Raw genomic sequence first — 144,179 nt, 5'->3', positions numbered from 1 at the left:
CGTCTCGAGAGACGATGGCGTAGCTTCTTGAGAGTCTATCTGCACCGCCGAGAATGGCTGTGCAGTCCGACACGGGAGTGACAATCCCTGCCACACTTGTTACAGGTGAAGGCAGATGGCTGTTGTTGCTGCTGTTGACGCTGCTTCCGCCTCGATCTTTTCTGGACCGCCTCCTCGTTGCGCGCAGCCTCTGCACGTGACGTACCTTGCCTGACCGCGAGCCTCCAGGCTAGGCGGTCGTCTGCTTGAACTTCCCATGTGTTGAGATTGATGGAGCATTGTGTCATGTCCTTTTTGCAGATGTCTTTGAACCGCAGTTTTGGGCGCCCTCTCATCCTCTGGCCTTCTGCTAGCTCACCGTAGAGGAGGTCTTTGGGGATACGGCCTGCATCCATTCTTTTGACATGGCCGAGCCACCTGAGGCGTCTCTCCCTAAGAACTGCATGCAAACTGCTCATATTGGCTCGCTTCAGCACCTCGGTGTTGGGGACCTTATCCTGCCAGGCGACATGCAGGACGCGTCGCAGGCACCTCATGTGGAAGCTGTTGAGTTTCCTTTCGTGCCTTGCGTAGGTGGTCCACGTCTCGCTGCCATAGAGGAGAGTGCTGAGTACGCAGGCTTGGTAGATGCGCAGTCTGGTTTTCTCAGTGAGGCTGGAATTGTTCCACGCTCGCCGGTTCAGTCTGGCCATAACTGTGGCTGCCCTGGCGATTCTCCGGTTGACCTCCAAGTCGACTGACAGAGAGCTCGAGATGGTGGACCCGAGGTAAGTGAAGTCGTTGACAACCTCCAGGGTGTACCCGTCGATGGTGATGCATGGGGGAGTCCCCGTGCCTTGAGCCATAACATTCGTCTTCGTCAGGCTGATGGCTAGTCCGAACTCCTTGCATGCGTGGGAAAGGCAAGTGACTAGCTGCTAGAGTCCCTCTTCAGAGTGTGATGTCAAAGCTGCGTCGTCGGCGAAGAGCATATCACGGATGAGCACCTCTTTGACTTTGTTCTTGGCTCGTAGACGGGCCAGGTTGTAGAGCTTGCCATCAAATCTGGTGTGAATGAAGACACCTTCGCTGCAGTCCTTAAAGGCGTATTGGAGGAGCATGGAGAAGAAGATTCCGAACAGCGTAGGCGCGAGGACGCAGCCCTGCTTTACTCCGCTGCTGACTGGGAAGGCCTCAGAGGTTGCGCCGTTGTAGGACACCGTGCTGTGCATGTTGTCGTGAAAGGACATGACCATAGCAAGCAGATGTGGTGGACAGCCAATCTTCCGTAGCAAGCTGAAGAGACCGCTTCGACTGACCAGATCAAACGCCTTCGTAAGGTCGATAAAGGCGAGGTAGAGTGGTTTATGCTGCTCGTGACACTTCTCCTGCAGCTGGCGTAGGGAGAAGATCATGTCCACTGTTGAACAGCCAGCTCTGAAGCCACACTGGGACTCTGGGTAGACGCGGGAAGCAAGGGTCTGCAAGCGGGCAAGGGCGACCCGGGCAAATACTTTGCCGACGACGCTGAGGAGAGAGATGCCCCGGTAGTTGTTGCAGTCGCTGCGGTCTCCTTTGTTCTTGTACATGGTGATAATGTTGGCATCTCTCATATCCTGGGGGATGTAACCCTCCTTCCAGCAGCGACAGAGTAGATGGTGGAGCGGCTGTAGCAGGACTGGTTTCCCGCTCTTTAGGATTTCTGGAGGGATTCCGTCGCTTCCTGGTGCTTTCCCGCAAGCGAGGCGGTCGATGGCTTTGCCGAGCTCTGCCGCAGTAGGTGGGGTGTCTAGCTCCTCCATGACTGGTAGGTCTGGGATGGCGTTAAGAGCAGTGTCTGTTACGGTGTTCTTCGTTGCGTACAGCTCGAGGTAGTGCTCGGTCCACTGCCGCATTTGCTGTTCCTGGTCAGTGATGACCTCACCTGTCTTGGACTTAAGGGGGGCGATCTTGAAGGGGATTGGGCCTGTTGCCTTCTTGATACCCTCATACATTCCTCGTGCGTTGCCTATATCGGCGGCTTCCTGAATGCTTCTGCACAGGTTTAGCCAATAGGTGTTGGCACAGTGGCGGGCGGTCTTCTGGACTTTGTTCCTGGCAGCCCGTAGAGCTTGAAGTGTACTGGGAGTGGGCGTGACCTTGTAAGCCAGTAGGGCCTTCCTCTTAGCCTCGATCACGGGTTCCATTTCTTCCCAGTGAGCCTCGTACTAGTCAGCGTTCTTCCGCTCTTTCTTCCCGTAAGCAATAATGGCGGAGTTGTATATGGCGTCGCGGAGACGTGGCCAATTGGATTCGATAATGTCATCTGCCGCCGTTCCCTCGCCGAGTGCATCTTCCATCCTGTTGATGAATTGCTGGGTCTTAACTGGGTTGCTGGCACAACTGGTGTTGATGCGTGGGCGACCCTTCATCTTGGAGTGGTGCAACCTCTTCGGTGTTATGCGCACCTTGCTTACCACGAGGGCATGGTCCGTGTCGCAGTCTGCACTGTGGTAGCTGCGGGTGAGGAGGGTGCTGCCAATATCCATTCTTCTGGTGATGACGAGGTCAAGCTGGTGCCAGTGGCGGGAGCGGGGGTGCCTCCATGACACCTGGTGGATCTCTTTGCACTTGAAGAATGTGTTTGTCACGCACAGGCCATGGTGACACGAAAGCTCAAGCAGTCGCTGACCATTCTCATTGATCTTTCCTCTCCCAAAGTTTCCAAGGCAGGTGGGCCAGGCCATGTGGTCGGCTCCTACTCTTGCGTTGAAGTCTCCAAGGAGATAGAGAGCGTTACTTCTGGGGATCTTGGATAACGCTTTGTCCAGTGCATGGTAGAACTGTTCTTTCTCTTCGATGGTGGCGCAGAGGGTTGGGGCGTACGCGCTAAGAATGCTGACTGGGCCGAAAGTTGTTGACAATCGGAGGGTAAGTAATCTCTCTGTGCCTCCTGTGGGTGGCTCTATGGAGTTAACAAGCGTGTTCTTCACAGCGAACCCAACACCGTGCTGTCTTGGTTGGTCCGGAGACTTCCCTTGCCAGTAGAAGGTGTAGTTGGTTTCTCTGATAGTTCCGTTGTTGGCCAACCGGGTCTCCTGTAGAGCCGCAATGTCGATGTTTAGTCGTGCCAGTTCCCTATCGATGACAGCGGTTTTCCTGGCACCATTGATCCACGGAAGGTCTGCAATAAGTCCGGGGCACATGGTCCTGATGTTCCAGCTAGCGAGGCGAAGAGCTGGAGGCTTCTTTCTTGTTGTTTGCTTGGAAATAACTGGTGCGGGTGTTTTGTGGCCCACTTTTCGAGAGGCGCCTCTCTGATCCCCACGCACCCAGTGGGGCAGGCGAGCCATGGCGAGACGGCACCTAATTGGCTGGGGCTGCCCAGCTTGAGGCGGGCGGTAGCTGTCCAGTGAGGTGCGATGACCTCTCCCACCGTCAGAGGAGACCCCTGGCGCTCGTTTCCTTCGCCAATCGGATGAGCTTATAACCGGTATCTGTCTCCTCCCGTGTTGAGTCGACATCTTGCGATGACGCTGGAGTGTCCTCTCCAGTGAAACTGAAGCTACAGAGCCTGGGCAGGGTGATATGGAGGGTCTGCTGTTGCCCATGCAGCAGACCCCCCCTCTCTTCGCAGCTGAAGGGTCCAAGGGAAAGACGAAATCAATACAGCTTGGCTTCAGGTGCGCCGCAGGAGTTGCCGGTGTTGACTACAACGTCAAACCGCCTTAGGGACTCTGGCTCCGGATTTTCTGTCGGGGTTTAGTCCCTTAGCCTTTCCCTGAAGAGGTATGCCGCAAGGCAGCGGAGGTTTTTTGGAGTCAGAGTTTTCCTTCTCTGATTTTAGAGATGTCCTTCCTCTTTCCTCCTTTCCAGAGAGTAAAATAAAGTAATATATTCATGTTAACTATGAAAATGAACAATTCAATTAATTATATGGAATCTTTGTCTAGCCAACACAAAACATATGGATATTTGGAAGCGTCTAAATGATTGACTACAATTTCCATTTTGCATCCAGATGTTTTTGTGCCATGTAGACATATTCTATTGTTCACACAAATGGAATCTTAGTATGAACATTAACGTAAAGCCTTTTCTGAAAGAATTATGGCTTACATCTCACTCCTTTTCTTCTGACTAAATTTCACTTACATATGTTTTTAGCATTGGTAAAACACTAGTTAAATGAAGCCATATTTTGCATAAATAAACTTTTCTTTTCTTTTCTTTTTTGGTTTTTCAATTACAGTTGTCCCATTTTTTCCCCCATTGCTCCCCCCACCCAGCCAATCCCTTCTCCCACAATCATAACCCTCCCCGTTGTCCATGTCCATGAGTCATTCATACATGTTCCTTGACTAGACCCTTCCCTTACTTATCCCCCTTCTCTCCCTTCCCCCTCCCCCCTACTGACTACTATTCTAGTCTTTGCCTATTTAGTTCGTTTGTTTGTGTTGCTCTTTAGTTTCCTGTATTAGGTGATATCATATGGTATTTTGATTTCTTTGCCTGGCTTATTTCACTAAGCATAATTCTTTCTAGTTCCATCCATGTTGTCGCAAATGGCAGGAGTTCCTTCTTTCTTTCTGCTACATAGTATTCCATTGTGTAAATGTACCACAGGTTTTGGATCCACTCATCTACAGATGGGCACTTCGGCTGTTTCCAGCACTTAGCTATTGTAAACAGAGCTGCTATGAACATAAGGGTGCATAGGTTTTTTTGAATTAGGGTTTTAGGATTTTTCAGGTATAACTCTAGCAGTAGAATAGCTGGTTCAAAAGGCAGTTCCATTTTTAGTTTTTTGAGATAATTCCATACTGATTTCCATAGTGGCTGCACCAGTCTGCACTCCCACCAACAGTGCAGTAGGGTCGCCTTTTCTCAACATCCTCGCCAGCATTTGTTGTTTGTTGATTGTTGATGATGGCCATTCTGACAGGTGTAAAGTGGTATCTCGTTGTGGTTTTTACTTGCATCTCTCTGATGGCCAATGATGTTGAGCATTTTCTGATGTGCCTATGGACCTTCTGTATGTCCTCTTCGGACAAGTGTTTGTTCAGGTCCTTTGCCCATTTTTTAATTGGCTTGTTTGTTTTCTTGATGTTGAGTCGTATAAGCTCTTTATATATTTTGAAAATCAGCCCCCTCTCTGTGATATCATTGGCAAATATGTTTTCCCATACGGTTGGTTTCCTTTTCATTTTGCTGATGTTTACTTTTCATGAGCAGAAATTTTTAGTTTGATGTAGTCCGATTTGTTTATTTTTTCCTTTATTTCTCTTGCCTTAGGAGATGTATCTGTGAAGATACTGTTACATGAGATATCTGAAATTTTCCTGCCTATGTTTTCCTCTAGGACTTTTATGGTGTCATGGCTTACATTTAAGTCTTTGATCCATCTTGAGTTTATTCTCGTGTGTGGTGTAAGTTGGTGGTCTAGTTTCATTTTTTTGCACGTCCCTGTCCATTTCTCCCAGCACCATTTGTTAAAGAGGCTCTTCTCACTCCATTTTATGTTCCTTCCTCCTTTATCAAAGATTAGTTGACCATAGAGGCCTGGGTTTATTTCTGGGCTTTCAATTCTGTTCCACTGATCTATATGTATGTTCTTATGCCAGTGCCAGACTGTTTTGATCACAGTGGCTTTGTAGTATTGTTTGATGTCTGGTATCGTGATTCCTCCTGCTGTGTTCTTCTGTTTCAAGATTGCTTTTGCTATTCGGGCTCTTTTTTGGTTCCATATGAATTTTTGGAGGATTTATTCTAGGTCAGTGAAATATGTCATTCGTATTTTAATAAGGATTGCATTGAATCTGTAAATTGCTTTGGGTAGTATGGCCATTTTGATAATGTTGATTCTTCCCATCCAAGAACATGGTATTTGCTTCCGTTTATTTGTATCTTCCTTAATTTCTTTCTTCATTGTTGCATAATTTTCAGTGTACAGGTCTTTTATCTCTTTCGTTAAGATTATTCCTAAGTATTTTATTTTTCTTGTTGCTATAGTAAATGGTATTTCCTTTTTTGCCTCTCTCTCCAATATTTTATTGTCGGTGTACAGAAATGCCTTAGATTTCTGTATATTTATTTTGTACCCTGCTATTTTGCCAAATTCACTTATTATATCGAGTATTCTTTTACTGGAGTGAGTCTGAGGCCTGCCACCTCCCACTCACGCTCACAGACGAGCTGCACCAAGGCAGCGCGCAAGCGTGCTGGCAGAGGCCCCGCCACCCTCCTCACCGCCGCTGAAATCCCGCAGTAATGAAAACCTCGACAAAATTGATATGTCTCTCGAGAAGGGAACTCTGTGCACTTTGGAATCACCTATGCCCTCTGGGGCCAGGAGACCTCATACAACCACCACCTTGACTCCTGAGAGCTGATCAAGCCCAAGCCTTCCACCCATCCCCCTCTGATCAGAATCAGGGAATCAGGTCCTGGAGGGGGCAGGTGGCTCAGACACCAAGTGGGCCATCTCTACTCCTGTAAAGGAGGAAAGAGGAAGGACATCTCTAAAATCAGAGAAGGAAAACTCTGACTCCAAAAAACCTCCGCTGCCTTGCGGCATACCTCTTCAGGGGAAAGGCTAAGGGAGTAAACCCCGACAGAAAATCCGGAGCCGGAGTCCCTAAGGCGGTTTGACATTGTAGTCAACACCGGCAACTCCTGCGGCGCACCTGAAGCCAAGCTGTATTGACTTTGTCTTTCCCTTGGACCCTTCAGCTGCGAAGAGAGGGGGGGTCTGCTGCATGGGCAACAGCAGACCCTCCATATCACCCTGCCCAGGCTCTGTAGCTTCAGTTTCACTGGAGAGGACACTCCAGCGTCATCGCAAGATGTCGACTCAACACGGGAGGAGACAGATACCGGTTATAAGCTCATCCGATTGGCGAAGGAAACGAGCGCCAGGGGTCTCCTCTGACAGTGGGATAGGTCATCGCACCTCACTGGACAGCTACCGCCCGCCTCAAGCTGGGCAGCCCCAGCCAATTAGGTGCCGTCTCGCCATGGCTCGCCTGCCCCACTGGGTGCGTGGGGATCAGAGAGGCGCCTCTCGAAAAGTGGGCCACAAAACACCCGCACCAGTTAATTCCAAGCAAACAACAAGAAAGAAGCCTCCAGCTCTTTGCCTCGTTAGCTGGAACATCAGGACCATGTGCCCCGGACTTACTGCAGACCTTCCGTGGATCAAGGGTGCCAGGAAAACCGCTGTCATCGATAGGGAACTGGCACGACTAAACATCGACATTGCGGCTCTACAGGAGACCCGGTTGGCCAACAACGGAACTATCAGAGAAACCAACTACACCTTCTACTGGCAAGGGAAGTCTCCGGACCAACCAAGACAGCACGGTGTTGGGTTTGCTGTGAAGAACACGCTTGTTAACTCCATAGAGCCACCCACAGGAGGCACAGAGAGATTACTTACCCTCCGATTGTCAACAACTTTCGGCCCAGTCAGCATTCTTAGCGCATACGCCCCAACCCTCTGCGCCACCATCGAAGAGAAAAAACAGTTCTACCATGCACTGGACGAAGCGTTATCCAAGATCCCCAGAAGTAACGCTCTCTATCTCCTTGGAGACTTCAACACAAGAGTAGGAGCCGACCACATGGCCTGGCCCACCTGCCTTGGAAACTTTGGGAGAGGAAAGATCAATGAGAATGGTCAGCGACTGCTTGAGCTTTCGTGTCACCACGGCCTGTGCATGACAAACACATTCTTCAAGTGCAAAGAGATCCACCAGGTGTCATGGAGGCACCCCCGCTCCCGCCATTGGCACCAGCTTGACTTCGTCATCACCAGAAGAACGGTTATTGACAGCACCCTCCTCACCCGCAGCTACCACAGTGCAGACTGCGACACGGACCATGCCCTCGTGGTAAGCAAGGTGCGCATAACGCCGAAGAGGTTGCACCACTCCAAGATGAAGGGTCGCCCACGCATCAACACCAGTTGTGCCAGCAACCCAGTTAAGACCCAGCAATTAATCAGCAAGATGGAAGACGCACTCGGCGAGGGAGTGGCGGCAGATGACATTATCGAATCCAATTGGCCACGTCTCCGCGACGCCATATACAACTCCGCCATTATTGCTTACGGGAAGAAAGAGCGGAAGAACGCTGACTAGTACGAGGCTCACTGGGAAGAAATGGAACCCGTGATCGAGGCTAAGAGGAAGGCCCTACTGGCTTACAAGGTCACGCCCACTCCCAGTACACTTCAAGCTCTACGGGCTGCCAGGAACAAAGTCCAGAAGACCGCCCGCCACTGTGCCAACACCTATTGGCTAAACCTGTGCAGAAGCATTCAGGAAGCCGCCGATATAGGCAACGCACGAGGAATGTATGAGGGTATCAAGAAGGCAACAGGCCCAATCCCCTCCAAGATCGCCCCCCTTAAGTCCAAGACAGGTGAGGTCATCACTGACCAGGAACAGCAAATGCGGCGGTGGACCGAGCACTACCTCGAGCTGTACGCAACGAGGAACACCGTAACAGACACTGCTCTTAACGCCATCCCAGACCTACCAGTCATGGAGGAGCTAGACACCCCACCTACTGCGGCAGAGCTCAGCAAAGCCATCGAGCGCCTCGCTTGCGGGAAAGCACCAGGAAACGGCGGAATCCCTCAAGAAATCCTAAAGAGCGGGAAACCAGTCCTGCTACAGCCGCTCCACCATCTACTCTGTTGCTACTGGAAGGAGGGTTACATCCCCCAGGATATGAGAGATGCCAACATTATCACCATGTACAAGAACAAAGGAGACCGCAGCGACTGCAACAACTACCGGGGCATCTCTCTCCTCAGCGTCGTCGGCAAAGTATTCGCCCGGGTCGCTCTTGCCCGCCTGCAGACCCTTGCTTCCCGCGTCTACCCAGAGTCCCAGTGTGGCTTCAGAGCTGGCCGATCAACAGTGGACATGATCTTCTCCCTACGCCAGCTGCAGGAGAAGTGTCACGAGCAGCATAAACCACTCTACCTCGCCTTTATCGACCTTACGAAGGCGTTTGATCTGGTCAGTCGAAGCGGTCTCTTCAGCTTGCTACGGAAGATTGGCTGTCCGCCACATCTGCTTGCTGTGGTCATGTCCTTTCACGACAACATGCACAGCACGGTGTCCTACAACGGCGCAACCTCTGAGGCCTTCCCAGTCAGCAGCGGAGTAAAGCAGGGCTGCGTCCTCGCGCCTACGCTGTTCGGAATCTTCTTCTCCATGCTCCTCCAATACGCCTTTAAGGACTGCAGCGAAGGTGTCTTCATTCACACCAGATTTGATGGCAAGCTCTACAACCTGGCCCGTCTACGAGCCAAGAACAAAGTCAAAGAGGTGCTCATCCGTGATATGCTCTTCGCCGACGACGCAGCTTTGACATCACACTCTGAAGAGGGACTCTAGCAGCTAGTCACTTGCCTTTCCCACGCATGCAAGGAGTTCGGACTAGCCATCAGCCTGACGAAGACGAATGTTATGGCTCAAGGCACGGGGACTCCCCCATGCATCACCATCGACGGGTACACCCTGGAGGTTGTCAACGACTTCACTTACCTCGGGTCCACCATCTCGAGCTCTCTGTCAGTCGACTTGGAGGTCAACCGGAGAATCGCCAGGGCAGCCACAGTTATGGCCAGACTGAACCGGCGAGCGTGGAACAATTCCAGCCTCACTGAGAAAACCAGACTGCGCATCTACCAAGCCTGCGTACTCAGCACTCTCCTCTATGGCAGCGAGACGTGGACCACCTACGCAAGGCACGAAAGGAAACTCAACAGCTTCCACATGAGGTGCCTGCGACGCGTCCTGCATGTCGCCTGGCAGGATAAGGTCCCCAACACCGAGGTGCTGAAGCGAGCCAATATGAGCAGTTTGCATGCAGTTCTTAGGGAGAGACGCCTCAGGTGGCTCGGCCATGTCAAAAGAATGGATGCAGGCCGTATCCCCAAAGACCTCCTCTACGGTGAGCTAGCAGAAGGCCAGAGGATGAGAGGGCGCCCAAAACTGCGGTTCAAAGACATCTGCAAAAAGGACATGACACAATGCTCCATCAATCTCAACACATGGGAAGTTCAAGCAGACGACCGCCTAGCCTGGAGGCTCGCGGTCAGGCAAGGTACGTCACGTGCAGAGGCTGCGCGCAACGAGGAGGCGGTCCAGAAAAGATCGAGGCGGAAGCAGCGTCAACAGCAGCAACAACAGCCATCTGCCTTCACCTGTAACAAGTGTGGCAGGGATTGTCACTCCCGAGTCGGACTGCACAGCCATTCTCGGCGGTGCAGATAGACTCAAGATAGACTCTCAGGAAGCTACGCCATCGTCTCTCGAGACGGACGGCTGCCGACGACGATAGGGTTTTCTAGTTATACTATCATGTCATTTGCAAAAGGTAATAGTTTTACTTCCTCTTTCCAATTTGGGTGCCTTTTATTTCTTTATCTTGACTGATTGCTGTGGCTAGGACTTCCAACACTATGTTGAATAGAAGTGGGGAGAGTGGACAGCCTTGTCTAGTTCCTGATTTCAGGGGGTATGCTTTCAGTTTTTGTCCGTTGAGTATGATTTTGGCTTCGGGCTTCTCATATATAGCCTTAATTATGTAAAGGTATCCTCCCTCTATTCCCATTTTTCTGAGTGTTTTCATCATAAGTGGGTGTTGTACTTTATCAAATGCTTTTTCTGCATCTATTGATATGATCATATGATTTTTGTCTTTCATTTTGTTTAAGTGAGGTATTATATTTATTGATTTGTGAATATTAAACCATCCTTGCATCCCTGGGATGAATCCCAATTTATCATGGTGTAAGATCTTTTTGATGTATTGCTGGATCCTGTTTGCCAATATTTTGTTGAGGATTTTAGCATCTATGTTCATCAGTGATATTGACCTGTAGATTTCTTTCTTTGTTGTGTCCTGACCTGTTTTTGGGATTAGGGTAATACTGGCTTCATAGAAAGAGTTTGGGATTTTTCTCTTTTTTTGGATTTTTTGGAATAATTTGAGGAGGATAGGAGTTAGTTCTTCCCTAAATGTTTTGTGAAATTCGCCTGTGAAGCCATCCGATCCAGGGCTTTTGTGTGCAGGGAGATTTTGGATTACTGTTTCAATTTCCTTCTTTGCTCTTGGTCTGTTGAGACTTTCCACTTCTTCTTGATTCAGTTTTGGAAGTATATGTTTTTCTAGAAATTTGTCCATTTCTTCTAGATTTTCAAATTTCTTTCATGCAGTTGTTTGTAGTAATATTTTACAATTGTTTGTATTTCTCAGGTATCAGTCGTGTTTTCTCCTCTTTCATTTCTGAATTTATTTATTTGGGTCTTCTCTCTTTTTTTCTTGATGAGCCTGACTAAAGGCCTGTCGATTTTGTTTACTTTTTCAAAGAACCAGCTCCTAGTTTTGTTGATTTTTTGGATTGTTTGTTTAGTCTCTATGTTGTTTAATTCTGCTTTGATCTTGATGATTTCCTTTCTTATTATTGACCTGGCTTTTTTTGTTGTTGTTGTTGTTCTAGTTCTTGTAGCTGTAGGATTAGAGTTTTTATTTGAGCTTCTTCTGTCCTTTCCAGATAAGCCTGTATTGCTATGAATTTCCCTCCTAGAACTGCTTTTGCTGTGTCCCATAGGTTTTGGGCTGTTGTGTGTTCATTGTCATTAGTTTCTAGAAATTTCTTGATTTCTTCTTTGATGTCATTGTTAACCCATTCATTATTTAATAGCCTGTTATTCATTCTCCATGAGTTTGGGTGTCTTTGATTTTTTTCTCTGAGGTTGATTTTTAGTTTCAAGGCATTGTGGTCTGAAAAGATGCTTGAGATAATTTCAATTTTATTGAATTCGTTGAGTCTTGTTTTGTGTCCTGTTATGTGGTCTATCTTTGAAAATGTCTCATGTGCCTTTGAAAAGAATGTATATTTTGCTTCTTTGGGGTGAAAAGTTCTATATATATATCAGTTAAGTCCATGTGGTTTAGTGTGTTGTTCAATGCCTGTATATCCTTGGTGTTCTTTTGCTTGGATGATCTGTCTATTGTTGATAATGGAGTGTTGAAGTCCCCTACTTTGAGTGTGTTGTTGTTAATACCCTTCTTGTGGTCTTCTAGTATTTTCTTTATGTATTTGGGTGCTCCTATGTTGGGTGCATATATGTTGATCAGTGTTATATCTTCTTGATGGATTGTTCCTTTAAGTATTATAAAATGTCCTTCTTTGTCTCTTTTTATTGCCCTTGCTTTGAAATCCGTTTTGTGTGTTATGAGGACTGCTACCCCAGCTTTTTTTTTCAGGTCCATTTGCTTGGAATATTTTTTTATATCCCTTTACTTTCAGTCTATGTAAATCTTTTGTTTTGAGGTGTGTTTCTTGTAGATAGCAAATATGTGGGTTCTGTTTTCTTATCCATTCCATTACCCTATATCTTTTAATTTGAGCATTTAATCCATTTACATTTAAGGTTATTACTGACATGTATTTATTCATTTCTCTTTGTAACTCTGTTCCTCTACTCTTTTTCTGTTTTTGTTTTTTCTCTTCCTTTTTCTTAAAATATTCCCTTTAGCATCTCTTGCAATGCTGGTTTGGTGGAGATGTATTCTTTTAGTCTTCCCTTGTCTGAGAAACTCCTTATTTCACGTTCTATTTTGAATGAGAGCCTTGCTGGGTCGAGTATTCTTGGTTGTAGGCCTTTGTTTTTCGTTGCTTGAAATATTTTTGACCATTCCCTTCTGGCTTGTAGTTTTTCTTTTTCTTTTTTTTTTTTTTTTCATATTTAATGTGTTTTATTGATTAAAATATTACATTTGTGCCAATTTCCCTTCCCTCTGCTCCCCTCCACCCGGTGGCCCCCCTCCCTCCAGTTGTCCCCCCCTTTTAGATTATGTCCATTAGTTGTGCATACAGTTCCTCCCAACCTCTCTCCGTCTATTCCATTCCCTCCTACCTTGATCCCCAATTCCTATATCATCTCCCTCCCTTTCCCCATTCCCCCTCCCTGTTGACCTCCCCCCAATATGCTTCCCGTACCCACAGTTCCTTTTCCACTCTCGTTGCCTGTTTAGTTTGCCTTTGTTTCATCTCCTTAGCTTCTGTTTTTTAAACCAGTCCCTTTAACATCTCATATAACAGTGGTTTGGATCTAATGAACTCTTTCAGTTTTATTTTGTCCTGGAAACACTTTCTCTGTCCTTCTATTCTGAATGACAATTTCGCTGGATAGAGTATTCGTGGTTGTAGGTTTTGGATTTTCATTACTTTGAATATTTCTTGCCAGTCCCTTCTTGCCTGTAGGGTTTCCCTTGAGAAGTCTGCTGATAGTCTAATTGGGACCCCTTTGTGCATAATTCTTTTCTTCTCTCTTACTGCTTTTAAGATTCTCTCTTTATCTTTAATTTTTGACATTTTGATTATAATGTGTCTTGGAGTGGTTCTCCCTGGGTCCAGTCTCTTGGGAACTCTCCTTGCTTCCTGGACCTGCAAGTCTATTCCCTTCCCCAATTCTGGGAAGTTCTCCTTTATTATATTTTCACTCAATTTTTCAAGTTCTAGTTCATCTTCCTCATTCTCTGGCAAACCAATGATTCTTATGTTGGGCCTTTTATAGCTGTCCCAGAGGTTTCTGATCCTCTCATTGTTGCTTCCCATTTCCTCTCGCTGCATTGGTTGACTGCTTGTTCCTTCTCCATATTCCAGTTTGTTGAATTGAACTCTGGGTTTTTGTTCCTCACCATCTGTCTCGTATGTGGTTTTGTTCCTTTCGTTATGAAAGTTTTTCGCTTCTTTCTTATCTTTTTCCTGCTCTTTTGTGAATTCTGTAAGCCACCTGATAACAATGGCCCAGAACTGAGCCTCTGACAGGTTTCTTATCTGTTCATCTGTCAGGTTCTCTATCTGCTGCCTGGTGAGCTGTGTCACCGGTATTTCTATAGTTGTCTGCCACATTTTGACAGATGCGTTTTTTGTTATTGGGCCAGCTGTCGGGGGCAGTGCCTGTGTACTCTGGCTTCTAGTTTTTCTGTTGAGAAATCGGTCGATAGCCTTATTGGAGCTTCTTGTAAGTTGTTTTCTGTTTTTCTCTTGCTGCTTTTAGGATTCTCTCTTTGTCTTGGAATGTTGCCATTTTAACTATGATGTGCCTTGGAGTGGGTTTTTGGGGGTTCCTCTTTATTGGAACTCTCTGTGCTTCCTGGACTTTCATAACTTTTTCTCTCATCAGGCTCGGAAATTTTTCTGTCACTATTTCTCCAATCAGTTTTTCAATTCCATGCTCCTTTTCTTATCCCTCTCTTATTCCGATGATCCTGATACTATTTCTTCTCATGCTATCCTGTAATTCTCTTACATCTTGTTCATATTTTTTCAATCTTTTTTCATTTTGCTGTATCGTTTCAAAATTTTTTCCTACATTATCCTCTAACTCACTGATCCGATCCTCTGCTTCCTTTAGTCTTCTTTTGACTGATTCTACTGTGTTTTTCAGTTCAGAGATTGCATTCTTCAATTCTTCCTGGTTCTTTTTGATAGTTTCTATGTCTTTTTTTATGCTGGTGTGGTTCTCTGAAAGTTCCCTGTAATTTTCTTGGAGTTGCTGGTAACTTCCTTGGAGGTTGTCATAGCTGTTTTTAAGGTTGTTGAGTATATTGAACTTCTTCACCACCATTGTTTTGAATTCTGTGTCTGACATTTGGGCTATGTCTATTCCTCTACCTCTCTTTCTGGGGATTCCTCTTTTCTTTTCATTGAGAGGTTGTTTCTGCGTCTTACCATGTTGGATTCTTCTTGTTTGTTTTTATTATTTGGATTTGTCTGCTTTGCCTTCCCACCTTTGTGGTATGAGATTCTTTATGGTAGATCTGGGGGTTTCAGTGGTGCCGTTTCTTTGATCTCCTGAGCCTGATGTTCTTGGGGTACCTTTTATATCCTTTGTTTATGCTGTCTGGTTATATTTCAGATGTTTTTTGTTAGGATCTTCCTTCTGGCTAGTTGATTGAGACTCACTCTATCCACTTTATCTTGAATTCTTTTGTGGAAATGTCAGTTCAGCCTTTGTGTGTTGTCTTGTTTTTCTGTATCCACAACTGGTCTAATGAGGTTGGTCAGAGGTTCCTGTTCCTTGCAGCAGTGGGCCCCCGCATGGCACATTTCTTCGGTGTCTATTAGAGCTAGCCAAGGTGTCTTTGCCCAAGAACTTGCCTCATGCGTGTCGTGTAGAGCTCTGGGAGTTTCCCAAGGTAACCAGTGAGTTATCCTCAGGTCTGCCGCACTGTGTTCCAGGAGTTGATCTCTCGCCTGCCAGTTCTGGGCCCCAGACACTTGTGTACAGTGGAAGTGAGCGATTGGTGCCTATTGATGTCCGCGAGGTATTTTTGCACTCGCGCGCCCCTGCTGGCCCAAGGCAGCCAGGGAGCTAGCCTCAGCAAAGCGCTCCGGGGGGGTGTCTGTGAGTCACTGCTGCTTGCTGTTCCAGCGCCACAGCCGCCCACTGTTCCCGCACCTGCCTGGGGAGGCACGAGCCAAGCCTGAGAGAATGCTTTGCATTCCAGTCAAGCACTCGGGCCTGGCTCCCACTGGAGCTGGCCAGGGGTGACTATGCACAGTCTTCTGTGTATCCAGAGGTCCCTCCCTGCGTCCTTTTGGGCACTGATCTTATGTTTGTTGAGGTGTGTCTGAGGGGCCCCTGGACTCTCGGCCCTGCACACCTGGGCCAGTGAATGAGGGCACTTTCCTATGCGCTCCCACAACCCAAGGGGAGGGTTAGGGAGTGAGCGCGCGCACTTCTGCGCCTGCGCTTTTCAAGAATGTACTTTCACCCCCAAACTTTCCCCCCCTCTCCGCAGTTCACAAGCAAAAAATATAAAGAAAAAAATTACGATTTCACTTGCTCAGCAGCACGCTGTCTCCCATCTTTCAGCGCCTATGTCGCCTGGTCGAGTCCTGTCTCTGCAAACTGGCAGAGATCCGCTTTCCTCCTGACTTCCCTCTGGGGAAGCCTGTGGTTTCCGAAAAGCCTTTGTGTCCTTTCAGCCACAGTTTGGTCAGCTACCCCAGTCAGGAATCCCGTTTTATTCCTTTTTCTTCTTTCACTATCCTCACTAAACAGGTTGTTCCCAGATGGTTTTTCTCTAATCCAGCAGTGCCAAAGCTCGACTCCTGCCAGTGTCCAGCTGCTCACTGAGATGTTCTGTCTGCAATTAGTCCAAACTGTGGATGTGTCTCGGGAACCTGAGATTGCAGCCTCCCCTCACTCCTTTGCCATCTTCCTTAATAAACAACTTTTTGATTGTACTATCAGGACAGAAAATTTATTTTCCTGAAAAATTTTTAATAAGGCAGACAATTATATCTGTTTATGTCCTTTTTACATATATGTTGTCACAAATTTAGCTTTCCAATAATACAGAAAACAATACAGTAGGGAAACAACATTTACTACAAAGAAGAAGTTATTCAATGGGTACAGCATGGCTACACTTCAAACAGAAAGGGTGTGCAGGACTCTTAAGTACATAACAGAATGAGATAATGCATTTGGCCAAAACTACACTCTTAGTCTCCAACTTATCAAGTGAAATAAATGAAATATCAAAGGAAAACTGAGGTATTTGTGAAGCCTAAGATTGGCACAAATTGCTAAACTAACATGTTGTTTGTAATTAACATATGTAAATTTATAGGAGAAATAACCTTTACAAATTAGCTTTTATTTCTTGGAACCAGTCACATAACCTGTGATAAATATAATTTCCAATTTTGTAACCTTCCCTGGATTGATTTACTGTTAAGGTACTTACAGTATGGCTGAGAAAATCTCTAACACAGGCAGTGGTAATAACTGTGTATAATGATGTCAACTAAGTCAAGTGTCTGGGTATATAAATGCATCCTTAATCATATGAAAAATTATTTCACAATTTACACTGTGTGTACAATATAAATTTTTAGATTAATTTCATTATTTTACTTGTTCAAATGTCCTTTGTTTTTTTTATTAAGTATATGCTTAGTAAAATTCTGTAACATGTGATTTTGTTATACAAACCATTAATTTTTAATGATTTTACATACATCAGTTCTGATAACTATGGTGTTGTATAATCTGTATAAATTGACAATACTTTGGCAGAAGCAGTCACTTTTTATTATTATTTACATGGCAATTTCAGCTCTATTTTTATTTTCATTACATTCACAATTAATTATCTTCTTGTATTATTTTCATATCATTCAATAAAAATGACTACACTTATTTGATCTATATCATTAAAAGTGAATTTAATGTTATTCAACAATTTTCTTTTTTGTTAATTATTTTTCTTGTTGAATGGGAAGTACTGAAGTCTTGCTTAAATTAAAGTACCATAAAGAACTTAAAATTGTATGATATTGTTTAGTAATCTTTGCTCATCCTTCCTTAAATTACATTTTGCTCACACAATTAGACAGAAAATGCTGCTTTATCACAACATGACTGGTAGGAAGTGCAGAAACATGACAGGTTGGCTGAGCTCCCATGAATGACAGATGAAGGTACAGAGAAACATCTCAGCAGCTGGGGGTTCTGTCTGAGAAGGATGGGGTCTACACCCCCAGCTGGGCTACCCAGCCTACAAGAACAGAGCCAAGAGTAAAATAGCATCCATCTGTGAAAAGCAAAAATGCTCATGTTTTTTTGTCAGCCTGAGAGAGACAGCTGGAGACACAGAGAGGTCTTAAAGGGACCAATTACAAAAATACATTGACACCCACTTACCCTGGGCTCCAGCAGAGGAAGGGCAGAGCGGACTAAGACACTTAATGAGAGTTTGGGGCAGTGGCTTTGAGAAGAGAACTGAGGGGGCAGCCAACAGGGTCCCAGTGCTGACCCATCCCCATACTGAAGGAAATCACACCTCTCCAAGTGGTGTCAGCCTGAGGGGAAAAAATAACCCAGCCTGCAAACCTTAATATGTCCCACCCTTGGTGCTTAAACCTGTTGGAAGATCACAGATTAAATAAATTAACAACTAAAGGATAGAGACAAAGGCAATAGATCTCTGGTAGTCTTGAACAAGCTACCTAAGTACAGACTAAGAAACAATGTGTTGTCAACAGGGACAGACCCAGGAAATAAAGAAAGCACAGATCTACAACAGTATATGAGAAGTGGTGGAAAGAGTGACAGTCAGCTAACCAGAGGAAAAGACCCACTAAAGAGCAACACAACAACAAATAAAACCCAAGTACAACGAGACAGCCAAAATAAATCGCATAATGGGCATGCCAAGAGCATCAAGTTCAGGAGATCAAGGAGACTGCACCATTGAATCCCACAGGTCTCCTACCATGAAAGATCACATCATAAAGGCAGAAAGTCAAAGCAGATCAATTTAAGAAGCAGAGACAAAGAAGAAGAGTCACAAAAATGAGGAGACAAAGAAACAATACCCTGTCAAAAGGAATGGAAAAATCCCCAGAAAGAGTGCTATATGAAATAGAGGCAAGCAAACTATCAGACACATAATTCAAAACAATAATTTTAGGGAAGCTCAAGGAGCTCAGGGAATCCCACAAGACTCCTACCATAGAAGGTCACACCACACAGGAAGGAAGTCAAAGCAGATCAATTTAAGAAGCAGAAACAAACAGGAAGAGTAACCTAAGATAGGGAGAAGAAGAAAGAACACCCCACAGAAAAGAAAGGAGAAATTCTGAGAAAGGGTGATAAATGAAATAGAGGAAAGAAACCTATCAGACATGGAATTCAAAATAATTGTAATAAGGAAGCTTAATGAATTCAACAAACTCAGCGAAAACTACAAAAAACTCCAGGGAAACTACAAAAAACTCCAGGCAAACTGCAAGGAACTTACTGAGAACTACACCAGGATTAAAAAGGATGTAGAAACTGTCAATAAGAACAAGGAAGAAATGAAAAATACAATTTCTTAACTGAAGAACACAATAGAAAGAATCAAAAGCAGGGTAGATAAAGCAGAGAATAGGATCAGTGAGCTAGAAGACAACATAGAAAAAAATTCCCAGGCAGTGCAACAAAATGAAAAAAAGACTAAAAAAGAAAGAAGAAGGTTTAAGAGAGTTGCAGGACAACATGACATGTAATAATGTCTGTATCATAGGGATACCAGAAGGAGAAGAAGAGGAGCAAGGGATAAAAAACCTGTTTGAAAAAGCAATGACAGAAAACTTCCCAACCTTGATGAAGGATAAAGTCTCAAGAGTTCTGGAAACACTGAGGGCCCCAGTGAAGATGAACCCAAACAGGCCCACTCCAAGACACATCATAATTAGAATAGCAAAATTAAAAAACAAAGGGAGAAACTTAGTGGCAGCAAGAGAGAAACAGCTAATAACATATCAGGGAGCTCCGATAAAGTTACCATCAGATTTCCCAATAGACTCACTACAAGCCAAAGGAAATGGCAAAAAATATTTCAAGCAATGAAAAACAAAGGCCTATAACCAAGACTATTCTACCCAGTAAGGCTCCTTTTCAAAATGGAAGGTGAAATAAGGAGTTACTCCGACAAAAGAAGGCTAAAAGAATACATCTCCAACAAACCAGCATTGCAAGAGATGCTAAATGGACTGCTTTAAGAAGAAGAAAAAGACAAAAAAGGACACAGGTTAATAAAAGAAAAAATCACAGTGAATAAGTACCTATCAATAATAACCTTAAATGTAAATGGATTAAATATTCCAATCAAAAGACATAGGGTAGTGGATTGGGTACAAAAACATGACCCATGTATATGCTGTCTACAAGAGACCCACCTCAGAACAAAACATCTACACAGACTGAAAGTGAAGAAATGAAAAATATATATTTTAAGCAAATGGAAATGAAATAAAAGCTGGGATATCAAGGATAATATCATACAAAATAGATTTCACAACAAAAGCCATAAAAAGGGGATAAAGAAGGAAATTTCCTAACAGTTAATGAAACAATCTGACAAGAACTTATAACCCCGGCAAACATATATTCACCCAATATAGGAGCACTCAATATATAAGGAAAATCTTTGAGGACTTCCAGAAAGATATCAACAGCAACACGCTCATAGTAGGTGATTTTAACACCCCATTGTCAACAATGGACTGATCTTCCAAGCAAGGAAACACTAAGGATATTGATGCATTGATCAACACTCTAGATTAAAGGACTTAATTCACATATACAGAACCATTCACCGCAAAGAAGAAAAATATACATTATTTTCAAGTGCACATGGAGTGTTTTCAAAGATAGAGCACACAAAACAAACCTCAACAAATTCAAGAAAATTGAGATTACATCAAGCCTCTTCCCATATGACAGAAACCAACAGCAAGAAATCAACCTTAATGGATAAACTTAAAAACATTCAAATTCATGGAGAATGAAAACATGCTATTAAATAATGAATGGGTTAACAATGAGGTCAAGGAAAAAATCAAAAGGGTTTCTGGAAACAAGTGAAAATAAAAAATAAAACAGCCCAAATTTATGGGACACAGAAAAGACAGTCCTGAGAGAGACATTCATAGCAATATGGGCATACCAAAAAGGATAAAAAAATCTCATATAAACAACCTAACCCTACAGCTACAGAACTAGAGGAACAACAACAACAACAACAACAACAACAGCAACAATAAAAGCCGAGATTGAGTACACGGAAGGAAATAATCAAGATCAGAGAAGAATTAAATGACATAGAGTCTAAAATAACAATTCAAAGGATGAATAAAACCAAGAGCTGGTCTTTTGTAAAGATAAACAATATCAACAAGCCTTTTACCAGACCCTTCAAGAAGTGAAAGAGGAAAAACCACGAATGATACCACAGAAATACAAAGGATTCTAAGATATTACTACGAATAACTATATGACAAGAAATTTGGAAACTTGGATAAAATGGACAAATAATCTTCCAAAATTGAATCAAGAAGACGCAGAAAGCCTGAATACTTATAACAACTAATGAAACTAAATCAGTATTCAAAAAACCCCTGGTACACTAAAGCCCTGGGCCAGATGGCTTCACAGACAAAGTTTACAAAGCGTTTAGGGAGGAACTAATGCCTGCCCTTCTCAAATTATTCCAAAGAAATCCAAGAAGAGGGAAGAATCCCAAACCCTTGCTATGAAGCCAATATTAACCTAATTACAAAACCAGGTGAAGACACAACAAAAGAAAACTATAGGCCAATACCTCTGATGAACATAGATGCTAAAATTCTCAACATTTGCAAACCAAATCCAGCAACACGTAAAAAGGTCATACATCATGATCAAGGTGGATTTATCACAGGGAAGCAAGGATGGTTTGATATTTACAGATCAATAAAATACACCATCTAAACAAAATAAATAACAAAAATCACATTATCATATCATTTGATGCTGAAAAAAATTTGAAAAAGTACAACAGTCATTTATGGTGAAAACACTTCACAAAAACGGGAATAGAGGCAGCATACCTCAACATAATGAAGGCCATATATGATAAACCTGAAGCCAACATCATCCTCAATGGGCAAAATACTGAAAGTATTCCCCCTAAGATCAGAAACAAGAAAAGGATGTCCACTTTCTCGACTCCTATTCAAAATAGTCTTGAAAGTTCTAGCCACAGCCATCAGACAAAAAAATAAAAAAAGAAAAAGAAAAGAAAAGAAATAAAAGGCATCCAAATTGGAAAAAAGGAAGCAAAACTCACTATTTTCAGATAACATGGTGGTGTATATAGAAAACTCTATAGACTCCAAGAAAAAACTACTCGACCTAATAAGTGAATTTGGCTAAATAGCAGGGTATAAAGTCAGTATTCAGAAATCAAAGGCATTTCTGTACACCAACAATAAAATATCAGAGATAGAAACAAACAAAAAAACCAAATCCAATTTTCTATAGTAACAAACAAACAAAAAAATGTACCTAGGAATAAACCTTACCAAAAAAGTAACAGACCTATACTTGGAAAACTATATAACACTGAAGAAAGAAATTAAGGAAGATCCAAATAAACAGAAGCAAATACCATGTTCATGGATGGGAAGAACCAACATCATTAAAATGTTTATAATACCCAAAGCAATTTATAGATTCAATGCAATCCCTATTAAAATGCCAGGTGACATATTTCAGAGACGTAGAACAAATACTTCTAAAATTTATATGAAACCAAAAAGAAACCCAAATAGCCACAGAGATCTTGAAGAAGAACATGGTAGGAGGAATCACAATACCTGACGTCAGACTATATTACAAAACCACTGTTATCAAAACAGTCTGGTACTAGCATAAGAACTGACATATAAATCAATGGAACAGAATAGAGAGCCCAAAAATATATCAGGTCTATATGGTCAACTAATATTTGACAAAGGGGGAAGGAATATCAAATGGAATGAAAAGAGACTCTTCAACAAATGGTGCAGGAAGACCTGGACAGGGACACACAAAAAATGAAACTAGACCACCAACTTACTCCCTACACCAGAATAAATTCAAGATGGATCAAAGACTTAAATATAAGCCATGACAAAGAGGAAAATATAGGTAGGAAAATTCTAGATATTCCATGTAGCTATATTTTTGCCAACATATTTCCTAAGGCAAGGTAATGAAGAAAAGAATAAACAAATGGGACTACATCAAACTAAGGATTTTCTGCTCAGCAAAAGAAAAGATCAGTGAGATTCAAAAGGAACCAACGATATAGGAAAACACATTTGCCAATGATACCTCAAAAAGGGATTGATCTCCAAAATATGTAAAGAATGTGTATGACTCAACACCAAGAAGACAGAGAACCTAATTTAAAAATGGGCAAAGGACCTGAACAAACACTTCTCCGAAGAGGACATACAGAGGGACCGTAGGCATATGAAAGAATGCTCGACATTACTAGCCATCAGAGAAATGCAAATAAAAACCACAATGAGATAACACTTCACACTGGTAAGAATGGCCATCATCAATAAACAAGTGCTGGTGAGAATACGGAGAAAAGGGAACCCTAGTGCACTGCTGGTAGGAATGCAGACTGGTGCAGCCACTGTGAAAACAGTATGGAATTACCTCAAAAAACTAAAAATGGAACTGCCTTTTGACCCAGTGATTCCATTGCTAGGATTATACCCAAAGAATCTTGAAACACCAATTCAAAAGAACCTAGGCACCCCTATGTTTATAGTGCTATTCACAATGGCCAAGTGTTGGAAACAGCCTAAGTGCCTAACTGGAGAAGAGTGGATAAAAAACTATGGTACATTTACACAATGGTATATAATACTGCAGAAAGAAGGAAGGAACTCCTGCAATTTGTAACAGCCTGGATGGAACTAGAGAGAATTATGTTTAGCAAAATAAGCCAGATGATGAAAAACAAATACCATATGATATCACCTAATACAGGAAACTAATTAACAACACAAACAAAAGAGCAAAATTGAACCAGAGGCATGTAAACAAGGAACAAACTAAGTTACCATGGAGGAGGGGGAGGGTGTGAAGAGGGGTAAGTAAGGGAAGGGTCAGGTCAAGAAACTAGTACAAATTACCCATGGACATGGACAAGGGGGTAAGTTTTGACTGTGGGAGAAGGGGTGGACTGGGGGGGAACAGTGGGGGAAAAGTGCGATAAGTGTAACAGAAAAACAATAAATAAATTGAAAAAAGAAAGAAATAAAGAACACTAGAGGCCAATATTACTAATGAATATAAATGCTAAAATTTTCAAAACAACATTTTAAAAGAAGATCCAGCAATACTTTAAAAAGGTCATACACCGTGATCAAGTGGGATTCTTTCCAGGGATGCAAAGATGATATAATATTCTCATTCAATAAATTTCATAGAGCACATAAAAAAATGAAAAACAAAAATCACATCATCCTATCAACAGATGCTAAAAAAGCATTTCATAAAGTACAACACCCATTAATGATTCTAAAAACCCTCAGCAAAGTGGGAATATAGGGAGCATGCCTCAATATCATAAAGGCCATATAGGAGAAACCTGAAGCCAACATCATACTCTATAGGCAAAAACTGAGTGCGTTCCCCCTAAGATCAGAGACAAGACAAGGATGTCCATTCTCTCCACTTCAATTCAACATAATTTTGGAAGTGCTTGCCCCAGCAATAAGACAAGAAAAATATTTTAAAGTTATCAAATTTGGAAAGGAGGAAGTAAAACTGTCATTATTTGCAGGTGACATGACAGTGTACATAGAAAACCCTATAGACTACACCAAAAAAATTCTTGACCTAACAAGTGAGTTTGGCAAAACAGAAGGTACAAAGTCAATGTGCAGAAATATGAGGCACTTCTGGATACCAGCAATGAAATATCAGAGTTATGAACTAGAAAGAAATCCCATTTACTATAACAGCAAGAAAAATAAAGTACTTAGAAATAAACTTAACCAAGGAGGTAAAAGTGCTGGTTTCAAAAAACTACAGAACATTGAAGAAAGAAATTAAGGAAGATATAAATAAATGGAAGCATATACCATGTTCATGAAAGGGAAGAGTTAACATCAGTAAAATATACATAATACCCAAAGCAATTTATAAATTCAATTCAGTCCTTATTAAAATAGCAATGACATGTTTCACAGATAAAAAAATACTTTAAAAAGTTATAGAACCAAAAATTACTCAAAATATTCTCAGCACTCTTGAGAAAGAACAAAATGGGAGGAATCACAATACCTGATATCAAACTATACTACCAGGCCATGGTAATCAAAACAGTCTGGTCGTCGTCGGCAGCCGTCCATCTCGAGAGACGATGGTGTAGCTTCTTAAGAGTCTATCTGCACCGCCGAGAATGGCTGTGCAGTCCGACTCGGGAGTGACACGGTATCTGTCTCCTCCCGTGTTGAATCGACATCTTGCGATGACGCTGGAGTGTCCTCTCCAGTGAAGCTGAAGCTACAGAGCCTGGGCAGGGTGATATGGAGGGTCTGCTGTTGCCCATGCAGCAGACCCCCCCTCTCTTCGCAGCTGAAGGGTCCAAGGGAAAGACGGAGTCAATACAGCTTGGCTTCAGGTGCGCCGCAGGAGTTGCCGGTGTTGACTACAACGTCAAACCGCCTTAGGGACTCCGGCTCCGGATTTTCTGTCGGGGTTTACTCCCTTAGCCTTTCCCCTGAAGAGGTATGCCGCAAGGCAGTGGAGGTTTTTTTGGAGTCAGAGTTTCCCTTCTCTGATGTGCCCTGACTGGAAGATCGAACCAGCGACACTTAGCTCGCAGGCCGACGCTCAATCCACTGAGCCAAACCAGCCAGGGGAAAACAGTCTGGTACTGGCATAAGAACATGCATATACATCAGTGGAAAAGAATAGAGAGCCGAGAAGTAAAACGAGGTCAATTAATATTTGATGAAGGGGACAGAAACATAAAATAGAGTGAAAATAGCTTCTTCAGCAAATGATGTTGGTAGAACTGGACAGGGACATGCAAAAAAATGAAACTAGACCACCAACTTACACCATACACAAGAATAAACTCCAGATGGATAAAAGACTTAAATGTAATCCATGATACCATAAAAGTCCTAGAGGAAAACATAGGCAGTAAAACATCAGTTACTCCAGGCAGCAATATTTTTGCCTTATATCTCCTAGGGCGAGGGAAATAAAGGAAAGAATAAACAAATGGGACTACATCAATCTAAAAAGTTTCTTCTCAGTGAAAGAAAACATCAGCAAGATGAAAAAGGAACCAACCATATGGAAAAACATATTTGTCAATGATACCTTGGACAAAGGTTTGACATCCAAAATTTATAAAGAACTTATATAACTCAACACCAAGAAGACAACAGTCAAATTAAAAACCAGGCAAAGGACCTGAACAGACACTTTTCCAAGGATCACATACAGAGGGCCAATAGGCATATAAAAGAATGCTCAATATCACTAGCCATTAGAGAGATGAAAATTAAAAGTACAACGAGATACCACCTCACACCTGTCAGGATGGTCATCATTAATAAATCAACAAACAAGTGTTGGCCTGGATGTGAAGAGAAGGGAACACTATTGCACTGTGGATGGCAATGAAGACTTGTGGAACTACTATGGAAAACAATATGGAGTTTTCTCAAACTAAAAATGTAACTGCCTTTTGATCCAGCAATTCCACTGCATATCCACAATATTTAACTTAATAAGTTAAACTTGTATTAGTTTTTAATTAAAATTAAAATTAATAAAATGTAAATAAAACTTAAAATTCAGTTTCTCAATTGTACTAGAAACATTGTTATCATTAAAAATATTCTACTAGAAAATAGTACCCTAGACTCTTATTTTGTCTGTAGCATTGCTCAGGACTCATATATTCTATTAGGATGTAAAAAGAGTGTGATAACATTATTCTTACCCAGATACAGTTGCATTATCATGAAAGAGTTATTGGATTAACAAATTATCTTCATAATCCAAAGAAATTTTAGTTATAAATAGTGTAAAGTCAGACCCCAATAAAAGTAGGTAATGGGATTATTTTAGGAAAGATATTTGTTCTAGCACCATTCAAATCATATGCACAAAGGTTGCCTTGCTGTCACTGATATGTTGAACTCTTTGCTTGCTTATTACATTTACTGTGTGGCTGTCCCTTTCTTTGTGCTGTGGATACAGCTATAATTAAAACACATAGGCAGTTATCCTCAATGAGCTTATAGTCTAATAAGGGTCAACAGCATTGAACAGGCAATTATAATATTAGATAGTAAGTGCTATGAGACAATAAAAGGCAGCATGTAGCAAATGAAACCAGCATAGACTCTGAGTAACAAAGGGCACTGTAGGCAGCCAAAAAAGTACTTCTGTTGTCATCATTGTTTGAAAGTAAATTCTAACTGAAGTCTTGGGGAATGTGTAAGAGTTAATACTACAAGTGACAAGAGAAATGGTGTTTTAGACAGAGTATATATAAATTATTAGAGGCAAGAGAACACACAATATACCAGTGTGTGGCTAAGTTTGTGCTGAGAAAGGATTCTAAGGAATAGAGGGGATCTTTCCTTCATGTATATTGAAATGTTGTCATTACTTCTTGTCTCTTGGACTGATCAAATCTCAGAATGCTTCTTGAACATCAGTTCTTCTTTTACATGCTGTTTGGATATATTTTTGTTTTGTGACATGTGGCAAACACATGGTTTCAAGTTAAGCCCCTTTAGAGTCCTTCCTTGGTATCATAAAATATAGAAAATAACAATTTTTTTCATCATGTTATCAGATGAAATGATATATGATGGCAAATAATTTTGAGGGACTTCAAACATTTGTTTCCCCCCTCTGTTTGCATTTACTTCCTGCTCAACACATCCATTCTACCTCTATTATCTAGGTCCCCTATATTGTAGCCCACCGGGCCTCCCTTCTTAAACATTATCACAAATTTTTCAAATTTTCCAGATGATGTTTTTCTTGTTAACCAAAATTTTCTACTCTTCTGTCTTGTATTTTTCTAGCCCTTGCTATAATGTAATGATGAATACAGGCATGGAAAATAGCATACTTTATTATACTTGTCATATAATGTATGCATCTAAAGGTGTTACAAGTGTTTTAAACCAGAAATTGTCAACCTTTTTCATCTCATGGCACATGTAAACTAATTAATAAAATTCTTTGGCACACTAAAAAAATATATTATGTTATTTACTGATATGACAAAAAATAAGTATAATTTTAATTCATTCACATCAAATGGCCATTATGTTGTTTGTTCTCATTTTTTTTATTTGACAATCTAAGGAATAAGAGGTCAGTGCTCCTGAAAAAATAATTAGGTATTGCATGTTTTAAAAATTCTTGCAGCACACCGAATGAAAATCGTTGTTCTAGGCTAAGGAAAGAACTCCAAAACTGACCTTTTATGCAAACCACCTTTATAATTGATTAGACAAGTGATTTTCAACTTGTGTTTTATTAAGTTTAGGGTTAGAGAAAGTGACAATGTGCAGCCTGGGATAGATGGGGGAAAGGGAGACATTTAGTGTATATGGTTTCATGTCCCTTCACATTCTATTTAACCATAGGAATTCTTTTATCTGTTTTTTTAATAATTTATTTTTATTGTACTTTCCATTACTATTCATCACCCTTATACCTTGTTCCACCTCTACCTATCCTTTCCCCTCAATCAATGACCACATAAGATTTTATGTAATAGTTTATAAAATTCAGAGAACTCTGCACTATAGTACTTTCTTGTAGAAACTTTCTTTTCCCCATGCAGTAGAGTCCCTTGAACATTGTAGGAACTCAAAAACATACATTGAATTAATGCGTGAATGTCTATCATTGAATTTTCACTATATTTCTCAGGAACTTTAAGCAATATATACCTTCTTTAACTTCATTTTATTGAGTTGTTTTTTTTCTACTAATATTTTTAGTGACTTAATTAAATTTTTTTGCATCTCAGATCTTAGTAAACTTGGGGATTATTATCAATTTTATTATCATTCATGTTAACATCATTATTAATATTAATAACCAAGGTGTTAGCAAATGTTTATTCTATATATGTTACTGTCTTTACTATTTACCAGAAATATATAGTTATAAGGTAGATAATATATCCATGTTATAGAGAGAAATAAAGATCATATAATATACCCAAACTATATATAACTTATATAGCTAGTAAGAGGAGCTCAGATTCAAGTCCAGACTAATTTGACTCTGAATTTCAGGCTCTCAATCATTACAGTAAACTAAACATTATATATTACACTATTTTTAAAATTTAATTTTCTCATTTTTTTCTTTAAATAAACTTGCATAATCAATATCTGCATTCACTACATTCTGTGTGAGAAGAAATTTTCACTTATTGGCCTCTTTGTCTCTGCATTGCTGCAACATGATGCCTAATATATAGGCAAGAAAGAGCACCTCCAATTCAAGTTAACTGCACTTCTTTTAAAATTATTTTTATTTAATTTATTGGGGTGATATTGGTTAATAACATTATGTAGATTTCAGGAGTATAATTCTGTAATACATCATCTGTATATTGTATTGGTGTTCAACACTCCAAGTCAAAACTTTTTCCATCACCAATTATCCCCCCTTTATTCTCTTGACTGCCCTTCTTAACAGTAAACTTCCTTTCTGCAAGCATGGCTGAATACCACTTTAAATAAAGGTGGTAATGATGGAGGTTATTAGATCAGTACACCAGCCTATAGATCGTAAAACTTCAGTGCTAAAATATCCATAATTCTATCTCTGATAATTAGTTAAATTCTAAAAACAAGTTACGCACTTTTCCAGGCTGACTGTGCATTTGCATGGTACCAGGTAATCCCAAACTGACAACAGAAGCAAGCCATTTATTGAGCAGTAAACAAAATTTATACCACTGTGTATACTTAATAATAAGAGCTAGATCAGTACTCTTTAATTGAAGTATTAAGAATAACTTCAGTCAACTAAGATATTGCAAAGGGCAATCTGTAAAATTAGAAACTAACTCTTCACAGCATAAAGAATCTCTACAAAAGTGGAGAGTTGTCTAAGCACAAACAAAAGAATTATTAATAATGTAAAACACATCAAAATGATGAGAGAGAAAAGTCTGAGAACGTGACCAGAAAGCTAACCATTAAATTGAACCATGTAAATTGCCATTTTGTTAGTCACTAGTTGAATATTGAACATTTCATATGGTTCAACATAGTAAGTTTCCTTAGAGTCTCATCGTCGTCGGCAGCCGTCCGTCTCGAGAGACGATGGTGTAGCTTCTTAAGAGTCTATCTGCACCGCCGAGAATGGCTGTGCAGTCCGACTCAGGAGTGACACGGTATCTGTCTCCTCCCGTGTTGAATCGACATCTTGCGATGACGCTGGAGTGTCCTCTCCAGTGAAGCTGAAGCTACAGAGCCTGGGCAGGGTGATATGGAGGGTCTGCTGTTGCCCATGCAGCAGACCCCCCCTCTCTTCGCAGCTGAAGGGTCCAAGGGAAAGATGGAGTCAATACAGCTTGGTTTCAGGTGCGCCGCAGGAGTTGCCAGTGTTGACTACAACGTCAAACCGCCTTAGGGACTCCGGCTCCGGATTTTCTGTCGGGTTTTACCCCCTTAGCCTTTCCCCTGAAGAGGTATGCCGCAAGGCAGCGGAGGTTTTTTAGAGTCAGAGTTTTCCTTCTCTGATGTGCCCTGACTGGAAGATCGAACCAGCGACACTTAGCTCGCAGGCCGACGCTCAATCCACTGAGCCAAACCAGCCAGGGTGCTTAGAGTCTAAAAAAGGGAAATAAACAGTGGAATGTGGTGAGTCTTCAAAATGTGAAACTGGAGGGAAAGTGAGCAAAGAATCCATAAATTATTTTCCAACCCTGAGACCTATTCTGAACATTATAGTCCTTTACTGAGAACAAGATCTCGGTGGTTTCTGAAAAAAATTTTCTTCTTTTGGTTTCTGTGGTCAGAGTATTGGATATAGTAGATTGGAATTGAAAATCGATGAAGCAAACCAATCCTGGATGAATCCGTAAATGTGGGAATTTTCAGAAGGTAATTTGGGTTTCACTTAACTGCAATCTGTATGTGGTGTCTGTAGTGCTTTAATCTTAGATTAACAAATGTTTTCTGTAAAGGGCCAGATAGCAAATATTTTAGGTGTTATGGGTCATGTATGGTCTCTGTCACATATTCTTTTTTTAAACAACTCATTAAAAGTATAAAAGTCATTTTTAGCTTGAGAGTTGTACAAAAACAGGTCACAGGTAGAATTTGGTCTGTAGGTGGTTTGCTGACCCTATTTTGGAAGATTTTGACATTTATGTTTTATTCTTTCAGGTTATTTTCACTTTGCTTTCCTACTTACCATACAATTTCCTTCAGCATCCTTCATATTTCATAGTTCATGATGGAGTCTAATGCTATCTGTGGCAATGAAAACTACAAGGACCTGGATATGTTACTTCTGTTGATGGATTTTCTCACCTGGAAAACAAACAGGTTGGGTTCTGTGTTGGTTAAGGTCTTTCATGTTTCTAACATGCTTTGACTATATTTTTAACCATGGGATGAAAAAATAAATGGAAAAATGTCAGAGACATATGTGGGGAAAACTAAAGTTATGAAAAAGAAAAAATAGATTTTACTAAAGATTTAATACCTGAATTGTATTTCTTCTTTCACATGTAAGATTCTAAAATATTTACTCTGTTAAAGAAAAAGGTAAGACAATATATTACTATATTATTGAAATAGGCCATTCCATATAACCTTAAGAGTGTTACTTTCCTTATAGGTTTACTCTATGTCTTCCAGCTAGACTCTTTTTATTTATCTTTGACCATGACATCAAAAGGAAGAAGAACATGAGGTAAGAAGTCTCCTTTGTTTTTTTTCCTCATCCTCCTCCTTAGAAAAAAAAGCAAAAATATGCTTCTAATAATTTTGGATTGATACCCTACCCCTCAAATTTTACATTTGAAATTGTTACTAGCCCAAAATGTGAAAGTAGATTCTATCTAGTCAAGAATATCTTCAATTCTTTTTTCTTTAACAAAATACTTTTTTTTCTTGGGCTTCTAGGTTACTTTTTTCAATCTTAATCACATCAGTAGTTGACTTCTGCAAAATTTGACTTCCAAAGTGGCTATCACCTATATTTTAGGATACATTATAAACACATTAATAATATAAAGTAAAGTAAATATCCCTATATTTTTACTGCCACTTAGATTACTATGAACTTCCATGTAGTGGTAAGGTCACATGTAGTCCCATGGACTATTAAAACTGAATGGTATTCAAATATATTTTTAAAAAAATTTGCAGTGCACTAAAGCCCCGATGTGAAACACCTTTCTCTACCTAATCAGCTGTTCAGTATCTGGATTAGGACTGAAATCCAAGCATTCTAACTTTCAGTCTTAGCTTCTCCATTATACCATACCTCATGGCTACTCAAAGTAACTTTAAAAAACATCTACAAGACTCATAAGTACACAGTTGTGCCTAGCAGATTGTGTACCTATGTTTATCAGTGGGTTTTTAATATAGGCAACAAAATCTACTTCAAAGACTTTAGGATAAAATACACAGGGAGAAGTTGCTATTTTAAGGCCTCCAGAAAGATGAATGCTCTCTTCTTTAGCCACTAGTCTTAACCAGAAACAATTTATGAAACTTCAAGTTAAAGCCTCAGATGCTTAGATTTCTTTTTAAATAATTAGCAGAGGAAAGCACAGCAAGTGTCCTTGCTACTTCTGCATCTCCCAACCAGGGCAAGCACGTAAAGAGAAACTCCCATAAGCTGTTATTCAGAGAGATGTCCACTGTGCTCTGATTTGGCCCTTTTATGCACCCTGCTATAGCATTTGAATTGAAGGTAGATAGCAGAGCCCACACCTATTTAATTTGTATCGTATATTACTTAGCATAGCACCATGTATACATGGGCACTTGATAAATATGATGTGAGGATAAATGTCTTACAAATTCATTTCTTGGAGATGGGCTTAGTTTTCATTCATTTACTGATTAGGGATCTAAATGTCATGTCCTTCCCACTTTATGATTTTATAACAAAGACTTGACTATTCCTCTTTGTATAAGAGAAAATTTTAATGAGAGTATACCAGACTTATATGTGAGAGACCTTCCTAGAGGGGAAGAATTAGAATAAGTCCTAAAAAAATCTCTTTCAACTACAGATTACTCAAAACAGAAGATGTATTGACAGTAACTACAATCTCTCAGGGCAATATTATTTTTCTCTCACGTTTCTTAGCAGTGGGCAAGGGAATTTCTCAGTTTCAACAACATAGAGCACATGATTTATTAAATCAAATTTCATAATCAGAGGAGGGATTTACCAATTCTACTGAGTTGCATTCTTTATCTTAGGTATCTATATCCACTAGCTTGAATGGGGACTCTGAACCTCAGGAAAGTAATGAACTTGCTACTTAAATTAATACAATTCTTTTATGACACTTTATTCTTAAAACTCAACATATTGGTTTTTGCGAAGAAACCAAAACTTAATAGTATCAAACAAATAGACTCTGAAATCAAAAAAGAAAACATCAAAGTGAAATAACCAATCTCATTTTATTATACAGCCTAAAAATAAAGTAAAACAATAAGAAGTTATTTTAATTTAAAGTGTATCTGCCTTAGAATACAGACAGGGTTACTTTAAAATGAAGGCGTTTCATCTGACTCTGTCTCTTTAAGCAGCTTTTGAAAAAAAAAATGAATGAAATAACTGTCAATTTTGAACAAATAGTCCAAATCCCAACACAGTGTTGTCAGAGGTCTTACAGTAGCACTGTTATTATGTTTATGTGAGTAACCTAGCTATAGAAGACAAATATTTTATCCTTGTAATAGGTATCTATCTATCTGAATCAGAAGTATGCTTGGCATATACTAAATGTTACATATATTTTTTCAAATACATAAAAAAAGTGAATGAACATTTCCCTTTACCATTTGGTTATCAAAATTTTATCTATATTCCTATCATTTAGCTCTACTGGCTTATTTTAAATTAACTTATTTTATGATGTATTCAATTAACAGCTGATCATCTGTCTTACATAGAATGCAAATAGCTCCATGTGATAGTTAGGCACACAGTACATCAAGTATTATAAATGATGTGAGAAAGAAGTTAACAGGTAAAGAAGATGGGAGGACAAGCTTGCCTGTGGAAGAATTTCTTACTAAAGGGTTTGTAGAATGGAGAAACATTTTTCAAAGTCTTTGCTCTAAGTGCCATTCATTCACCAGTGTATGTTAGATATGAAACACATTTTTAAAACCTATTTCTTTTATATTTTCTTTTATTTTTTGATTTTTCAATTACAGTTGTCCCATTTTTCCCTATTACTCCCCGACACCCAGCCCACCCCTTCTCCCGCAATCATATCCCTCCCCGCTGTCCATGTCCATGAGTCATTCATACACGTTCCTTGACTGAACCTTTACCTTACTCATCCCCTTCTTTCTCTCCCCCCTCCCCCCTATTGACTGCTATTCTGCTTCTTATCCTATTTAGTTCGTTTGTTTGTGTTGTTCTTTAGTTTCCTGTATTAGGTGATATCATATGGTATTTTCCTTTCTTTGCCTGGCTTATTTCACTAAGAATAATTCTTTATAGTTCCATCTATGTTGTCACAAATGGCAGGAGTTCCTTCTTTCTCTCTGCTGCATAGTATTACATTGTGTAAATGTACCACCATTTTTGATCCACTCATCTACAGGTGGGCACTTAAGCTGTTTCCAGCACTTAGCTATTGTAAACAGGGCTGCTATGAACATAGGGGTGCATGAGTCCCTTTGAATTCGGGTTTTATGTTTTTTCGGGTATAATCCTAGCAGTACGATCACTGGTTCAAAAGGCAGTTCCATTTTTAGTTTTTTGAGGTAATTCCATACTGTTTTCCATAGTGGCTGCACCAGTCTGCATTCCCACCAACAGTGCAGTAGGGTTCCTGTTTCTCCACATCCTCGCCAGCACTTGTTGTTTGTTGATTTGTTGATGATGGCCATTCTGACAGGTGTAAGGTGGTATCTCATTGTTGTTTTTATTTGCATCTCTCTGATAGCTAGTGATGTGGAGCATTTTTCATGTGTTTATTGACCTTCTGTATGTCCTCTTTGGAGAAGTGTTTGTTCAGTTCCTTTGCCCATTTTTTAATTGGGTTGTCTATTTTCTTGATGTTGAGTCATATAAGCTCTTTACATATTTTGGAGATCAGTCCCTTCTCTGAGATATCATTGGCAAATATGTTTTCTCACATGGTTGGTTTTCTTTTCATCTTGCTGATGTTTTCTTTTGCTGAGCAGAAACTCTTTAGTTTGATGTAATCCCATTTGTTTATTTTTTCCTTTATTTCTCTTGCCTTAGGAGATGTAGCCATGAAAATATTGTTATGTGGGGTATCTGAAATTTTCCTGCCTATGATTTCCTCTAGGACTTTTATGGTGTCACCGCTTACATTTAAGTCTTTGATCCATCTTGAGTTTATTCTTGTGTGTGGTGTAAGTTTACGGCTTAGTTTCATTTTTTTGCAAGTCCCTGTCCAGTTCTCCCAGCACCATTTGTTCAAGAGGCTCTTCTCACTCCATTTTATGTTCCTTCCTCTTTTATCAAATATTAGTTGACCGTATGTTCCTGGATTTATTTCTGGGCTCGCTATTCTGTTTCACTGATCTATATATCTGTTCTTATGCCAGTACCAGACTATTTTGATCACACTGGCTTTGTAGTATTGTTTGATGTCTGGTATTGTGATTCCTCCTGCTGTGTTTTTCTGTTTCAAGATTGCTTTTGCTATTCGGGGTCTTTTTTGGTTCCATATGAATTTTTGGAGTATTTGTTCTAGGACTGTGAAATATGTCATTGGTATTTTAATAGGGATTGCATTGAATCTGTAAATTGCTTTGGGTAGTATGGCCATTTTGATGATGTTTATTCTACCCACCCAAGAACATGGAATTTGTTTCCATTTATTTGTATCTTCCTTAATTACTTTCTTCAATGTAACATAATTTTCATTGTACAGGTCTTTTATCTCTTTGGTTAAGTTTATTCCATGATACTTTATTTCTCTTGTTGCTATAGTAAATGGTATTTTCTTTTTGGTCTCTGTCTCTGACATTTTATTGGTGTACAGAAATGCCTTAGATTTCTGCATAATCATTTTGTACCCTGCTTTTTTGCCAAATTCACTTGTTATATTGAGTAGTCTTTTAATGAAGTTTATAGGGTTTTCTAAGTATACTATCATGTCTTCTGCATATAATGATAGTTTTACTTCTTCTTTCCCTAATTGGATGTTTTTTTTATTTTTCTTGTCTGATTTCTGTGGTTAGGATTTCCAACACAGTGTTGAATAGGAGAGGAAAGAGTGGGCAGCCTAGTCTTGTTCCTGATTTCATGCAGAATGCTTTCAGATTTTGTCCACTGAGTATGATGTTGGCTTCAGGTTTATCATATATAGCCTTAATTATGTTAAGGTATGCTCCCTCTGTTCCCATTTTGCTGAGTGTTTTCATCATAAATGGGTGTTGTACTATATCACATGCTTTTCTGCATTTATTGATAGGATAATGTGATTTTTGTCCTTCATTTTGTTTAGGTGATGTATTATATTTATTGATTTGTGAATATTAAACCATCCTTTTATCCCTGGGATGAATCCCACTTGATCGTGTTGTATGAACTTTTTGATGTATTGCTGGATCCTGTTTGCCAATATTTTGTTGAGGATTTTAGCATCTAAGTTCATCAGTGATATTGGCCTGTAGTTTTCTTTCTTTGTTTTGTCTTGATCTGGTTTTGTAATTAGGGTAAATCTGGCTTCATAGAAAGAGTTTGGGATTTTTCCCTCTTCTTGGATTTTTTGGAATAGTTTGAGGAGGGTAGGAGTTAGTTCTTCCCTGAATGTTTTGTAAAATTCACTTGTGAAGCCATCCGGTCCAGGGCTTTTGTGTGCCAGGAGATTTTTGTTTACTGTTTTAATTTCTTTTTTTGTTATTGGTCTGTTGAGACTTTCCACTTCTTCTTGATTCAGTTTTGGAAAGTTATATGTTTCTAGAAATATGTCCATTTCTTCTAGGTTGTCAAATTTCTTGCCATACAGTTATTTGTAGTAATTTCTTACAATCCTTTGTATTTCTGTGGTATCAGTCGTGATTTCTATTCTTTTGTTTCTGATTTTATTTATTTGGGTCTTCTCTCTTTTTTTCTATATAAACCTGGCTAAAAGCTTGTTGATTTTGTTTATTTTTTCGAAGAACCAGCTCCTACTTTTGTTGATCTTTTGAATTGTTTGTTTGGTCTGTATGTCATTTAGTTCTGCTCTGATCTTGATGATTTCCTTTCTTCTTCTTCCCCTAGGCCTTGTTTGCTGTTGTTGTTCTAGTTCTTTTAGCTTCAGTGTTAGATTTTTTATTTGATATTCTTCTATCCTTTCCAGATATGCCTGTATTGCTATGACCTTCCCTCTTAGAACTGCTTTTGCTGTGTCTCATAGGTTTTGGGCTGTTTTGTGTTCATTATCATTAGTTTCCAGAAATTTCTTGATTTCTTCTTTGATGTCATTGTTAACGCACTCATTATTTAATAGCCTGTTATTCATTCTCCAGGAGTTTGGGTGTCTTTGATTATTTTTTCTCTGAGATTAATTTTTAGTTTCAAGGCATTGTGGTCTGAAAAGATGCTTGATATGATTTCAATTTTCTTGAATTTGTTGAAGCTTGTTTTGTGTCCTATTATGTGGTCTATCTTTGAAAATATCCCATCTGCATTTCAAAAGAATGTGTGCTTTGATTCTTTGGTGTGAAAATTTCTATATATATATCAGTTAAGTCCATGTGGTTTTGTGTGTTGTTCAATGTCTGTATATCCTTGGTGTTTCTTTGCTTCAAAGATCTGTCTCTTGTTGATAATGGAGTGTTAAAGTCCCCTACTATGAGTGTGTTGCTATTAGTATCCTTCTTGTGGTCTTCTAGTATTTTCCTTATGTATTTGGGTGCTCCTACGTTGGGTGCATATATGTTTATGACTGTTATACCTTATTGATGGATTGTTCCTTTAAGTATTATGAAATGTCCTTCTTTGTCTTTTTTTATGGCCCTTGCTTTTAAATCCATTTTGTCTGATATGAGTACTGCTACCCCTGCTTTTATTTTCATGTCTGTTTGCTTAGAATACTTTTTTATATTCCTTTTCTTTCAGTCTGTGTAAATCATCTATTTTGAGGTGTGTTTCTTGTAGACAGAAAATATTTGGGTCCTGTTTTCTTATCCATTCCGTTACCCTATCTCTTTTAATTGGAAAAGTTATTCCATTTACATTTAAAGTTATTATTGACATGTGTTTATTCATTTCCCTTTGTAACTGTGTTCTCCGCCTTTCTTTTTTTTTTTCTTTCTTTCTTCTTTTTCTTAAAACTTTCCCTTTAACATCTCTTGCAATGCTGGTTTGGTGGAGATGTATTCTTTTAGTTTCTCTTTGGGAAACTCCTTATTTCACCTTGCAGTTTGAATGAGAGCCTTGCTGGGTAAAGTATTCTTGGTTGTAGGCCTTTGTTTTTCATTGCTTGAAATATTTTGACCATTCCCTTCTGGGTTGTAGTGTTTCTGTTGATAACTCGGTCGGTAGCCTTATCAGAGCTCCCTTGTATGTTATTTGCTGTTTTTCTCTTGCTGCTTTCAAGATTCTCTCTTTGTCTTTGAATGTTGACATTTTAATTATGATGTGCCTTGGAGTGGGTTTTTTAAGGTTCTTTTTCATTGGGACTCTCTGTGCTTCTTAAACTTGCATAAATTTTTCTCTCGTCAGGTTGGGAAAATTTTCTGTCAATACTTTTCCTATCAGCTTTTCTATTCTATGCTCCTCTTCTTCTCCTTCTGTTATTCCGATGATCCTGATATTATTTCTTTCCATGCTGTCCTGTAATTCCCTTACATCTTGTTCATATATTTTCAATCCTTTTTCATTTTGTTGTATTGTCTGGTAATTTTTTTCTACATTGTCCTCTAACTCACTGATCCGATTCTCTGTTTTGTTTAGCCTGATTTTGATTGATTATACTGTGTTTTTCAGTTCAAATTGTTTTCTTCATTTCTTTCTCATTCTTGTTAATAGTTTCTATGTCCTTTTTTAGCTGGTGTAGTTCTCCTTAACTCCATGTAATATTGTTGGAGCTGTTGGTAACTTCCTTGGAGGTTGTCGTAGTTGTTTTTGAGGTTGTCAAGTATATTGAGCTTCTTCACCACCATTGTTTTGAATTCTGTGTCTGACATTTGGGCTATGTCTGTTCCATCTACCTCTCTTGCTGGGGACTCTTCTTTTCTTTTAATTGAGAGGTTGTTTCTGTGTCTTACCATGTTGGATTCTTCTTGTTTTTGTTTTTTGGATTTTTCTGCTTTGACATCCCACCTTTGTGGTATGAGATTCTTTATAGGAGGTCTGGGGCTTTCAGTGGTGCAATCTCTTTGATCTCCTGAGCCTGATGTTCTTGGGGTACCCTTTATGTTGTTTGTTTATGCTGTCTGGTTATATTTCAGACGCTCTTTGGTAGGATCTTCCCTCTGTCTAGTTGATTGAGAGTCATTCTGTCCACTTTGTCTTGAGTTCTTTTGTGGAGATGCTATTAAAAACATAAACACACAGCCCAGGCAGGAAACGGACACCCTCAAAAATGTCCTCCACCCTCTATCCCGCATTGGTCAGCCAATCAGCCAGTATTAATATAAATGTAGAGAGATTAGGACTTTTATACTATAGGAAGAATGGATAAGTGTTATTTTAAAATAGGAAAAACATGATTTTTGAGAGAGGCGATGATAGATTAATAATAGTAGCAAGTAGTGTCGAGAGTATGCAAGACAGTAGGTAATATTTACATTGTATTTTAATAATAATAAAAGAAAAAGAGGGAAGAATGCAGAGTATAGTAAGAAAATGGAATTGTATATTATTAGATTTATTTAGTAGTCATATTCTATTTATTTAGTGTGAAAGGAAAGCTAAACTAGACAGAGAAACAAATAAATCAAAATTAAAAAGGAAGGATGAGAAGGAGAGATGGTATGAAACAAATTAAAGAGATAATTTTTTAAGAAAAAAATTTTTAAAAAAAGAAGTAAAAATTATAATTAAAATTAAAAATAAGAAATTTAAAAAAATTAAAATAAAATAATATACATATAAAAAACTGAAATAGAAATAAAAATTAATAAATATATATATCTGAAAGGAAAGTTTTTACTCAGTTTAGCCTTTGTGTGTCATCTTGTTTTTCTGGATACACAGCTGGTCTATTGAGGTGGGCCAGAGGCTCCTGATCTTTGTAGCAGGGGTGTGCGCCCATAATGGCTAGTTCATTCGTTTGGTGCATGTTGGTGCCAGCCGGGGTGCTTGTGTGCGTGTGCACGTGCAAGCGCAAGATGGCCTGCATGCTAGCCTCAGGCGTGCCAAGCCACGCCCCGGGAGTCGGTCTCTCACCCCTTGGGTCAGGGCCCCGGACTCTTGTGCACGTGGAAGTGAGTGTCTGTCAGTCACCAATGACTGCTGTTCCCACGCCGCAGCCGCCCTCTGTTTTCGCACCCGCCTGGGCAGCCATGAGCAAAGCCCGCACAAGTGGTCTACGCTCTGGCCTGGCACCCACTGGAACTGGCCAGGGGTGTCTGTGTATGGTCTTCTGCGTGCCCAGCGGGCCCCTCCTATGCCCGTTGAGGTACTGATCTTATGTCTGTTTGGTTGTGCCCGAGGGGTACCTGGACACGCTTAAAACCTATTTCATTCATTAAGTAAGCTCACTCATCATATAGCTGGAAGTGAAACCACGTAGGTGGTGTTATTTATAAAAGCCTTTTTCTTTCTGGGAACAAATAACTGTTACCTTTAGCACCACTGGGGAAAATGAATCCAAAAGGGAATCATGGACCAACTAATAGATTGAAGAAAATTCTGGAAAATATCCAAACAGAAAGATGTGGAAGTCAAATATACCTTGGCTGAGTGCATAGGCAATTTGAGCCTAATACTGACCATTTATTATGTTCTAAATCCCTGGCTTGTGTGGCTTAGGTGGTTGGAGCATTGTTTTGTCACCACAAGGCTGTGGGTTTGATTCCTAGTTTCAAGTTTGCTTCCCAGCCCAGGTGCATACAGGGAGACAACAGATCAATGTTACTCTCTGATATCTATGTTTCTCTCTCCCTTCTTCTCTCTATTCCTCTTTCTCTGAAAAAAAAAAAAAACTCCTCATGTTAGGATAGAAAAAAAAAAGAATGTGCTTAATGCATCCCAGTAATATGGTGCAGTTTACAGAGCCACATATCCAATGGGTAAAAACTACAAATGTTTCCTTTATGATCAGGAACAAGACAAAGGTGCCCCTTAAACCACATTTCCAGCTGTGAAAATTCCTGTATCTGCCATTGCAAGATGTTCCATCTATATATGGAATGGAGTCCCTGGTACCAGTGAAAAAATTCTGAGAAGGCTGTGACTCCCAAAAATCTACTAAGAAGGCAAAGCATGAAAGGCAGACACACAGGGGAAAAAATATGCCTGGTTCCATCTCATCATCAAACCACTTACTACAACAATTAATAGAGTGCTTTTCTGACATCTTCATCTTTATTGGAGGTACAACTAATCTCCTCTTAGTTGCTAAGAGTCAAAATCATTATGTGACTCTTCCTCTTCTACATCTCCCATTACTGAGGTCATTTAAAATTTTCTATTGATTTTCCCATTATTTTTTATGATACAATAATCTTTGCCCACTAACACTCTAATCCATGTTCTTCATATCCCATGCTAGGATTACTAACTAAATTTTTAGCTGGCTTTTCTGACCAATCTTTCTCCACCTTAACAATTTTCCCCATTAGACATTGTTCCCTACTATTCATTCTACTCTTTATCCCATTTCCCCCTGGCTGAAAATCTTTTCAGTTATTCCAACTGGCCAAAAACAACCCTTTTGCTTGACTTTCAAAGTACTTGCTAATATATCCTTATACAAGTTGACTTCCCACTAGTGCATGTATGATGCATTTACTCAGACATATTTATACTGTTGGAGTATGTGTTCTCAATTTGATGTCTCTGCATATTGAACCAACTATATAGAACTTTCTTATACCTCAGTTTTTTAAACTATAAAATGAGGATAAGTATTTTATAAGGATTAGTCAGAATTGTGCCTGTGACATACTACGTACTATATAAAAAGAGATTTTTAAATACATAAATAAAATGAACACAGATTTTTCCCTTTACTTATTAAAATTAAATCAATTATCCCAGACCCACTTTCTATATAACTAACATTATTTTCCATTCCATTGCTCACCAAGCTCAGGATCATCTGAACCTGCACCTGTATTTTGTACAACCAAATATAATGTTCAATTATATGTCACTTTATATTTCTCACTGCTGTTTCAGTGTTATACATTTAATCATCTTGAGTCAATTTTAAATTCTTTGAAGTCAGGGACTTTTACTTCTCTACTCTTCTTTAGTGTAATATTTACTATACAGTGGACATTAAAACATCTAATGATTATTAGAGCAAGAAAAATGTACTAAATCACTGGTCATTTAATACCAGGCAGAATGCAGCCTGAACCAGTCATCCCTCCTCTACCCTTTAAACATTTTGTGGGACCTGTATGAAGGTCAACACAATTTGTGTGATCAGGAGTTTCATCCTTTCCTTCTGTGAAAATTCTAGAGCACACAGGGCAGAAAGAACTAAACCAAAACAAAATTTAAGATCTTGGCAAGACTTCTAGTTATGCTTCACCTTTTCCTTAATAAAGATCAAGTGGATATCATTTGTTAGACTCCAAAAATAGCTTTGCTTTTTTTCCTTTTTTTATTGTTGTTCTTTTACAGTTGTCCCAATTTCCCATCCCCACAGTTGTTCTCCCCTGCCCTGCCCAAACACCTGCTCCCAGAATAAGTCCCCACCCTATTGTCCTTGTCAATGAGTCATTTACATATGTTCCATGAATAGACCCTTATCCTTCTTTTCCCCATTTTTCCTCTCCCTGCTTACCTCTGGTCACTGTCAGTCTGTTCCCTGTTTCCATACCTCTGGTTCTATTTTGCTCATATTTTTTTTATTAGGTTTCTCTTAGAAGTCTGATCACATGGTATTTGTCTTTCATCTTCTGGCTTATTTCTTTTACCATGATACTCTTTGGATCCATCAATGCTGTTGTGAAAGGTAGGAGATCTTTCTTTCTGCTGCATAGTATTTCATTGTGTAAATCTGCTACAGTTTTTTGACTCACTCATCCACTGATGGGCACTTAGCCTGTTTCCAGCATTCGGCCATTGTAAATACTGCTGCTATGAACATAAGCATGCTTTTTTCACATCCTCCCCAGCACTTGTTATTTGTTGACTTGTTAATGATGGCCATTCTTACCAATGTGAAGTGGTACCTTGTTGTGGTTTAAATGCATTTCACTGATGGCTACTGATGTTGAGCATCCTTTCATATGCTTATGGGCCTTCTGTATGTCCTCCTTGGAAATGTGTCTATCCAGGACCTTTGCCAATTTTATTTATTTTTTAAAACTGTTTTTCTATTATAGCTGTCCCACTTTTTCTCCTGTTGCTCTTCACTGCCCAGCTGCCCTTCCAACTCCCAAAGTCAATCCCTGCCCTATTGTGCATGTCCATGGGTCACTTATACATTTTCCTTGAACAGACCCTTTAACTTATTTCCCCCTTCTTCTGCTTCCTCTTCTCCTCTGGCCACTGTCAGTCTGTTCCTTGTTTCCACACCTCTGGTTCTATTTTGCTTGTTTATTTTGTTCATTAAGTTCCTGTGATGGGTGAGATCATATGGAATTTGTCTTTCACCACCTGGCTTATTTAACTTAGAATAATATTCTCCAGTTCCATCCATGCTGTCACAAAAGGTAGGAGTTTCTTTTTTCTTTCTGATGCATAGTATTCCATTGTATAAATGTACCACAGTTTCTTGATACACTCATTTACTGATGGGCATTTAGGCTGTTTCAAGCACTTAGCTATTGCAAGTAGTGCTGCTATGAACACAGGGGTGCTTGTGTTCATTTAAATTGGTGTTTCAGGATTCTTTGGGTTTTATCCCAGCAGTGGAATCACTGGGTCAAAACGCAGTTCCATTCTTGTTTTTTTTTTTTTTTTTTTTTTTTGAGGAAATTTCGTAATGTTTTCCATAGTGATTGCACCAGTTTGCATTTCCCAACAACAGTGCACTAGGGTTCCCTTTTCTGCACATTCTCCCTAGCACTTGTTTGTTGACTTGTTAGTGATGGCCATTCTGATGTATGTGAGGTAGTATCTTATTGTGGTTTTAATTTGCACCTCCCTGATTACTAGTGATGTTGTGCAACCTTTCATGTGCCCATGGGCTCTTTGTATGTCCTCTCTGGAGAAGTGTCTGTTCATGTCCTTTGTCATTTTTTTTTATTGGATTGTTTGTCTACCAGGTGTTGAGTCATATGATTTCTTTATATGTTTTGGAGATCAAATCCTCGTCTGAGGTATCATTGGCAAATATGTCTTCTCATATATTTGGTTCCCTTTTCATTTTGCTGATGGTTTCTTTAGCTGTGCAGAAGCTTTTTAACTTGATGCAGTCATATTTCTTTATTCTTTTCTTTATATCCTTAGCCTTAGGAACTATATCAGTGAAAATATTGCTGCTTGGGATATTTGAAATTTTACTGCCTATGTTTTCCTCTAGGACTTTTATGGTGTTGCAACTTACATTTAAGTCTTTCAACCATCTTGGGTTTATTCTGATATATGGTGTAAGGTGGTGGTCTAGTTTAAGTTTCTTTGCATGTACCTGGCCAGATCTTTCAACACCATTTATTGAAGAGGCTATTTTTACTCCATTTTATGTTCCTGCTTCCGCTGACAAATATTAATTGACCATAGAGACCTAGGTTTATTTCTAGGCTTTCTGTCCTCTTTCATTGATCTGTCTGTTTTTATCCCAGTGCCAGACTGTTTTGAGTACAGTGGCCTTGTAATATAGTTTGATATCAGGTACTGTGATCCCTCCTACTTTGTTCTTCTTTCTCACAATTGCTGAGGCTATTGGGGTTGTTATTGCTTCTATATAAATTTTTGAAAGCAAAGCTATTGTTTAGAATAGAAAGACAGATAAAGAACTTCTTACTGCTCCCTTCAGCAGCACATGTACTATAATTGGAACAAAACAGAGAAGATTAGCATGGCTCCTGTACAAGAATGCCATGCAAGTCCATGAATCACTCCATACTAAAAAACCAAACTAAACAGAATTTCCCAAACAAGAAAAATCTAGGGAAACTCATCACCAGTAAACCAGTATTATAAGAAATGTTAATGAAAATTCTTTAAGATGGGAGTGTGACTAAGGATATAGGTGAAGAACGTGAAGGATTAAGAAATACAAATTTGTAGTTACAGAATAGTCATGGGGATATAAAATACAGAATAAGGAATAGAGTCAATAATATTGTAATAAATGTGGGTGGTATCAGAGGGGTAATGGATTTATCAGGATGATAACTTAGTAAGTTATATAATGTCTAATCACTAGATTGTACACCTGAAAGTAATATAATATTGTATGTAAACTATAATTTAAAAATGAAAATATATTTAAAGTAAAATTAAAAAAAGAAATATTGCCCATGTTTGGAAGTAGATGTGATAGGTAATAGAATGAGTAATATCATTCAGGTATCAGTTAAATCAAAGTCAAACTGAAGATTACCTAGAGGAGCAGATTGCTTTTAATTCTTTAAAATAATATTCCAGAAATTCTCTAATCAAGTTTTTAAAGTATATTTTATTTACTATGCTATTACAGTTGTCACCATTTATTCTCCCTTTGCTCTCCTCTGCCCAGTATCCGCTCCCCTCCAGTAATCCCACGCCCCTTAGTTCATGTCCATAGGTTGTGCATATAAGTTCTTTGGCTTCACCCTTTCCTATATTATTCTGAACTTCCCCCTGTCTATTTTGTACCAACCAATTATGCTTCTTAATTTCTGCACCATTTCCCAATTTCTCCCCATTACCCCTCCCAGCTGATAACCCTCCAAATTTTCCCCATGCCTATAATTTTGTTCCTATTCTGCTCTGCTTAGTTAGATTTTGTTTTTGCTTTTTTAGATTCAGTTGCTGATAGTTGTGTTTGTTGTCATTTTAGTGTTCATAGTTTTGATCTTCTTTTTCTTAAGTAAGTCCCTTTGACATTTTATATAATAATGACTTGTCGATGATGAACTTCTTTAGCTTTACCTTGTCTGGGAAGCACTTTATATGTCCTTACATTCTAAATGATAGCTTTGCTGGACAGAGTAATTTTGGTTGTAGGTCCTTGCTTTCCACCATACTGAATACTTCTTGCCAGTCCCTTTTTGCCTACAGAGTTTCTTTTGAGAAATCAGCTGATAATCTCTAGTCACCCCTTTCTAGGTAACTCTCAGCTTTTCTCCTGCTGCTTTTAAGATTCTCTCTTCATCTTTAACCTTTGGCATTTTACTTATGATATATCTTGGTGTGGTCCTCTTTGGGTCTAGCTTGTTTGGAACTCTGTGCTTCCTGGACTTGTATGTCAACTTCCTTTGCCAAATTTAGGAAGTTTTCCTTCATTATTTTCCATAAACTTTTGATTTCTTGCTTTTCCTCTTCTTCTTCTGGTAGCCCTATGGTTCGGATGTTGACACTTTTAAAGTTGTCTAAGAGGTTCCTAAGCCTCTTCTTATTTTTTTTTCTTGCATTCTGTACTGGTTCACTGTTTTTTTTCTTCCTTATGTTCCAAATAATTAATTTAAGCCCCAGTTTCCTTCCCTTCACCATTGGTTTTGTATAGATTTTCCTTCGTTCATTTAGCATAGCCTTCAATTTTTCCTTTCTGTGTTTGCCGTACTTAAGCATATCTGTCAAATCTGGGAGCATCTTTAACACCAGTGTTTTGAATTCTACATCTGTTAGGTTGGCTATCTCCTCATCTGTTAGATTGGCTATCTCCTCGTCGCTTAGTTCTATCACTGAAACCTTGATCCATTCCCTATTTTGGATCATAGTTCTCTGTCTCCTCCTCTTGACAGGTTCCTGTGTTTGCCTATGTGTCTTAGGCAGAGTTGTCACAGCTGTTATGTTGTAAGAAGTGGAGTCTTAGAGCCCTAAGTATTCATCAGTACAGGGTGACCCATTTCACCAGTTTGTGATGCTATATGTGGCAGAGGGGCCTGAGAGTGAACAATGCCACTTGCTCAGCACTTGCCCCTTTTCCAGGCACTTTTCCCACTTCCCATATGGGACTTGCGCCCCTCTGTTTTCCTGACCATTGTTCCCAGAGTGGGTGGGTCTGCAGACATCCTAGTGCCATGGGGGCCCTTTAAACAAGTGGACTCTGCTGAGACCAGCAGTTTCTTTCTTTGCTCCAACCCCACTGGTTTTCACAGACAGAATCAGTGAGGTTTTATTTCCCTGGCACTGGAACCATGAGCTGTGCAGTCTGGTCTGGTCTGGTGCTGGGAGTGCTCCACAGTTGTCCCTCCCGATTTTTTAAAATGTGTGACTGCATTTTTCACCTACCTGCCACTGCCACCACTGCTGCTGCCACCACACTGCTTCCTCTCTACCCCAGCCCTGCCCCTCTTATCTGTCTGGCTGAGTATTTCTTCTTTGTATCTTTGTTTGTTAGACTTCCATGCAGCTCAATTTTCAGGAACTTCTGGTTGTCTCTAGTTTTGAGATAGTTGTATTCCTTCTTAGTTGTGGAGGGAGATGCAGCATGTCTACCTAGGCCTCCATCTTGACCAAAAGTTTCTAATCTAAGTTTTGACATGTATTTCATGATACAAATTTTTAAGAAATAATCTCTGGAAATCTTGAGTTGAAGCTAATGTGTATATATATATATATATATATATATATATATATATATATATATATATATTAGATATAAACAGATATGTTCTAATAATCAAATAAACTAAAGTAGAATCCAAGCCCTCTTAACAAAATTGAGGACAGTTGCCTAATAAAAAAAATTACAAAAGTAACTGAGGGAGTACCTGAACAATGGAGCAAGATTTCTCTCTAAAATAAGTTAAGGTTTGCTTCATCCCATGAATGAACAGTCTGTCAAGTTTTGTATCATACTGCATTTCCTTATTACTTTTAACTTGTATTATTTTTTAAACAAGGTATAACAAAATACCTTACTTATCTATAAATCAAAACTTATTAATAATGTTTATAAAACTCAAACAGTGTCACTCTGTAGTGACCTCTCCAAGCCTTGCTGCTTGCAGAATATAATTTTAATTAACTGAAGAAAGTTGTCTGTTGTATAGGTGGTTATCAATAAGCCAGTCAAATGTTGGGAAATTCCTACCAAAATGATATTTCAAATAGTGAATCTCAAATCACTTATTCTGGAAGCAAATGCACAATTAAGTGAGTCATTTATTATAGCTACAAGTAGATCATTAGAGTAAAACTCTTCTACCTTCATATAAGAGCATATTAATATTTTAGCCCCTATAGGCATAAAAGAATATGCTTTGAGCATTATAAGCAAGTATAATTTACATGTTTAACACAGTAATTTTATTATCATAAGCATGTAATAATTTTATATGATTAGATTACTTTGTGAGATTATAGAAAGTATCACCTACTTCCCAAAAGATTTTTCTCCATTTTGGCAATGGTACCTATAAATCTATCATTTGGGGTTGAGTCCTTTATGTGTTTATTACATGAGGAAACAAAATACCATAGGGAAGTAGTACACAAGCTGTATTTTCAATCAGAATTACCTGAAAAGTCTGTTAAAAGGGCAGATTTTGTAACACACCTCCAGCTTACCTGATTCAGTAGTTCTAGGGTAAGACCCAAGGAGCTACATTTTTTTAAAAAGGCTTAAGAATAATTCTAATGCAAGGCCTCAGCAGACCTCACTGTCAGAAGCACTCTTTAAGATGTCATCCCCTGGCACTATAATGAGAATTAGTTGCTGGCCAGACAAAAGCAAAACCTGAAATAATGATACACATAATATTTTTAGAGCATGAGAGTAGTTAACATTCACAATAGTTACAGAAAAAATGCAAATAGCATAATCTACTTCATAGGGTATCACAAGATCGTCTCTGGATGCCTAACAACCCAAGGCTTTACTATTACTAAGGATTATATGAATTTGGAGCATAGTCTCTCTAGGTATTTCCATATACTTTGAAAGCAGAAGGGCAGGTATGAATAGTATAGTAATGCAAAAGATATAGTTTATATCAGAACTTTCTGTACTTCACTATAGCCAGTGGTAATGGTAGAGACTTCTATAACATATTTTTCTCATTAGCTTCCAAAATAAAGGGCAGTTCACTTACCCCTTAATAAGAACAGTAGTGTCATATTTTTATTTTCTTTAGTTTGGTAAAAATATTTAATGATACATCTTATTAGATGTTTATTATGCAACTCATATGACAGAAGTCAACACAGCTAAAATATTGTTGCAGCAGGTCTTTCTACAAGACATATTTATTTTCAAATTCTTGGATTATAATGTGAGGTATAAACATGCAATAAAATGGAAAAGTGGTGTTATCATTTGTCATAGTAAAAATAATTTTTATTGTCATAGCAAAAAAAAGTAGGTGGTATAATATACCTAGAGATTCAAAAAAATGTGACATTAAAGAAAAGAGTATAATGGAAAAGAGAGAGAGTGAAGGCTTGGATGTTTTCAGATAAAATGAAGTGCCCTTTATCAGAAATAAAGACAGCATAAAAGCAGATGCAAAAGTTTTCAAGCTATACTACACTAACTTGAACATTAGACAAGATCAGAAATTCGTTAGTATATTTTATTGATTTTGTTGTTACAGTAGCCCAATTATTTTTCCCTTTGCTTCCCTTTGCCCAGTAACCCCCTTCCCTCCAGGAAGGGGCCATGTATATAAAAGTTCTTTGGCTTCACTCTTTCCTATGTTATTCTTACCATCCCTCTGTCTATTTTGTACCAACCGATTATGCTTCTTAATTCCTGCACCATTTTTTCATTCTCCCCCTTCCCCCTCCCAGCTTACAACCCTCTAAATGATCCCCATACCTATGATTCTATTCCTATTCTGGTTTGCTTAGTTGGATATTGTTTTTTGTTTTTTGTTTTTTAGATTCAGTTGTTGATAGTTGTAAGTTTGTTCTCATTTTAGTGTTCATAGTTTTGATCTTTTACTTAAATAAGTTCCTTTAACATTTCATATAATAATGGCTTAGTGGTGATGAACTATTTTAGCTTTACCTTGTTTGGGAAACACTTTATTTGTCCTTCCAGAATTCTTATAATAACTTTGGGGGAAAAGCTGAAGATAAAAAAAAACCCCACAAATTATAAGTTATAGTAGTAAAATGGATAATTATTCCTTCACACAATCATTGAATTTCTCTCTTTTTCAGGTATACACATAGGTCCTGTGGTTACAAAAATAGGGCTTCTACCACCAAAGAACATACAATCTAGTAAGCACATTATTTTTAGTAAATAATAGAGACCCAGTACTTGTAAGAGAGCTCAGAACTAGGAAATAATTACCCTAGATGTGAAGAGAAGAGGTTAAGAAAGTCTTCATGGAGAATTTGGCATTTAAATGCTGAGCAGAAATTTGTAAAATGTTCAGTACTTGGGGAATGGAATAATCATGGAGATTTTTAATAGCTGGTGTCCAGATGAGGGCCAGCCTCTATAAGAATAGGACACAAAGCACTTACAGGTGGAATAAGAAAGTGTATACAGCACCACCTCCTTCATAATGTGGCTCAGGTTTACATTTTTCAGACAGTTTATGACATTATTGGTGAGATTTGTATTATTATTATTAAGAATATCTTATATGGATTCTTGTGAGTAAATCATTAAATCTAGATTTCCACCAGCCCAAAACATTATTTTTCTTCCTACCCTTAACTTTGCAACCTTTTTATTCTGTATGTGCATGTGCACATTTGCAGACATGTGTGCCTATATGTGTTGAAAGACAATTATTCCAGGTCAGTTGGCTGTCTCCGGACAACGGCGTGCTTGGTTTAGCAGGCTGGCATCCTTGTTGTGTTCTGGGGGCAACAGATTTGGCAAAAAGGGTTAAAAAGCATCATTCAATCCATAACTACTAGGTGGCAAAAGGCAGGGATTAATTTTTCAATGTTCCGGCCTCTGTGCCTTTGTGCAGATCGAACCCTAATCTTGGAAAACCCAACCTACTTCCATTGCTCCTGTCAACAATCTGGAAAACAACTCCTTATCTTTGATTACTATATCAATATTCTGGTTGTCCTGAGAAACTTTTCAGACCTGCCCTGCACCCGGCTCCTGCCGCAGCCTAACCCTGCTCTTCTCCATCCCAGCCCAGACTGGCAGTGAGAACTCATTCCTGTCTCAACCCTCTCCCACTCTAGAAGTGGTTCCTTGAAGGCAGAGACTTTAATATGTGGAACTCTACCCTGGCAAATGTATGAGACTAAATGAATGAAAGGGAAGAAATAAGAGAGAAAGAAGATGGAGAAAAGAGGGAAAAAGGTGAGAGAAAGAAAGAGAGGAAGGAAATAGACTTAAAGTGTAGTTGAAGACACATTGTTTTGTTTTGTTTTTTAATTTATTTTTTGGTTTTTCAATTACTGTTGTCCCATTTTTCCCCCATTTCTCTCCCCCACCCAGCCCACCCTGAAGACATATTATTTACATGATGTTACACCATGCCCAGAAAATAAGCATTGACCTACACTTGAGCCCCTCTTGACTGTTCGGAAGCATGAGAGAATGGAGTCACTTTCGTACAATGACCAGGTTGCTATGTCTAGGGAGTCTTAGGTCTGGTAAGGGCCTCAAAAACCCCCACCCAATAAGATGATTAGCAGGAAATAAAAACCACAAACAATAACTATTGAGGAACCTGGTGGAAAATCTTGCAAAACCCCAGTAGTGTGTAGGGAACTTTTTACTTCCTTATTCTATTCTTCTCCCTGGCCACATGCCCAACCAATCACCAAGTGCCCCATTATTCCCACCATTGTTCCCGCTATTTCCCTACCCCTCCCTTTAAAACCTTGTCAGCCTGTACGCCAGTTCTCCCTTTCGAGACAGCCTGGCAGGTTCCTCTTAATAAACCTTGCAACTCAAAAAAAAAAAAAAAAAAAAAAAAAGAAAGAAAGACAATTATTTTATTCTCTGGATGGAATTTTTTACTGTACTCTGTAGCAGCTTTTTTTTCTCTTCTCTGACATCACTAAATTATTTTTTCCTAATATTATGTCCATGCCCTTTCTTATTTCCCTTTATTGTCTGTCTCCAGAAAAATTAATTATCCCTGAGGAAACTTTCAGAGAGGTCTGTGCCTTTCCAAATATTATAAGATCATCAATGGAGAGTAATAGGCTCTACTGAGTGGGGCCAGGAGGTAAGAATAACAGGCTGATATGATAGCTGACTATGGACCTTGGTGGACATAAAATGTCCAGCAGCAAGAAAATCCAGAGCATTCCAGATTCTTTCACTAACCCAACACAGGAATAGTCTCTTTATGGTGCCTATTACCCAGGAAATTAAGTTCTTTGGGCCCCTGGTATTTTCTTTCTGAATGTGAAACCACCTTTGATGTGACATACCCCTGTCTTTGCCCAAGTGCTCTTTTCTTCCTCTGTACTCTAAATATTGATGTCTTTCCATCTGTTTTTCTGTCTTGAGCTAGTGTAGCTACAAACATTTCTACTTACCCTCTTGATTTTCTGGACCTAAAATAATCAAGAAACATTGTAAAACTGTACATAATCTTGAGAAGGACAGATGCTGTAATCCTTATTCTGGTATTGCATATGCCTAGGGGAAAGAGGAAAATGCTTAAAATGGTTCCAGCTAATTTCAGAGAGAAATCCATAAAGTTCTGCCTGAAGCAGAAGGCTGGAGAAGACTGCCTGTGTAATCACAAGTAGCTGTTCTCAGCCAAAACAGTAAAATGAGGAAAAGCTCAGATTCCAGCTGGGTAATAGAAGTGGAGAGGTTAAATATATAATTTTGATTAAAGTCTTTCTTCTGTAACTCTCACAAATATTTTTATGTAAACATTTTTTTTCTGGTCTCAATTTAAAGTCAATATAGTTCAGCAAGGAAACACACACATAAATTCACACACATATAATACTGGGATTGTAGATTCTAACCTCATGCAAGATAGTCAGTGGACAAGATACCACTGACTATTATACTCATCTAAAAATAATTGCAAAGTAATTACTGGGTCAATTTTAGAATAGTCCAATGAAAAAAAGAACCATAATTTTCATTGCCCTGATGAAGTATGTTGTATAAATGTATAAAAATATTATATTTTAATATATTTTTAAATATTATATTTATTTTTAGAGCAAGGGTAAGGGAGGGAGAAAAAGAGGGAGAAAAACACCTATATGTGAGAGAATCATCAATTGGTTGTTTATCACATGTCCCCAAAGTAGGACCTAGCTAGCAATCCAGGCATGTGCATTGACTGGAATTGAACCAGCAATTTTTCAGTTCACAGAACAACACCCAACTCACTGAGCTACACCAGTCAGGGCTATATTTTTACCTTTAAATACACATGGAATATTAACTAGAAGTATAGGAGCAACAAGTGGCATTTAACAGATTATAAATGATATAATTTTGAGAATATAATAATTGCTATAGCCATAGGGGGTGCATATATTCATTTGATTTGGTGTTTCGTGATTCTTATGGTATATATATTCCCAGCAGTGGAATTCCTGGGTCAAAAGGTAGTTCTATTTTCAATTTTTTAAGGAAATTCTGTAACATTTGCACAGTGGCTACACCATTCTGCATTCCCACCGACAGTGTACAAGGGTTCCCTTTACTACACATCCTTGCCAGCACTTGTTTGTTTATTTCTTAATGATGGCCATTCTGACAAGGGTCAGGTGATACCTAATTGTGATTTTAATTTCCATCTGTCTGAGGGCTTATTTATGTTGAGCAATTTTTAATATGTCTATGGGTCCTCTGTACATACTCTGTGGAGAAGTGTCTATTCAGGTCCTTTGCCCATTTTTTAATTTGACTGTATGGCTACCAGGTGTTGAGTCATATGAGTTCTTTAAGTATTTTAGAGATTAAACCGCTGTCTGATGTACCATTGTCAAATATGTTCTCTCATTCAGTCAGTTCCCATTTCATATTCGTGATGGTCGCTTTAGATGTGCAGAAGATTTTTTATTTGATGTAGTCATATTTGTTTAGTTTTTCCTTTATTTCCCTTTCCTTAGGAGAAATATAAAAAAAAATTACTATGTGATATATCTATTTTTCAAATTTTATATATTTATTTTTTCTATTACAGTTATCTCACTTTTTTAGCCATTTCTCCCCCACACACACCACTCCCACCCTTCTCCCACAGTCGATCCTCACAGTTACCCCATTGTCCATGTCCATGGGTCATTTACAATAGTTCCTTGACTTGATCCTTTCCTGACTTATGCCCCTTCTCTCCCTTCCACCTGCCTCCCTGGTCATTAACAGTCTGCTCCTTGTTTACTTGCCTCTTTGTTCTATCTTGCTCATTTGTTTGTGTTCATTAGTTTCCTGTATTAGGTGATCTCATATGGTATTTTTCTTTTGTTGCCTGGCTTATTTTGCTAAGCATAATTCTCTCTAGTTTCATCCATGTTATCGCAAATGGTAGGAGCTCCTTCTTTCTTTCGGCTGCATAGTATTCCATTGTATAAATGTACTACAGGGTTTTGATCCATGCATCTACAGATGGTCACTTAGGCTGTTTCCAGCACTTGGCTATTGTAAATAGCACTGCTGTGAACTAGGGGTGCATACGTTATTTTGAATTGGGGTTTCAGGATTCTGCAGGTATAACTAGCAATGAAATAGCTGATTCAAAAAGCAGATTCATTTTTAGTTTTTTGAGGAAATTCCATACTGGCTGCACCAGTTGGCACTAGGGTTCCTTTTTCTCTGCCTCCTCGCCAGCATTTTTTTGTTTGTTCATTAGTTGATATAGCCATTCTGATTAGTGTAATGTGATATCTCATTGTGTTTTATATTTGCATCTCTCTGGTGGCTAGTGATGTTGAGCATTCTTTCATATACCTGTGGACCTCTGTATTTTCTCTTTGGAGCAATGTTTGTTCAGGTCTTTTGCCCATTTTTTAAAATGGGTTGTCTGTCTTTTTTATATATTTTGGAGATCAATCCCTTGTGTGAAGTATCGTTGACAAGTTTTTTTTTTTCCCATATGGTTGGTTCTCTTTTCATCTTGCTGATGTTTTCTTTTGTTGAGCAGAAACGCTTTAGTTAGATGTAGTCCCATTTATTTATTATTTTCTTTCTTGCCATTGCCTTAGAATACGTATCAGTGAAAATATTGCTATATGGGACATCTGAAGTTTTCATGCCTATGTTTTCTTCTAGGACTTTTATGGTATCATGGCTTAAATTTAGCTTTTGATCCATCTTGAGTTTATTCTTGTATGTGGTGTAAGTTGATGGTCTAGTTTCATTTTTTTGCACATCCCTGCCCAGTTCTCCCAGCATCATTTGTTGAAGGGGCTCTTCTCACTCCATTTTATGTTCTTTCCCTCTCTGTTGAATATTAGTTTACCATATGGACTAGTTTACATATAGGATTTATTCTTGGGATCGCTATTCTGTTCTGTTGATCTATACATCTGTTCTTATGTCAGTACCAGAGTGTTTTGATTACAGAGGCTTTGTAGTATAGTTTGATATCAGGTATGGTGATTTCTGCTACTGTTTTGTTCTTCCTCAAGATTGCTGTGGCCATTTGAAGTCTTGTTTGGTTCCATATAAATTTTGAAATATTTGTTCTACATCTGTGAAATATATCACTAGTATTTTAATAGAAATTGCGTTGAATCTGTAAATTGCTTTGGGTAGTATAAACATTTTAATGTTGATTCTTCCCATACTTGAACATAATATAGTCGTTCATTTATTTGTATCTTCCTTAATTTCTTTCTTCAGTGTCATGTAGTTTTCCAAGTACAGGTCATTTATCTCTTTGGTTAAGGTTATTCCTAGGCACTTTATATTTCTTGTTGCTATAGTAACTGGGATTTTTTTTAGTGTTTATCTCTGATATATTTTTAAAATTTATTTGTTTGTTTATTTATTTATTTTTAGAGAGAGAGGAAAACAGAAAGAGAGGGAGAGAAACATCACTTTGTGGTTGCCTCTCACTTGCATGCCCAACTGGGGGACTGATGAGCAACCTAGTAATGTGCCCTGACTGGGAATCGAACCAGAGACACTTGGATCACAGGCCGACGCTCAGTCCACTCAGTCACAGCAGCCAGGGTTTATCTCTGATATTTTATTGCTCATGTACAGAAAAGCCTTTGATTTCTCAATATTGACTTTGTGCCCTGCTATTTTGCCAAATTCACTTATTACCTTGAGTAGTTTTTTATTTTTATTTTTTTTGTGGAGTCTGTAGGGATTTCTATGAATACTATAATGTCATCTGCAAATAATGACCGTTTTACTTCCTCTTTTCCAATTTGGATGCCTTTTATTTCTTTTCCTTGTCTGATTGCTGTGGCTAGAATTTCCAGACTATATTGAATAGGAGTGGAGATAGTGAACATTTTTGTCTTGTTTCTGATCTCAGGGGTAAAGCTTTCAGTTTTTGCCCATGGAGTATGATGTTGGCTTCAGGTTTCTTGTATATGGCTTTTATTATGATGAGGTATGATTCTTCTATTCCCATTTTGCTGGGTTGTTTTCATCATAAATGGGTGTTGTAATTTATCAAATGTTTTTTAGCATCTATTGATTTGATCATGTGATTTTTATCTTTCATTTTTTGTGTAGTGTATTAGGTTAATTGATTTGTGAATATTAAAATATCCCTGCATCCCTGGGATGAATTCCACTTGATCATGGTATATGATCCTTTTAATGTGTTGCTCTACCTGTTTTGCTGATATTTTATTGAGGAGTTTTGCATCTATGTTCATCAGCAATATTGGCCTGCTTTTGGAATTAGGGTAATACTGGCTTCATAGAAAGAGTTTGGGAGTCTTCTCTATTCCTGGATTTTTTTGGAATAGCTTGAGAAGGGTAGGCATTATTTCTTCCCTAAATTTTTTTAAAATTCACCTGGGAAGCCATCCAGTCTAAGGCTTTTGTATGCCAGGAGTTTTTTTTATTACTGCTTCAATTTCACTAGTTGTTATCAGTGTACTCAGACTTTCTGCTTTTTTTTAAATTCAGTTTTGGAAGATTGTATGTTTTTAGAAATTTGTCTGTTTCATCTAGGTTGTCAAGTTTCTTGCTGTACAGTAATTTGCAGTAATTTCTTACAGTCCTCTGTATTTCTGTGTTATCAGTTGTGATTCTTCTCTTTCATTTATGATTTTGTTTATTTAGGTCCTCTCTCTTTTTTTCTTGATGAGCCTGGCTAAAGGCTTGTCATTTTTGTTTATCTTTTCAAAGAACCAGCTCATCGGTTATTGATCTTTTGAATTGTTTGTTTAGTTTCTGTGTCATTTTATTCTGCTCTGATCTGGATTGCCTTCCTTCTACTTGCTCTGGGCTTTGTTTGTTGTTCCTCTAGTTCTTGTAGCTGTCAGGTTAAATTTTTTATTTGAGATTCTCCTATCCTTTTTTGGTAGATGTGTATTGCTATGAAGTTCCCTCTCAGGAGTGCTTTGCTGTGTCCCATAGGTTTTGGGCAGTTGTATGTTCATTATCATTTGTTTCCAGAAACTTTTTTTTCCTTGATGTCATTGTGACCCATTCATTATTTAATAGCATGTTATTCATTCTCATGAATTTGAATGTTTTTGAGTTTTTTCCTTGAGGGTGGTTTCCAGTTTCAGGCCATGGTGATCTGAGAAGATGTTTAATGTAATTTCAATGTTCTTGATTTTTCTGAGGCTTAAATGTGTCCTACTATGTGGTCTATCTTTAAAAATATTCCATGTGCAGTTGAAAAAAAATATTTTGCTTCTCTGGGCTGAAGGGTTCTATATATATAATCAATTAAGTCCATTTGATCTCGTGTTGTTCAATGCCTCAATATCCTTGGTGTTACTTTGCTTCGAAGATCTTTCTGTTGTTGATATTGAATTATTAAAATCCTGTATCATGAATGTGTTGCTGTTGGTATCCTTCTTGTAGTCTTCCAAGATTTTCTTTATATATTTGGGTGCTCCTATGTTGGGTGCATAAATGTTGACTGGGTTTATATCCTCTTGATGGGTTTTCTCCCTAAGTATTATGAAATGTGCCTCTTTGTCTCTTTTTATAGCCTTTGTTGTGAAATCTATTTGTCTGATATAAGTATTGCTAACCCCGCTTCAATTTCATGTCGTTTGCTTGAAATACTTTTTCCCTTCCCTTCACTTTCAGAATGTGTAGATCTTTTTTTTTTTTTTTTTTTTTTTCTGGGGTAGGTCTCTTGTAGACAGGGTATATGTGGGTCATGTTTTCTTATCCATTCAGGTACCCTATGACTTTTTATTGGAGCATTTAATCCATTTATATTTAAGATTATTATTGATATGTACTTATTCATTGTGATTTTCCCCCCTTTGTACCTGAGCTCTTCTCTCTCTCTCTCTCTCTCTCTCTCTCTCTCTCTCTCTCTCTCTCTCTCTCTCATTCTCTCTCTCTCTCTCTTTCTATTTTTACTTCCTCTTATTAAAGAAGTCTTTTAGCCTCTCTTGCAATGCTGGTTTGGTTGAAATGTGTTCTTTTAGCTTTCTTTTGTCTGAAAACTCCTTATTTTTCCTTCCATTTTGAATGAGAGCCTTGCTGGGTAGAGTAGTCTTGGTTGTAGGCCGTTGTTTTTCATTGCTCAAAATACTTTTTGCCATTCCCTTCTGGCTAGTAGTGTTTCTGTTGAGAAATATGCTGATAGTCTTGTTGGAGCTTCCTTGTATGATATTTGCTGTTTTGCTCTTGCTGCCTTTAGGATTTTCTCTTTGTCTTTGAATGTTGCCATTTTAATTATGATGTGTCTTGGAGTGGGCCTCTTTGGATTTATCTTCATTGCAACCCTCTGTGCTTCTTGGACTTGTGTGACTTTTTCTCTCCTCAAGTCAGGGAAGTTTTCTGTCATTCCCTTTTCAAACATGTTTTCTATCCCTCGCTCCTTTTCTTCTCCTTCTGTATCCCCTATAGTATAGATATTATTATGCATCCTGTTGTCCTGAAGCTCTCTTAAACCCTCTTTTTCCTTTTTTCTATCGTTTTTCATGTTGTTGCACTGTCTGGGATTTTTTTCTACATTGTCCTCCAGGTTGGTGATCCGATTCTCTGCTTCATCTAGCCTGCTTTTTAGACCTTCTATTGTGTTCTTCAGTTCTTAAATTGTATTCTTCACTTCCTCCAGGCTCTTATTGATAGTTTCTATGTTCTTTTTAATGCTGGTATAGTTCTCAGTAAGTTCCATGTAGCTTCCCTGGAGTTCTTTGTAGTTTCCCTGGAGTTCTTTATAATTCCCCTGGAATTTTTTGCAGTTTTCTCTGAGTTTGTCGAATTCATTGAGCTCCCTTATAAACATTCTTTTGAATTCCATGTCTGATAGTTTCTTTGCTTCTGTTTCATCTAGCACTCTTTCTGAGGATTCCTCTTTTTCTTTCGTTGGGGGGTTGTTTCTTTGTCTCTCCATTTGAGTTGCCCCTTCTTGTTTGTTTTCGATTCTTAAATTCGTCTGCTTTGGTTTCCCACCTTCATGGTGTCACCTTCTTTAATAGGATACCTGGGGGATTTAGTGGTGCAGTGTCTTTGCTCTCCTGAGCTTGATGTTCTTGGGATGCCCTTTGTGATGTTTGTTTAGCTGTCTGGTTGAATTTCAGTTTTTGTTGTTGTTGTGCTACTCTTTGGTGGAACCTTCCCTCTGGCTAATTGATTGAGAGTCACTCTGCCTACCTTGTCTTGAGTTCTTTTGTGGAGATGCTGTTAAAACACAAACACACAACCCAGGCAAGAAACCCACACCCTCAAAAATATCCTCCTCCCACAATCACACTATCAGCAGCAAATAAGCCAATATTAATATAGATATAAAGAAATTAAGACCATTATACTAAAGGAAATCAAATTCAAATCGACTAACTGAAAGATTATTTTTGAGAGAGAAGGTGGAAGAGTTATAATAGTAGTGAATAGGGACAAGGCAATATGAGACAGTAAGAAATATTTAAATTGTATGTTGTAAAAGGAAGGGCAGAAGGCTTAATGAAGTGACAGAGGGGAAGCATATAGTGTTAGGCTTATACAGAAGTTATATGTTATATATTTAGTGTAAGAGGGAGCCTAAACAAAACAAATAAACAAAAAAGTAAAGAAGAAGAAGAGGGAGAGAAGGTAAGAAACAGATTAAAGAAAGAGCTTTTCTCCAGTACAACCTTTGGGCTGTGATTATATAAGTGGGATGGAAATAAGAGAGAAAAGAGAAAGAAAAAAAAAGTTTAAGAGATGCCCAAAGGAAAAGGAAGTGAATTTGAGATGATAAAGGGAGTTGTTATACTAGGAATGAGAGGTAATAACCAAGCTAAGGGAGGATAAGGTTTTTTTTGTTTTGTTTTGTTTTGTTTTTTAATTTAAGCTGAATGAATGGATACTAGTTGTAGTAGGACAGAAGATAGAATTTAAAACCAAAGTTCGATGAGGAGATCAGATATTAAGGTGGTGTAATACAAGGGAGGGGCAACATATGATATTTGTAATAAATTATAATATAACAACTAGTGGCTTAAAATGCATAAACTGGGAGGGCAAGAAAATAGCTAGTGAAAAATACTGTGTTGGAATTTGTCCAAGTAATGTCTGGTTTTTACTGCTTTTTTCTCTTTCTGGATCTGTCCCTGGTCAGAGTTCCATGGGTTTCATAGCTTTCTTTCTGGCTGTCTGTCTGTGAGGAGATCTAGCTGGATTCTGGGGCTGCTATTCTCTGCTCATGGATCTGCTGCAGCTTTCCGCTGTAAGCTGCACTGAGCTGCCCCCACCCCCACCCCCGCTGGTCCTGCGGCACTCTCCAGTGCTCCTCATGCTTCTCTAGCAATGCTACTCTGCCAGGATCCAGTGCGCGCACTCATAGTCCCTGCCCAGCCTCAGATCCTGTCTCCACTCCTCCTCTAGAAAGGCATCTGTGTGGCCTCCAAACTGCTGTACTGGCCTGTGTCCAGGTCTGGCAGAGCCTTGGTGCATGTGCATGCATGGCACAGGGTTACCAGCCCAAGTGGTCCCCACCAAGTCTCAATTCACACAGTTTCTCACAGTCCAGGCTGGTCTCTGTCTTCCTGCACCTCCAACTGTTTCACCAAACTTTCTCACTGACTCCCTCCCAGACTTCGCTGATCAGGGGGCCTACATTGGGAGCACAGTTTCCAAGCTGATCCCAGCTAATGAGCTAGACTGAAGCTGCCCCTTTTGGTGTGGCAGAAGCGTTGGGCTGGGGAGCCTGGTGACTCCACTTGGAGAGTCAGGCTGTGGTTTCTGCCCTCTCCTATGCTGCTCCCATGCTGCCATCCCTGTTCACCCTATCTGAAAGCCGCTGTCACTCGCTCTCCACTCCATGTTTGTATTCCAAGTTCTTCCACGATGGGAGCAAGCAGACAAGGCTGCTACTTACTCCACCACCATCTTTCCCTCCTACTTTTTTCTGATATATCTTCGATATCTGAAATTTTATTGCCTATATTTTCTACTATGACTTTTATGGTATCACAACTTATATTTAAGTCTTTTCTTCCATTTTAAGTTTATTCTAATGCATGGTGTAAGATGGTGGTCTGGTTTCTTTCTTTCTTTCTTTTTTTCTTTTTTTCTTTTTCTTTTCTTTTTTTTTTTTGCATATACCACTCTAATTCTCCCAACATCATTTACTGAACAGGGTATTTTTACTCCATTGTATATTGATGTCCTCTTGGTCAAATATTAATTGATCATAAATGCATGGGTTTATTTCTGGACTTTCTATTCTGTTCAATTGGTCTATGTGCCTTTTCTTATAACAGTACCTGTCAGTTTGATAACAGTGGCCTTGTAGTGTAATTTGATATCAGGTATTGTGATCCCTCTGATGTGGCTCTTCTTTCTCAAGATTGCTGAAGCAATGTGGGGTCTTTTTTGGTTGCATATAAATTTTTGGAATATTTGCTCCAGGTCTGTAAAACATGCTATTGGTATTTTAATAGAAATTGTGTTGAATAGATAGATTGCTTTGAGTAGATGGACATTTTAATGATTTTAATTCTTTCAATCCATGAACAGGATATATGCTTCCATTTGTGGGCAACCACTCATGGTTTAGGGAATTGTAGCCCCAGCCTGAGCATGACTGCTGCTGGCATTCCAGCTGTGCTTGTGTTTAAGTCTCAACATAAGGCTGTGTGTGGAACATAACTGATAACCACTCAGAGGGTTGCCATGGGAATTGGGTCAAAGAATGCTTATTATGTTCATTATGCTTTAGAACTTGCTTTGCTTTCTTTATCATTAATGTAACATAAACAATCTCTAGCAAGGAGTGTATGAAACCTTGCACCTGGTCAAGATGTTTTATAGAGCCTGACATAAACTGGTCACTGTGACCCTTGTATTGGTACATATAATCTGTTACTGTCAAACACCTGAATGCTATTGATGATTTATGAATATTGACCTTGTATCTCTCATATGTATCCTCCTCAATAAAGGACATGAGGGATGAAGGTTTAGCTGCTGTTCTCCACTAGAGAGAGCAGTCACCTTCCTTTCCCCAGATATAATAAAATGTCCTGGGTAAAAATTTGTTCCACCGTGGTCATGAAGGCTCTGCTGGACAGAGCAACTTCCAACAGAGCCTAGAGTGTGTAAGGTACTTCCGCCATATCCATTTATTTGTATCTTCTTCAATTTCTTTCTTCAGAGTTCTATAGTTTTCCAAGACAGGTCTTTTACCTCTTGGTTAAATTTATTCCTAGGTTCTTTATTTTTATTTTTATTGCTATAGTAAATGAGATTTTTTTCACGTCTCTTTTTGATACTTCATTGTTGATGTACAAAATTCCATTGGTCTAAATATTCACTTTGTATCCTCCTGCTGTGCTGAATTCACTTATTAGGTCAAGTAGTTTTTTGGTGGGGACTATAGGGTTTTCTATGTACTCTATCATGTTGTCTGCAAATAGTGAAAGTTTTACTTTCTCTTTACCAGTTTGGATACCTTTTATTTATTCTTATTTATTCACTGTGGCTAGAACTTCCAGTACTATGTTGAAAAAGAGAGGTGAAAGGAGACACTCTTGTCTTGTCCCTGACCTTAAGGGAAACTCATCTAATTTTTGCCCATTGGGTATAATTTTGACAGTAGGTTTTTTCATGTATGGATTTTATTACCTTGAGGTATGCTCCCTCTATTCTCTCTTTGCTAAGATTTTTCTTTTATCATAAATGGATGCATCATGTTATCAAATGCTTTTTCACATTTATTGATATGATCATGTAATTTTTGTCTTTCATTTTGTTTATGTGATGTATCACCTTTATTGATTAGAAGATGTTGTAACATTCTTGCATTACTGGAATTAGTCCCACTTGATCATGGTGCATTATCATTTTGATGTACAGTATTCCCTCACTTATCACGGGTATTACATTCTAGACCCCCCCCCCTGTGATAGGTGAAAATCCGTGAAGTAGGAACCTTACATTTACTTTAGTATTTATATATTTTAAGGCTTTATAAGTCCTTCCTGCACACTTATAAACCACTCCCAGTCCCTTATTAACCTTTCCCACTCCCTTATTAACCTTTTCCACACTTTTATAAACACTACTTATGTTCTTAAACATATTCTACACTCTTAAACCTATGTAATTTTAACAACATATGTATAAAGTACTGCAAAATCCCGTGATATAGCGAAAAATCCACGATAAATAATTAAATATAATATTTTTTTAAATCTCACGATACACTGAGGCCACGATAAGTGAACTGCGATATATAGAGGGACTACTGTATTACTACCACAGCTTTTTCTTTCATTTGCTTGGAATATTTTTTTCCACCCCTTAACTTTCAGCCTGTGTGAATATTTTGTCCTGAGTTGGGTATCTTATAGACAACATATATGTGGGTTGTGTTTTCTTATCCATACAGCTACCCTATGTCTTTTGATTGGAGCAGTAATTTCATTTACATTTAAGGTTATTATTGACAGTTACTTAATGATTGCCATTTTCCCTTTGTACCTGCATTACTCTTGGAGTTAGCCTCTTTTTGTTTATCTTGAGTGTGATTCTCTGTGCTTCCTGAACTTGTGTGACTTTTTCATTCACCAAGTTATGGAACTTTTCTGTCATTATTTTTTCAAACAGGCTTTCTATTCGTTGCTCCATTTCTTCTCCTCCTTGTATCCCTATGTTGTGAATATCGTTATGTTTCCTGTTGTTCCAAAGCTCCCTTAAACAGTCCTTATTTATTTGAGTCATTTTTCCTTTTTTTGCTCTGACTGGTTTTGTTTTTTTCTTCTACCTTGTCTTCTGACTCACTGATTTGATCCTTTGCTTCATCTAGCCTGCTTGTAACTCCTTCTAGTGTATCCTTCATTTCCACCTGGTTCTTATTCATAGTTTCTATGTCCTTTTTAATGCTGTTATATTTTTCACTAAGTTCTTTGTTTCTCATAGAATATTACTTGTAGTTCTCATTAAGTTATTTTTTTAATTTATTAAGTATAATTTATTTATTATATTGTTACAATAGTTTCAATATTTTCCCCTTTGCTCCCCTCCACCCAGCAACCCCCTTCTCCAAAAATCCCCCCAAGTCCATGCCCATGGGTCGTACATACAAGCTCTCCTGCCTCACCCTTTCATATATTCTTCTTCTTCTTTTTATTTAAATACTTAATTATTTTAACAATACAAAATAACAATCCCTCCCTCTTAGACTTAAGACCCTTTATAATCTTATAAAGGAAAATGGGCGAAGGTCTTGAGCTCCTCTTGCTGCTTCAAGCTGGACATGGTCGTCGTCCTACCTACCCTTGGGTCCAGAAATCCCTAATAAGAGTGGGGGTGTGGAGGGGAGAGTGGCCTTCCTATATGTGGAAGGATCGTGCAGACTCCAGGTTGGTTGGCTGTCCCCAGACAACAGCATTCTTGATTTAACAGGCTGGCATCCTTGTATTCTGGAGGCAACAGATTTGGCAACAGGGTTAAAGGACATCATCCAATCCATAACCACCAGATGACAAAAGACGGGTATTAATTTTACAATGTCCCACATTAGGGAAAAGAAGGGCTTCTTTGGAGGAAGGTGTGCCAGGTACATCTCACCTGTCCAAAACCCTTTTGCCCATTATACTTAGTTCGGGCTGAGGGAAATAGCTTAGGTTTTCCCGCTCTCAGGCCTCTGGGCTCTTTCTGTTCAAGCCTTTAGGACAGAAAAGAGAAACCAGTTTTAATGTGAAGCCCACATACCACCCCATTCTTCACCAACCCAGCCACTTAGTTCAGCCAAACCATTGAGTCTCAGGAGGCAACAATGCAGACAGGATTAAGTGAGGCCTATACGTACAGACAATCACTCAGGTAATGAGATCATACGCTTATGCCCTTTGAAAACAGAAAACACATGTTAATTTATGTAACATAACCCACATACAAGTCTCTAAATCTGTAGAACTGTCTTATCGGAAAGACATCCAGTTGCAAGGCATTTGACAGTTTTCTTGCCTGTAAATTAAACATCTTTGATAATGTCACAGATATAGTTTATCTTTCAAATGAAAACAGTTTTAAATGAAAAGAAACTTTAAAGACAGTTAGCTGCACTACTTTATAGTCTACCACTGAGCATTGTGACTTCCCTTGAATTGCGATTTTTCTCCCTAAGATTACCCTCCTTGTCATTAAAGGGACTGCATTAAGTCCATTTTTAATTTATCCTGGTCATTTACATAAACACAACAAGAGCAGAAAATGATCACTTATGATCTTTAGTTCTGTTTTGCTGGAACTTATGCAAGGAACATTTAGGGTGACCTTCATTCTGCCCTTCAAGGCACAAAAGCAGAACCACATACCTGGCATTCAGCCTGGCCTGTAAACACCTGTATTTTCCAAGCCCTTCTGGTTTTCCATTGTGCCTTAAGGTTCCATCTAGCTATCTTTCAGGAAAACAACCTTCATTCCTTACCTGGAAAGATTGCCATGGACCGCGCATCCATCCAAGGTACCAGACCTTTTATCTCATGGACTTTTATTACTTTTGAAAGTCAATCCCAGTTCCTCAGGGCTTTTTGATAACTACCAAAGCCCAAGCATGTCTCCTTCAGGCATGACATTCCAGTCAAAGTCTTAGTTAAAAAAAAGCTAAAAAAAGAAAAACCAAAAACCTCTATTAACTGGTCTTATTAGTTTTATGCAAAGAAACTTATGTCATTACTTACTTCTCAAGAATGCCAAACTCTGGAGGGATTAGATAGGGAGAAAAATATACAATGTGAAGAAAAATCATTGACTTTCTAATATTCACTGAACTTGCATTTCTATTCTTTATATTTTTATTTTTCCCCCACTAAAATTTTTTTTCCATTACAGTTGTCACACTTTTTTCCCCCTCTTGCTTCCCTGCACCCTGCCCTACTTCTCCCACATTCAGTCTCCACCCAGTTGTCCATGTCCATGGTTCATTTATACATGTTCTTTGACTAGACCCTGTCCCTTCTTACCCTTTCCTCTCCCTCCCATCTCCTCCCCCTTTGTTACTGTTAGTTTATTCCTTGTTTACATACCTCTGGTTCAATTTTGCTCATTTGTTTGTGTTGTTCATTAGTTTCCTGTAATAGGTTATAGCATAATGTATTTTTTTTTCCGTTGCTTGGCTTATTTTGCTAAGCATAATTCCCTCTAGTTCCAACCATGTTGTTGCAAATGGTAGAAGTTCCTTTTTTCTTTCAGTACTTATTCATTGTCATTTTCCCCCTTTGTACTTGTGTTCCTCTGTCTCTCTGTGTTTCTTCATCTTCTTAAAGCAGACCCTTTAGCATGTCTTGCAATGCTGGTTTGGTGGAGATGTATTCTTTTAGCTTTCTTCTGTCTTGGAAACCCCTTATTTCACCTTCCATTTTGAATGAGAGTCTTGCTGGGTAGAGTATTCTTGGTTGTAGGCCTTTGTTTTTCATTTCTTGGAATATTGTTTGCCATTCCCTTCTGGCTTGTAGTGTTTCTGCTGAGAAATCTGAGGATAGCCTTATTGGAGCTCCCTTGTATGTTATTAGTTGTTTCTCTCTTGTTGCTTTTAGGATTCTCTCTTTGTCTTGGAATGTTGGTATTTTAATTACGATGTGTCTTGAAGTGGGCCTGTTGGGATTCATCTTCATTGGGACTCTCTGTGCTTCCTGGACTTGCGTGACTCTTTCTCTCCTCATGTGACGGAAGTTTTCTGTCATTAGTTTTTCAAAGAGGTCTTTTATCCCTTGCTCTTTTTCTTCTCCTTCTGGAATTCCTATGATAGAGATATTATTATGTTTCATGTTATCCTGCAGCTGTCTTAGAACCTCTTCAGTCTTGTTCAGTCTTTTTTCATTTTGTTGCACTGTCTGTGAGTTTTTGTCTAAGTTGTCCTCCAGGTCGCTGATCCAATCTTCTGCTTGCTCTAACCTACTTTTAATTCCTTCTGTTGTGTTCTTCAATTCAGAGATCCTATTCTTCATTTCCTGCTGGCTCTTATTGATAGCTGTTATGTCCTTTTTCATGCTGGTGTAATTCTCAGTAAGTTCCTTGTAGTTTTTCTGGAGTTCTTTGTAGTTTCCACTGAGCTCATTAGGCTTCTCCATAATCCATGCTTTCAATTTCATATCTGATAGTTGGCTCCGCTCTATTTCATTTAGCACTCTTTCTGGGGATTCTACCTTTCCTTTTGATGGGGGGTTATTTCTCTGTCTCCCCATTTTTGTGACTCCTATTGTTTGTTGGTACTTCTTAGAATGATCTGCACTCCCTGGATCTGCTCCTGGTGGCATCAGATCCTGTATCAGTCTGGGCCTAGGCAGCCTGTTGGAGACTTCCAGGGATCTACTGCCTTTGTCTGGCTTCTTTAGTTGTTAATCTATTCAATCTATGATTAGCTGCCAGGCTTAAGGCCCATGGGTGTGGCAGCTTAATTCCTGTAGGCAAGGCTTTTGCTTCCCCTCAGGCTGACGCCACTTGGAGGAAGGGGAATGGTCTGCCTGCAGTGTGGGGATGAGTGAGCACTGGGACCCTGCCGGCCGCTTCCCCAGTTCTCCCCTCAAAGCCACCACACCAAACTCTCCCCAAGCATCTCCAGTCCTCTCTGCCTTCACTCTGCTTCAGCCCAGGGTAAGCGGGGGCAAAATATTTTCGTATGTGATCTGCTTAATAGCTCTTTTTCTCCAGCTGTTTCTCTCTGGCTAGCAAGAAACCCTGTGGCTTTTCACTTTTCTCAGCTGGATACTATTTTACTTTCCACTCTGTTGCTGTAGGCTGGGAAGCTCAGCTGGGTGTTTAGACCCTGCCCTTCTCAAGGGGAACCCCTGGCTGCTGAACTGTTTCTCAGTCCCTTCAGCTGCCACCCGTGTGAGCCCAGCCAGCCCTTCCACATCTCCGCACTCCCTACCAGTCACATTGTGATGTAGCAGCCTTTTCTGTCTCTCTGTGGTTATAAGACTTCTCTCCAGCTAGTGTTCGGTTGATTACTCCAGATGATTTCTCCAAAATTAAGTTGTAAATCCAGACTAGCTCTGGGAGTAGGTCAGTGTAGCTTCCACTTACTCCTCCGCCATCTTGTTTCTTCATTAAGTTCTTCAAGCCTCATTATAACCATTACTTTTTACTCTATGTCTGATATTAATTGCTTGCCTCAATTTCATTTAGCTCTTTTTCTGGGGATTCCTACTTCCCTTTGGATTGGGCTTCATTTCTTTGTCTTCACATTTTAGGTGACTTTTTTGTTTCTATGTATCATATTGATCTGCTTTGACTCCCTGTGTTTTGAGGGTAGTCTGTTTTATAGTAGTAGTCCTGTGAGACTCAGTGGTGCAGTCTTCTTAACCTTCTGAGGTGGATGCTCAAGGGATGATTGTTATTAACTCTATGTGGGCTCCCCTATTGTATTTGGGTTCTGATTACTTTTGGCTCATTTGTTGGTGTGTTCTCCCCTCTGGCTGTCTGTCTGAGATTCTCAATTACTCCACTATGTCTTATATGCTGTTGTACAGATGCTGAAAAAACAAAACTAAACAACACAAAAAACAAAACACACCCAAGCAAAAATACCCCCCAACAACAGCAATATTAACAAATTATCAAAGATACATACAAGTGGAAAGATAATATGAATATTATAATAAATAAAAAATGAATATTAGATGACTAAGGGGAATAAAATTATTTTATATGGTAGGGGAAGGAGAAGTAATAAGAACAGGGTGAAGAGAAGGGGAAAATAAAATTTTAAATTAAAATAATAAAGAGAAGGAAGAAGGCAAGGTGAAGTAAGGAAAGGGAAGAGTAAAATATGAGATTTGAATTTAAAATAGTGAAAAATATATAAAAATGTTTAAGAGTTGTGGAAATGAAAAAAATAATGCAAATAATGAAGAACGATTGAGGTGGAATTCATCTCAGCAGAGTTTAGTGCTCGCCTCCTGGGTTCTTCTGAATATGCCTCTGGTGTTCTGAAGCTGGTGTAAGCCAATGTTGGATGCTGACCCATTTAACTGTAGGCAGCTTGTTTGAAGCTACAGGCAATCCACAGACTATGGCTGTTTCCTTCAGGCTTTGCTCTCTTTGTGATGGTTCTGCTGCTCTGCAATGCTGGCTTTTTGTCAGCACAAGGTCCAAGAGTGGTTCAGCTAATGATTAAAATCACTTCAGGTGCTGCCTCCACCTGCTTCTGCCTGTGGTTCTGCCTTTAGTCTTAGTCTACTTGCTAACCCATTTGTTTTTGAGAGGATTTCTGGTAAAATAGGGATAATAGGATTCCTGGATCTCCTGTGGGAGGTGCCATTCAGACTTCAGGGAAGATGGTGGGTGTGTTCACACATCTGAGTCTGTCCAAATTATTTTTCTGAACTCAGCACAGTGAATCCCCTCATTGGTTAGCAGGTGGGGACTTCAGAGCCTAGAGTTGGATCTGATGATGTTGCTAGGCCCTCCTGTGAGGGGAAAACACCAGTCTGGTTTCTGGGAAAGGATATGAAATGGCCATGTCCTAAAGCCAGTCTCTAAGACCCCTGAGTCCACCCACCAATGTTGCTATCTTCTTGGTAGAGGATAAGGTGCAGGTTGGGGGAAAATTAGAAAGATGCTGAGTGGGCAAGCAGGATTTCAACGTGTGTGGCAAACAGGATTCCAGAGGATGGGGCTAAGAAGCTTTCAGAGACTGGGGTGAGCAGTGGTTTTCCCACAGCATGGGGTCATTTTTCCCCTTGGGAGGGGCTCACTTTTCTCAAGAAAAATGTCTGCTGCAGTATGATGTTATATCCCAGCACCAGGAACCCAACAGCCACTCCCCCATGTATCTCCCCTAAGCCTCCCACTCCTGACTCTCCTCACACAGCTATAGACCATGTTGTTCTTCCTTTGCCAGAGCCAAAGGTGAGTGGACATGAGCACAAAACCTGTTCATTGGCTTCATAGAACAAAAGAAAGAAAAAGAGGTGACTTTGTCTCCAGTGAGGTCTGTCTTTCTCCAGTAGGCAAAAAACACAGGTGGCCTTTCACCACTGGATACTACTTGGGCAGGTGATCCCATCATTGGTGTTCTGTGCATCTGAGTCTTGTTTAAGGTCCAAACCTCACTCCTCTCCAGGGGAAGCTCTTTCAGCTATGTGGCTGCCTCAGCCGCTGTCTGTAAAATCAGTGCTAGCTGCCACCTGTGAAAGTGGTGCCAGCCCCTTTTGCATCTCTGACCTTTCTACTGGTCATGAGGTGGTTTTCTCCCATCTTTGTTGTGGTATCTCCTCCTCAAGCAGTCCTCAGTTGTTTATTTTTGATTGATGTTTCCTTTTTTATTTTTATTTGTGGCTTGGTTCTAGGAGGCTTGCAAGACAAACTCTTCTACTCTGCTACCATCTCTCTCTAAAAAAAAAAGCCCACAAAACATTTTTATTACAAGGAATCTCTCTGTTCTACAGAAACACTTACATATATGTACAAAGATATATGAATAAAGCTTTTCACTGCAATGTTGGTGTAGCAAAAAAAAATTTAAAACACACTAATTTTCCTAAGTTAAGGAGCTGATTAAATAATTTGTGTGTGTAAAAGTATGCAGTATGCAGCCATTACAAAGAATTGGACAAAAATATTGTCAAGAGCTGTCAAGGCTCTGAGAATTTACCCTTCTTGCAAGTTAATGGGTGAGCATGTCACAATTTCATGGATTCTGGCAGAAAGACACAAGCCTCCTGAGTCAGAGTCAAAGACTTATTATTCATGGCATGGTAACATCTTAAAATTCATGTTTACCCCTGGCTGGCATGACTCGGTGGATTGAGTGCTGGCCTAAGAATCAAAGGGTCACTGGTTCGATTCCCAGTCATGGCACTTGCCTGGGTTGTGGGGCAGATTCTCAGTTGGGGGCACATGAGAGGCAACCACACACTGATGTTTCTCTCCTTTTCTTTCTTCCTCCCCTTCCCTTCCTCTAAAAATAAACAAACAAAAGAAACAAACAAATAAATAAATAAAATGTTAAAAACTTTTACATTTACATAGGTTGCATTGACCAGGGAAATGTTGCAGAGAGACTACCTTGGAAGCTGCACCAATAGTAAGCTTAAGAACTTAGAATTAAAGAACCAGAATCTTTTATAGAGGGTGTAAGAAAACCTTCTGGAACTTTCATCTAGAAGGAGGCATTACTTTTATTATGATGGGTAGCAAACAAACCTTTCCTTTTCTCTGGAGGGAGACATTTGTATCTACCAAAACTTTTCTCTTTACAAACATTCTTTAAAAAGTGATCCTGAACAAAAGGGAAGTTAGCGTTTTTACTTTCAGGTTGTGCAGAAACAAGAGACCCACAGAAAATTGTCTCCCAACAATATCCATTTCTTGTTTCTACCCTATTTTGGTATTTGTAAATTATCTCCATGAGTATGACAGTATTCTAATTAATGTGACAAACAGGGGTATGATCAGTTTGGCTCATACAGCATTTAGTTATGATTATCATCAATAGGGCTCAAATAATAATAATATAGCCAACCTGGAGTATTGTCTTCAACTATACACCTTCCTCATTCTCTATTTTTTGAAACCAACCTGTTGAAAAAATACCACAACTCATTAGGGTCTACCTTAGAAATTGTTCTAGTGTGCTTGGGCTGCTATGACAAAATGCCATAGACTGGATGACTTAAATGAGAGAAAATTATTTTGTCATAGTCTAGAAGACTAGAAGTCCAGGATCAAGGTTCCAGCCAATTAGGTTTGTGGTAAGGGTTCTTTTCTTGACTTGTAAATGACCACATTCTGGCTGAGTCCTCACATGATCTTTCTTCAGTGTGTGTGCCTGGGGAGTGAGTCAGAAATACCACAAGCTTTCTGGGTGTCTTTTCTTATAAAGACACTAATTTTATCAGATGAAGCCATATACTATGCCCTCATTTAATCTTAATTACTACTTTAAAACCCTATCTTCAAATACCATTATATGAGGGGGGTTAGGACTTTAATATATATGAATTTTCATATGGCTGGTGGAGACACAAGCATTCAGTCAACAGCATAAAGCCAGGTGGATTTATCCTTAAGTGTTTTTATTGACCTTTATACTTGGTATTAAAACCTTTCCCAAGGTATTAACACAGTTACAAATGGATGTGATTGGATAGAATCCACCTTGGTTCATAAAGAGAAATCTAGTAGAATTCTATCTTTTATAACAACCCTGGCCAGTGAATAGAAGCTAAGTTTCATGCCTTCTAGGGCCAAGACACAGTTTCCTTAATAGTTGAAGGCCTCTTATAACCATCCTTAACTAAGGTACAATTTATCATTTTTCTGTAGAGAGACAAGTTAATACCTAGCTTTCATACAGAAAGTACAGGTGGTGCATATGATTCCCATGAAAAGAAAGCATTGTTTACAATAACCTGGGTCCCTCCAGTGAAGCCAACATCAGAGGACACAGGTTTACAGTGGCTCTAATGTGTCCTCCAGGCTAGCTGGTAAACCTGGACATTCCAGATTCAGTTTAATGATTGAATACAATATTAGTTTTTGGAGGCTATGACTAAGAGAATTCAGTTAAACTTATGCTGTATATACATGGGCAGTGCAGGAGCTGGAGATGTCTTCTCTTCTTTTAGATATACTTCTCTGCAAGTTTAAGGGAAATAGTGATTAATTTATGTTTGGAGCTAGCTAGTAGTCAGGTCAATGTGAGCTGTTGGTAAGAGTTTAGGAAAGCTGTACCAGGCATTTTCATTTGTGAGAAAGGCCTTATGGGTGGTTCTGAAAGACAAAAATTGGTTAATATCTTTTTCTCTGCAATATCTTAGGATGTAAGGCATTCCTCCTCCTCCATCTTCACAATATATTAATGCATTCTATTCCAGCTGCCATACATCACTTTTTTTGCCAATCATCTCCTAAAAGTCAGGTGCAAGAGGGACAGGAAATTTTTATAAAACTTAACTAGAGTTACAGAAGAGAAGATGGTGGAGGAGTGAGGGGAGGCTGTGCGTGCTTTCTTGCTCCGGAGACCTGTCTGTAATTTAGGCTAATTATGGACAGAACATTTCAGTTAACATCTGGATACTGGCAGGAGTTGAGCCTTGGCACTGCTTGCAGCAGGGGAGACCATCTTGGAGTGACCTGTCTGGTGAGGATCATGAAGGAGAAAGGGGCAAGCGTTCTGGCTGGCTTGGCTCCCTGGTCTGTGGCTAGAAAAGCCTAAAGATTTTTCAGTGCCCTAGATTTACCCCGAGAAGAGTCAGGGGTGGAGAGCAAGGCCCTGCAGGAGTGGTTCATGTAGCACCTGGCTCTGAAAGGAAAAGAGCAGCATTTGTGTGTGTGTGTCTTTCTTTTGATTGGTTTCTTTTTTGTGGATTGGGGAGAAAAGGCTAGGAATGGGGCGAGATTATTGAGGAGCACATATGCAGTAACACGCTCATCCACTCTCCCCGCCAACCCCGCACTAAGTCACGCATGTAGGAGCACCCTGGTTCACCATCCCTTGAGCACAACGGGCCCGCCTATGGTGGCCCTGGGAAGGTGTGCACAGGTACCAGTGGCCCGCCCACCCCAGGGTGAACAGGGTCCACCTGCAGCCTGGGCTGGCACACAGAAGTGAGCACGTTCTACCAACCCAGGTGCACAACAACTCCGGCATGTAACTGGTCTGCCCGAGGACTGCCGCCCCAGAGCACAGCCTGCCCTGGGCCTGCATATGGGAGAGACTAAGGACAGCCCACCCCAGCACCCATGCTGGCCCACGCAGGGCCTACGCAAGAGAGCACACTTGCCCCTGGCTGTGGCCAAAAGAGGGTGAAGTGAACTAGAGGTGATTTGTAAAAGCTTTGAATGCTGGTTCTGTAGATGAGCTATGGGACCAGTGGACTAGATCCCAGTGCAGAATCATCCTCAATTCTACAGGAGAAGTCTCATAAGCAGACTACTCCCCTCCAAGTGGCATCAGCCAGAGGCAGCAGCTCAACAACTGTCTAAAGGAAGGTCAAAGCACAAAGGCAGGAAATAAAAGTAGGCCAATCTAAGAAGCAAAACAAACAAGTAGAGCCACCTAAAATGGGGAGATGAATAAACAACAACCCATTGAAAGGAGAGGGGGAATTCCCAGAAGGAGGGATAGATGAAGTAAAGGCAAGCAAACTATCAGACATGGAATTCAAAACAATGGTCATGAGGAACCTTGATCAATTCAACAAACACACGCAAAATGACAACAAAACTCTAGGGGAACTACAAAGAACTCCAGGGAAGTACAAGGAACTTACTGGGAACTACATCAGCATGAAAAAGGACATAAAAAATCTCAACAAGACGCAGGAAGAATGAAGAACACAATTTCTGCACTGAAGAACACAGTAGAAGGTACCAAAGCAGGCTAAATGAAGCAGAGGATCACCTCAGTGAGTTAGAGGACAATGTAGAAAAAAATTTCCAGACAGTGCAACAATATGAAAACAGACAAAAAGAATGAAGAGGGTTTAAGAGAGCTGCAGGACAACATGGAACATAATAATATACATATCATAGGGATACCAGAAGGAGAAGAGGACCAGGGATATAAAATCTGATTTAAAAAGTATTGACTGAAAACTTCCTGAACATGAGGAGAAAATAAGTTTCAGTACAGGAAGCACAAAGGGTCCCAATGAATATGAACCCAAAGAGGCCCACTCCAAGGCACGTCATAATTAAAATGGCAACATTCAAAGATAAAAAGAGAATCCTAAGGCAGCAAGAAAAAAACAGCAATGACACACAAGGAAGCTTCAATAAGACTATCAGTGGATTTCTCAACAGAAACACGACAAGCCAGAAGGGACTGGAAAAAAATATTTCAATCAATGAGAAACAAAGGCCTACAACCAAGACTACTCTACCCAGCAAGGCTCTCATTCAAAATGGAAGGTGAAATAAGGAGTTTCCCAGGCAAAGTAAGACTAAAATAATACATCTCCACCAAACCAGCATTGTAAGTGATGCTAAAGGGAATGCTTTAAGAAAAAGAAGAAAAAGAGAGGGAGAAAAACACAAGTAAAAAGGGAAAGGAATAAATACCTGTCAATAATAACTTCAATGTAAATGGTTTAAATGCTCCTTTCAGAGACATAGGTAGTGGAATGAATACAAAACATGACCCATATATGCTGTCTACAAGAGACACACCTCAAAACAAAAGATTTACACAGACTAAAAGTGAAGGGATGAAAAACATATTCCAAGCAAATGAACATGAAAAAAAAGATGGAGTAGCAATAATTACATCAGACAAATCAGATTTCACAGCAAAGGCAATAAAAGAGACAAAGAAGGATATTTCATTATACTTAAGAGAACATTCAACCTAGAAGATACAACTCTGGAAAACATATATGAAACCAACATAGGACCACCCAAATATATAAGGAAAATCATGGAAGACTACAAGAAGGATATCTACAGCAACAAACTCATAGTAGGGAACTTTAAGACCCATTGTCACTGATGGACAGATCTTTGAAGCAAAGAGCACCAAAGATATTGAAACACTGAACAACACTCTAAAACAAAGGGACTTAGTTGATATATATATATATATATATATATATATATATATATATATATATATATATATAGAACTTTTCACCCCAAAGAAGCAAAATATACATTATTTTCAAGTGTACATGGGACATTTTGAAAGATTGACCACATTGTATGACACAAAATAAGCCTCAACAAATTCAAGAATATTGAAATTATATCAAGCATCTTCTTAGACCACAATGGCTTAAAACTGGAAATCAACCTCAAGAAAAAAAATCAAAGACATTCAAACTCACGGGGAATGGATAACATGACATTAAAAAATGAATGGGTTAACAATGATATCAAAAAGAAATTTAAAGAATTCTGGAAACAAATGATAATGAACACACAATAGTCCAAAACCTATTGGACACAGCAAAAGCAATCCTGAGAGGAAAGTTCATAGCAATACAGGCCTTCCTATAAAGGTAGAAGAATCTCAAATAAAAAATCTAACATGACAGCGACAAGAACTAGAAGAACAACAACAAACAAAACCAGAGCTAGTATAAGGAAGGAAATCATCAAGATCAGAGAAGAATAAAATGACTTAGAGACTAAACAATCAATGCAAAAGATCAATAAAACTAGGATCTGGTTCCTTAAAAATAAAAACAAAATTGACAAGCCTTTAGCCAGGCTCATCAAGAAAAAAATGGAGTGAATTCCAATAAACAAAATCAGACACGGAAGAGGAGTAATCACAACCGATACCACAGAAAAACCAAGGATTGTAAAAAATTACTACAAACAACTGTACAGGAAGGAATTTGACAACCTGGATGAAATGGACAAATTTCTGGAAACATATAATCTTCCAAAATTTAATCAAGGAAAGGCAGAAAGCATGAATACACCAATAACAACTAGTGAAATTGAAGCAGTAATGAAAAAACTCCTGGCACACAAAAGCCGTGGACTGGATGGCTTCACAGGCGAATTTTATGAAACATTTAGGGAAGAACTAATGCCTATCCTTCTCAAACTATTCCAAAAAAATCAAAGGAGATGGAAGACTCTCAAACTCTTTCTATGAAGCTAGTATTACCGTAATTCCAAAAGCAGGTCAAGACATAACAAAGAAAGAAAACTATAGACCAATATCGCCGATGAACATAAATGCTAAAATCCTCAACAAAATATTGGCAAACCGGATGCAGCAACACATTTAAAAGGATCATACACTACGATCAATGGGATTCATCCTAGGGATGCAAGGATGGTTTAATATTCACAAATCAATAAACATAATACACCACATAAACAAAATGAAAGACAAAAATCACATGATCATATCAATAGATGCTAAGAGTGCATTTGATAAAGTACAACACCCATATATGATGAAAACACTAAGCAGAATGGAAATAGAGGGAGCATACCTCAACACAATAAAGGCTATATACGAGAAACCTAAAGCCAACATCATATTCAATGGACAAAAATTGAAAGCATTCCCCTTGAGATCAGGAACAAGACTAGGATGTCCACTCTCTCCACTCCTATTCAACATAGTCTTGGAAGTTCTAGCCATAGCAATCAGACAAGAAAAAGAAATAAAGGCATACAAATTGGAAAAGAAGAATTAAAACTGTCACTGTTTGCAGATGACGTGATAGTTTACATACAAAACCCTATAGACTCTCAAAAAACTACTCGGCCTAATAAGTGAATTTGAAGAAATAGCACGATACAAAGTCAATATTTAAAAATTGAAGGCATTTTTGTACACGAACAATAAAATATCAGAGAAGAAACTAAAAAATAAAATCCTATTTAGTATAGCAACAAGAAAAATAAAGTACCTAGAAATAAACTGAACAAAGGAGGTAACAGACCTGTACCCAGAAAACAATATAACACTGAAGAAAGAAATTAAGGAAGGTACAAATGAATGGAATCATATACCATCTTCATGGATGGAAAGAATCAACATCATTAAAATGTAAGCAATTCATAGATTCAATGTAATACCTATTAAAGTACTAGTGACATATTTCACTGACCTAGAATAAATACTTCAAATCTTTATGTGTAATTAAAAAGGACCCCAAATTGCAGCAGTAATCTTGAGGAAGAAGAACACAGCAGGAGGAATCACCATACCTGATGTCAAACTATACTACAATGTCACTGTAACCAAAACAGTCTAGTAGTGGCATAAGAACAGACAGATAGATCAATGCAACAGAACAGAGCACCCAGAAATAATCCCAAGTCTATATGGTCAATTAATATTTGACTAGGGGTAAAAAGCAGAAAATAGCATAAAAAGAGCTTCTCAACAAATGGTGCTAGGAGAACTGGACAGGGACATGCAAAAGTATCAAATTATACCACCAACTTACTCCCTACACCAGAATAAATTCAAGATGGATCAAAGGCTTAAATATAATCTGTGACACCATAAAAGTCCTGGAGGAAAACATAGACAGGAAAATTTCAGATATCCCATGTAGCAATATTTTCACTGCTATATTTCCTAAGGCAAGGGAAATAAATAAAAGAATAAACAAATGGGACTACATCAAACTTAAAAGTTTCTTCTCAGCAAAAGAAAACATTAGCAAGATGAAAATCGAACCAACCATATGGGAAATGTATTTGCCAATGATACCTTAGATAAAGGATTGATCTCCAAAACATATAAAGAATTTATATGTCTTAACATCAAGAAGGCAGACAACTCAATTAACAAATGGGCAAATGACCTGAACAAACACTTCTCCAAATAGGACATACAGAGGGTCCATAGACATATGAAAGAATGCTCAATATCACTAACCACCAGAAGATGCAAATAAAAATTGCAATGATACCAGTTCACACCTGTCAGAATGGCCATCATTAGCAAACCAACAAACAAGGAGTGCTGGTGAGGATGTCGAGAAAAAGGAACCCTAGTGCACTGTTGGCAGGAAAGCAAACTGGTGCAGACATTATGGAAAACAGTATGGAATTTCCTCAAAAAAATGGAAATGGAACTTCCTTTTGAAACTGCAATTCCAATGCTAAAATTATACCCAAAGTATCTTGAAACACAAATTCAAAAAAGCCTATGCTCCCCTATGTTCATAGCAGAGCTATTTATAATAGACAAGTGCTGGAAACAGCCTAAGTGACCATCTGTAGATGAGTTGATAAAAAAACTGTGGTACATTTACATGGTGTAATACTATGCAGCAGAAAGAAAGAAGGAACTCCTACCATTACGACAACATGGATAGAACTAGAGATAATTATGCTTAGTGAAATAAACCAGGCAATGAAAAACCAATACCATATGATATCACCTAATTCAGGAAACTAATAAGCAATACAAACAAAAGAGCAAAATTGAACCAGAGGCATGTAAAAAGGAGCATACTAACAGTTACCAGGGGGAAGTGGGAGAGGGAGAGAAGGGAGGTAAGTAGGGGAAAGGTCTAGTCAAGGAACTAGTATAAATGACCCATGGCCATGGACAACGGGGTGGGATCGCCTGTAGGATAAGGGGTGGGCTTTTTGCGGGGGAGCAATAGGAAAAAATGTGGGACAACTGTAATAGAAAAACAATACAAAAAAATAACCAGAGTTACATTTGAATCCTCTACACCCCTTTTTGTCTAAGCTGTATCTGATTAGTTTATAAGCCAGGTTAGCTATTGTTGAAGGAACGATAATAAATCATGCTCAGAAATGGTCAGGGGAGAATTCAGAATTTTCAATATAGGGCATTGTAATGACCCATCTTTGGTACTGATCATTTTCTAGGAAGTTGGTGAGGGAAGATAATTCACTTGTAGAGAAAACTAAATTCAATGTCAAAACTGCCTTACTAAGATGGGTATATCATTTGGAATTAAGATGCAGTGATCAATCTTTTTAAGTTGATTTTTGAGAAAGTAACATAAGATACATCTGTGAATGATACGGGACACGAAATGTTCATCAAACACCTTGGCTCACCATTGTTGGGTCACTTTTATAAATGGTACACCATTGTCAGACTGCAAATGATCTAAAAAGCTGAACACATTATACACAGTAATTTTAAGGGTCATCATGATATGACTAGAATCAGCTAATCAGACTGAACCAGAAACCCCATAGTCTGAGAAAGTGTCAACAGACATGAAAAAACACAGTTTTGATGTGTTCAAAGTTTCAATATAGTCATTCTTTCAGGAATTGGTAGGGCAATGTGACTTGTGTTATGTGAATTTTACTGCCATTAGAAACCGGGACAACTTTTAGCAGGGGTCACAAGTCTGTCATGCTGTGGTCACCTCTGCATCAGAAACATAGAGTCTTTTATTTTGTGCTGTCTATGCTGGTGGATGTTTCACCGTGCGCAGTACTGTAACAGATCCATGCAGCTTTGGCGGCAATCTGATAAGTACAGACCTGAGCAGCAGCTTGATCCTGGTCAATCTCATCAGAGAATGGGGCATCACATGGCATTTACATATGTGGTTCTGACACTGCTCAGGAGCCACTTGTTTTCAGAGTTTACTACAGTAATGGAAAGTCTTTAATTTGACAGTCTCTAGTTTTCCAGATAGCAACTGAAACAGCTATGCCAATGGCAAGAGTAAAAATATAACAAGGTTCATTAAAAAGCATGCTGACCAGAAGCATGAGAACAGCCTTGAGTTCTGTCCTATCAGTGGAGTAACCATGTCCATTTTTAAGGCTGTCTTGCCTCCAATGCCCCAGCTCAGTTGGAAACTCCCTGTTCCACAGAGGTTTCAGGACCATGGAAGAACAAATTTATCCAGGACACTACTTTGTCTGGAGAGAGGAGAGTTGGCTAATCTCTCTAGTGAAGAGTGCAGAATTCCTGTGTCACATGCCTTTTATTGAGGAGGAAATTCGGGAGACACAAGGTCAAAATTCATAAATCACCAATTAGCTTACAGGCGCTTGGATTACAGTTGACAGTTACTGATTACAGATATCAACATAGAGAACAGACGAGTCTGTGTCAGGGTCTATTAAACATATTGATGCCACACTGGCATTAGGTGCAAGGTTTTGTGCATTCTTTGCTACAGATTGTTTATAGTTAATTAAGAGATAAGAAAAACAGAGCAAGCTCTAAAGCATAATGTGCATTCTTTAAACCCAATTCCTATGGGAACACTCTGAGTGGCCTTTGGTCCTGCCTGTCTCACAGCCTTCCAGTTTTCCATTGAAACTTAAAGGCCTTCCCAGGGTGTGTGGGGCTGGCTCATGGCTTGGGCTATGATTCTTGAAACCACAAGGAGAAGTCCCCCACCCCACATTTTCAGTTATGTGTAGCTGGATCTAAGGTCTAATAGCTGCCAAACTCTAGTGGACACTATTGTTTCAGATTAGCTTATCAGTGAAGCAGGCCCAAGCATTCAGGGGAAACTGTGAATTGAGGGTCACAGTGAACCAACAGTTTTGTTTCATGTAGCATGATGTACAATAAAATTTCCTCTAAAGGGATAGTTGCCACTTTTTCATGTAAAATCAAGGGTCCTTTGTGAGGCTGGATATATTCTTTAATATACAATTTTAAAACTTAAATTTTGGGAGCTACATTGGTCAATAAGATTATATACTCTTAAGTTTCAAGTGCACATTTCTATGATACACGACCTGTATATTGCATTGTGTGCCCACCACCCGAAGACAAATCTTCCATCATCATACATTTGAACCGCTTTACCTTTTACTTGCCTCCCATCCCCTTTTTCCTCTGGTAGCCACCATACTGTTGTTTGTCTAAGGTTTTTTTTAAGTATATTTTATTGATTGTGCTATTACAGTTGTCCCAATTTTATTATTTCCCTTCTGCCCTTCTCTGCCTGATACCTCCCTTCCCTCCAGCAACCCTCCTCCCTTAATTGTTCATGTCCATAGATCATACATATACGTTCTTTGGCTTCTCCATTTCTTTTACTACTATTAATGACCTCCTGTCTATTTTGTACTTGCCAGTTATGCTTCTTGATCCCTGAACCTCTTCCCCATTCTCCCCATTTCCCTCCCCACTGATAACCCTTCAAATAATCTTTATATCTCTAGCCCCGTTCCTGTTCTAGTTGTTTGCTTAGTTTGTTTTTGTATTTTTAGTTTCATTTGTTGATAGCTATAATTTTGTTGTCAATTAGTTCTTGTTTGTTTGTTTTTCTTGCTTGTTCATTTGTTGCTTTCAGTTTTATATCCCACATAGAAGTGAAAACATATGGCTCTTAACTTTTTCTATCTCACTTATTTCATTTAACATGATATTCACAAGGTCCATCCACGTTGTTGCAATGGCTATATTTCATATATTATTATTTCCATTTAAAAGGTGAGACTTGTTGGATCTTCCTCACCTTAGTAGTCATTGAGTGTGACATGATCTTCCTATAAATGGAAATATCAAGCTGGAGAATCATAATCTATAATCAGTAATCTATAGCCTAGGCAGGCTAACAAGTAGCTCCTAAAAAAGTACAACAGTCAAAGCCTTGACAAACTCAAAATTAATTCTCCAAAGTCTTTAACTCTCAATAATCTCCAACATTGTTAGTCATTATCAACTGGCTAAGGCCTAGCCTTGTTATAACTATCTACTAGCTTATTCATCTTTTCAACACCCTTAATTCAAGTTTATTTACAACAACTTTTTAGTCAATCCTTGAATTTCCAATGTGCTATACTGATTATGTTGGAAAGTTCAAGATTAATCTTCAAGATAAAACTTTACAAAATATTCCTCAATTAAATTTATGTGTTAAAAGTAAAATTAGTCCTACCCCAATAACTGGGGCAAAAACTATGTTTATAAATGTCAGGAAAAACTAGAAAAGCAGCCATCACATAAAGGAAAGTACTGAGTTGAAAAGATTGTGTAACTCACTACCACTCATCCATCCAGAAAGCTGAACTCTCTGCAGCCATTATGGCCCTCCAACAATAGCCAAATAAACCCCCGAATCTAGTCTGTGATTCTGGCTATATGGTATATACTATACTCCACATAAATCAAGCTTTACTTAATGAGTCTATAGAAAATCAAGCTTTACTTAAGGAGTCGATAGACTCCCAGTTACTCAGTTTACTAGTAACTTTACAAAGTTTGATTGATAGGAGAGCATATCCTGTATTTGTCACCCACATTTGCTCTCATTCAGGTCTTCCAGGCCCTATGTCAAAAAGCAACAAATGTGCTAACGACTTAGTGTATTAACTACCCTCCAAAAGACAGTTGCCTCTCATCAATTTTACCACCAAAAATTTGAAACACTTCTCAAAGACTTTGGCATTCCCCGTTCTCAAGCCAAGCAAATTATCCAGGAATGAACAAACTGCCAGGTGCTGTATGGAGCACCACCCAACAGTGGGACCAACCTTCGTGAATCCCCCCCAAGTAATTTAATAAACAAATGTCGCTCATTACCCCTCCTTTCGAATTTTAAATATCTCCATATACCAAAAAAATACTTACTCTAATGTGTTTCATGCTTCTGCTCTTAAAGGAAAATTGGCCAAGCATATTTAGGCACACTAGCTCAAGGCATATAATTTCTTAGGTCAACCACAACAAATAAAAACTGATAATAAACTAGGCTACATAACCTTTAACAATCTTCTTATAAAACAAAAAAGGGGGAGTATGGGATACTCCCCAATGAATCTAACTAATTTACTAATCTAATTAGACTTAAGTTTTAAAATTTTATTATGTTCCTTGTGAAATGTTGGGTCAAATGAACTATGTATGTTGCAGAAATTCCGAGTAAGTTGTAGATGCTCTGTGAAAGTTGAAGAAGGATTGTGTAGAAGGGAGGAAGGAAAAATAAAGTGAGGGAAAAGGAAGGAGGCAGAAGAAATAAAGGAAAGAGATTTTACATGGCATGGAAAGAAAGGACATTGGAGTAGGTAACTCAAGAAGGGAAATGAAATTGGAAAAGAAATAAGAAGGAAAAGTAAGCATATAAGTCTCTGAAACATTGTAAATTTTAAACCTAGAAGCTGCAGTCCCAGGAATAAGCTGTGCCAAGCTTGCTATCTCCCCTGCCTTCTCTGGCCTCTGTGAAAACTTTCAAGGTTTCTAGGTAATGAAAACAACCCACTTTTAAGCACATTAAAGGAATGCAGTAATCACCAAAATTAAATTGTTTCTCTATCTCTAGCTTCAAAGCAGGAACAGAGGGGTACTCTACACTTCCAACGCCCTCCCAGAGAATAGCTGCCACTGTTTAACTTCTTTAATACAGAAATAGGCTTGTCTCTACTTTACCTGCAGAAAGCCCTAGGTTTGTAACATCATCAAAAATGCTATCATTCCAGCAAAAGGCCCTGTGACTGGGTATCTCCACAGTCTTACAGACTCAATGTCCTGTTTGTAAGTTATTATGTAAATTAACCATTTTGTACAAGTTTACTCATTACAAGTTTATCTGCCTGACAAGCTCCCAGATCCACTCCAACCAGGGGAACAAATCTTACTGAAGACCTGGAAGACTCAAGGCCCTGAACAGCTGCTAACTAAACAATAGACTGGTCCCTGTGACATCCTGTTGCAGACCTGTATTGATCAGGAAATCCTAGCCCAACTTTCAGCCACAGAATGAGCCATACTGTAACTGGGGGAATGACAGGATGCCCTGGTCACCCGACAACAGCTTGCCTGCAACCCCGGATTCTTAAGACTATGTGTCACCCCATTAAAATAGAACTCTAGTCAGCATTCTTGACCTAACATACAACATCACCTACAAGATGCCTTTTCCACCAATTTTAAAGACCAAATTGATTGGCTACAATTTAAACTCCATCAGCATCTTATGGACACTAAGCAGCTTGCTGAACAAAAAGTGTTTCAAACCCTAAGTAATAATCTTCAATGGCTTAATCCTAAAAATTGGTTTTAAGAACTAAATTTACATATATGGATAATAGGAGCAGCTGGATGTTTATTGGTCGTTGTTATACTCTGTATCCTCTGATGTGTCTACAAGTTACTTACCCATGGTTGCATTTGAGAAAAGCAAGTAGCAAGCTTTATAGGCCTTTCTACTACAGGTGTTATAAAAAACAAAAAAGGTGGAGATGTGTGGAACCACGCCTTGTGGTTTTGGGAATTGTAACCCTGGCCATGAGCCAGGTTCCCTCACCCCCCACCCCTCAGGAAGTCTCTAACTCTCAACAGAACACTGTGGGAGACAGGACTGAAGGCCACTCAGAGGGTTTCCATGGGAATTGGATTTAAAGAAGGCTTATTATGCTTTGGAGTTTGCTCTGCTTTTCTTATCTCTTAGTTAACTATAAACAATCTCTAGCAAATAATGTATGAAACCTTGCACCTAATGCCAGTGTGGCATCAAGATGTTTAATAGACCCCGACAGACTGGTCACTGAGCCCTCTATATTGGTACTTGTAATCTGTAACTATCAACTGTAATCCAGGAACCTAAAAGCTATTGATGATTTTTGAATTTTGATATTGTATCTCCCATGTGTACCCTTCTCAATAAAGAGCAAGAGGGACAGAGGTCTTGAGCTTTCTCCACTAGAGGAAACAGCTGCCTCCCTTCCCCTCCAGACAAAATACAGTGTCCTGGATAAGTTTGTTCTACCATGGTCGTGAAAACTCTGCTGGACAGAGTAGTTTCCAACCGAGCTGGGGTGTTGGAGGCAGCTCCGCCAGAAAATCTTTAATTCTTACTCTTCCTAAAGCTTCCCAGCATATTATTTTGGTGTGTTTAGCTCTTGGTTCTCCTTGGAGATAAGCTCTATACCTAATTATCTTTGTATTTAAAGTAACTAATATTACAGCAAATGGGGAGGGAGAAAGCAGGGGTTATGGAGGGAAAAAGGGACTCCATGCAAGTAAACAAGACACTGTAAGCTTTGAGGAGCCTGACAGCTGCTTTTGGCTTAACGAAATAAACTTTGAGTGTTTTAGATCCACCCAAAGTTCTATATCTTCATTGCTGACATTTATTTAACCTTTGGAGACTCCTTGCCCCAGATGCTACAGCCACATTGCCTTTCAGCTGGGGCCTGTACTTTGCTGTTCTGCTCTCATAATAAAATTATTGTCGTCCTTTCTAAAGAAAAGTAAAAAAATCAAAACACCATTTGAGTGACTGTTTCAATCCCATAATTTGTCACTCAACCTCTAAACACTCAAGAACATGTAAGACAGTGACAGTGTTTTACTACTTGCCCTATCATTTATGCCACATTATTCACTACTCGATCTCAGATAGTCATTTCATAGCCCAAACTTGGCTTGTAAGGCCCTCATCCTTTCTCTTCCAGGGAGCTATATCCTTGAGTGAAATTATCTTTATTACACTGAACAGTAGAAAACAAAACAAAACAACAACAAAATTCTGCCATTTGATCTGGAGAGAGACATTATTATTATTTTCGAAGGCTCTTTGCTCTATGAAGTTTTGAAAAAATAGTCCAGAATAAAATGTCAGTTAGTGTCTCTATTCACAGAAACATAGGAGACCCATGGAAACATGTATTCCAACAAATGTATGTATTGTAATGCAATAACATACAAGTCATAATGTTAAGTAAAAAAGTCTCAATGGATTATATATGGTATGATGTCATTTATGTAAAGAACTATGTTTGGGTTTTGCTCCTTTTTTTAACTATATTTTATTGGTTATGTTGTTACAGTGGTCCCAATTTTTTTCCCTTTGCTCCCCTCTGCCCAGTATCGCCCTTCCCTCCAGCAATCTCACCCCCCCTTAGTTCATATCCATGGATCATGCATATAAGCTCTTTGGCTTCACCCTTTCCTATATTATTCTTAACTTACCCCTGTCTATTTTGTACCAACCGATTATGCTTCTTGATCCCTGAACCATATCCCCATTTCCCCTCCTCCCCACTCCCCACTGATAACCCTCCAAATGATCCCTGTACCTATGATTCTATTCCTATTCTGGTTTGCTTACTTGGATTTTGTTTTTACTTTTTAGATTCAGTTGTTGATAGTTGTAAGTTTGCTGTCACTTTAGTGTTCATAGTTTTGATCTTCTTTTTCTTAAGTAAGTCCCTTTGACATTTCATATAATAATGGCTTGGTGATGATAAACTCTTTTAGTTTTACCTTGTCTGGGAAGCACTTCATCTGCTCTTCCATTCCAAATGATAGCCTTACTGGATAGCATAATCCTGGTTGCAGGTTGCCTTTCATCACATTGAATACTGCTTGCCAATCCCTTCCTGCCTGAAAAGTCTCCTCTGAGAAATCAACTGATAGTCGTTTAGATAACTCCCTGTAGGGAACTCTCCACCTCTCTCTTGCTGACCCCAGGACTCTCTCTTTATCTTTCAACTTTGGCATCTCAATCATGATGCATCTTGGTGTGGTCCCCTCTGGGTCCAGCCCTCCCGGGACACTCCATGCTTCCCGGACCTGTATGTCCATCTCCTTTGCAAAATTTGGGAAGATTTCCTCATTTTTTCAATTCTTGCTTCCTCATTCTGCACTAGTTGGCTGGTTTTTTACTTCCTTATGTTCCAAATCATTGATTTGAACCCAGGTTTCCTTCCCTTCACTATTGTTTTTTTGTGGATTCTACTTCGTTTCATTAGCATAGCCTACATTTCTTCCCTTATGTGTTTGCCGTACTCAAGCATATCTGTCAAGCCTGTGAGCATCTTTATCACCAGTGTTTTGAATTCTGCATCTGTTAGGTGGTCTATCTCTTCATCTGTTAGGTTGGCTATCTCCTTGTCGCTTATTTCTCCCACTGGAACCTTGATAAGTTCCCCTTTTTGGGCCATACTTCTCTGTCTCCCCATTCTGACAGGCTCCTATGTTTGTTTGCCTCCATGTCACAGGTAGAACTGTCACTCCTGTTATGTTGGAAGGGGTGGAGCCTTAGGGATTTGTCAGTACAGGACGACCTGTTTCACCAGGTTGTGGTGCTGTATGTGGGGGAGGGGTTCGAGAGGGAACAATGCCACCTGGCCAGCACTCACCCCTGCCTCCAGGCACCTCTCCCACCTCCACACTGAACTGGCACCACTCTAGCTGCTGCTCTGGCCATCGATCCCAGAGTGGGTTGGTTTGCGGACGTCCCAGGACCGTGGGGGCCCTTCAAACAAGTGGACTCCGCTGAGAGACTGGCAGTTTCTGCCTCTGCCCCAACCCCCACTGGTCTGCACAGTCAGTAACAATGAGGCTTGATTTTCCCCCGCTGCTGGGACCGTGAGCTGCCAGGTCCAGTGAGGAGCTGGGAACACTCCCCAGGTGTGCCTCCTGACTTCTTAAAATGTGCGACTGCGCTCTCCGCTGTCCTTTCGCTGCCGCCGCCGCTGCCACCACCACACCGCGTCCTCTCCACCCCGTCTCCGTCCTTCTCACCAGTCTGGATGAGTATCCCCTCTATATGTCTTTGTTTGCTGGACTTCCATGCAGCTTGATTCTCTGGAACTTCTGGCTGTTTCGAGTTTTGAGGCAGTTGCATTCCTTCTTAATTGTGGAGGGAGAGGCAGCGTGTCTGTCCACACTTCCATCTTGGCCGGAAGTCCCTGGGGTTTGCTCCTCTTAATATTTATACTTTATTTAAATCCTCAGCAACAAGAATATTTCCAAGTATTATTTATATAACAATAAACATTAAAAATGAATAGAATGAAAATCTTACAAAATATTAAGTTGTTTAAATATAGAAATGTTTCTCTACAAATTATTGGCAAATTAACTAAATAATCTGAAATCCATGCTCAAATATCTTCAGTTCAAATAAGTTCTGTTTTAGTCTATAACAAGAAGTCTTTTGCTGAGGCAAGCTTTGAAAACTTGCTGCCTTTCTAGAAAGTCAGAGTTTAAATTTAAAGTAATGGAGCAGTCACAATGTAAATACCTGTTGTTGAAGTTTTCTTTTTTCTCTTCTTCAAAGAGAAGGAAGTTCATGTCCTCCTGATTAAAAAAATAGGTGTATATGGAAATATATATATATATATAGATAGATAGATAGATATACACACACATTTATATATACATACATATGTATACACATTTATATATACTTATATATACATACACAAATGCAAATATGGGCTTGTATGTATGTGCGTGTTTATATTAATCAAAAGCATGAGTTCTATTTTATGCACTTGTCTTTTTATTTTTGTATTTCCAGTTTATTTTGTGAAAAAAAGTTTAATAAATCTGACATATGTGTTAAATGACTTCAAATAATCAGTCATTTTTTTCCCATTGCTTCCCTGAACCCTGCCCACCCCTTCTTCCACAGTCAATCCCCACACCATTGTCCATGTCTATGGGTCATTTATACAGGTTGTTTGACTAGACCCTTACCCTTCCTACCCACCTTCTCTCCTTTTCCCTCCCCCATTGTCACTGTTAGTCTACTCCTTGTTTACATGCCTCTCGTTCAATTTTGCTTATTTGTTTGTGTTGTTCATTAGTCTCCTGTATCAGGTAATATCATATGGTATTTTTCTTTCAATAACCAAATAATCAGTACTTCCGGCCAAGATGGAGGCCTAGACTGACATGCTCTGTCTCCCTCCACAACTAAGAAAGACTACAACTACCACAAAACCAGAAATAACCAGAAGTTCCAGAAAATAAAGCTTCATGGAAGTCCAACATATGAAGTTATAAACAAGTGATGCTCATTCAGACATTCATTCATTCATGATAAAGTATTTACTCAATACTCTTCCAGATGCTATCCATACAGTGATTAACACAACAGTCTGCCATCATAGAACTTATGTTATAATGATGAGAAATCAAAAATAAATATATATTCTAATAACCTACAAAGAATAAAAACTATAGTAAGGAAATAGAACTTTATAAGGTATGTTCCTTTAGATATAATGGTAAGGGATTGGTTCTGCAGGGTACAGACACTTGAAAGAATTAAAGGGAAGAGTCATGCAAACTTGATAGAGAAAGAAAGCAGTCACACACAAAAAATGACATCCTAAACTTAAATTTGTACTGTTAACAGCTATAAAAACCACAAGTATTTTAATTTTCCAGTGGCCTTAAGTTGTATAAAGTACTATGAACCCAGTAATTAGCTCCCTAAAATAAGGCTGAGAAAGTATTAGAAAAATAAAATTATATTGAACTGTAAAGATAAGAACAAGATTATGTTTGGCCATGATCAATTGAAATACAATAAATTTTTAACAAGTTATTTACTTTTTAAACATTACAGATCCTGTTTTTGAATTTTTATATTGAGATATTTCATAGTGAATGTCATAGAGAATAGTTTTGAAAACAGTATAATAAACACTCATATATGCACCACCCAGCATTCTCAAATCTGAACATTTTATTTTCCTCATATATGATTTTAAAGAAATAAAATATTATATATACAGTTGAATACTCCTATATACTTTCCTGCTTTTCTGAATTAATTTCCCCAATTACCTTCTCTAGATGTAATCGCTATTATGTATTTGATGTTTGGGTGAAAGGAATAGACTGTATCAGACACCTCTTATGCACATCTTCAGTTCCTCTTGGTCTCACTTGTCTGTTATTTTTACCACTATTGTGTATATCTTTATTGTGCCAGATCTGAAAAGTTTTATGCAGATGCAATCTGACAGAACTTTACCTCATCTCCAAGTTGTGTACTTTTTGCTCCTATCTATTTTATTTGGGTTCCTTTATTACTGCAGTGGACACGAGATGATACAAGAACCCATTCAGGTTTCATGCAGGTTCAACCTGGAAGTATAAAGGAGTAAATTTTCCTCGAGGCAAATTTTTTGACCATTAATATGAAGGGTAGTGGATAAATCTCATACTCTAACTCCCCCTAAACAGGGTTTCTAGATGTGTTCCATATGGCTAATTATATGGTCTTATGAGGTAAATTAAGTGGCCTGTAGATGTTGACAGTTTGACAACACATCCTTGTCTTGGCTCTACTACCTTTTCTTATTTGTTTTCCGTGTGCCTCACCCCTGCTCCCTAAAATGATAAACCCCAAAAACTATTTACGCATACTCTGCTTTCTGGAGAATTCAGAGTAAGCAAGCTGTCTTTCTATATACCAGAGCTCTTTATTTTAATATAGTCAGCTTGTAATTTTTCTTTGGTTTGCCTTTTGCAAGAATTTAAGAAATTCTCCCCTAACCCTGAGAGCATGAATATAATTCTATGCTTTCTTCTAAATATTTGGTGTGAAGTAATGATCTACTTTTGATCTAAATGGATAATTGGTTATCCCAACATACATAAAATTCTTAAAAATACAAATGAGTTAAATAAATCGTATGATGTTCAATCACATAACTATTATCTATTACTAAACTATTGTCACACTTGCATAATCTTTATTTCTCTGTATGCATACATGTCTTCTATAACTGCTCTTAAGCCAGGATTCAATTAAGGCAAATGTATTGAAAGTTTTTAAAATATTTAAATCCAGAACAATTTTATTTTTTTATATTTTATGACAATGATATTTGGGAAACATCAGGCCAGTTGTCATGTAAAATGCTTTTATTTTAGATATGTCTGATTGTTTCCTCCACGTGTTGGTTAACATGGTCCTCTCTCCCCCATTGTTTCTCTAAACTTGAAGTTAGAAATGAAGGCTGGACTTAAATTAGGTTAAATATTTTAACTAAAATATCATAAGTGATGATTTGTGCTTCATATATCATCATGTCAATATGTCTGCAATGTTAAGTTTTGCTACTATTCATGATACTAAGTTTGATTACTTGGTTGAAATAGTGACTTCCTGTTCTAGCAATATAAAAGTAAAATTTTTCCTGTTGCAATTACAAATGTACTCTTCTATTAGTGCTGTACCTTCCTTACTCTTAAGGAATAGCCACTATTCTCTATTTGATATGCAAAGTTTTAAGGTTTTTACTCAAATATTTATTACATCTTTATCTTACTAAACAATATATAGTGTTATATACATTGTAATGTATAATGTTACATACATTGTTATGTATAGTATGTAAATGTTACATAAATTTCATTCTTTATGAAATAATGCTTTTTAAATTGAGTATTTGTGAGATTCATTTATATCAATTTATAGAAGTTCTGGTTTTTACTATTGCATAACATTCTTCTGTAGAAGCCATTAACAAACTGAATAAATATTACCGAGGAAAAATAGTGTATTGGGTTGTAATATGTAACGAAAGTAGTGTTTATCCTCGCCCTCAGAGGCAAGTATAAAGAGAAGGCTCAGGTAATTTCTGTTCAAGTCTTGTTATTACTTATTGTCCTTTAAGTAAACTTTTGGTCCAAGTATGCAAGGATTAAGAATAGAGAGATATTTCCTTCTCCAATGACCACATGCATGAGCCATGAATTTCCCCTTTCATCTTCCGCATAATATTATCTTTTCTGTCTCATCCACTGCAATTCTTATATTCACATTTAACTGTATGATAGTCCTTGTCTTGGAGATTTAAATTACACCCAAATGTTAAAGAAAATAACCGTTTGACTCAGGCAATTAGAATAATCCTTATCTATATATTTTTATTAAATCAACGCTATAAATTTCCACTACCAATTTTTTAATAATTGGATCATCCCTTAATCACAAGTGTTATTTGGAGAATGTTTGGGTAAAACAAAATTTAAAATGTTTGAAAGTACCAGAAAATATTTGTGTTGGCTACCTATTGCTGCATTACAAATGACTCCAAAACTTAACAGCTTAACACTACAAACGTGTAAATTTTTGATAGGCTAAAAGTCCGGGTCTGTACTTTCTGGATGCTCAACTTCGGTTTCTAATGAGGGTGAAATCCAGTGTCTGCAAGGGCTGACTGACACTTCCACTGGGGAAGAATCCGCTTCCGAGCTCACTTATGTGGTTGTCAGTGTTCAGTTCTTTTCAGAATATTCAACTGATTGCTCTGTTTTCTCACTGGCGGTCAGTTGGACACAACCCTCAGTTACTTGCCATGTAGACCCTTTCACAAAGCAGCTTCCTACAAGGAATTTAGCTTTGTCAAACTGAGCAAGAAGAGTCAGAGAGCATGAGGAAGACAGAAGCCCTAGCTTTTGTGACCTAATCTTAGAAGAGATGTGTCTCTGTCCTTTACTGTATTCTATTTATTAAATGCAAGTAACTTTATCCAGCATACATTCAAAGGGAAGTGATTAAAAAAGGACATAAATATCATGAGTCTGGCATCACTGAGTACTACTTTAGAAGCAACTTACCACAATTTTCTATAGTAAATAAATAAAATTGCCATTTAAAATCGGTTTTACTCAAGCTTTGTCCAGTAAAGCCCATATTTAGAAAGAAAATTAAAATATTAACTTTGCTTTTTTTTTATTTTATTTTTTGTTATTCAATTACAGTTGTCCCATTTTTCCCCCATTGCTCCCCACTCCCAGCCCAGCCCTTCTCCCACAATTATATCCCTCCCCGTTGTCCATGTCCATGAGTCATTCATATACGCTCCTTGACCTGACCCTTCCCTTACTTATCCCCCTTCTCTCCCTCCCCCCTCCCCCCTACTGACTACTATTCTAGTCTTTGCCTATTTAGTTCGTTTGTTTGTGTTGCTCTTTAGTTTCCTGTATTGGGTGATATCATATGGTATTTTGCTTTCTTTGCCTGGCTTATTTCACTAAGCATAATTCTCTCTAATTCCATCCATCTTGTTGCAAATGGCAGGAGTTTCTTCTTTCTTTCTGCTACATAGTATTCCATTGTGTATATATACCACAGTTTTTTGATCCACTGCTAGGATTATACCCGAAAAATCCTAAAACCCTAATTTAAGAGAACTTATGCACCCCTATATTCATAGCAGCCCTGTTTACAATAGGTAAGTGCTGGAAACAGCCTAGGTGCCCGTCTGTGGATGAGTGGATCAACTTTCCTTTTTTTTCTATTTAAAATTTTATTTTTGCTTTTTTAATTACAGTTGTCCCATTTTTCCCCATTGCTCCTCCCCACGCAGCCCACCCCTTCTTCCACAATCATATCCCTCCCCCCTGTCCATGTCCATGAGTCATTTATACACGTTCCTTGAATAAACCCTTCCCTTACTTATCCCAATTTTCTCCCTCCCCCTCCCCCCATTAACTGTTATTCTGCTCCTTGTTCTATTTATTTCATTTGTTTATGTTGTTCTTTAGTTTCCTGTATTAGGTGATATCATATGGTATTTTTCTTTCTTTGCCTGGCTTATTTCACTAAGCATAATTCTCTCTAGTTTCATCCATGTTGTTGAAAATGGCAGGAGTTCCTTCCTCCTTTCTGCTGCATAGTATTCCATTGTGTAAATGTACCACAGTTTTTTTTATCCACTTATCTAAGGTAGGCACTTAGGCTGTTTCCAGCACTTAACTATTATAAACAGTGCTGCTATGAACATAGGGGTGCATAAGTTCTTTTGAATTAGGGTTTTAGGATTTTTCAGGTATAATCCTAGCAGTGAAACTGTTGGTTCAAAAGGCAGTTCGACTTTTACTTTTTTGAGGTAATTCCATAGTGTTTTCCATAGTGGCTTCACCAGTCTGCATTCCCACCAACAGTGCAGTAGGGTTCCCATTTCTCAACATCCTCGCCAGCACTTGTTGTTTGTTAATTTGTTGATGATGGCCATTCTGACTGGTGTAAAGTGGTATCTCATTGTAGCTTTCATTTGCATCTCTCTGATGGCTAGTGATGTTGAGCATTTTTACATGTATCTATGGACCTCCTGTATGTCCTCTTCCAAGAAGTGTTTGTTCAGGTCCTTTGCCCATTTTTTAATTGGCTTGTTTGTTTTCTTGATGTTCGGTCGTATAAGCTCTTTATATATTTTGGAGATCAGTCCCTTCTCTGAGATATCATTGGCAAATATGTTTTCCCATATGGTTGGTTTCCTTTTCATCTTGCTGATGTTTTCTTTTGCTGACCAGAAAATCTTCAGTTTGATGTAGTCCCACTTGTTTATTTTTTCCTTTATTTCTCTTGCCTTAGGAGATGTATCCGTGAAAATATGGTTACATGGGATATCTGAAATTTTTCTGCCTATGTTTTCCTCTAGGACTTTTATAGTGTTATGGCTTACATTTAAGTCTTTGATCCAACTAGAGTTTACTCTCATGTGTGGTGTAAGTTGGTGGTATAGTTTCATTTTTTTGCATGTCCCTGTTCAGTTTTCCCAGCACCATTTGTTCAAGAGACTCTTCTCACTCCATTTTATGTTCCTTCCTCCTTTATCAAATATTAGTTGACCATATAGTCCTGGATTTATTTCTGGACTCTCTATTCTGTTCAATTGATCTATATGTCTGTTCTTATGCCAGTACCTTACTTTTTTAATCACAGTGGCTTTGTAGTATTGTTTCTTGTCTGGTATTGTGATTCCTCCTGCTGTGTTCTTCTGTCTCAAGGTTGTTTTTGCTATTCAGGGTCTTTTTTAGTTCCATATAAATTTTTGAAGTATTTGTTGTAGGTCTGTGAAATATGTCATTGGTATTTTAATAGAGATTGTATTGAATCTATAAATTGCTTTGGGTAGTACGGCAATTTTGATGATGTTGATTGTTCCCATCCAAGAACATGTTATTTGCTTCCATTTATTTCTATCTTCCTTGATTTCTTTCTTCAATGTTATGAAATTTTCAGAGTACAGGTCTTTTATCTCTTTGGTTAAGATTATTCCTAGGTACTTGATTTTTCCTGTTGCTATACTAAGTAGTGTTTTCTTTTTTGCTTCTATCTGATATGTTATTGTTGGTGTACAAAAATGCCTTAGATTTTTGTATATTTATTTTGTACCCTGCTATTTTGCCGAATTTCCTTATTATATCGAGTAGTTTTTTTAGTGGAGTCTATAGGTTTTTCTATGTACACTATGATGTCATCTGTGAATAATGACAGTTTTACTTTTTCTTTTCCATTTTGGATGCTTTTTATTTCTCTTTCTTGTCTGATTGCTGTGGCTAGAACTTCCAAGACTATGTTAAATAGGAGTGGAGAGAGTGGATATCCTTCTCTTGTTCTTTACCTCAGGGGTAATACTTTCAGTTTCTACCCATTGAGTATGATGTTGGCTTCAGGTTTCTCATATATGACCTTTATTATGTTGAGGTATGCTCCCTCTATTCCCATTTTTGCTGAGCGTTTTCATCATATATGGGTGTTGTATTTTGTCAAATGCTTTTTCTGCATCTATTGATATTATCATGTGGTTTTTTTCTTTCATTTTGTTTATGTGGTCTATCACGTTTATTGATTTGTGAATATTAAACCATCCTTGAATCCCTGGGATTAATCCCACTTTATCGTGGTGTATAATCTTTCTGATGTGTTGTTGGATCCTGTTTGCCAATATTTTGTTCAGGATTTTAGCATCTATGTTCATCAGTGATACTGGCCATTAGTTTTCTTTCTTTGTTGTGTCTTGATCTAGTTTTGGGAGTAAGGTAATATTGGCTTCATAGAACAAATTTGGGAGTTTTCCCTCTTCTTGGATTTTTTGGAATAGTTTGAGAAGGATAGGAGTTATTTCTTTCCTAAATGTTTTGTAAAATTCACCTGTGAAGCTGTTCAGTCAAGTCCTTTTGTGTGCTGGGAATCTATGATTCTGTGCCTATTCTGGTTGTTTGCTTAGTTTTGTTTTTTGTTTTTGTGGTTTTTTTTTTTTTTTTAGTTTCTCTTGTTGATAGTTGTAAGTTTGTTGTCATTTTCATGCTCATATTTTTTTTCTTAGATAAGTCCCTTTAATATTTCATATAATAATAGCTTGGTGATGATGAACTCTTTAGATTTACCTTGTCTGGGAAGCACTTTACTTGCCCTTTCATTCTAAATGGTAGATTTGCTGGATAGAGCAGTCTTGGTTTTAGGTCTTTGCTTTTCATCCCTTTGAATACTTCTTGCCAGTCCCTTCTTGCCTGCAAAGTTTCTTTTGAGAAATCAGCTGATAGTCTTATAGGCATGCCTTTGTAGATAACTCTCTTCTTTTCTCTTGGTGCTTTTAAGATTCTTTCTTTATCTTGAACCTTTGGCATTTTAATTATTATATGTCTTGCTGTGGTCCTGTTTGGGTCTAGCTTTTTTGGGACTTTCTGTGCTTCCTGGACTTGTACGTCTATTTCCTTCACCAAATTTTGGAAGTAATTCTTCATTATTTTTTCATGTTAGCTTTCAATTTCTTGCTCTTCTTTTTCTCCTTCTGAAACCCCTATCATTCAGGTGTTGGCACATTTAAACCTGCCTCTGAGGTTTCTAAGCATCTCCTCCTTGTTTTCTATTCTTGTTTCCTTCTTCTGTACTGGTCAACCTAACAGATGAACAGCTCATAACACTGGTGCTAATGATGCTCACAGATTTTACAGACAAGATTAAGTACAACAGGGAAGAAATGAAGACTATGCTAAGTGAAATAAAAAAAAAATCCACATGAAACCAGTGTTGAAGAGAAGGAAACTAGGGTTCAAATCAGTGACTTAGAACATAAGGAAGAAATAAAATAGTACTGATATTTAAATATATATGTATACATTTCACAAATATATTTAGGTTCTGTATGCTGAAAATAAAAAATATCCTCAATTAATTGTTAGAAAATCAAATTTAGCAATACATTAAACAGGTAATGCATCACAAACAAATGGAATTCATTTTAGTAATCAAGACCAGTTGATATTTAATAATTAGTCAATGAATCTACCATAATAATAGTCTAATAAAAACTAATAATTATCATATCAATAGAAGTAGCAACATTATTTGACAAAATTCAACACCCATTCATTCACCATAAAACTCTTAGTAAAACCATAATTTTAAATTAACTTACTTATTCTGATAAAAGCAATTACAAAACAAACTATAACTGTATTCTTACTAGAAAAAGATGGAATGCATAAATGCTAAGATCAGGAGTAATTCAAGGCTGTTTGGTCTTACAATTGTTGAATACCATAAAGGAGACACTAGCTAGTACAACTAAGTAAATAAGTTATACATAAAGTGGAAAGAAAGAAAAAGTACTATTGCAGATAGTGGTATAGTCAACTTAGAAAATCTCATTGATCTACAAAAATCTGAAATAATAAATGAGTTTTAAAAGTTCACAGGATTATCAAATCAATTTTATTTCATTGCAACAGTATTAAACGATTGGAAATTAAAATTTAATAAACACGATAGAAAATAGCACTGATATTTAAATATCTAAGTATGAATCTAAAAAATAGGGTTTGTATGCTGAAAATTATGAAACAAATTTTTTAAATACCCAAATAAAGGAAAAAGTATACCATGTTCATTGATACAATCTCAATATTGTTAGGATATCAACTCACCCAAACTTGATCTCTAAATCTTCCAAGAAATATATTTGTATAAAAATGATTTCTATAAAGGTGGGTGCAAAGAGTAGCTAATAAATGATGTTCTGAAACAGTGTATCCACATGAAAATCAATTGTACCTTTACTCCTCACTTTATACATGAATCAATCCAAAATACCAAAATATAAATGCTTCTCAAACTTTTCTGTGCATCAGAATCACCTAGAGGGCTTGATAGAAGACAGATTCTTAAGCCTTTTTATACAAAAATTCTAAATAAATCTGGGGTGAGACCCAAGAGCTTGCACATTTAACAAGTTTTCACATGATGTTGATACTGCTAATTTGAGTATTCCATTTTAAGAATCATTGCTATAAAATTTTTAGAAATGACAGTTGCAGACTGTTTTTACTGCCATGAGATAGGGAAGCTCTTCTTAACCAGAACACAAATATGAAGCTATAAAGGAGATTTATAAAGTCAGCTACTTTTAAAACAAATTAAAAATATTTTCTTCAAAGACACATTAGAGTTAAAACATCATCTATAATTTGTGAAAATACTTGCATTAAATATACTTGAAATCTAATTTTTTATTATTCAGAACATTGGAATTCCTACATATTGATAATAAAAACTGTATTAGTCTACTAGAAAAATACAAAGAAGACATGACTAGTCATTTTACAGAAAAGGAAACATAACTGGCTTATGAATATATAAAATATGTTCAACCTCATTAATAATCTCTTTAATGCAAATTAATATAGTTAAACAAAATTTATACTCACTACATTGTCAAAAATTAAAGTCAGACAATATTAATTGCTGGTAAGTACATGAAGCAAGGGAAATGTTCACACCTTGTTGGAAGAATAAATTTTCACTTAATAAAAGTTTAACATTATTTAATAAAATTGAACATCTGAGTACCTTATGACCCAACAACACTCCTAGGAATTTCTGTCAAGATATACTACTTACAGACTCAAAAATAGAGCTTATAACAGCAATGTTCATAACAGCAAAACCTGAATACAACCCAATAATCTATCTATAGCAAGCAGGAAGAAAGTATTGTGTCAAACTGGCACAATGGACTACTATATAGCAGTATAGCATCCTAATGAGCCACTGTTACAGACATCAATATATATAAACTTCAAAAACATGACTTTGAGCAAAAGAAGCAAGTGTCAATAGACTATTGCCTCATCATATTACTATAAAGACCAAAGCTAAGCGAAAGTATACAATATATTGTTTAAGATTGCCTATATCAGTATATAAAATTTTAAAGAAAACCAAGAGAATAATTAACATATAATTTATGATTGTAGTTATCTTTGCAGTGAAGTACCATGTGATCGTGACATATATAAATACTAACTTATTGGTATTCCATTTCTTAAACTGAGTGAAGAAAACATTAAGAATTTTCTTTTAATATTATCATTCTTTAAAGCATGCAATGCTTTTTTTTATATGCTTTATTGTTTATGCTATTACAGTTGTCCCAACCTTTTTCCCTTTGTTCCCTTCCACCCAGTGAACCCCCTCCTTACAGTTGCCCCCCATTTATTCCATATCCATTGGTTGTGCATATAGTTCTTCTCAACATCTTCCTATCTACTCCACTCCCTCCTACCATGCTTCTTAATTCCTGTACCATCTCCCTCCCTTGCACCCCTTCCCCCTCCTGATTGAACTTCACGCAAAATGTTCCCCATACCTATAATTCATTTCCCACTCTCGTTGCCTACTTAGTCTGCATTTGTTTCAATTCTCTACCTTCTTTTGTTGGTTGTTGTGATACAGTTTTCATTTTAATGTTCATAGTTTTCATTCTCTTTCTCCTAAACAAGTCCCTTTAATATTTCATATAACAGCGGTTTGGATCTGATGAACTCCTTCAGTTTTACTTGTCCTGGAAGCACTTTCTCTGTCCTTCTATTCTGAATGACAGTTTCGCTGGATAGAGTAATCATGGTTGTAGGTTTTTGCTTTGCATTACTTTGAATATTTCTTGCCAGTCCCTTCTTGCCTGCAGAGTTTCTTTTGAGAAATAAGCTGATAGTCTTATTGGGACCCCTTTGTATATAATTCTATTCTTCTCTCTTGCTGCTTTTAAGATTCTCTCTTTATCCTTAATTTTTGATATTTTGATTATAATGTGTCTTGGTGTGGCTCTCCCTGGGTCCAGTTTTTTTGAACTCTCTGTGCTTCCTGGACCTGTAAGTCTATTTCCTTCCCTGAGTTAGGGAAGTTCTGCTTCATTATTTTTTCACATAATTTTTCAATTTCTAGTTCTTCTTCACCTTCTGGCAGACCTGTGATTCAGATGTTGGCCCGCTTATAGCTGTCCGATAAGTTTCTGAGCGTTTCCTCATTTTCCTCACTTCTCGTTTCCTCTTTCTGCACTGGTTGGCTGTTTGTTCCTTCCCTATGTTCCGATTTGTTGATTTGATCCCTGGTTTTCTTGCCCTCACCACTAGTTTTGTATTTTATTTTTGTTCATTTCAGTAGGACTAGCCTTCATTCCTTCCCTGTCTTGTTTAAGATCTGTTGTTAGGTCTGTAAGCATTTTTATAAGCAAAGCTCTGAACGGAGCCTCAGAAAGATTTCCTATCTGCTGCTTCGTTAGATTAGATAGTTGCTGTCTGATCAGCTGCGTCACCAGGATCTCTATCATGATCTGTGCCATCCTGACCATTTTGTGTTTACCTTTGCTTCCTGGGCAGGGCTGTCACACATCCTATGTTATAGGGGGCAGAGCCCAATGCACTCATCACAACCTGGCGACACATCTCACTACACTGTGGCGTTTTCTGTGGGGGTGGTGGTCCAAGATGGATACCTGCCATTCACTCTTCGCTGAAAGACTGGGAGCCTCCTCCTCCATCCCCACCCCCTCCAGACCTCACAGTCCAAGGCAATGGAGGTCTTCCTTCCCCAACTTCGGAATCACAAGCTGACGGGTCTGGTCTGCAGCCAGGGGTACTCCCCAGGCGCTTCTTGCCTCCCCCTAAATACGGATGTCTGTGCTTACTGCTGTTCTTCCTCTGTCACTGCTGCCCCCCTAAATACGGATGTCTGTGCTTACTGCTGTTCTTCCTCTGTCACTGCTGCTGCCATGGACAGCATAGCTTGAACTCTTCTCCCCGACTGTGCCCATCCTACCTGTCCAGACGAGCATCACTTCTTTATAATTTCAGATGTTGGACTTCCATTTATTTTCTGGAACTTCTGGTTATTTCTGGTTTTGCAGTAGTTATATTCCTTCTTAGTTGTGGCCCTCCACAGAACGTGTCAGTCTAGACTTCCATCTTGGCTGGAAGTCTCCTGTGTTTGTTTGCTTTCATGTCCCAGGGACAGCTATCACTCATACTATGTTGTAAGGGGTGGAACTGGAACCTTAGGGATTCATCAGTAATGGGAGACCTGTTTCACTATGTTGTGGCATTGTATGCCGGGGAGGGGTCTGAGAGGGAACAATGCCGCTCGCCCAGCACTTTCCCCTTTTCCAGGCACCTCTCCTACTTCCACACCATACTGGCACCGCTCTAGCTGCTGCCCTGGCCGTCGTTCCCAGAGCGGGTGGGTCTGCGGATGTTCTAGGTCTATGGAGGCTCTTTAAGCAAACGGACTCTGCTGAGAGACTGGCAGTTTCTGCCTCCATCTCAAACCCCACTGGTCTGCACAGTCAAAAGCAATGAGACTTGATTTTCTCTGGTGTTGGGACAATGAACTATGTGGTCTGGTGAGGGGCTGGGAACACTCCCCAGGTGTCCTTACTGACTTTTTAAAACGTGTAACTGTGCTTTCCGCTGGCCTGCTGCTGTTACCACTGTTGCCGCCACACACCGAGTCCTCTCCACCCTGGCTCCGTCCCTCCTACGTCTCTGGATGTGTATTTCTTTTTTATGTCTTTGTTTGCTGGACTTCCATATAGTTTGATTTTCTGGAACTTCTGGTTGTTTCTAGTTTTGAGGTAGTTGTATTCCTTCTTGGTTTTGGAGGGAGATGCAGCATGTCTGTCTACGCCTCCATCTTGGCCAGAAGTCTAGTATGCAATGCTTTTTTTATGCACATTTTTTGTGTTAATAATATATCTCATAGTAAAAAATAATTTCTATGATAGCCTCCTTTTGAGTTCTAATTAAAAATAAAAGTTTCTGTCATAATTTGCAGGTCCAAAATAATTTCATCCTTCTCTACCAAATCATTTTCTATTCCCTAGAATATACTCTACCATCTATGCACCTTTTATGCTATTACTTCATCTGGAATGTTCTGTGAGTTCTTTTCTGCCTATCTAAACCAAGGCTACTCTTAAAAACTGACTTCATGTTCCAGTCGCTTCAGGAAAATTCCCACAGGTATCCAATCGTATGTTTATTTTGTTCTTCTCTACATCCCTTTTACTTCTTAAAACTAGTAGCTCTGTACCACACAATGCAGCACTTAATTGGTCTTCGATTATTTCATGTACTTTAATATTTGCTTCATCAATATTGTGCTACTTTAGGATCCATTGGGACCTAAGGGTGTTCTGAATTCATTAAACACATTCAGTAAATACTTGTTAATTGCTAAAATTGGTTAAAAATATGTATCATAGAATTTATTAAAAGCTATACATATTTAATACATTTAAGACATACAGCAAAATAAACACAAAAAGGAGTCAAGTAGAAGCTCTAATATAATACATAAAGATTTTTTTCCTTTGATATAGCCCATAGAGGCAAATGGACATCATTAAGTTACCTCAAAAACTATTTATGTATTTAATTGAATTAACTGAATATACTGGAATTAGAAACACTGAACACGTGGGTTCCACATTACTGAAGTTTCAAGTGACTGCTTAGGGTAAAATTAAGTAATGACTAACATCATACATCACATATATATTTAAATTTTATTGCAAAACTCCTGTCCCAAAATTCCCACTTTCCTTAAACTGCAGTATTTTTCAGATGCATGCATAAGCAGATTTTATATAATAAAATAATAGTACTTGCATGAAGGCATTGCTGCAGTCACTTTTTTTATAGCGCAAAACCACTGAATTGAAGAAAAAATATTTCAGAGACAAAACATTTCTTTTGTCTTCATCCAATGCAATTGGAAGTTTTTGAAATGAGCTCCCACACAGTGTCACCTACTCTTGAAGTTTTTCTGAAACTTGTAGAGCTCAATCTCTTTGAATTTGTACATAAAATTTCTGGTTTGCTAGGCACTAGAATTACTCTATTGTTTCCAAACTTGCTTTTTCTAGGGGACCTCTCAATAAATGTAAAGAAAACTGATCAAACATTTGCTTTAGAGATAATATTTGGAAAGGTCACATGACACAGTATGAGTTGGTTTGTATTTGTGATGAAAAGAGATTAAAGAGAATTTTAGACAAATTTCCCAACATCAGAGTTCCAGCATTTCTTTCTTAGTCTGCAGCTTATCCAACTGTTTTATCTTCATTATATCAGCAATGCTTTCTCATGGAAGGACTCACATACCAAAGGAGATGTTTTAATAGAAAATAGATCCTGAAAGCAAAGTCCAGCAACAAAAGTGGTGGTTCACCTCTCAATGCCAAATCTGAAAATGCTAGCTTTGAATTTATTGTTCATGAGAGACTATATAGTAAATCTTGGAAGCATTGACCAACAAAAATAGTGGGACTTATTGAGGAAGGCAGTTGAACATGGTTGGTTTTTTTTTTTCCCTACACCTCTTTTTAAGTTAACGCTCTGCTGGTCTAATACCACTATCTGTTCTTATATAGGACATACGTTTTTAGAATGTTAAATAAAATTTTTATAAAACTTTGCATTTTCTAAAAACTTTTATATTTCTGTGTATACTAAAATAATGCCCACAATTCAGAAAGTTGTACCTCCATTTTGTTTTATGTTATAAAGAATGATATTTGGAAGCATATCTTTTGATTATATTATTTGTTTTTATTGCTTTCAAGAACATAGGTGGATATTTATATGGGGAAAATAGTAAAAAAAGAAAAACACATTTTGGTGGAGTCACCATGTAACTGAACATTATATAAACACTATGTTTGTAATGAGGTGCAGAATATGAGTCCCCTGATAATAGAGGAACAACACTTCTAATTCTGTCTTCAGTCAGGATTGGGAGAAGGGTGTTCATCAGCAGGAAGTACAACATTTAAAACACATTGCATAACAAAATAAAATTAACAGCAGTGCCTTACTGAAGGGTAGAGGCTGCTGCACAGGGAGAATTGTGTATGTGACTCTGAGGACATGCAGTGATTTGTGACATACCCAGGGGGGGAGATATATTCTCTGGATGCCTGTGTGTCACTGGAAAATCTAGACCTGACTAAAGTGGCAGCTGGAAGAGGTTCAAAGACACTGAGGGGCTGACAAAAATGGCAGACACTAACACACCATAGGAAGGACAGGATATGAGGTCACATAGGAAGTTCTATGCTGAGCATTTAAACTAAGGTGAGCTGAAGGTCAGAAAGGAGAGAGACACAAGATCAAATGAGGTCTGCAAAGGGAGACAGGAGAGGAGGAGGTCTGCCTGGAGAAGACAGTGGCCAACCTGACGGAGTCGTGAGGACCTGCCAGAAAAAGTACAAGGATATGAGATACTTTGAGCTGAACTGTGCCCAGGAATGTTGCGTTGCTGTTTCTGCTTTTCTGAAGTCACTCTCTTGGTATCGGGAATTTTGGTATAGGACTTCAGATCTTGGTGTAAGCTTTCTCCCTCTGAGCTTTTGGCATTTGGGCATTCTGGGCCTCTGACCCTGACCCCTGCACAGATGGGAGTGCTCATGGGACCAGGAGATGTGGGGGCCCACCAGGGACTCAGGCTCTGCGTGGATGGGAGCCTATGCCTGGACTCAGGACTCATGCAGGGATGTGTGCATCCATGGGCTCTAGCATTTGAAACACCATGGCACACAGTTTCCAGAACTGCTACATGGAGACTGAGAAGAACGTGCCCCAGATCCCAAAGGAGAGAGCTGCTGCAAGAGGATGGCAACAAGTACACATTCTAGAGAGGATGGAGATCAGTTTGTGTGACTGGCTAATGGACAGATAAGGAAATGGGGAACTTCTGGGCATAGTTTTGGTTTGTAGCCTTTTGGGGAGCAAGGGAAGTTCTGGTTATTATCGGAGAAGAGGGCTCTGAACAAGAGTTCTCTGAGCCTCCCCAAGGTTGGAACCCTGTTAATAAAAACCTGATTCCTTCAACACTGATTGTTCGGTCATGTGAATTATATGTATGAAGTTGCTAAGCCCCAGTTTCAATGTTTATATATTATTAAGATTTAAAATTTTCTTAGAGTTAAAGAGGCTTAAACTAAAGAAGAAGGTCTTTTTAGGATTCTTCTTCTATATAGCATGATATATTGCCAGGAAATGAAATATTTGCTAATCAGACAAGCGATTCAGCTGAGATGTTTTAGGTATAATATCTAAGTTATGTTTTGGCTTATTATCAGCATCAACACAACAGTTGGGTGAATTGAGAGATTATGTAATCATGTGTTTCATATTTTCTCTTATTTTGAACATTTTCTACTTCCCCTTAAACTCTAACAATAGCTCTTTCCTACCACTCAACAATAAAGTGAAAGAGACAATGCACTTAGAAAATGTTCTGTATAACAATGAGCTATTTTTAAGTGCCCATGGAAGTGTTTAAGGTAAGACGAAAGCTATTGTACTTGGCAATTCTTTTCTTTCAGATCCTGGAACTCTTAGTGTGTGTGTTTGGACTGAGAGTGTGATTTAAATGGATGGTGGAAGGGTTATGGTAAAGCTTCACTGCTGATTTTATCAAAATATTTTCATACTAAAATATGCTCTCCTGGGAAGCATTGACAGATGGAGTAAAGTAAAACAATCCACCATACCTGAGAATTCTGCATAGTGCCAGCTGGATCCATTAAGAGGCTGTGAAGAAATGTCAGTCATTATTAAGGGCAGTCTTCTGAGATCAGGAAGCAGAAGATTGGTTTGTAAATGTCTCCCCTGCAGGGGCTCTAGTAATGTACTGTAATCTGAACCTGTGACTATCACTCATTAAATCCAATGCTAGTGGATCATTTTGTGTAATACAGCTACAACTAATATTGATGATCCATTGATTACATTCATGAATCTACTCAATGCATTTAGCAATACATACGGTGGATATTTGAGGCACTATATAATTCTTCTGGTGATTAATGTGTTGGTATTTGTAAAGACACTGAAGATGAAAATTGCTATATAAGTAATAGCCATTATCCTGTTGTGCAAACAGCAACAACTACTCCATTAGGAGAAAGAAAAAAACAAAACAAAACAAAACAAAACAGGACAGCAATGCGTGACCATGCTTTCCTCATCAGCCATGCCTTCCACTCTACCATGCACTAAAGTAAGATGGTTGCCTAAAATGTACCAAAGTTCAGTAAACCATATCAGAAGAGAAGAAATACTTCATGGCTAGCAGAAAGCCAGATATTTCTGCAGCCCTGTCATGCTTACAGTATTGCATGTAGTTTGACACTGAAATCTTAGCTTGGCCACAAGCCAGGCTAAATAATATAGCAATGCTTTGCTCATTTGATGCTGTTTAGCTTAGTTCTGTGGAGAGTGGAAAAGCTTTTACCATGGCCACTGCTTCCCCAGGTCTCTGGCATGACCACTGTTGTCATTGGGTAAATTATAAATGCTAAAACCAAACTCAAATTTAAGTGACAGTTCACTTGTAATTAGAGTACAAATTGAATTAGGGTCCTAGATGGAAATGTGTGTCACCCGAAAAGGTACACTGACCTGCCTATAATTCCACGAGTGAACCACTAGAAGCCTCATAGAAGCAGTATCTTTTTTAAAAAAACTTCTTAATGTTAAGTAGCACTTCAGATTTGAGCCTCAAATCTCAGGGAGGCTTTAGACTAGAATACATTTATAAAGGAGTTGTTCCCAGAATTTTTAATTTTACACAACTTTTGAATGTTAGAATATATTTATAATCTGCACTATAATTATTTCAAAAATAAGGTACAGTTAAAATATAAGAAATAGGAAAGATATAAACACAGAACAAATAAACTGTTATAAGAAAGTGCATGTGTCAAACTTTGAACCATACCTACGTATGTTATATATATTGCGCAAGTTATCTAACCTTCCAATCCCTTTGGGTTTTTCATACTTAAAGAGGAGACAATATAATTTATTATGAGGAATAAGGGAATTAATGTATAAAGTTTTTAGAACACATTGTGGCACCCTAGATTCAAAACCAAAGATCCCCCCCTCTCTCTTTCTTTCTCTGTATGTTTCCTAATAATTAAAAAAAATTTTATTACCATAAACTAGTGATAATCTTATCTTGGATCAGCACCATTCCTCAGACCAGCATTTGGAAAGACTACTCTAGAAGAACCACAATGGTTTAATGATCTCAGATACTTATACTAGGGAACTGGACTAGTTTATAATAGCCAAAGGGCCTCCAAAAAGAAGAACATGTTTTATCTTAGTGAGTGGTGATTAAGAATAGTTGTCAATATATAAAATTTTCCAGTGTCATATATCATATATTTTTATTTACTACTTATATAAAGATAAAATTATACTACTCAACATTAATTAAAGACTTAAGAATATATAGAGATCAAAGATGGCGAGGGAGTGAGGGGAGGCTGCGCTTGCTTGCTCCTGAGACCTGTCTGTAGTTTAGACTAATTGCTGACAGAACATCTCAGTTAACATCTGGATATTGGCAGGAGTTGAGCCTTGGTGTTGCTGGATCAGAGAAGACTGTCTGGGAGCGACCTGCCTGGTGAGGATAGTGGAGAAGAAAGTGACGAGATGGGATTTCTGACTGGGTTGGCTCCCCGACCTGCGGTTGGCAGTATGAAAAGATTTTTCAGTGACTCCAGGTTTCCCCAGAGAGGAATCAGGAGGGTGAGGCTTTGCCCAGTGGCAGAGCCAGGAGTGGGCCAGGTGGCATCTGGTTCTGAGAGACAAGAAACAGCATATTGCTGTGTGTATATGAATGTGTTTTTCCTTTTTCTTTTTCTTTTTTGTTTTTTTGCGGAGAGGGGAGGAGAGGCTGGGGTGGGATGAGATTCTTCAGGAACACAGGTGCAGAAGCTCACTGGCTCACTCCCCAACTCTCCCCCTTGGTCATGTAAGCATGCCCACGGAAGTGCCCCAGTCCTCCTGCCCAGGTGCACAACCAACTTGCTGGTCACTGCACCCAGGTGCCGCCCGGGGACCACCCAGGCACACCCCTATAGGCGCAATGCCAGCGGCTGGGCGCTGCACACAGGCGCCCACTGCTGCCTTGAACAGGTGCATGTGGCCCCGCGCCAATGGGCACAAGGCCAACTAGCCAGGCACCGTGAACAGGCACCACACTGACCCACCCCAACAAGCATGAAACCAATGCGCGGGCTGCCCCAAGTGCATGTGGCCCCGCACAAATGGGCACAAGGCCAACTAGCCAGACACCGTGCACAGGCACCACACTGACCCGCCCCAACAGGCATGAAACCAATGTGCGGACTACCCCAATAGGCCCAGAACAAACTCGCTTACCAGTGTGCAGAGGCCCCACATCCTCCGCCAGAACAGGAGAGCAACCAGTCCGCCTTGGGCCCACCCGCCCCGGTGTGTGACAGGTCAACTCACCAGTGGCCTGCACAAGGGAATGCACTCACATCTGGCTGAGGCCAAAGGACAGTGAAATGAATTAGAGGCACTTTTTAATAAGTTTTGGGTGCTGGCTCTCAAGAAAGAGCTGGGAGAGCAGCGGACTAAGTCCCAGTACAGAATCATCCCAAGTGCTACAGGAGAAATAACTTAAGCAGACTGCTGCCCTATAAGTGGCATCATCTGGAGGCAGCAGCTCAAAAACTATATACAAAAGGCCACACCATAAAGGCAGAAAACAAAAGAAGATCAATCTAAGAAGCAGAAACAAGACCAGTTCCCAAAATGAGGAGGTGGGATAACATCCCACCACTCAAAACAAAACTGCACCAAAGAGAAAGGAGAAATTCCCAGGAGGAGGGATAGATTAAATAAAATCAAGCAAGCTATCAGACATGGAATTCAAAACAATAGTAATGAGGAAGCTCAATGAACTCGACAAACTAAAAAAAAAAAAAAACTACAACAAATTCCAAGGAAACTACAAAAAACTCCAAGGAAGCTAAAAAAAACTTACTGAGAACTACACCAGCATAAAAAAGTACATAGAAACTATCAATAAGAACCAGGAAGAAATGAAGAATACAATTTCTGAACTGAAGAACACAGTAGAATGAATTAAAAGTAGATTAAATGAAGGAGAGGATCAGATCAGTGAATTAGAGGACAATGTAGAAAAAAATTCCCAAATAATACAACAAAATTAAAAAAGACTAAAAAAAAAATGAAGAGGGTTTAAGAGAACTGCAGGGCAACTTGAAACAACACAATATCCATATCATAGGGATAAAAGAAGGAGAGGAAGAGAAGCATGGGATAGAAAACCTGATTGAAAAAGTAAAGACAGAAAAATTTTCTAACTTAATGAGATAAAAGGTCATGTAAGTCCAGGAAGCACACCTCTGTGTTCCCAATGAAGATGAACCCAAAAAGGCCTACTCCAAGGCACATCATAATTAAAACGGCAACATTCAAAGACAAAGAGAGAATCGTAAAAGCAGTAAGAGGAAACAGCAAATAACATACAAGGAAGCTCAGATAAGACTATTGACTGAATTCTCAACAGAAACACTACAAGCCAAAAGGGAATGGCAAAAAGCATTTCAAACAATGAAAAACAAAGACCTACAGCCAAGAATACTCTACCCAGAAAGGCTCTCATTCAAAATGGAAGGTGAAATAAGGAGTTTCCGAGACAAAGAAAGACTAAACATATCTCCACCAAACCAGCATTGCAAGAGATACTAAAGGGAATGCTGTAAGAAAAGAAAAAGAAAAAGAGAGAGGGAGAGGAACACAGGTACAAAGGAAAATGAATAAATAACTTTCAATAATAACCTTAAATGTAAATGGATTAAATGCTCCAATAAAAAGACAAAGGGTAGCAGAATGGATACAAAAACACGATTCACATATATGCTGTCTACAAGAGACACACCTCCAAACAAAAGATTTACACAGACTGAAAGTGAAGGGATGAAAAAAAGTATTCCAAGCAAATGGACATGAAAAAAAAAGTTGAGGTAGCAATACTTATATCAGACAAAACAGATTTCACAGCAAGGGCCATAAAAAGAGACAAATAAGGGCATTTTATAATACTTAAGGGAACAGTCCATCAAGAATATATAACCCTGATAAACATATATGCACCCAACGTAGGTGCAGTGAAATATATAAGGAAAATATCGGAAGACTACAAAAAAAGATATCAACAGCAACATACTCATAGTAAGGGACTTTAAGACCCCATTGTTAACAATGGACAGATCTTCAAAGCAAAGAAACACCAAAAATATTGAAGCATTGAACAACACTCAAGATCAAATGGACTTAGTTGATATATATATATATAGCATTTCTCACCGCAAAGAAGCAAAATATACATTCTTTTCAAATGCACATGGGACATTTTCAAAGATAAACCAGATGGTAGGATACAAAACAAGTCTCAACAAATTAAAGAAAATTGAAATGATATTCAGCATCTCCACAGATCACAATGTCTTGAAACTAGAAATGAACCTCAAGGAGAAAAACTCAAAGACATTCAAACTCATAAGGAATTAATAATATGATATTAAATCATGAATGGGTTAACAATGACATCAAGGAAGAAATCAAGAAATTTTTGGAAAGTAATGATAATGAGCACACAACAGCCTAAAACCTATGGGACATAGCAAAAGCTGTCCTGAGAGGAAAGTTGATAGCAATACAGGCCTACCTAAAAAACAGATAGAAGAATTTCAAACAAAAAATCTAAAACCACAGCTGCATGAACTAAAACAACAACAACAAACAAAGCCCAGAGTGAGTAGAAGGAAGGAAATCATCAAGATCAGAGAAAAATTAAATGACATGGAGGCTAAACAAACAATTGAAAAGATCAACAGAAATAAAAGCTGGTAATTTAAAAAGATAAAATTGACAAGCCTTTAGCCAGGCTCATCAAGAAAAAAAGAAAGGGGACCCAAAAAAACAAAATCAGAAACAAGAGATGAAATATGAAGACCAATATCACAGAAATACAAAGGATTGTAAGAAATTACTACAAACAACTGTACAGCAAGGAATTTGACAACCTAGATGTCATGGACAAATTTCTAGAAACATAATCTTCCAAAACTAAATCAAGAAGAAATAGAAAGCCTAAACAGACCAATAACAAAGACTGAAATTGAAACAGTAATAAAAATAAAAAAGCTCCTGGAACACAAAAGCCCTGGATTGGATGGCTTCAGAGGAGAATTTTACAAAATATTTAGGGAAGAATTAATGCCTACCCTTCTCTACCTACTCCAAAAAATTCAAGAAGAGGGAACTCCCAAACTCTTTCTATGAAGCCAGTATAGCCCTAATTCTAAAACCAGGCAAAGACACAACAAAGAAAGAAAACTACAGGCCAATATTAATGCAGAACATATATGCTAAAATCCTCAACAAAATATTGGTAAACCAGATCCAGCAACATACTAAAAGAATCATACATCATGATCAAGTGGGATTAATCCCAGGGATGCGAGTATGGTTTAATATTTGAAAATCAATAAATGTAATACACCACGTAAACAAAATGAAAGACTAAAACTACATGATCATATCACTAGATGCTGGGAAGACTTTTGATAAAGTACAACACCCATTTATGATAAAAACACTCAGCAAACTGGGAATAGAGGAAGCATACCTCAACATAATAAAGGCCATATACAAGAAACCTGAAGCGAACATTATATTCAATGGACAAAAACTGAAAGCATTCCCCCTGAGATCAGGAACAAAACAAGGATGCCCACTCTCTCCACTACTATTCAACATATCTTGGAAGTTCTAGCCACAGCAATCAGACAAGAAGGAGAAATAAAAGGGATCCAAATTAGAAAATAAGAAATAAAACTGTCATTATTTGCAGATGACATGATAGTATACAGTAGTCCTCTATATCGTGGTTCACTTATCATGGCCTCACTGTATCTCAGGCTTTCTAAAAATATTATATTTAATTATTTATTGCGGATTTTTCACTATATCGCAGGATTTTGCAGTACTGTCAATGTATGTTGTTAAAGTTCTATAGGTTTAAGAGTATAGAATATGTTTAAGAAACATAAGTAGTGTTTATAAAAGTGTGGAAAAGGTTAATAAGGGAATGGGAAAGGATAATAAGGGACTGGAAACTGTTATAAGTGTGTTGGAAGGGCTTACTAAGCATTAAAATATAAATAATACTAAAATAAATGTAAGGTGCCTACTTCATGGACTTCCACCTATTGTGGGGCAGTCTAGAATGTAATACCCACAATAAGTGAGGGAATACTGTACATAGAAAACCCTATAGACTCCATGAAAAAACTACTCAACATAATAGGTGAATTTGGCAAAATAGCAGGGTACATAGTCAATATTCAAAATTCAAAGGAATTTCTGTACACTAACAATAAAATATCAGAGACAGAAACTAGAAAAAAGATCTCATTTACTATAGCAACAAAAAATAAATAAATAAATAAAGTCCCTAGGAATACATTTAACCAAAGAAGTAAAAGATCTGTACTCGGAAAACTACATAACTCTGAAGAAAGAAATTAAAAAGATACAAATAAATGGAAGCATATACCATGTTCATGAATGGGAAGAATCAACATCATTAAAATATCCATACTACCCAAAGCAATATATAGATTCAATGCAATTTCTATTAAAATACCAGCGATGTATTTTACAGACCTAGAAGAAATATTTCAAAATATATATGGAACCAAAAAAGACCCCGAATACCCACAGCAATCTTGAGACAGAAGAACACAATAGGAGGAATCACAATACCTGACATTGAAATATACTACAAGACCACTGTAATCAAAACAGTCTGGTATTGGTATAAGAACAGATATATAGATCAATTGAACAGAATTGAGAGCCCAGAAATAAACCCAGGCCTCTACGGTCAACTAATATTCGACAAAATGGAAAGGAACATAACATAGAATGAGACGAGCCTCTTCAACAAACAGTGCTGGGAGAACTGGACAGAGACGTCAAAAAATCATGAAACTAGACCACCAACTTACACCACACACCAGAATAAACTCAAGATGGATCAGAGACTTAAATGTAAGACATGACATCATAAAAGTCCTATAGGAAAACATAGGCAGTAAAATTTCAGATATCCCACGTAACAATATTTTCATGGATACATCTCCTAAGGCAAGGGAAATAAATGAAAAAATAAACAAATGGGACTACATCAAGGTAAAGAGTTTCTGCTCAACAAAGGAAAGCAGCAGCAAGATGAAAAGGGAACCAACCATATGGGAAAACATATTTGCCAATGATGCACCAGATAAGCCATTGATTTCCAAAATATATAAAGAACTTATTTATCTCAGCACAAAGAAGATACACAGCTCAATTAAAAAATGGGCAAAGGACTTGAACAAACACTTCTCAAAATAGGATATACAGAGTGTTCACAGGCATATGAAAAAATACTCAACATCACTAGCCATCAGAGAGTTGCAAATGAAAACCACAATGAGATACCTCTCTACACCAGTCAGAATGGCCATCATCAACAAATCAACAAAGAAGAAGTGCTAGTGAGATTTTCGAGAAACCCGAACACTAGTGCACTGTTGGTGGGAATACAGACTGCTGCAGTCACTGTGGAAAACAGTATGGAATTACCTCAAAAAACTAAAAGTGGAACTGCCATTTGAACCTGCAATTCCACTACTGGGATTGTACCCGAAGAATTCTGTAACACCAATTCAAAAGAACCTATGAACGCCTATGTTCATAGCAACACTGTTTACAATAGTCAAGTGTTGGAAACAGCCTAAGTGCCCATCTTTAGATGAGAAGATTAAAAAACTGGTACATTTACAGAATGGAATACCATGCAGCAGAAAGGAAAAAGGAACTCCTGCCATTTGCGACAACATGGATGGAACTAGAGAGAATTATGCTTAGTGAAGTAAGCCAGGCAATGAAAGAAAAATACCATATGATATCACCTGATAGAAAAGACTAATGAACAACACAAACAAATGAACAAAATTAAACAAAGAGCAGGGTAACAGTTATCATGGTGGAGGGGAGAGGGAGGGAAGTGGGTAGGTAGGGGAATGGTTTAGCAAAGGAACTAATATTAATAACCCATGAACACAGAAAATGGGGTGGGGATTGACTGTGGGAGAATGGGTGGGCTGGGTGGGGGGTAGCAATGAAGGAAAAAGTGGGACAATTTTAATAGAAAAAAAATTAAAATATAATTTATAAAAGTTTTTAAAAAGTCAAAGAAGTTACCTTTGTTTCCTCTCTCCTTACCTTTAAGCAGTTTATTAGCAAAATTTGACAAATGTGATTCAAAACATAATTCTAAACGTACCAATTCCCTTAATTTATACTGCTACCACCCCAAGCCAAGACATCATCATCTCTTAGCTCTGCATAATTCTATTATAACTGCCCTCTGTGCCTTCACTCTTGCTATATCCATAATATATTCTCTACACCACAATCAGAATGATCTTTAAACAAAAATGTTGACATTCTAAAGGCTTCCTACTGCTCTTATAATAAAATCCAAAATCAGACTATAGCATAAAATAGCCTGAATGTTTTAGTCCCTATCTCTTTGACCACATCTTGTACTTCTCTCCCTCGTGTTCACAATGAGACCCTGACCTGCATTATGTCACTTGATGGATATAATCTAGTTCTTTCCTTAGAGTCTTTAACTTTGCTGTATTCTCTGACTGGAGCACTATTACTCATGCTATTTTTGTGACTGGTTCCATCTTCTCAGGCAGGTCTTATCATAAAAATGTTTTTTAAATATGTTCCCCTTTATCACTTTAACCAATTTTTTAATAGAATTTGTCACTCACTAAAATTATTTGATTTATTAATTTTATTAGTTAATGTTTTTTATTTTATTTTATTTTCTGGTTTTTCAATTACAGTTGTCCCATTTTTTCCCCATTGCTCCCCCCCACCCAGCCCACCACTTCTCCCACAATCATATCCACCCCGTTGTGCATGTCCATGAGTCATTTATACATATTCTTTGATTAAACCCTTCCCTTACTTATCTCCCTTCTCTCCCTCCCCCCTCCCCCCAAATAACTGTTATTCTGTTCCTTGTTCTACTTAGTTCATTTCTTTGTGTTGTTCCTTAGTTTCCTGTATTCGGTGAAATCATATTGTACTTTTCTTTCTTTGCCTGGCTTATTTCATTAAGCATAATTCTCTCTAGTTCCATCCATGTTGTCGAAAATGGCAGGAGTTCCTTCTATTTTCTGCTGCATAGTATTCCATTCCCCCTGGCTGGTCTGGCTCAGTGGATTGAGCGTCGGCCTGCGAGCTAAGTGTCGCTGGTTCGATCTTCCAGTCAGGGCACATCAGAGAAGGAAAACTCTGACTTCAAAAAACCTCTGCTGCCTTGCGGCATACCTCTTCAGGGGAAAGGCTAAGGGAGTAAACCCCGACAGAAAATCCGGAGCCGGAGTCCCTAAGGTGGTTTGACGTTGTAGTCAACACCGGCAACTCCTGCGGCGCACCTGAAGCCAAGCTGTATTGACTCCGTCTTTCCCTTGGACCCTTCAGCTGCGAAGAGAGGGGGGGGGTCTGCTGCATGGGCAACAGCAGACCCTCCATATCACCCTGCCCAGGCTCTGTAGCTTCAGCTTCACTGGAGAGGACACTCCAGCGTCATCGCAAGATGTCGATTCAACACGGGAGGAGACAGATACCGTATCACTCCCGAGTCGGACTGCACAGCCATTCTCGGTGGTGCAGATAGACTCTTAAGAAGCTACACCATCGTCTCTCGAGACGGACGGCTGCCGACGAGTATTCCATTGTGTAAATATACCACTGTTTTTTGATCTACTCATCTACAGGTGGGCACTTAGGCTGTTTCCAGCACTTAGCTATTGTAAACAGAGTTGCTATGAACATAGGGGTTCATAAGTTCTTTTGAATTTGGGTTTTAGGATATTTTGGTTATGATCCTAGTAGTGGAATCGCTAGTTAAAAGGCAGTTTCATCTCTAGCTTTTTGAGGTAAAACCATACTGTTTTCCACAGTGGTTGTACCAGTCTGCATTCCCAGCAACAGCACAGTAGGGTTCCCATTTCTCCACATCCTCGCCAGCGTTTGTTGTTTGTTGATTTGTTGATATTGGCCATTCTGATAGGTGTAAAGTGGTATCTCACTGTGGTTTTTATTTACATCTCTCTGACTGCTGGTGATGTTGAGCATTTTTTCATGTGTCTATGGACCTTCTGTATGTCCTCTTCAGAGAAGTGTTTGTTCAGGTCCTTTGCCCATTTTTTAATTGGGTTGTCTATTTTCTTGATGTTGAGTCGTATAAGCTCTTTATATATTTTGGAGACCAGTCCCCTATCTGAAATATCATTAGCAAATATGTTTTCCCATATGGTTGGTTTCCTTTTCATCTTGCTGATGTTTTCTTTAGCTGAGCAGAAACTCTTTAGTTTGATGTAGTCCCATTTGTTTATTTTTTCCTTTATTTCTCTTGTCTTAAGGAATTTTTCCGTGAAAATATTGTTATGTGGGATATCTGAAATTTTCCTGCCTGTGTTTTCCTCTAGGACTTTTATGGTATCACAGCTTACATTTAAGTCTTTGATCCATCTTGAGTTTATTCTGGTGTGTGGTGTAAGTTGGTGGTCTAGTTTCATTTTTTTTGCACGTCCCTGTCCAGTCCTCCAAGCACCATTTGTTGAAGATGCTCTTCTCACTCCATTTTATGTTCCTTCCTCCTTCATCACATATTAGTTGATCGTATCGTCCTGGATTTATTTCTGGACACTGTATTCTGTTCCATTGATCTATGTCTGTTCTTATGCCAGTACCAGTCTGTTTTGATCACAGTGGCTTTGTAGTATTGCTTGATGTCTGGTATCGTGATTCCTCCTGCTGTGCATTTCTGTCTCAAGATTGCTTTGGCTATTCAGGGTATTTTTAATTCCATATGAATTTTTGAAGTATTTGTTGTAGGTATGTGAAATATGTTATTCGTATTTTAACAGGGATTACATTGAATCTATAAATTGCTTTGGGTAGTATGACCATCTTGATGATGTTGATTGTTCCCATCCAAGAACATGGTATTTGCTTCCATTTATTTGTATCTTCCTTAATTTCTTTCTTCAACGTTATGTAATTTTCAGAGTACAGGTCTTTTATCTCTTTGGTTATGTTTATTCCTAGGTACTTTATTTTTCTTGTTTCTATAGTAAATGGTGTTTTTTTTGTTCTGTCTCTGATATTTTACTGTTGGTATACAGAAATGCCTTAGATTTCTGTATATTTGTTTTGTACCCTGCTATTTCACCAAATTTGCTTATTATATCGAGTAGTTTTTTAGTGGAGTTTGTAAAGTTTTCTATGTATACTATTATGTAATCTGCATATAATGATAGTTTTACTTCCTCTTTCCCAATTTGGATGTCTTTTATTTCTTTTTCTGGTCTGATTGCTGTGGCTATGACTTCCAACACTATGTTGAATAGGAGTGGAGAGAGTGGACATCCTTGTCTTGTTCTTGCTCTCAGGGGGAATCCTTTTAGTTTTTGTCCATTAAGTATGATGTTGGCTTCAGGTTTCTGACGGATAGCCTTAATTATGTTAAGTTATGCTCCCTATATTCCTATTTTGCTGAGTGTTTTTAACATAAATGGGTGTTGTACCTTATCAAATGCTCATGTGAATTTTGTCTTTCATTTTGTTTAGGTGATGTATTATATTTATTGATTTGTGAATATTAAACAATCCTTGCATCCCTGGGATGAATCCTACTTGGTCATAGTGTATGATTTTTTTGATGTATTGCTGGATCCTGATTACCAATATTTTGTGGAGGATTTTAGCATCGATGTTCATCAGTGATATTGACCAGTAGTGTTCTTTCTTTGTTGTGTCTTGACCTGGTTTTGGAAATAGGGTATTACTGGCTTCATAGAAAGAGTTCGGAATTTTTCCCTCTTTTTCGATTTTTTGGAATAGTTTGAAGAGGGTAGGAGTTAATTCGTCCCTCAATGTTTTGTAAAATTCACCTATGAAGCCATCCGATCCATGGCTTCTGTGTGCCAGTATATTTTTGATTCCTGTTTCAATGTTCTTCTTTGTTATTGGTCTGTTCAGACTTTCTACTTCTTCTAGATTCAGTTTTGGAAAGTTATATGTTTCTAGAAATTTGTCCATTTCTTCTAGGTTGTCAAATTTCTTGCCATACAGGTGTTTGTAGTAATTTCTTAATATTCTTTGTATGTCCGTGGTATCAGTTGTGATTTCTGCTCTTTCATTTCTGATTTTGTTTATTTGCGTCTTCTCTCTCTCTTTTTTTCATGTGTTTTATTGATTATAATGTTACATTTGTCCCAATTTCCCTTCCCTCAGCTCCCCTCCACCCGTGGGCCCCCTCCCTCCAGTTGTCCCCCTCTTTTAGACCATGTCCATTAGTTGTGCATATAGTTCTTCTCAACCTCTCTCTGTCTATTCCATTCCCTCCTACCATGCTCCTTAATTCCTATATCATCTCCCTCCCTCTCCCCCTTCCCCCTCCCTGCTGATATCCCCCCAATATGTTCCCCATACCTATAGTTCTTTTTCCACTCTCGTTGCCTGTTTAGTTTGCCATTGTTTCAATTCCCTAGCTTCTGTTGTTGTTTCTTGTGATGCAGTTTTCATTTTAGATTTCATAGTTTTGATCCTCCATTTTCTAAACCAGTCCCTTTAACATCTCATATAACAGTGGTTTGGATCTAATGAACTCTTTCAGTTTTGTTTTGTCCTGGAAACACTTTCTCTGCCCTTCTATTCTGAATGACAGTTTCACTGGATAGAGTATTCGTGGTTGTAGGTTTTGGATTTTCATTACTTTGAATATTTCTTGCCAGTCCCTTCTTGCCTGCAGGGTCTCCCTTGAGAAGTCAGCTGATAGTCTAATTGGGACCCCTTTGTACATGATTCTTTTCTTCTCTCTTCCTGCTTTTAAGATTCTCTCTTTATCTTTAACTTTTGACATTTTGATTATAATGTGTCTTGGAGTGGTTCTCCCTGGGTCCAGTTTCTTTGGAACTCTCTGTGCTTCCTGGACCTGTAAGTCTATTTCCTTCCCCAAGTTTGGGAAGTTCTGCTTTATTATACTTTCACTTAATTTTTCAATTTCTAGTTCATCTTCATCGCCTTCTGACAAACAAATGATTCTTATGTTGGGCCTTTTGTAGCTGTCCCAGAGGTTTCTGATCCTCTCATCATTTTCCTTGCTTCCCGTTTTTTCTCTCTGCACTGGTTGACTGTTTGTTCCTTCTCTGTGTTTTGGTTTGTTGATTTGAACTCTGGATTTTATTTCCTACCCATCTGTCTCCTATGTGGTTTTGTTCCTTTCATTATGAGTGTTTTTTGATTCTTTCTCATCTTTTTCCAGATATTTTGTTAATTCTGTAAGCCACCTATTAACAATGGTCCTGAACTGAGCCTCTGACAGGCTTCTTATTTGTTCATCTGTCAGATTCTTCATCTGTTGCCTGGTGAGCTGCGGCACCGGGATTTCTATAGTTGTCTGCCTCATTTTGACAGGTGCATTTTGTTTTCTTGGGCCGGCTATAGGGGGCAGTGCCTGTGTACTCGTCACGACCCAGCGACCGGCGGCAATCTACAAGCTTTTTCCCCGCGCTGTGGTGCTTTGTCATCACAACCCAGAGACTGGCGCCGTTCCGCAACCTTTCTCGCTGCGCTGTGGTGCTTTGTCATCACAACCCAGTGACCGGGGCCTATCCGCAACCTATTTCGCAGCGCTGTGGTGCTTTGTGTGGGGGCGGGGGTCCAAGATGGATTCACACAGTTATTCCGCGAGGAGACCGGGATCCGTCCTCCCGCCCTCTGGGCCTCACTGTTCAAGGCGATGTGGTGGCTGCTTTCCCCAGCGTTGAGGTTGCAGGCTGCCGGGGTTCGACTTCAGCCAGTATTGTTCTCCCTGCTGCTGGGATTGTTCTCCCTGCCGCTGGGATTGTTCTCCCTGCTGCAAACGCAAACAGCTCTGCCCACTTTTGCTCTTCCTACCTGCCCAAAGGGCACCGCTGGTTTATAACTTCATACGTTGGGCTTCCGTGTAGTTTTATTTTCTGGAATTTCTAGTTATCTTTTGTTTTGAAGTAGTTGTATTCCTCTCTAGTTGTAGAGGGAGACCAAGCATGTCCATCTAAGCCTCCATCTTGGCCGGAAGTCTCTCTTTTTTTCTTGATGAGCCTGGCTAGAGGCTTGTCGATTTTGTTTATTTTTTTCAGAGAACCAGCTCCTACTTTTGTTGATCTTTTGGATTATTTGTTTAGTCTCTATGTTATTTAATTCTGCTTCGATCTTGATTACTTCCTTCCTTCTTCTTGCCCTAGGCTTTGTTTGTTGTTGTTGTTCTAGTTCTTGTAGCATTGGGGTTAGATTTTTTATTTGAGATTCTTCTATCCTTTTCAGATATGCCTGTATTGCTATACACTTCCCTCTTAGGACTGCTTTTGTTGTGTCCCATAGGTTTTGGGCTGTTGTGTGTTCATTATCATTAATTTTCAGAAATTTCTTGATTTCTTCTTTGATATCATTGTTAACCCATTCATTATTAAATAGCATGCTATTCATTCTTCATTAGTTTGGCTGTCTGATTTTTTTTTCTTTGATTTTTATTTTTATTTTCAAGGCATTGTGGTCTGAAAAGTTGCTTGATATAATTAAAATTTTCTTGAATTTGTTGAGGCTTGTTTTGTGTATCATGTGGTCTATCTTTGAAAATGTCTCATGTGCATTTGAAAAGAATGTATATTTTGCTTCTTTGGTGTGAAAGGTTTTATATATATAAGTTAAGTTCATGTGGTTTAGTGTGTTGTCCAATGCCTGTATATTCTTGGTGTTTCTTTGCTTCAAAGATCTGTCTATTGTTGATAATGGAGTGTTAAAGTCCCCTGTTGTGAGTGTGTTGTTGTTAATATCCTTCTTGTGGTCTTCTAGTATTTTCTTTATATATTAGGTTGCCTCTATGTTGGTTACATATATATTTATCAGTGTTATATCTTCTTGATGGATCGTTCCCTTATGTATTATGAAATATTTTTCTTTCTTTCTTTTTATGGCCCTTGCTTTGAAATCCATTTTGTCTGATATGAGTATTGCTATTCCAGCCTTTTTTTCCATTTTTGTTTGCTTGGAATATTTTTCTCCATCCCTTCACTTTCAGTCGGTGTAAGTCTTTTGTTTTGAGTGTCTTACTTGTAGACAGAAAAAATAATCCTGGAACTTTTATTTGACTCTAAGTTCAATGTGTGCTATCAAGATGATATGACTGTCACAAAATGAAACAAATAAAAAGCTACTATACTTTCTTTTGTTCACTTTCCTACATATGAAGTTTTTCAGGGGGTGGGGATTTGCTAACTCATTTATTTATTTATTTTGCTTTAATTTTTCCCCCCATTAAAAATTTTTGTTTGTTTTTCTATTATAGTTGTCCCACTTTTTCTCAATTGCTTCCCCCCCACCCTTCCCAACCCTACTCCCACAATCAATCCCCACCCATTGTCCATGTCCATTGGTTATTTATACATGTTCTTTGACTAGACCTTTCCCCTTCTTACCCCCCCAATCTCTCCCTTGTCACTGTTAGTCTGTTCCTTGTTTACATGTCGCTGGTTCAATTTTGCTTGTTTGTGTTTTTCATCAGTTTCTTGTATTAGGTGATATCATATGGTATTTGTCTTTTGTTGCCTGGTTTACTTTGCTTAGCATAATTCTCTGTAGTTCTATCCATGTTGTTGTAAATGGTAGGAGTTCCTTCTTTCTTTCTGCTAAATAGTACTCCATTGTACCACAGTTTTTTGATCCACTCATCTACAGATGGGCACTTAAATTTTTTCCAGCACTTGCCTGTTGTAAAGATCGCTGCTATGAACATAGGGGTGCATGGATTCTTTTGAATTGGTGTCACAGGATTCTTCAGGTGTAATCCTAGCAATGGAGTTGCTGGTTCAAAAGGTAGTTCCGACTTCCGGCCAACATGGAGGCTTAGACGGACATGCTCGGTCTCCCTCTACAACTAGAGAGAAATACAACTACTTCAAAAAAAAAGATAACTAGAAATTCCAGAAAATAAAACTACACGGAAGCCCAACGTATGAAGTTATAAACCAGCAGCGTCCTTTGAGCAGGTAGGAAGAGCGAAAGTGGGTGGTGCTGTTTGCGGTCGCACCAGGGACAGCGGCAGGGAGAACAATCCCAGCGGCAGGGAGAACAATACTGCCTGCAGTCGAACCCCGGCAGCCTGCAACCCCAACGCTGGGGAAAGCAGCCACCACATCGCCTTGAACAGTGAGGCCCAGAGGGCGGGAGGACGGATCCCGGTCTCCTCGCGGAATAACTGTGTGAATCCATCTTGGACCCCCGCCCCCACACAAAGCGCCACAGGGCTGCGAAATAGGTTGCGGATAGGCGCCGGTCACTGGGTTGTAACGACAAAGGGCCACGGCGCAGCGAAAAAGGTTGCGCATTGCCACCGGTTGCTGGGTCATGACGAGTACACAGGCACCGCCCCCTATAGCCGGCCCAAGAAAACAAAACGCATCTGTCAAAACGAGGCAGACAACTATAGAAACCCCAGTGGCGCAGCTCACCAGGCAAGAGATGAAGAATCTGACAGATGAACAAATAAGAAACCTGTCAGAGGCTCAGTTCAGGGTCATTGTTATCAGGTGGCTTACAGAATTAACAAAATATCTGGAAAAGAATGAGAAAGAATCAAAAAGCACTCATAATGAAAGGAACAAAACCACATAGGAGACAGATGGTGAGGAAATAAAATCCAGAGTTCATATCAACAAACCAGAACATAGAGAAGGAACAAACAGTCAACCAGTGCAGAGAGAGGAAACAGGAAGCAAGGATGAGAGGATCAGAAACCTCTGGGACAGCTATAAAAGGCCCAACATAAGAATCATTGGTTTGCCAGAGGGCGATGAAGATGAACTAGAAATTGAAAAATTAAGTGAAAATATAATAAAGCAGAACTTCCCAAACTTGGGGAAGGAAATAGACTTACAGGTCCAGGAAGCACAGAGAGTTCCAAAGAAGCTGGACCCAGGGAGAACCACTCCAAGACACATTATAATCAAAATGTCAAAAGTTAAAGATAAAGAGAGAATCTTAAAAGCAGGAAGAGAGAAGAAAAGAATCATGTACAAAGGGGTCCCAATTAGACTATCAGCTGACTTCTCAAGGGAGACCCTGCAGGCAAGAAGGGACTGGCAAGAAATATTCAAAGTAATGAAAATCCAAAACCTACAACCACGAATACTCTATCCAGTGAAACTGTCATTCAGAATAGAAGGGCAGAGAAAGTGTTTCCAGGACAAAACAAAACTGAAAGAGTTCATTAGATCCAAACCACTGTTATATGAGATGTTAAAGGGACTGGTTTAGAAAAAGGAGGATCAAAACTATGAACAATAAAATGAAAACTGCATCACAAGAAACAACAACCGAAGCTAGGGAATTGAAACAAAGGCAAACTAAACAGGCAACGAGAGTGGAAAAAGAACTATAGGTATGGGGAACATATTGGGGGGATGTCAGCAGGGAGGGGGAAGGGGGAGAGGGAGGGAGATGATATAGGAATTAAGGAGCATGGTAGGAGGGAATGGAATAGACAGAGAGAGGTTGAGAAGAACTATATGCACAACTAATGGACATGGTCTAAAAGGGGGGGACAACTGGAGGGAGAGGGGCCACCGGGTGGAGGGGAGCTGAGGGAAGGGAAACTGGGACAAATGTAACATTATAATCAATAAAAGACATTAAAAAAAAAGGTAGTTACATTTTTAGTTTTTTGAGGAGATTTAATGCTGTTTTCCACAGTGGCTGCACCAGTCTGCATTCCCACCAACAGTGCAGTAGGGTTCCCTTTTCTCCACATTCTCACCAGCACATGTTGTTTGTTGATTTGTTGATGATGACCATTCTGACCCGGTGAGGTGGTATCTCATTGTGGTTTTTATTTGCATCTCTCTGATGGCTAGTGATGTTGAACATTCTTTAAGATGCCTATGGGCCATCTGGATGTCCTCTTTGGAGAAGTGTTTGTTCAGGACCTTTTTCCATTTTTTAATTGGGTTGTCCATTCCCAGGGACAGCCAACTTACCTGGAGTCTGAAAGATCCTACCCCATGTGGGGAGGGCACCTTCCCCTCCACACATCCACTCTTATTAGGGATTTCTGGACCCAAGAGTAGGTAAGACAATGACTATGTCCAGCTTGAAGCAGCTAGAGGAGCACGAGGCCTTTGCTTATTGTTGTTTATAAGATTATAAAGGGTCTTAAGTCTGAGAGGGGGGACTTGTTACAGAGCGGAGCCCCCCCCCAATAAATAAATAATTAAATAAATGCATTAAATTTTTAAAAAAAAGCCTCCTATAAAAAATATCCTATTAATATATGCTAAGTCTAATCTCCAATTAGAGCTGCACTGGAATTTTCATTGATTACGGCATTGCAATCAATTAGTGAGGTTAACTTTTAAAATGAAAATATACAAACTAGAATTTGATCTACAGAAAGTGACCAAGAACATGAGCGGTCTGAAATGCATACAAAATCCATAACAATGGGAATATTTAGTTGTACAAAGACTACATGAGAAAAGTAGTGCATTATAAATTTTGAGAAATGATCTTGTTGGGGTTTATTACTCATTAATTTCTCATAATGAATAACCTTGGCCAGTGAATAGAAGTTAAGAGGAGCTGGACTGAGCGTAAATATACAGAACAACTTTCAAATGCTTTGTGTAACAAAGGACCCAGTTGACTCACAAAGAATTAGATTCTGTCATTAGAAATGTAAAAATAAATACAAGATAACCCTTAACAGGAATATGATAAAAGAATCACTGCTATTGACCTTTAGCAAACAGACATCCAGATATTTCTACAGCAAAATGGGTTTATTCTGGAACAACAAAGAATTTCCAGTTAGAACATGCAATCTAAAGGTAAACCACATACATGGAAGTCCAGAGAAACAAAGGAGACAAACATTATTTTGTTGAGTTGGGAGGAGCTGTGGTACACTAAGTTTATTGAAGAAAACTAAAAATTCAAAATACAGTGAATTTTTATTGGCCGAGTTATGGCAGTCTCCCATTGGCTGAGCTCTTAATAAACTAGGAGAAATATTTTCTTCCTCCTGATAAGGTAGCAAAGTAATATCACTTCTTATTAGAGTTGCAAGGTTTATCTCCTCCTGTTGGGGTAAGTACTGTGAATTGACGGGCATGTTTATAAAAGTTCTCTCTTCTAGACTCTCAATTTCATTTTAAACGAGTTTTTTGTTTATTAACATATACAATGCAGAGGGAATGAATATGAACCAGAGCAGCAGTTCTCAAACCTTAATCCAATAACTGGCTCTAGGAAGGAAAAAAACAACAACAAAAAACAGATTCCTGGGCAACACTCAGTATATCTGTTCAGGAGGCACAGTGATATGTTCTTTTTGTTTTTTGTTTTTGTTTTCCCCAAAAGTTCCATAGGATACCATGCAACTTTGGGAAGATTCTAAAATCAACAGATCCCAAGTCCTCAGCATATTTATCTTTTAGGCTGCTAAATCTCATTCACACTCAAACTGTTGGATTGTGAACTCTTTTATGATAGGATTGCATCATTGCTTTCTCTATAATGCTTAACACATAGTAGGCACTCAATAAATGTTTGTTAAATACTTGTGAATGAGTAAGTCAAAATTATTAGGTGCAGTTTTATAAAGCAAAGAAACCTTCCAAATGTCCCTAAAAGAAAGCAAAGAAAATAAATAAGTAAAATTTGAACTTTGAAAATAGAAAATGTTGCCTAAAATGTTTATAATTGCTTATAATTTTTCTACTATTTAAATGTAAATGTCTCCAAATATAAGGAAATGTTATGTAATTTTTTATAAGAGGGGTAAATAGAAGTAATGAGATGTCTATTAGTTTACTGGGACTGCTACAACAAGTTTACCACAAATCTGGTGGCTTTATATAACTGAAGCTGCTTCTAGAAACTAGAAGTCAGAAGTCAGGGTATCATTAGGGCTGTACTCCCCCTGAAGTCTCTAAGGGTTAATCCTTTCTTGCCTTTCCAAGGTTCTGTTGGTTCCTGGCTTTTCTTGGTTTGTGGTTACATAGCTCCAATCTCTATCTTCATCTTCATGTGGACTTCTCCTGTGTCTCTGAATCTCAAATATACCTTTCTTTCCTCTTATAAAGACACTATTAATTGGATTTAGGGGCCACCATAAGTCTAAGATGATATCATCTTGAGACCCTTAACTTAATTACATTTGCAAAGACCTTATTTCCAAATAAGATCACATACAGAGGTGTGGGGGCAGGGGTTGAGGTGGGGTGTGAAAAAATTCCCTAGAACCAATTCCAATGTGTGTGTGGAGGGTTTCCACACAAAGGAGCACTTCTAAGACTCCAGTAGCATATCTAAACATTCAACTAAATTCTCATATTATCTACCCAGAGATAAAATCAAATCATATCGCACAGGTAAAGGGTTCAAACTCAAAAGACTGCCCTCCACTCTAGATTCCAATGAAAAACACAAGTTGTTATCTGTTCTTCTGACCAATCAGCTATTGACTGGAGGTTCCCAAGACCCCTTCTTTATCAATTCAATTCAGACACCAGTTGCAAACCCAGGTTGTTACCTGTACTTCTGTCTGACTGGCTATAAATCAGAAGTTCTCACAACGCCCTCTCTGGGTTTGATTAATTTGTTGGAATGGCTCACAGAACTTAAGAAAACCTATTTACTCACCAGATTATTCGTTTACTACAAAGGATGTTAAAGGACAGGAATCAGGAGATAGATACAGAGATACATAAGACAAGGTTCAAAAAAAGGAAACTCCTGTCCTTATGGAGCTTGAAGCCCATCACAGTGGCATGTGAAAGTGTACTAGTTCCCCAATGTGGAAGCTCTTTGAAAAAGGGCTGATAAACTTTTTGGGGGGGTCTTTCTGGGGGCATCATTACATAGTCATGATTGACTAAGCCATTGGTGATTAATTCAACCTCAAGGCCCTCTTTTTTTCTCCAGAAATCAGACGTTTGTCTTCTACTGAAAACTAGCCCTCACCCTTGGGCGAGGTCTAAAAGTCATTTAATTAACATAACAGGAGACATTTGTCATTCTCAACACAGAAAATTTCAAAGGTTTGGGGAGCTGTGAACCAGAAATGGGGATGAAGACAAAATATATATTTCTTATTTTAAATCAAAATATCACAGAAGTTAGGTAAGGCATGGACCTGTCTGTTGAAGAAAGTTCAATCCACCATGGAAAAACAGATTTATATAACCTTTAGTAATAATAGCTAATATTTAGTGAGTGCATACTATGGGCAAGGCACTCTTTTAAAAAATTTTAAAAGCATCAACTCATTTAATTCTTATGATGACTAGATGAGATGGAAATTGAAGCACAGAGAGATATTTTTCTTTTTCTGGATAACATAGTGCTAAGAGGTAGAACTAAGACTAAAAGCCATCATGGATTCAGAGATCATGATCTTAATTACTCCACTATGCTTCCTAATTATTATTAATGATATAATAATTATTGTGATAAAAATAGCCATATTTACTGAGACATTGAGCTTAGGGCTTTATATGAATTACATCACCTAACCCTCACAACAAACTGGTATAACAATCACACTTATGATTACTACTTTATAGTAAAAAAAAAACTGCCATACAAAGAGCTTAAGTTTCTAATGTTATATATACATATAATAAATGTTGGATTCAAAATTAAAGGACCCAACTCTAGAGTTGATGGACTTAACAACTTATAAAACACTGACTCCAGGATTAAAACTTTCATTTATTCATCACTTATCTCTCTTCCTTAGTACCTGTGTATATTATGTGTTCAATGAAATTTTGCTGAATGAATTCGGTTAATAATGTTACAGTAATTACATTGTGCCTCAACTAGTTTCTGTTTTACTCATCAATGTGTCAATCTCTGTCTGACTCTTTGTCCTCCTTCATGTCTATATGTCAGTATTGACAAGTACACCATTCTTGGACTTCCGGCCAAGATGGAGGCTTAGACGGACACGCTAGGTCTCCCTCTACAACTAGAGAGGAATACAACTACTTCAAAACAAAGGATAACTAGAAATTCCAGAAAATAAAACTACACGGAAGTCCAACATATGAAGTTATAAACCAGCGGTGCCATTTGGGCAGGTAAGAGTTAAAGAGGGCAGTGCTGTTTGCGGTCGCACCTGGACAGCGGCGGGGTGGCGAGGAATCCCGGCTGCGCAAGCCCCTGGCGGTGCGCGACCCCGGGGAGGAGTCCCGGCTGCGCAAGCCCCTGGTGCTGCGTGACTCCGGCGCTGGGGAGAGCGGCCGCCGCATCGTCTTGAACAGTGAGGCCCAGGGGGGCGGGAGGACGGATCCCGGTCTCCTAGCTGAATAACTGTGTGAATCCATCTTGGACCCCCGCCCCCAAAGAAAGCACCACAGGGCTGCGAAATAGGTCGCGGACAGGCAGGCGCCGGTCGCTGATTTGTGACGCGTACACAGGCACTGCCCCGGACAGCCGGCCCAAGAAAACAAAACGCATCTGTCAAAATGAGGCAGACAACTATAGAAATCCCGGTGACACAACTCACCAGGCAGCAGATAGAGAACCTGACAGATGAACAGATAAGAAACCTGTCAGAGGCTCAGTTCTGGGCCATTGTTATCAGGTGGCTTACAGAATTCACAAAAGAGCAGGAAAAAGATAAGAAAGAAGTGAAAAATTTTCATAACGAAAGGAACAAAACTGCATACGAGATAGATGGTGAGAAAAAAAATCCAGAGTTCATTTCAACAAACTGGAATATGGAGAAGGAACAAGCAGTCAACCAATGCAGCGAGAGGAAATGGGAAGCAACAATGAGAGGATCAGAAACCTCTGGGACAGCTATAAAAGGCCCAACATAAGAATCATTGGTTTGCCAGAGAATGAGGAAGATGAACTAGAACTTGAAAAATTGAGTGAAAATATAATAAAGGAGAACTTCCCAGACTTGGGGAAGGGAATAGACTTGCAGGTCCAGGAAGCAAGGAGAGTTCCCAAGAGACTGGACCCAGGGAGAACCACTCCAAGACACATTATAATCAAAATGTCAAAAATTAAAGATAAAGAGAGAATCTTAAAAGCAGCAAGAGAGAAGAAAAGAATTATGTACAAAGGGGTCCCAATTAGACTATCAGCTGACTTCTCAAGGGAAACCCTACAGGCAAGAAGAGACTGGCAAGAAATATTCAAAGTAATGAAAATCCAAAACCTACAACCACGAATACTCTATCCAGCGAAATTGTCATTCAGAATAGAAGGACAGAGAAAGTGTTTCCAGGACAAAATAAAACTGAAAGAGTTCATTAGATCCAAACCACTGTTATATGAGATATTAAAGGGACTGGTTTAAAAAAACAGAAGCTAGGGAGATGAAACAAAGGCAAACTAAATAGGCAACGAGAGTGGAAAAGGAACTGTGGATATGGGAAGCATATTGGGGGGAGGTCAACAGGGAGGGGGAGTGGGGAGAGGGAGGGAGATGATATAGGAATTGGGGATCAAGGTAGGAGGGAATGGAATAGACGGAGAGAGGTTGGGAGGAACTGTATGCACAACTAATGGACATAATCTAAAAGGGGGGGACAACTGGAGGGAGGGGGGCCACCGGGTGGAGGGGAGCAGAGGGAAGGGAAATTGGCACAAATGTAATATTTTAATCAATAAAACACATTAAATCTGAAAAAAAAAAAGTACACCATTCTTCAAATAATTCTATAATGCAGCTAGATGGGTCTATGGAAGGGTGATTCTTAAGAAATATATATCCACAGGGAGTCATGTTCCAAACAAGCATTATCTTCAAATTAATCCAATTCAAATCATATGCTTATTAAATAATTTCTGAAAATAAACTGTCACATCAAAAATGCTGAAAATATTCCATCAGGATAGTCCATATACCAAATTAACTAGATGTCAACATCTTCCTTACTATGCTCACATTTCAACCCTCAAGTCAATAATTTTGAAAAACTCCTCCAATTACTACCTAAGGAGAGAAATAAAATAACATATTATCCACTGCTCTTGCTTTACATTATCCCTTTGAAACTAATAATTAATATAAATATCTAGCCCTAAGTACAGATACCATTTAAAAATACTAGTGAGAAATTAGAGGTCAAATTTAAATTTGCAACAATATCCTCAGTCCCAAAGGTAGATCTGTAAATATCAGCAGCAATGCCAGCCATATTGCACAACTCCAGGGGGTAGATAGATATTCACATTACAGTCTATGTGAATGGCATTTGCTGGAGTTGTAAAGTGCATAACCTGCAGGGCAATATCTGGAGACCCTGGTCAGCAAAACTGATTTAGGGTAACAAAGGACTAATGCAAAAAGATAATTATTTACAAAGAGTGCTGATGCACACTGGTGATAGTTTCAGTTTTAGCCAAGTCAAAGAGATTGCAACACTTAGAGCTTATTAAATGTGAGTACTAGTCTGACTTGACTTTGATGAACTGGGGGAATTCTAGTGAAGGGCAAAGTACAAAAATTTGGTGTTTTATCTCAACCTTTTCTCAATTCTTCAAACCGCCAGGTGCTAGATACCGTAAGGGAACTAGATTTCTTGTGAGATTTTGTTGTAATTTGGATTAAAGGTTGCTAAGAAGGGGGAAAAATCTTAAGAGACTAACTGAAGGTACTCCTCTACATCTAATAACAGCAGGAAACCTGATCATACATAAAGACCTAGGAGATCAAAGCCAACTGTGCAAACAAGGAGGTGAACATTCCGGTTGTGGATCTTTAGTGGCTGGCACTTCCTGCCTCTCTCTCTCTTCCCATTAGGGGGACAGCTGCAGCCTAGTCATTGAATTTAACTTATTCAGCCCCTTACATTCATATCTGCTGCCCAGATTCTCCCCGAGTATTTAAAAAATAAGTTGCTTAAAAATAGTTATTATTTTTAATAAAATGAGACACTATTCTATTGTTTTAAAAACCTACTTGTGTTGGTGGTTTACTTAGTGAAACTGATCCAAATGTTTGGCTGCCATTGCACTGCCATTTACTAATTCGAGGCATGGCACTTGGAGGACATTTAAGAGATGTTTATTGTTGGGTGAGTATACCCAAGCAGGGTATTGGTAGTATCTGCTTAGAAGGTTACACTGCCAGTTTTCTATTTTAGCCTGTAAATGCTGCCCTCAAGACTGTAAAGGAGGAAAGAGGAAGGACATCTCTAAAATCAGAGAAGGAAAACTCTGACTCCAAAAAACCTCCGCTGCCTTGCGGCATACCTCTTCAGGGGAAAGGCTAAGGGAGTAAACCCCGACAGAAAATCCGGAGCCGGAGTCCCTAAGGCGGTTTGACATTGTAGTCAACACCGGCAACTCCTGCGGCGCACCTGAAGCCAAGCTGTATTGACTTTGTCTTTCTCTTGGACCCTTCAGCTGCGAAGAGAGGGGGGGTCTGCTGCATGGGCAACAGCAGACGCTCCATATCACCCTGCCCAGGCTCTGTAGCTTCAGTTTCACTTGAGAGGACACTCCAGCGTCATCGCAAGATGTCGACTCAACATGGGAGGAGACAGATACCGGTTATCAGCTCATCCGATTGGCGAAGGAAACGAGCGCCAGGGGTCTCCTCTGACAGTGGGAGAGGTCATCGCATCTCACTGGACAGCTACCGTCTCGCCATGGCTCGCCTGCCCCACTGGGTGCGTGGGGATCAGAGAGGCGCCTCTCGAAAAGTGGGCCACAAAACACCCGCACCAGTTAATTCCAAGCAAACAACAAGAAAGAAGCCTCCGGCTCTTCGCCTCGCTAGCTGGAACATCAGGACCATGTGCCCCGGACTTACTGCAGACCTTCCGTGGATCAAGGGTGCCAGGAAAACCGCTGTCATCGGTAGGGAACTGGCACGACTAAACATCGACATTGCGGCTCTACAGGAGACCCGGTTGGCCGACAACGGAACTATCAGAGAAACCAACTACACCTTCTACTGGCAAGGGAAGTCTCCGGACCAACCAAGACAGCACGGTGTTGGGTTCGCTGTGAAGAACACGCTTGTTAACTCCATAGAGCCACCCACAGGAGGCACAGAGAGATTACTTACCCTCCGATTGTCAACAACTTTTGGCCCAGTCAGCATTCTTAGCGCGTATGCCCCAACCCTCTGCGCCACCACCGAAGAGAAAGAACAGTTCTACCATGCACTGGACGAAGCGTTATCCAAGATTCCCAGAAGAAACGCTCTCTATCTCCTTGGAGACTTCAACGCAAGAGTAGGAGCCGACCACATGGCCTGGCCCACCTGCCTCGGAAACTTTGGGAGAGGAAAGATCAATGAGAATGGTCAGCGACTGCCTGAGCTTTTGTGTCACCACGGCCTGTGCGTGACAAACACATTCTTCAAGTGCAAAGAGATCCACCAGGTGTCATGGAGGCACCCCCGCTCCCGCCATTGGCACCAGCTTGACCTCGTCATCACCAGAAGAACGGATATTGGCAGCACCCTCCTCACCCGCAGCTACCACAGTGCAGACTGCGACACGGACCATGCCCTCGTGGTAAGCAAGGTGCGCATAACGCCGAAGAGGTTGCACCACTCCAAGATGAAGGGTCGCCCACGCATCAACACCAGTTGTGCCAGCAACCCAGTTAAGACCCAGCAATTCATCAACAAGATGGAAGATGCACTCGGCGAGGGAGTGGCGGCAGATGACATTATTGAATCCAATTGGCCACGTCTCTGCGACGCCATATACAACTCCGCCATTATTGCTTACGGGAAGAAAGAGCGGAAGAACGCTGACTGGTACGAGGCTCACTGGGAAGAAATGGAACCCGTGATCGAGGCTAAGAGGAAGGCCCTACTGGCTTACAAGGTCACGCCCACTCCCAGTACACTTCAAGCTCTACGGGCTGCCAGGAACAAAGTCCAGAAGACCGCCCGCCACTGTGCCAACACCTATTGGCTAAACCTGTGCAGAAGCATTCAGGAAGCCGCCGATATAGGCAACGCACGAGGAATGTATGAGGGTATCAAGAAGGCAACAGGCCTAATCCCCTCCAAGATCGCCCCCCTTAAGTCCAAGACAGGTGAGGTCATCACTGACCAGGAACAGCAAATGCGGCGGTGGACCGAGCACTACCTCGAGCTGTACGCAACGAAGAACACCGTAACAGACACTGCTCTTAAAGCCATCCCAGACCTACCAGTCATGGAGGAGCTAGACACCCCACCTACTGCGGCAGAGCTCGGCAAAGCCATCGACCGCCTTGCTTGCGGGAAAGCACCAGGAAGCGACGGAATCCCTCCAGAAATCCTAAAGAGCGGGAAACCAGTCCTGCTACAGCCGCTCCACCATCTACTCTGTCTCTGCTGGAAGGAGGGTTACATCCCCCAGGATATGAGAGACGCCAACATTATCACCATGTACAAGAACAAAGGAGACCGCAGCGACTGCAACAACTACCGGGGCATCTCTCTCCTCAGCGTCGTCGGCAAAGTATTTGCCCGGGTCGCTCTTGCCCGCCTGCAGACCCTTGCTTCCCGCGTCTACCCAGAGTCCCAGTGTGGCTTCAGAGCTGGCCGATCAACAGTGGACATGATCTTCTCCCTACGCCAGCTGCAGGAGAAGTGTCACGAGCAGCATAAACCACTCTACCTCGCCTTTATTGACCTCTCGAAGGCGTTTGATCTGGTCAGTCGAAGCGGACTCTTCAGCTTGCTACGGAAGATTGGCTGTCCACCACATCTGCTTGCTGTGGTCATGTCCTTTCACGACAACATGCACAGCACGGTGTCCTACAACGGCGCAACCTCTGAGGCCTTCCCAGTCAGCAGCGGAGTAAAGCAGGGCTGCGTCCTCACGCCTACGCTGTTCGGAATCTTCTTCTCCATGCTCCTCCAATACGCCTTTAAGGACTGCAGCGAGGGTGTCTTCATTCACACCAGATCCGATGGCAAGCTCTACAACCTGGCTCGTCTACGAGCCAAGAACAAAGTCAAAGAGGTGCTCATCCGTGAGATGCTCTTCGCCGACGACGCAGCTTTGACATCACACTCCGAAGAGGGACTCCAGCAGCTAGTCACTTGCCTTTCCCACGCATGCAAGGAGTTCGGACTAGCCATCAGCCTGACGAAGACGAATGTTATGGCTCAAGGCACGGGGACTCCCCCATGCATCACCATCGACGGATACACCCTGGAGGTTGTCAACGACTTCACTTACCTCGGGTCCACCATCTCGAGCTCTCTGTCAGTCAACTTGGAGGTCAACCGGAGAATCGCCAGGGCAGCCACAGTTATGGCCAGACTGAACCGGCGAGCGTGGAACAATTCCAGCCTCACTGAGAAAACCAGACTGCGCATCTACCGAGCCTGCGTACTCAGCACTCTCCTCTATGGCAGCGAGACGTGGACCACCTACGCAAGGCACGAAAGGAAACTCAACAGCTTCCACATGAGGTGCCTGCGACGCGTTCTGCATGTCGCCTGGCAGGATAAGGTCCCCAACACCGAGGTGCTGAAGCGAGTCAATATGAGCAGTTTGCATGCAGTTCTTAGTGAGAGACGCCTCAGGTGGCTCGGCCATGTCAAAAGAATGGATGCAGGCCGTATCCCCAAAGACCTCCTCTACGGCGAGCTAGCAGAAGGCAAGAGGATGACAGGGCGCCCAAAACTGCGGTTCAAAGACATCTGCAAAAAGGACATGACACAATGCTCCATCAATCTCAACACATGGGAAGTTCAAGCAGACGACCGCCTAGCCTGGAGGCTTGCGGTCAGGCAAGGTACGTCACAGGCAGAGGCTGCGCGCAACGAGGAGGCGGTCCAGAAAAGATCGAGGCGGAAGCAGCGTCAACAGCAGCAACAACAGCCATCTGCCTTCACCTGTACCAAGTGCGGCAGGGATTGTCACTCCTGAATCGGACTGCACAGCCATTCTCGGCGGTGCAGATAGACTCTCAAGAAGCTACGCCATCGTCTCTCGAGACGGACGGCTGCCGACGACGACATTCATATGTTCTGTTATATTTGACTATTTGTTTCTGCTAGTGGCATACTAGCTTTAAGTTTGTGTCTAATAATATGTTTGATTTGCTTTTGGTTTGAATATAGTGTGTCATAGACGGTGAGGGTGAAAAATAAAGTTTTAAAAATACTACATTTTTATTGAATACATTTTAAAAAATAAACAATGCTTTATGAGGGTGTGGTGGAGGGACAGGCCTCCAGGTAATAAATAACTTGTACTCACAATGGCAGGGCCAGGGGAGCTTGGGCAAAATGGCGCTAGTTTCAGGCTTTAGGAAGTTTTAGAGAATGGTTAGGAGTTCAAGGGAGACAGTGGGTAGCCAAGATAGAAGAAGCAGCAATGGATAGGGATTCCCCCTTCCCCTTTGTGTGCTAGACCATTGATTCAGTGCTGGGAATCAAACCCAGGAATGTTTGATAGCAGAGCTCATGCTACTTTTTTAATCTTCACCCAAAGACATGCTTATTGATTTTAGAGAGAGGGGAAGGGAAGGAGGGAGAGTGGGAGAGGAACATCAATGATGTGAGAGAAAAGCATCAATTTCTTGCCTTTCACAAATGCCCAGACTGGGGACCAGTTCTACAACCTAAATAGGTGCCCTGACTGGGAAATGAACCAACAACCTTTCAGTTTACAGAATGATGTTCCAACCAACTGAGCCACACCAGCCAGGGACAAGCTCATGCTATTAACTACTGAACTATACTACCTTTTCACAGATAGGCTTCAAAAATTATTAGGCCCATTATCATGCCTTTATTTACACTGGCCACATGAAAATATATACCCTGGCTTTCCCTCTTTCCCATTGCCCTCATTTATTTTTCACCTCAATCATTAGGTTAATAGGGCACAGAACCATGGCAAAAAGCTCATGATTTTTTTCTAGATAAACACTCCCAAAAAATAACAACAGAAAGTGGAGAACCCAAAAATGTTGCTTTTAAGTCTATCACAATCATTTGTTAATCCTTACTTCCAAAACCCTAGTTTCTGTACATATTTTATTGATGCACAACAAGTGATTTTATTGATGTACAAGTGATTTTATTGATGTGGAAAAAGTGAGAGGTTTACTTTCATGATTTATTATCATCTTTAAACCTCATTGCAAAAGGAAAATTTACAGAAGCTTTTTGTAAAAAGTAAGAGTCAGAGAGTCATTGTTATTTCTACTTTACAGGAAAAAATAGATATAGTGAGGAAAAATTTCCTTACCCACTTTTGAGAATAATCATAGCATTGAAGTTTAGGGGCACCAAATATTCCCTGTAAAAAGTTTCAAAGGTCTGCTAAATATGTAAATATATAGGGGCTTCAAATGTTCTTTGTAAGAAGTAGAAAGGACTTGCTAAAAGGCCTTGGAAAAAGAAATGTAAGAAGGAGTGTTATAGCAATTAGTGATTTACAAACTAAAAGCACCTCAGCCTCGATCACCTCCCATTTGCTTGCTTGTGTCTGGTTTATAACATTTGTGAAGGTTGTGCTTTGCAGAATGTCTAGCCCTTTGAAGATAAATTGCTTCACAGGGAGTTCGTCCCTGGCTGAAGAGCTATGCTGCCGTCGAAGATAACCTTTAGCCTTGCGAATTTCTGTTCCTGTTACTGCCAAGACATTCCTGCAGTCCTGCCCAGCCCCCTCTTCCTAAGGCTGTTTCCCGCCAAAGAAGAAACAAAGAGACTGCACCAGTATAAAAACCCAGCATTTAGACTCCATTGTAGGTTGGAGCATGTTAAAGACCTGCTCAGGGTCTGCCCAACTTCTGGCCATTATTAAAAATCCTTTGCTTAACTTTATACACCACTTAAGAGTGTTTAATCTTGCCTATGTATCCCTAAAAGAAGAACAATCTGGGCTAACAATGACCTTAAAAGAGACTGTATCTCTTTCATTGTTTTTTTTTTTTTTTTAACTGACCACAGATTCTGGCATCCAACTTTATTGTTAATCATTTGTTATGTAGGCCAAGGAAACTACAAAAATATTCAGTTGTATCTAACTCTGAACTGCAAATGATGTACAGCTGCAACACCATCAAATCTCAGCATCCCCAATATTAGATAAAATGCCATAAAGTTGTTGGAATATTATGAGCTACTGTGGTTCCCTAGTATTCCCAGGGTTTGGGCATTTTGTAAGTGAAATTACATGTTTAACTCTATCCTATCCCCCCTACAAAATTCCTATTTTTCCCTGATATTAACAATGTGATAGAAATCTAAGAATTCTGTGGGTTTTGGTTGGACATAGATGAGGTCTTGGAAATTCGCATGACACATTCATATTTTATGTATTCTGTGGATAGAAACCTGTGAGGACAAGAATAATAGACATGATTTTATTGATTCCTGTCAGCTATATCTCACTCTTATTATAATCATGTCTATTCCTTATAACAATCCTATACATTAGGCAATACTAGTTCCATTTAACAGATAAGAAAACGGATTCTCTGAGATTTTGTAGAATTTAGAAACTGAATTAATGTTTATTTGATTTGGATTAAGGTCAAAATTCTATAATCCCCTAACGTCTAAGTTAAATTTCATTTAGACTTTTTTTTTTTTTTTTTTTTGTACTGGCTTTGGAGGAAAGCGAATGTAGGGTTTTAGATTCTCAAGCTATTTTTCTCCATTTAACCCATATTATTTCATTCTCAACTTAAAAGAATATCAACAAAAATGTATAAACTGAACTTTCTTATATGACAGAAATTTCCCAGTATAGTTTATTTGATTAAATTCAATACTGGGGCAAAGGTTCAAGTGAGTTGATATTTCAACCACTTAAAACTGATCTCCTGTTTCCTTCCTCCCATATGATTTTTCAGTCTTCTTTTTCCTTTAGGAAAGTAATGTGAAAACAGAAGGCTGATATAGCATCAAAGGCAAACATAAAACTCCATTTTATTTTTTCTCCATTTCTTTCTTGTAATGAAGAATAAAAAAAAAATTATGGGCTTCTTGTGCTCCATTGTTCACACTAATATTCCAGGAAAACAGTTTCCTTCTTAGAAAGGAGTTGCCAAAATATATTCAGCTTTTCGGCTGGATATAATTAAAATGTCAAAGTTGTTTGATCATTTTTTTTGCATATTTCAAAGTGGCTCCACTTTCTAAGGTCAGCTATTTTGAATGTCCCTGTCAGTTTCTTTTTTGACAGATCCACCTGGCTCTTCATCCTCTTCCATCCCCTTCTATCTCCCCACTTCCCTTTATGTCTCACATCCCATCAAATCAATTGCAAAAGTCTTTAAGTGTGCATTAAAGGCAAGGAAATTCTGATGTTTTATGGAATATAATCTTCAACTGGAATTTTTCTGGGGAATACTGTATTGCTGGGTTATGTTGACATTCACCCTTGCTTTGCCTTTAGGATTTATGGCCTACATTCATGGATTTTAAGGAGTGTGCCTTCTCTTGATCTCTCAGCCAGGAAAACATTTTGCTGTGTGAAGCTGTAACCATTTCTTTGCCTGGGCCAGGGACCTACTGATGTTCTATGAAATATTAGCAAGTAGTAGTACAATTAGTTTCACAGAAGAAAATAATAATAAAAAAAGATTTATTCTAATACTGGCAAAAATCTCAGAGAAAGTTATTTATTTTTGTATTATATATGTTAAATTTTCCATATGTGTTTACACATGAAGGACAACCTGATAACTTGGGTATTATGATTTATGCTCCTTGTTTTGAGCCACAACTGTGTTCTTAAAAAAATTGGCTTTCCTTTTCAACACAATTGCTTGCCCATTAGTAAGTATATTATTCTCCTTTCCGAACACCACCTTATGAGAGCAGAAAAGTCATTACTATGCAGGTACATGGGACCAAAATGTGCTCCTCATTTCTTAGAAACCCTGATGTCAAAGATGTGAGGCATATGTGAAAATTAATGCTGGAGACTTAAGAATTTGTAACAGGTTGAGGGATATTCCTATGAACACTCACATACCTAGTAGAGTAAAGATTGAACTCCATATCCAAAATTCTAGCAAGAACTTGAGTAGACACTTATGTAAACAGGACAAACAGAAGGCCTATAAACATATGAAAAGATGCTCATCATCACCAATCATGAGAGAAATGCAAATTAAAACCACAATGGGATGTCACCTCTCATGTGTCAGAATGGCTATTATCAGCAAATCAACAAGTTTTGGTAAGGATGTAGGGAAAAGGGAACCCCTAGTGCACTGCTGGTGGGGATGCAGATTGGTGGAGCCACTATGAAAAACAGTATGGACCAGGTGATTCTATTTCTGGGGATTTGTCCAAAGAAACCCAGCACACAAATTTGAAACAATGTATTCACCTCTCTGTTCATTGCAGCATTATTTACAATAGTCAAAATACAGAGGTAAGCCAAGTGCCCATCAATATAGGAGTGGATAAAAAAGCAGTGGTGCATATATACAATGGAATATTATTTCACCATAAAAAATAATTAAATCTCACCATTTTCAACAACGGGGATGAACTAGAAGGTACTGTACACAATGAAATAAGTCAGTCAGAGGAAAACAAACACTATATGATTTCATGTATATGTGGAATCTAAAGAACAAAATCACTAAACAAATAAAATGGAAACAAACTCAGATACAGAGAAAAGACAGATGGTTCCAGGAGGGGGTGGGGATTGGGGACTGGATGAAAGAGGTGAAGAGATTAAAAAGTACAAATTTGTAGTTACAAAATAGTCATGGGGATGTAAGTAAAGCATAGGGAGTATAGAAAATAATATTGCAGTAACTAATGTATGGTGCCAGTTGGGATACTGGAAGTATAAAAGGGAGCACTATATAAAGTATATGATTCTCTAATCACTAAGCTGTACACCTGAAACCAATACAAAATTTAAAAAATAATGCAATTGTTTCTCGGTTTCCAATTAGTATTTCTCACAATATAAGAGGTTTCACTTTTTTTTTTTGTGATTGCTTTTGATAAAACTGGCCAAGTGCCAAATTTAACAAGTTGACTTCATTTAAAAAAGAAATAGTAAAAGCAGACAGAGATTTAAGCTTTGGAGTTCTCTTCCTGGGTAACTCCAGATAGCCATATATTTATTTTTGAGATCAAGGCTGTGGTTCCAATGTTATACCACATGGCCCATGGTGGCAAACTTTAAAAGCTAGTAGCTGCACTCTTGGTACAACTCTAAACAGAATGATCAGTCACTGACTGCAAAAAGAGAGTAGGTCATTTTGCAAGATTCTACTGGCAGTGGCAGAAGCAGCAGAAGCAGGCTGAGCAGCTTTTATTTTCTATGCAATGCCAGATTGTAAAGCTTTGCATCAATGCTGGGGCCTTTCTGTTTATCCAGTGGTACTGGATGAAGGTGGGACCAGGTCAAGTGTGAGGTTGTTGCTCAGAATGGACCAATTGAAAGAGGATCAGAGAGCCATTCTGATTTGGGTCCTCAAGATATGTTTATTTTAAAGGGAAATATTTATAAATTGGCTAAGTTGTGTAGAAGACAAGTCTTTAATCAGTAAAACACATGTCACAAAACTGAATGTACCACAAAGTAGAGGATTTTAAAAATAAGCCTGTTCATTGCAAAATGTATAAGTTCTCGAAACCTACTTAGAATAAAACTCTATCATTTATCCAAACATTAGTTTTTTCTAGGAAGAACTTTTGGACATATTAAAAAAGTGAACATATTTTCTTATTGTCCACATTAGTTCTAGCCAGAGTTTTAAGTTAAATCTCTATAATTAATTCTTCAACTGCTGAGAAAAACAAAAACTGCATATAAGTATAATAAAACTATTAGCTTACCTTTATATTGTGAATCATGGTGATAACATTTTTTATAGTATCTTATTGAAGTCTCATACAACTTTTCTAAAGTGAGTCCTGTTATTCATATATCAGGTCATGCCACAAAACTCATACTATGATAATTTCTTCAAGATAGTTTAAAAAGATTGTCTCAGAGAAACAAGATGGCAGAGGAGTAAGTGGAAGCTACACTAACCTCCTCCCAGAACTAGTCTGGATTTACAATTTAATTTTGGAGAAATCATCTGGAATACCCAACCGAACACTAGCTGGAGAGAAGTCTTATAACCACGGAGAGTCAGAAAAGGCTGCTATATCTCAACGTGACCAGTAGGGAGTGTGGAGAAGCAGAAGGGCTGGCTGGGCTCACAGGGGTGGCAGATGAAGGGACTGAGAAACAGCTCAGCAGCCGGGGATTCCCCCTGAGAATGGCAGGGTCTAAACCCCCAGCTGGGCTTCCCAGCCTACAGCAACAGAGTGGAAAGTAAAATAGTATCCAGCTGAGAGAAGCGAAAAGCCACAGGGTTTCTTGCTAGCCGGAGAGAAACAGCTGGACAAAAAGAGCTCTTAAGCGGATCACATATAAAAATATTTTGCCCCCACTTACCCAGGGCTCAAGCAGAGGGAAGGCAGAGAGGACTGGAGACGCTTGGGAGAGTTTGGTGTGATGGCTTTGAGGGGAGAACTGGGGAAGCAGCCGACTGGGTCCCAGTGCTAACTCATCCCCAGTACTGCAGGCAGACCATTCCCCTCCAAGTGGCGTCAGCCTGAGGGGAAGCAAATGCCCTGCCTACAGGAATTAAGCTGCCACACCCACAGTCCTTAAGCCTGGCAGCTAATCACAGATTGAACAGATTAACAACTAAGGAAGGCAGACAAAGTCAGTAGATCCCTGGAAGTCTCCAACTTGCTGCCTAGGCCCAGACTGATACAGGATCTGATGCCACCAGGGGCAGATCCAGGGAGTGCAGATCATTCTAAGAAGCACCAACAAACAATAGGAATCACAAAAATGGGGAGAAAGAGAAACAACCCCCCATCGAAAGGAAAGGTAGAATCCCCAGAAAGAGTGCTAAATGAAATAGAAGAGAGCCAACTATCAGATATGTAATTGAAAGCATGGATTGTGGAGAAGCTCAATGAGCTCAGCAGAAATTACAAGGAACTCCAGAAAAACTACAAGGAACTTACTGAGAATTACACCAGCAAGAAAAAGGACATAGAAGCTATCAATAAGAGCCAGGAGGAAATGAAGAATACGATCTCTGAATTGAAGAACACAGTAAAAGGAATTAAAAGCAGGCTAGAGGAAGCAGAAGATCGGATCAGCGAGCTGGAAGACAATGCAGACAAAAACTCCCAGACAGTGCAACAAAATGAAAAAAGATTGAACAAGACTGAAGAGGCTCTAAGACAGCTGCAGGACAACATGAAACGTAATAATATCCATGTCATAGGAATTCTAGAAGGAGAAGAAGAAGAGCAAGGGATAGAAAACCTCTTTGAAAAACTAATGACAGAAAACTACCCTAACATGAGGAGAGAAAGAGTCATGCAAGTCCAGGAAGCACAGAGGGTTCCAATGAAGATGAACCCCAACCGGCCAACTTCAAGACACATCATAATTAAAATGACAACATTCAAAGACAAAGAGAGAATGCTAAACAGCAAGAGAGAAACAACTAATAACATACAAGGGAACTCCAATAAGGCTTTCATGAGATTTCTCAGCAGAAACACTACAAGCCAGAAGGAAATGCAAACAATATTCCAAGCAATGAAAAACAAAGGCCTACAACCAAGAATACTCTACCCAGCAAGACTCTCATTCAAAATGGAAGGTGAAATAAGAAGTTCCCAAGACAAAAGAAGGCTAAAAGAATACATCTCCACCAAATCAGCATTGCAAGAAATGCTAAAGGGTCTGCTTTAAGAAGATGAAGAAACACAGAGAGACAGAGAAGAACATGAGTACAAAGGGGGAAAATGACAATGAATAAGTACTGAAAGAAAGAAGGAACTTCTACCATTTGTGACAACATGGTTGTAACTAGAGACAAGTATGCTTAGTGAAATAATCCAGGCAACGAAAGAAAAATGCCTTATGCTGTCATCTATTACGGGAAACTAATGAAAAACACAAACAAATGAGCAAAATTGAACCAAAGGTATATAAACAAGAAATAAACTAATAGTAACAAAGAGGGACATGGGAGGGAGAGAAGGAGGTAAGAAGGGACAGGGTCTAGTTAAAGGACATGTATAAATGACCCATGGACATGAACAACTGGGTGGGTACTGAATGTGGCAGAAGGGGGGGCAGGGTGCAGGGAAGCAGGAGGGGGAAAAAGGTGGGACAACTGTAATGGAAAAACAAAAAAAGTTAGTGAGGGAAAAAATAAAAATATAAAGAATGGAAATGCAAGTTCAGTGAATATTAGAAGGACAAGGATTTTCTTTCACACTGTATATTTTTCTCCCTATCCGATCCCTCCAGAGTTTGACATTCTTGAGAAGTAAGTAATGACATAAGTTTCTTTGCATAAAACTAATAAGACCAGTTGTTAATAGAGGTTTATTTATTTATTTTTTTTTTTAACTAAGACTTTGACTGGAATGTCATGCTTAAAGGAGACATGCTTGGGCTTTGGTAGTTATCAAAAAGCCCTGAGGAACTAGGATTGATTTTCAAAGGTAATAAAAGTCCATGAGATAAAAGGCCTGGTACCTTGGATGGATGCGCGGTCCATGGCAATCTTTCCAGGGAAGGAATGAAGGTTGTTTTCCTGAAAGACGGTTAGATGGGACCTTAAGGCACAATGGAAAACCAGAAGGACTTGGAGAGCACAGGTGTTTACAGGCAAGGCTGAATGCCAGGTATGTGAT

At 39.0% G+C, this 144,179-nt stretch overlaps 1 non-coding gene across 1 annotated transcript; it reads left to right on the top strand.

Moving 5' to 3' along the window:
* The first annotated feature begins 44,657 nt into the window (after window positions 1-44,657).
* Window positions 44,658-44,764, top strand: LOC149991119 (U6 spliceosomal RNA). Its single transcript, XR_016508745.1, has one exon. It is a non-coding gene; the product is annotated as a U6 spliceosomal RNA (small nuclear RNA).
* Window positions 44,765-144,179: the final 99,415 nt, after the last annotated feature.

This window comes from Furipterus horrens, unplaced genomic scaffold (genome assembly GCF_987537825.1).
Source record: "Furipterus horrens unplaced genomic scaffold, mFurHor1.1.pri manual_scaffold_17, whole genome shotgun sequence".
NCBI classification, from domain to species: Eukaryota; Metazoa; Chordata; class Mammalia; order Chiroptera; family Furipteridae; genus Furipterus; species Furipterus horrens.
This window is presented reverse-complemented; position numbering and strand designations above follow the sequence as displayed.